The sequence below is a fragment of the Plectropomus leopardus genome, chromosome 9 (genome assembly GCF_026936395.1).
Source record: "Plectropomus leopardus strain MGB_pleo_1.0 chromosome 9, ASM2693639v1, whole genome shotgun sequence".
NCBI classification, from domain to species: domain Eukaryota; kingdom Metazoa; phylum Chordata; class Actinopteri; order Perciformes; family Serranidae; genus Plectropomus; species Plectropomus leopardus.
In genome coordinates, this window is record NC_142184.1 from 4,863,091 (window position 1) to 4,979,136 (window position 116,046).

Genomic DNA, 116,046 nt, shown 5'->3' on the forward strand with positions numbered 1-116,046 from the left:
CTGTATGCAACAGTCACGTCCTATGGAAGAGGATTAGGGCCAGGCAGGAGGAGTATTTTTGAGAGGAGGAAGGTTTTTTTTTCATTATGCACATAGAGAAAAAAGTCAAAATGATGAGAATAAAGTCGAAATGTCAAGGTTAAAGTCAAAATGTCAAAATTAAAGTCAAAATATAATGTCGGTAAAAAAGTAGAAAATTCGAGAATAAAGTTGAAAAGAAATTTCAAAAATAAAGTCAACCTTTTGAGACTTACAAACAGCGCGTGTGACATACTTCAACTTTATTCTCGAAATTTTGTCAACTTTATTTGCGAATTTTCTACTTTTTTATAAACATTTTGACTTTTTTACTCAACATTGTTTTTCATCATTATTCTCCATATTTCAGCTTTTTTCTTGACATTGTTTTTCAACATTATTCTCAACATTTCAACTTTGTTCTCATCATTTCGACTTTTTTCTCAACGTGTATAATGAAAAAAAAATCTTCCTCCTCTCAAAAATATTACTCCTGCCTGGCCTTAATGCTCCTCCGTACACTTCCACCTTCTCTTCCTTCTAAATGTACTTTCTGGCTGCATCATTGGACCTTCATGTTTCCTTCAGATTTTCATTTCATCCAGCAGGAGTTTTCTAAAATGTTTAATCCACAGGGACAGCTATTCCTTAGTCAGACAAACTGCGCTCGCTCCACCATCCGTCATTCTGTCTGCACACTTTAACAGTTTGATGGATCTATTTTATATCGCTGCTTAACATTTCTCCCCTCGCTGATGTGCGATGATAGAAAAATTAACTATGTGACAAAACTGATGCGGCCACTGCTGAAACTAAATGTTGAACCCAGCAGATGTGCACTTTGGATGCTACTACGGAAGATAAAATATGAATAAGTGCTCGTTAAAGTGGGAAAAATATGATGCCGTGCCATACAGACTACATGTGAGAAAACTTAATCTGCTTTCATGTCCCACAGAGGGTGAATACAAATGATTTTGATGATTGTCTGACTTCTCCTTTATTTTCTTTTTAGATACTTTCCTTGTCTTCTTGATGTATGTTATTTTCCTTTTGTATAACAACGCTATAAATAAAGTTTTTTAAAAACCCATGACTGAAAACAAGAATATATGATTAAGTTAAGCACTTAAAACAGGAGTACTCATTACAACCAGGAGCTGAGGAAACACTACCAGTGAAGGAAACACCAGAGGCAGCATAACACCTATAAATAGAAAGATATAGATAAATAGATTGATAGATATTTAAAGATAAGTAAGTAAAATATCCAAGCTATAAATATGAGGTAAATGACATAACAGCACAAAGTAGAATAATGAATAAATATGTTAAAAATAATAAAATGATATAAGAAGTTGTGAAACAGACTAAAGATATAGATAGTCAATATTAAATAAAAAACGTTTAATTAGAAAAAAAACATAAAATGGTCAGTCTTGGGTTTATTGTTATAACTTTTGTGATCTTTCTAAATGTTATATAAAGTCTGTTTCTCTCTCTGCTGTCATTCCTCCCTGCGTTGCTATTCTCCATCCATCCACCAGATGTCCTCAGACGCTCCCACCTGTCCAAATCACATGACTGCTCCGCCCACCTGATCACCTGTTTCCGCCTCCACTCATCAGCTCTGCAGCTGAAAACCGGCCCATTTTCCGCTCATTTCCTGACAAAGAGTCAATGATGCTTCGTGCTTTGATTTCCAGCCTCCTGATATCTGGAACTTGGACCTGCCGCCTGTAAGTTCATTCAAAATATCGAAAAGTCCCAAAAGTCTTCATATCTGCTTCTGGGCCTCATCTCTGTGGCCTCGCCTGCATGACACAAAAAGAAAACTCAGGAAATTCCCATCAGCCTCACTAATGTTACCATGCTAATATATCAAATCAGATTATTCCAGCTGAAAATCAAAGTGTCAGTCCTGTGGCATCGCCAGCATGTGCATGTTTCTGTTAGCATGTAGCTCAGAGCACTGCAGCTCCTGCAGCTCCTGCAGACGTTTGTTATTGTGTGTCTCCTGCTGTGAAAGATGTCCAAAGTTAAAGATACAGAGTGATAAATATGATGTCACCACTGTTGCCACTCAATAGTTGCACGCTCAGCTCATGCTTGATTTCAGGACATCACTGAATTTTGAAGATATTCTTCACAAAAACATCAGGTTTCTCAAACTTAACTTTGCTTTGATTTTTTTCTCATCTATTCTGCTACAGAAGATTTCCCAGCTGTCACCACATGTCACTATGGGCTTTGGAAAGGTTTTGGGCTCTTACATCGGACAAACATTAAAATATTTTCAGTGTCTAACAAAGTTAAACATTTCATGCATGTGCGTTAATGTAGTAAGATCTTTATTTCCAACATGTCAAACAAAGTAGAAGAAAAAAATATATACAGTATATAAGCAAAAAAAACAACACCAGAATGCCAATCAGACGCATTAAGTTAACAAACGTAAATATATCATGTCTACAAAGGAATAGGAAGAAGTAACCATGAGAGACCACCATGAGACCGTGTACATTTGGAGACACTGACGGAGAATGACAGCGGAGCGGACGTGGCTCAAATGTGTTGTATCGACTACATCTCATATAATCAAGGAAAAGTTATATTGCGATTGATATCGTTATCGATTTATCGCCCAGCTCTAAGTCTGCTCCTCTCACTCAGTTTGTCAAAACTGGACACAAACAGCCATCACGTGTCCCCATGTGATGCGGTGTTTGATATTCTCTCGCTCCTTTGACATTGCTCCACGGTATGATGTTTCAAATAAATTATTTTGATGAATAGCCTACTACTACGGTATTGTTTTGTTATCTCAAGATCTCAAAATAATTTTGTTGTTATCTCGAGAAAACATAGTTTCGTTATCATGAGATCTCAAGAAAATTATCTTTTCATCTAAGGAAAACAGAGGAATAAAATGTGTGAATGTATGGCCACTTAGGGCTTCCGTAGCCGTTAGTGTTAAAATATCGGCTATGTTTAAATATTCAGAATATTTTGTCTACTATTCCTACACTGCCTTCACAATATGTCCAGTTTCTAATAACATAACTCATCTCTATTTCATTTATTTTGTCTTTTCTAGTTCCTGAATGCTCTGATGGTGATGTGACGAGATGACAGCGAAGAATGTGAGTAAACAGTTTATTGGCCTCCTGATACGTTCATGCCTGTGTTTGAATCAAATAATATTTTATGTAACTGAGTGTCGTATCTGGGAAAAAGTTACATCTTTTGAGTTTAATGTTTGAAACCGTGTTGAACTTCATGGATTAGGTTCCTCGTCCATAAACTGAAGAGGAAGAGTCAGAGAGTTCATTTTGTTCTGTGCACGCAGAGCGTTTCATAAATTGAGATTTCTCACACCAGATGACATTTTCAATTATCTCAAATCATCTCACACACACTGCAGAAGTTTGGGTGGGAGCTGGTGGGTTATAGGAACATATAATTTACAGTTCGCGATATGAATAACTGATTGCAGTGGGTTTCAAAAAAGTGCCAGTCGCATGATGGTAACCAAGACGTAATTTTACAATGGCATCAGATTTCAATTGAGCTTTTGTTTGATTCTCCAGTTGTTCTCTGTGTGTCTGAGGACTGGTCCCAGTGACCTCTTTGACCCCAGTAGCTGCAGAGCCAGGTGCTGCTGCTGCTGGTGCTGCTGGTGATGCTGCTGCTGCTGCTGGTGCTGCTGCTGGTGCTGCTGGTGCTGCTGCTGGTGTTGCTGCTGGTGTTGCTGGTGCTGCTGGTGTTGCTGCTGGTGCTGCTTGTGTTGCTGGTGTTGCTGGTGTTGCTGGTGTTGCTGCTGGTGCTGCTGGTGCTGCTGGTGTTGCTGCTGGTGCTGCTGGTGCTGCTGGTGCTGCTGGTGTTGCTGCTGGTGCTAGTGTTGCTGGTGCTGGTGCTGATGCTGCTGGTGCTGGTGCTGGTGCTGGTGTTGCTGGTGTTGCTGGTGCTGCTGGTGTTGCTGCTGGTGTTGCTGGTGCTGGTGCTGGTGTTGCTGGTGCTGCTGGTGCTGGTGTTGCTGGTGCTGCTGGTGCTGGTGCTGGTGTTGGTGCTGGTGCTGGTGTTGCTGGTGCTGCTGGTGCTGGTGCTGGTGTTGCTGCTGGTGCTGCTTGTGTTGCTGGTGTTGCTGGTGCTGCTGGTGTTGCTGCTGGTGCTGCTTGTGTTGCTGGTGTTGCTGCTGGTGTTGCTGGTGTTGCTGGTGTTGCTGCCGGTGCTGCCGGTGCTGTCGGTGCTGCAGTGTACCTTGGCAGTGTCCTCGTCCTCTTGTTAGAGCATATTACAGATGGCAGGGAATCGGTGGTCCTTCCTGGAACCAACAGCAGCTGGAGATGAACGCTGGCTCTGCAGCCACTTTTCTCCTTTTTTGTTTATTTTACCTTGTGCTCAGTCTTTCCCCCGAGGCGTGCTTATTTCAACATTTTATAGAAGGCTTTATTAAAACAAAATCATTGAGGTCAGGAGGGAGGCCAAAACGTGCCATTGAAAATAAAGGGATCCAATATTAGTGTGCTAACTGTAATTTCAAATGAATGATTTGGCACTCATAAGCAGTATCTATTTGCACTATAAGTTCTAATACTCACATTGGCCTGATATGCTGTACATATTTTCTGTGTATATCTGACTTAATTGAATAAAACAATAAAATAGGCAATAAAATAAACAAAGATTATGTAAGTAGCGCTAAAGAAAGGAATAAAAAATTAACTAAATTACAAAGAAAATAAACAGTTAGGTATAAGTTAGCTATATATAAATGCATAATTATGTATGATGTGTATGTTTAAAAAAGGTATACATTTGTGTGTGTGTGGAGTGTAAGGGAGACTACAGCTTCGTTTAATTGTGCAATCCTGAACTGTAAAATGACCATAAAGCTGAACTGTGAAAGACATATTATAATTCAGATGTAATTTTGTAACATATATTTTACTATAAACACAGTACATTCATAAACAACGGAAATATCATCATAAAATATCCTAATACATACAATTATTGTAATTATTATGATGTGTTAAAAAACTATTTATTTCCAAAAGTGCTGAAGAAAGGTTTTGCAAATATATGTTGTGAAAAAAATCAGACCAGCCGGTAAAATATTCTGTGATTTTTGCGCTCAGAGGTATTTCCTGTCGTTGTGATTTTGTCTCCAGTGGAGAGACAGACAGAGACACACAGAGACAGACTGTAAGTTTAAGAAGAAGCAGCTCTCGGGTTTGTGTCAGTCCAGTAAAAACTCTCTGCCAAACATGACTTCGGCTTGTTTGCAAAGGCTCGCGTTGAAGTGAGGATCTGCTCGTCTCTGCTCTGTGAAAGGATCCACTGATGAAGGTACGACACTCGGCTCTGTCCTCTTTTTATGTAACAAATGTGTTTGCTGATTGATTGATTGATTACACATGTTGAATATTATTTCTAAGAGATTGTGACTGTACGGTAAACTTTTTTAAATTTATCTACAAGGGTTCATTTGCAAAAACGGAAATCTCTGTTTTCATTTATTCCACTAAATTGTGTTTATCTGTGAACTCCAGAGAATGTCAATCAAATCGGTGCTGGTTCATTTTAAGAATGACTTTCATCTGTTTTTGCAAATTAACTCAAAGTTATTTAAGAGACTTTTGCAGCAATTCTTGGAAATGTTGGTTGACAGACAGACAGACAGACAGACAGACAGACAGACAGACAGACAGACAGACAGATAGATAGATAGATAGATAGATAGATAGATGTGATTTTTTGTGATTTTTTTTCCTGTTCAGAGATTAATGACTTTGATTAAGTCATCCCTGGTGCAATGTGTATATTTTTTAAAAACATATTTGCAGAAGGACAGTAGATGCAATGTGATTTAACTTTTAAAGTTAATATTCTAATATTTTTATTATTATTTTTTTAATGAACTGAATTAATTGTGAACCACCTGTTTTGATATTTTCCGTTTAAAATAAGATGAAATCAGTACAGACTGTGTGTAATTATCAGACTTCATGCTTGTTTGAGATTTTTTCATTGATTTTCATGATTGTCAGGCTGCTCCTGATGTGAACTCGTCTCCTCCTCAGAGTTGTGCAGGGAGGTGGTGCAGCTGCAGCCTCCTCCTCCTCCTCAGGCCTCTGATGGGAGCTGCTTGTGTTCAGCTCCTGCTGGCCGCCACCCTGTGGACGACGCCTCACACTGGAGCTGCTGCGGCTGCTGTGCTGTCGAGCTCCACAGAGCTGCTCAACGTGACCAGAGCTGAGACACAGTCAGACGTGAGGACGCTCAGCGGAGCCGTCAGCAGACGTAAACGAGGAATTTCACCCCGAGAGATCAACGCTCTGCTGGATTATCACAACCGAGTCCGCTCTCAGGTCTTTCCTCCTGCAGCAGATATGGAGTTCATGGTGAGGAGACACTGTGAGTGAGACCAGGGAACCAAGACAAAAGCCCAGAATGGCACCCAAAAATAATATAATTCATGTTTTTATGCTTTGGTAGCTGTGGGATAAAAAAATTGCAGTTTTAATGGGTTTAATGGTTTCAATGGCGCATTTTTTGCACTTAACAGTCTTAATGTAACAATTTTGTTTCCACTAAACTGAGCTGAAAAGTCCAAGATTACACAAAAATACACAGTCTTACCAAAATGTATTCCATATGCATGAACACAGCCAAAATGACATAAAGATTCCTCTTTTTTCGTGGCTCCACAGCTCTGGGATGAAGGACTCGCTAACTCAGCGGACTCTTGGGCTTCACGATGTGTTTGGGATCACGGTCCGACACAGGCCATCAGATATATAGGCCAAAACCTGTCCGTCACTTCAGGAAGGTGCAGACAAACTAACAAACAGGTCTTATTGTCTCATGATAAAAACACATGGAGCTCTGTGTGGATGACTGACTGAATGTGTGCTGGATGTGACAGGTACCAGTCCATCACTGATCTGGTTCAATCCTGGTACAACGAGAGGCATCACTTCTCCTACCCGAACGGATGCAGAGGATCAGTGTGCTCTCACTACACTCAGGTACTGAGATTTGTTACTTTGAGACCGAGAAAGTGTCGAAATGGGTTTGTTCATTTTGTGCATTCAAAGAGAGTTGAGAGAAAATCCTGTTATCACTCGAATATGTCTAAACTCTGTTTTTGCTTCTTTGGGATGCTTTTTTTAAAGATTATCCCTTTTTCCCTTTATTTGCTTTCAGATGGTGTGGGCGAGCACCAACAGAGTGGGGTGTGCTGTCAGGAGGTGTTCGAACATGTTCGTGTTTGGACACACATGGAGGGAGGCAACGCTGCTGGTCTGCAACTATTCTATAAAGTAAGAAGAGCTGGGAAATACGCTCTTTTGCCTGGAGTTACATGAGAAGATAAATCGACCGGAAATGGGGGGAAACAGATACAAAACAGCTAAACTGGCACTTTTTTTACGATCTCATGTAACTCTTGACAACAAGAATGAGTTTATTTCCCTAAAAGTTTATCTATTTCATTACTTTTGTCAGAGACACACATGAGTCAGCTGGCTCTTTTCTCTTTTGCTCATATATAAGACCTAAAAAAAATGATGATTTTGCTGAATTAACCTGCTGAGGAACCCTGAGGCAAAGTTTGCACTGGGCTTTATTGATCCTCTAATCTCTATAAATCGATATCTGCTTATGAATGCAGAATCGGTGGGCAACGGGACAAGATTTTGGAAGTGTTCTGGTGTCTGTTTATAGTCCTAGTAGTACTGACCGGCACGCTTTAGCGGGCTCTAGTTCCATGCAGGTAAACTTTATGTGTGACGAGAAAAATAGATGAAATGCATTCGCAGAAACGCAATCTCAGAACCCATCGGCTCTTATCTCATGAGAATTTAGCTTTTTTGTCAGCCGTTTATTTATTCATCTGCGTTCATGTGCAGATATCTGTCTACAGAGCGTCATTCCCTGTTTATACAAAGTACAAGGTTGATTTAATAGTCATTTTGTAAACAAGAAAAAAATAATTTGTCCTTGATCCTGCGACATCTTTGGAGTTGAAAGATGAGTTGATTAAAAGTAGCTGCTGAATTAAATCAACCCGTCTTTCAACTCCAAAGATGCCGCAGGATCAAGGACTAAAGAAGGATTAAAGACAATTTTTAATTTAGCGTCTCAAGTTGATAATGGGACTTTAAACAAACGCCAGTGCACAGAAGATGAAATCTCGGCCCGGATATCTGTTATCAAACACTGGCTATGTACGAAGTGTTGGCAACAACTAGAAAAGTATGTAGATTCAGATTTCAGATTTAGATTTTTATTTAAAAAATAAGATGTAAATAAATACGTCAATAAATAAAAATAAAAATATAAGTCAGAAAACAAGCAGACATATTCAGAAATCATCAGTATTTCATGTTCGGAGAACGAGCAGGAGGCAATGAAAACAAGTCCTTTATTGAACATTTTCATTAAAAAATAAAACATAATGTCAGTCTTACCCTTTAATAGGTATTTATCTCAAACATGTAAAAAAATTTCATGAAATGCCTACTTGCTAACGTGATATTAACTTGTGTTTCAGGGGAAACTGGGTGGGCGAGGCTCCCTATAGGAGCGGAAAACCTTGCTCTGTCTGTCCGTCGAGCTACGGCGGCTCCTGCTGGAGAAACCAGTGCTCTCCAGTATCTAAACACAAAAGACGTATGAGACATTAACTGTTTCAAAATGCTGTTTAATGTAAGAAATGAGCGACAGTCCATGTGAAGTCACATTTTTACCGACACGATGGCTTCATGTCGAAATGATGCAGCTGTCCAGTTACCACTATGATCAAAATAATCTCTATTACCGAATATTTCACACACAGGTGAGTTGAGTTGTATGCATGTATATATTTTCATCACTGTTGTTCACTAACAAAATAATATTGAAACCAAAAAAGTTATTTCTTTTCATAACTTTTTATACTTCTTGAAGAGAAACAGATTTTTTTGCACTGTTACTGATGACTTTGTTTGACGCATTGACCAAAAATAAAGCACTTTTGTTGTACAGACTATATTTACTGTAACCTTGGATGTGTTATTGATTCTTATTCCAGCCTGATTGAACATTTTTCTTTTTTGGGAAAAGCTGTCAAATCATTCCTGCAGTGAGTGTGTTTAATTCAGGGTTGTCTGTTTGCCTGACTGAACAGTAATTAAGTTATAAATAACCGATGACGCCGTAAATCCCTATAAATAATGTGTCACCTGCTGCTGCAGGAAATTTTCTGTCCTGTATTTCACCTCATTACATCTCTCCATTTACCCCTCGGAGACTTTCTGTGCCATAAAACTGGAGACGAACACAGCTTTTATGGTCCAAAATATGAGGGAATCAGCTGTGCCTCCCAACCAACTCTCTCTCTCTCACACACACACACACACACACACACACACACAAACACAGAAAATGTGTAAAATCTAGTAATATTGAAACCATTTTAGCCCAAGAAACAAAGTTCCTGCCATAAAAATGTAAAGAGAAATCAAGCTCAGCACTTCAGTGACTATAATGACCGTCTATTTGTTATAATAATTTAGCAGCTTTTTGTTAAAAAAAAAAAATGGAGTGGAGTTTATTCTCTGTGTGAGAAAATATTGTCCTACTCTCATTTTCTTGTTATCTCTTTTGCATTTTAACACTGTATAAAATCACTAGTAATCTTTGAGTTTTCATCATCACTCCACAGACACTTAAAGGGGAATATTTTTGCTGAGAATCAAATGAGAGGATTGATACCGCTGTAATCTGCACACCAGGAAGCTCCCATTGAAAGATTTTATACTGCAAAACAAGTGACCTTTCGAGCCAGTATTTTTTTTCTTTAATATAAATAGATACACACGTGACCCAGCACAGCTGAGGCCCTTCAGCCTCTAATGAGGAAGCAAAATAGAAATAAACAATATATCAAAGTGAAGTATCCTCTGAGGAGCACAAACACACATAACATGCACAGCACAGGTGTGAGTGTGTCATGATTTTAGGCACAAAAATTATGTATATTAATAATTACATGATGCATCTGTGATAAATAAGTGTGGCTATATATATGTATATATGTATATATATATACATATATATATATGTATATATGTATATATGTATATGTATGCAGTATTGTAGGGCAGGTGCAAACTTTCCTGACTTATTTCTAGGTAACACTTATTCTGGGTAACCAGTGTAGTCTGTATTTTGTGTTTTGTTGTTATGGATTGTCTCTAAAGTATTGCTATGATTGCAACTTTGTATTGTTCTGTAGCCCAAGACAAATTTCCTTTCGGAGACATTAAAGTTTATCTCGATCTGGATCTTGAAAAACATGTTTCAGTATGAGATAAACTCTGAATATTTCCTAATTTTGATGAGGTTGTCCAAGGAGGTTGAGAACAACCTCAGAAAAAATATAAACTTGCTTGTATCAGACAGCGGTGCTTGGAGCAAAATGGCCTTTATGAAGTGAAACTGGTGTGAAATTTCCCTTTCAGCTGAGATGCTGTGGAAAAAACATTTTAAATTTAGCTTTCAGTGGGCGTGCTGCCGTCCACAGTCGATTCAGGCCCATTTCTATATCTGACAGTGACATTTTCCCCCTCAGTCAAAACAAAACTGGTGACGCCACCATCATACACGGTTTGCTCGCTGCCACCCTCAGTACATTCTCCACTCCTCTCCGTCTTTTATGTCGCTCCTCACCCTTCAGCTTTCTCTCTCCTTTTTGTATAAACTCAGTTTCTCATTCAATTCCCGGTCTGTATCTGCAGAAACGTCTGTTTGGTGATGAGAAAGAGGGAAAAGCACATAATAACTTAATGTCTATTTGAGTTTCTATCATCATGTTGCCTTAGTTACAGCTGCTATATAGATTGGTGTCCATACGAGCCTGGTTACTGTTTAACCTCCCCACCCACATTTGCCCAGATTAGGAAAATCAATAAGATAACAGCAGCAACGCCGGCCTTACCTTGCACCAACAACACCCTTCTCACACTCTGGCAACCTGCGCCAAACTTCCACATTTTACACCTTCCAGTGAGGCAGGAAATAGTGGATTTAAAGCACATGTTTGAGAGGACGCAGACGACGACATGGTCAATGTAAACACACAAGTCAGTTCAAGTATGGAACTTCCATTTGGTGAGTACACACTTTTTTTGTTTTTATGAACTCGGTGGTTTCAGTGAGGGGAAAAAAAAAGCTGGCAGCTGTTTGCTTTTTCTGTCTTTTTCGTTGGCTTGCGTGTGTTTGCCTCTGCTGGATCACTCGGGTCTGGAAATATCATCGCCATTTGTGTATGCCTTTTTCACACGGCTGTAATCCAGGAGGTGTGTCAGAGATATGGAGGTTGTTAATATAGGCCATGGGAGCCGGGCCTGATGGTGATGATGAGTTTTTTTGAGATGTCAGAGCGTTTGGAGCGCATCATGTCTGGGGGGATTTACAGGATGATTTGATGTTGTTGCTGATGCAAGACGGAGCTTTGAGATTCTGCAGTGTTGCATGAAGTCAGACGTATTTTTATTCTGGACCTGAGGTGCTGAAAACATTGTCTTTGTAACTGTGGAAAGCCTGAAATATTAAGCTTTGATGAAGCTCCTGTGTACGATGCTGCAAAAACACAAACACAGTGAATTCTTTAAGATCACAGAAATCCCCATCACTCACATCTTTCTTCACAATGCAAGGTTATACACAGAGGCAACTCAACGTGCTTTACAAAATAAAGTTTTAAAAAGAAAGACACAGGCAAGACAGGTAAGAGTGAATTATAGACAACCAGCAGGGACAACTTTTAGTTGTGATATGCCATGATAATTGGTGTAAATTGGACAAAAAACCCCAAAACACCCACTAAAATCTGACTTTTGTATTTAATGTGAAAGGCAACAGTTAGCTTTCACTACCAGGTTAAATGACGGGTATTTATCGGCTCCAGCTTTGATTGGCTTCAATCGGCAGTGATGGAAACATGAAAACCAAATGGACCATGGATGTATAAAGAGAACTGGATACAGCATTGACCACTTGCAATGTAATAATTACCCAGATAATCAGCACTGCGTCTTATAATTGGGCCAATAGCATGGACTTTAATAATACCCAGATACCAGACCCCCATATGGAGTAATGGAGATGCTCGCCTGGCTCATACACCAAAAAAGTAGTCTAGCTCCCACGTTTATTTCCATAGTTTGCGGCCCACTGAATATGTATTTCTCCCTCTGGCGCTGTCCAAAAGCTCCCGCTCAGTTCGTAGACTTTACACTGTGATGACGTCACAGATTTTATATCGCTCTTATTATAGAAATATTCATAGTCGCAGTTTGAAGTGTTCTGTCAGCAGTTTCACAGACATCTCCGTGAATGATGACCGGGAAATATTGGCTGCAAGGCTGAGCGGCTTTTCCTGGAGGCCTGGCTCAGAGACATCTGCTGGTCAAACCAGCTGCTTCTGGTTTAGCGCTCTGCTAACTTCAGTGGGAAAAAATATTTCATCTAGCATCTCCTTCCTTGAAATGTTATCAAACCGAAAACAAATCAAATCTTGATAGCAAAACAAGTCATTTTGCAGAGTTGTGACGCTTGACAGACATCTCTTTTGCAATGTAAGTCTTTGGGAAATAAGTATTTTGGGGATAATTGCCATCACGTGACAGAGTTGGCAGTTGTAATTCTATTGTTTGGCCTCTCTAAAAATTGGCTTCAATGAAAGATAATTTTGGCCCCTTTGCTGGCGTGATGCAATGACAGGTTTCGAAAAAATAATCAAATATTGTGTAAAATTTGTTCAGAATAGAAATATACAAAATACGTAATCACCAGATCATTTTCACTGGCCTCCATGCTGCTTTCTGTTGTTTGCTAACCAATTTTGCGGCTCATACGTGACATCCAGAAAGAAAGAAAAAACAAAGTATGCTGATCTTGTCTTCTGTCAATAGGAACAGAATCTTGTACCTACTTTGAACTTGATTTCCTGCATTTAAAAAACCTGCATACATGCGCAAATCTTCACAGAAAAAGCGTGTTAGTCTGTGTGCGAACTCTAGCAGTGGCACTCTGAATGAGCTGACGCTGCAATAGAGCATTAATAGCTTAACCTTGATATAAAGGCACGTATTAGACTGTGTAGAACATGTTTGGACATGTATCCTAAAAGTCTTGCTGTATTTTTAAAGTGATGATGGGCTGACCTCGTTTTTGACTTGATATGAAAAGTTACATCTGAATCAATAGTGATGACAATATCCCTGCCTTTTTCTCACATTAACCCTATGTGGTGTCTGTTTTTATGGCCTTATTGCACAATACCACCTCTCACTTTCTAAAACAGCAGTTGATGGGGGTTTTATTTTCACTCCTGTGGTTATTCATTGAATGATTTGCATGTCACAGTGGGATGTGGGGATGCAAATTTCACCAAGATATGATCAAATAAGAAAAAAAAAGTCATGAAAATAATGATTAATGAGGCTGCAGAGTTGTGTCTCTGAACAGATGTTGCTATGTGATTCATGTTTTTCTGGAAGTGCTGACAGTGATGGGTTTCCTTTTCTGGTTATCCAACTAATAGGTTTATCGCACACCTGCTCCTCCTTGTTTCTGAGCACTCTACTTCATCAACCTATTACTATCACTCCCGCTGACGGCACAGAGAGTGGCTCTGGTGCTTTGTTTTCCCTTCAGCCAGTTTATGACGCTGTTTTTTTTCCTTCACAGTGGCTTTGAATTCCTTGTGTGCAAACCTGTGTGACAATAATTTTAATTTATTGTGATTTTGATGCTGAATGCTGCTTTGATCCAAAATAATATAGCCCACTATGCACAACGTACCCAATACTTCATCGTTCAACATACTTTTGTGTGAATAAACAGTATCTTTTTTGGAAGCTCTGAGCTGTAATCATCGCGTCACCTCGTGAAAGCCTTCTTGCGGATGGTAAAGGTGTTACTATGGTAACCCTGTCAACCTCCGCTCTACCGTCAATTTAAAAACATTTTTAAAAAATAGCATGATGTCTAGCAAAATATAACATTATACTTACAGTTAAAGACAAAATGCTTAATAACTGTAATTTAACATTATTTTCCATGTTTTTCACTGAATAACGACACAGCAAATGCATACATAAAAGTACATAGAAAAACTTGATTTATTTTTATTCTGCACTTTAAAGCTTTCATGTTTAAGCACCAGAATGTCAGGAATAACATTCACACACAACAAAATGACACACTGGTAAAAATAGTTTCCTCCAACACGACAATTTGTCTGTCAACAAGAAATGAGGCACCACACGAAGACCTGATGATTTCGGCGTTACTCCTCCTAAGTCAAATATGTCAGCTGCTAAATATTTATCGCTGATTTTACTATCCGAGACATGATTTAATAATGTGAAAAGGGCAAGCAAGCATAATAATTAACACTAATATCATCCTTTTGAGGGCATGTCTGGTGATGTATTTTCTTTTCTTACTGACATCATATCCCCTGAAAAGACTAAAACCGATGAATCGATCCTCCTTTCAAGAACTGTGTTTGTATCTTAAGCCTGATATATATTTTTACTTATTATTATTATTTTAACCCTTTGAAACATCAGCAATTTTGATTTTTTTCCGAACAATGAGAGGAAAAAAGGCACAAATAGCAAGAAATTTATAAAGGTGACGAACAGAATGATCTAAAAATTAACTTTAAAAAAAGGAGAGATTTATTAAAAAAGTATAAAAAACTCCAAAAATAAAAAAAATCCAGATCATAACTGTTGTAATTATAATTGTAAGATATGTTACAGAATAAAATACACATATTTTTAATTTTCTGCATTTTGTTGGTGTCATTTTCTTTTTTTTTTTTTTTTTTATAATTTCTTGCTATTTCTTGGGCCATGTGTTAAGTTGCTGGTTGCCATTTCTCCATGTTTTTGAAATAAAACAAACCAGTTTCTCAGGTTTCAAAGGGTTAATGAAATTGGGGACCTCCATTTTGTCCAAAAACTATTGAAAACACTTTAAAGAGCGACAATTGTTGCACTGTGTGATATGTTGTTACATTATAATGATGAAGGGTGTCGATTGTGTATTAATCCACTGCTGAAAGTAGTCCCTTACAAACACTGTGTTTACTCCACTTTGTTGAATATTTGCAAAAAACTACAATGCCCAGCAGATTTAGGAAATAATCAGCCTTTTTCCAAACATGAAACTATATAGTCACTTGTTTTTACATCTTTTGTGGGAACTAATGGGCCACAGACAGGGACAGATGGACTAACATGTTGGTTTTGGTCTTTATCGGCTTTATACTTTAAATTAAATTCTATAAAAAGGAGTCCAGGGAAGAGAATTGATTGTATGTTTGTATTTTATGCCTTTGATTTTTAAAAACAGTGACAATTACATTGGTCGGCGTCCTCTTTCATCCATGTCCGGAAAATTTTCCTCACCTGGGTTGCACTGTTTTCGAACACAATAACGACCTTTTCTGAAAGGATTTGTTTATCCAGTATATGCTCAACAAATCTCCCAAAACCAGGACATTTATGTTACAAATGCATTCTTTGGCAGCTGCGCGCTCTAAGCCTCTTTTTAGCCCAGATCGGTTTATACTATGCCTCTTTGTCCAAACAAACTGCAAAACACTTGCTTCAAAACTCTGCTGACATTATGACTCAAGCAAACATTACACATTAAACACTATATATGTCACATATCCTGAAATGTATTATTTATTTATTCACCAGCGGATTACAGCCTGTTTAAATACATGAATGCGTACGAATGTCTGGATCCGAAATAGCCTTGTTAGACTTAACTGAGCTGACAAACCTTCCTCATAGCAAAATAACTTTCAATATCTCTCCTCCGACACACATAACTTGTGTCAGACGTGTGATTAATTGCCCAACGGTCACAACCTGGACAAACTCCCGAGCTCTGCTGTTGGCAGAATCACTGGGTGAATGTAAACATGACAGCAGCCGTTCAACAGCTCCTCAGCAGAAATCTGTTTGCCTTCAGAGCTGAATGAGTTGACGGAGGGGCGCAGAGAGGCCCGGCTCTTTAATATACACAAAGAGACAAAGTTAACTGTCCAAAAATGACTAAACAAAACACGTTGTCAAAGAGCCACAACGCTGCAAAGTTTATACAGTATTGAGTACCAGTATTTAAAAGAAAGTAAAGTAATACCACATTGTAGAATAATTATATATATATGTTTCACTTGATTTAAGTACAAAATGATTCAACTGAACTTGTCACATTCAGTCAACTTAAAACTGTAAGGCAGCCCGAGCACTAGCTCTGTTAAGTTAAAACAAATAACTTTTTTTGAAACTGCAATGTCAAGTTTCTGTTTCATCTTGTGACAAAATGAAACAACATTGGGCAGCTAGTGTGCAACAGGGCCGGTCACAACAGCGTGCACTGGGGCCCGTCGCCTAAAGTTTTTATACTGGGAAGTCTTTAATGCATAATATTTTCAGAGTTAATATGTACTGTGTAAAAATTTGAATTTTGAGATAACGATAGATGTTAGATACCTGCAGTGGAAATATTGAAATACAGGTGAAAAGTAAACAGCAAACACCTCAAAACTGTAATTAAGTACAATAATTGATGAAATGCACTTAGTTGTACTTCAAAACTGATTTAAAGTGTGTGTACCTGCTGACCTCTGATAAACGGTTTTACCGCAGAGGTCTGTGCTGCACTGGTGGTGCTGGAGTGGGTGTGAATGAAAGACCCAATTTGGAAACTCTTGTCCCCCTGTCCACAATTTTTAATATCTGTTGTGCCATTGGCACAAATACATTGAGGGCCCTCACTAACATGCAATCACACGCGTTGTGCACTTCCTCTCATACAGTGCAAAGGACGTGGGTGCACAAGTAACCTGCACAGGACATGCACCTGTATTAAGATGTTTAAATCTCAGTGTTTATCATTCAGTCATTTACTTGCATCTCTAGTTTCATTCTCTAGTTTGTTTTCACACAGTCGATGCTGGTCACCATAGACCACAATAACACTCATGCATATTGTAAATATATATTTCTACCCACTTTCAAAAAATCCTTAACTTCTGGGCCCGCATTAAATTTAATCAAATCGAGTCAAAATATGACTTTTGATGATGCATCAGTTATAAATTGTTCTTGGATTGAACATCCAGCGTGTAGGATTTAGGGGGATCTATTGGCAGAGGTGGAATATAATATTTTGCTAGTATGGGTTTTTTTAGTGCATTAAGTAATAGTTGTGTTTTCGTTACCGTAGAATGAGCCGTTTATCTTGTCTGATAAATTGAAGAATCTCCATAAATTGTAAAAAATATTTTAAAAAATACTTGTGAAAGGTGAGAAAGGTGGTATCACTCCAGGTTTCAAAGGGTTAATGTGAACCACTGTGCTGCAGGCTCTGCTTTGATAAATACTCTGTGAGTATTGAGGTGCTTTGATTTTCTCCTCAGCCGGTTAGTGACGGTGTGACCATGTGATCAGACAGTAACATGAGCTGCATCTCTGGCATAATGTGTTATAAAATAACATTAAGGATATGAATACCTGCAGCCGTGTATGAAGCATAAAGCTTGTGTCATAGAAAAGTTACAGTTCAGTGTCCTGGTGAACACTCAGCTAATGAAGTGAAACTGAATCCGTGCTGTAATCCGGGTGTTCAAGTCTCCAATCAAATCTCATTGTGACAGGCATTAGGGGGATTATCCCTGGGCGCTGTGGGCCCTTACAGCCGGCCCGGTGGCCCCGGCAAACAGCACTATCCGGTCACAGTGGCCCTGCTTCTCCTCCCAGCCTGCCTCAGCCTGGCCGGGCCCGAGAGAGCCGCTGGGGCTCATGGGCCTTCGCTCAGCTGGCCGGCTCACTGTCAGGGCTCGGCCTTCAGAGGGATGTATGGCCAGGATGGGACGCTGCACTTCACCGACCCAGGTACAGGTAACGGCAACGGGGAGGGCTCCCAGAAATCAGTGTGTAGATTATTCCGAGCTGTTGTTTGTGCGTTGCACTCGTGGAGCTGTGGGCAGTAAAGCTGCTGAGAGCCGACGGACCTGACGGAGTGCTGGTGTGGACGTGAATTTCAGTGTTGTTTGTTTTCTGCTCTTTGAATCTTTAAAAGGAAATGTGTTGTTGGTGTGTTTTGAAGGAGGAAAAGTTTAAATGTTGTGCTGTTTTCAAAAGCTGCTTCTTTGAGGAAAATACACATTTAACCCTTTGAAACCTGGATAAACTGACTTGATTTTTATTTTTCAAAAACATGGGAAGAAGGCAATGAGCAACCTAAGAAGAAATGACCCAGAAAAATACCCTAAAATGAGTTAAAAAAAAACAAAAACAGGAACGTTTCCAAAAAAAGGAAATTGCCTTCAAAACAGCCTAAAAAAATAATGAAAATAAATAAATAAAATATAAAAACATTTTTTAATGCATTATTATGATAACTGTAAATAAAGTTCTCCAAAAATTTGTCCTTAGCTTTTTTTTAAAAAAAAAAAGTTTTCTAAATCTACAAATTTCTTGCAATTTGCGGGACATTTGCTGCCAAGTTGCTCATTGCATTTTTTCCCCGTTTTTCAAAGAAATCAAACCAATTTGCTCAAAGTTCAAAGGCGTAAAGACGTGAAAGGCGTCTAAAATGCAGTTCGAGAAAAGTGATGCGATCAAGATTTTAAAGGGTTAAAGTAGAAATGTGATGACCAACCAAACGATTTGATTACATGTGATGAATATCTTGGATTCAGCAGTGTGTGGATGAAACTGTCGCTGGTGAGCAGGACAGTGACGTGAGTGTGTGCTTTGTTTGCTGTGAGTCCACATGATGGCAGCAGTAAGCAGTGATTAAATGCTGCTTTCCTGCACTGAAACTTTCTCAGTCTGCTTACTCAAATATTCCAGACTCAAGTACAGTTTTGAGGTACTTTCCTCAGTGGTGGAAAGGAACAAAGTACATTTATTAATCATGTTATGCTTCTTGATGCTTTTACTGCACAACATTTTGGGGCCTAGACACAGATACGCAAAAGGCCCTCTGACCGCAAAGGATCAAGACGTGTGCACTTTATGTTATTTGGCCTATTTTCGAGGTTTTGTGTCTGTTTATAGTAATTTTCTTTGTCTTTAGGATTGTTTTCTTTAGCTTTGGGGTAATTTTTTGTTGCTTGTAGTCATTTTGAGTCTGTGGTTGTTTTGAGTGTCTTTTCACTTTTTTGTCCCTTCATTGTTAATTTTGTGTCCTTATGATTATTTTTGTGTCTTTGAGTTAAATTTGTGTATTATTTGGTTGTTTTGTGGCTCTTTGTAGTTGTTTTGTGCATCTTTGAGGTATTTTTGAAAGTATTTTTGTAATTTTATGTGTCTTTGGGGTAATTTTGTGTCTTTTTTGTGGCACATTTTGTGACTTTTTGATTGTGTAATGGCTCTTTGTATATGTTTTGTCTATGGGGTAATTTTATGGTTGAAAATATTGTACTTTTCACTTTAGTACATTTGTCACAAGTGTCACAAGTGATGGCTTTGACCATTTACATGCAAAACCTGTGATGATCTTATAAACTACTGATTGCTTATAATGTAGTTAAATGAGCTGCACCTTGACCACTAACATTAAAATTCTCCTTACATGTTATTTTAATGTTAACTCATAAAATATGATATAGCCTATATTATAGCTACTTCTACGTAAGTAAATGATCTGAGTACACGGCTGCAGAAGTCTGCAACTAAATGTGCACCCACATTTTTCTGACATTTTGTACTTTGACTCAGGAAAAAAATACTGAAGGACCTTTACCTGTGTGAAGCAGTTTTTTCTTCCTTTACTTAATAAAAAGGGCTTTGGAAACTTCTTTTATCATTGCTGATAGGTCTGTGGCAATGCTGTTTAAGAAAAAAGATTCAGTTATGACATTGAAATCAAAAATGAGCATGCAATCAGATAACAGAGTGCGTTTGATCAAACAAAAAAAGAGCAGAAAAGAGCAGCATGTGACCTCTGCAGGTAAACAGAGAGGAGCAAACCACCACTGAGGAAAAATGGGCTGTTTTTTAACTGTCCAACCGAAATCTGAAGAGGTCTCAGTGTTACTGATGCAGTTAATTATAAAGTGCTGATCAAGCAAAAAAAAACAACAATAGTTTGAAATATTTTCGACAGTATTAATCAGATTATAGAAAGTTTTGGATGAAGTCCTCTCGGACTCAGGCCAAGCGCTGACAGGAACGCTCCCAAACATTTAGTGCCTTGTTATTGAAGCTGAGGAGGTTAAATGTCTATTGATCTACTGCTGACTGAAGGACCTCGTAGAGAATCAGAGAGATAAAAAGTGCTCGGAGCAGAGCTGCTGACGGAGGTGATTGGGCCAGCAGTCAAAATGAATTCTCAGCAAAACAGAGTTAATGATTACTGAGCCTTATCATCACACACTGTGATTGATTTACGTCTTGCATGGCTCTTCGTGTTTATTGATGCAATTGTTTACTTATTTGGTGGCACAGAGGCTACTTGAGTTTTTCAGTCGGACTGCATGAGTCACGAGATAAAGCTTGTTTTCGTAGATTGAGAATATCGCCTGTAGCTTGAAACCTTAAAAAAGACAAGGGTTATTTTAGCTTTGACAATAGTTATCTGGCATGAGGAAATATTTTAAGTTAGTTAGTTCTTGAATTGCACTTTAATTGTTGATATGAGGACATTTTAGACACAGAAACAGAGCACAGATTTTCAAAAATCATTTAAAAAACACAAAAAAACAGTATTACATTATCCTTTTTTTAAATGCATAACTATTTCATTCTTTCGGTGTCTTGAATTGTTATCACCCTCAGTAATATGAGATATGGAACATCTAAGTAGGCTCTAGTGGTTTATCATTACCTGAGACCAAATAGTCATTATGGGTGTGAACGATATGACAACTCCTCTGTTCTTTGGGAGAATAGATGTGAATTCAACCTCTTTTAATGATTAAAATCACAATAAAAAGTTCAAAATCCCCTAAAAAAGTCAGGTTGTATGGCTGAGGAGAAACCAAAAACATTTAACAAAACATTTTTATAATTAACATGAAGAGACCTCTTCAAAGATGTCTTAATAACTAGATTATGTCCATGATTAAATTTGTCATTTTAACACAAAACCCCAAAAAACATGCATCAATACAGGGGATGAATGGCTTATGTTAACAGTGTTTGTAGGCCTCTGAGGGCAGATTTTCATCTGAGTTATTATTCATTTGAGTTATAGTAATATTATTTGACATGAAAAATGGAAAATAAGTGAGTCAGCTGAGCTTAAGAAGAGTAGTTTCCACTATAACAGCAGGAGAAAGGTGAAACACCATTTGTTGGACTCAAAACTCTGATGAATTAGTAAATTATTCTTCAAAAACAAAGTTATTAGATCTTCACACAAAATCAGTCCGGGTCATAACATGCATTTAAAGTCAGTGAGAATATTTTCCTGTGTGTAGAAAATATGATATTCCCGCGGTCAGACGCAGCAGGCGCTTGCATAAGCTGTTATTTGCAGATAGTTATCTGTTGACAAGGTCTTTGCCATGACACTCTACTCACCTATCTCCTCCATCTACTGCAGGAGAGCAGAGCAGCAGCCTCAAATCTGCTGCAGCCAGCACATTGTCTCCTTCTGTTTTACTCTTATCAACATCAACACGCTCCTGGAAGCTGCTTTACAAACACATTTCCCCTGTGCTGCAGCTCGCTTTGGAAAGAAACAAAATAAGTCCTCAGACAGATTATATTCCACATCTTAATAACTCCGTGAGCGTCTTTTCCTCCCAGCCGCTGGTTCCTGTTATTTTGATTTTTTACTATGTTGCTTCCCTGCCGCCTGCCTTTGAGTTCGGACTTGGGGAAATGAAATGTAGTCATTGAGGAGAAGGTACAAATAGGCAGTGGTTGCAAATGGAGTTTGGTCAGTGGTCGGAGATTCCTATTCAGAAGATAGACAGGACTTTGTTCACAAACTGGAGTTTGAAGTTTCAAAGGGGAGAATCACACAAGTGTTACATCAGGTCTCAGCGATCCTTTGACTTTTAGCCCCGGGGCAGGAGTTTGGGTGACTGATTATAAGACAGCACTCACTGTCCCATCGCTTTTCAACATGGCAGCCTCCCAACGTATTTAACAGGGATTTAACAGCTTAATGTGACAAAGTTAATATCAGCTGTAGCCAATATCAAAGTGTTAAAGTTCTGCTTCAGCTCGGATAACTGCTTATCACCTGTTTGTTTTGTGCAGAAAAACATTAAAACAAAACAAAAATAATGAAAATATGATTAGATTTTACTCTAAAGACAAACACACAACATAACATATAAACTGTATACTATCGTTGATTTAGTCCTAGATAGTTAAATATAGTCCATAAACAATTAAGGTGGGAAAACCTCTTTTTAGAGGTTCTCATGACAACCCCAACATGGTAATAATGTAATACAGGTTTAGGTTTAGTTTATTAAAAAAGGGACAGTGCAAATTAATAAATACATTTTTATACTTAATAAATACAGTATTTATTAAGTATAAAAATGCCAGAATTAAAAAGAAGTAATGTTCAAGCTATACACACACACACACACACACACACACACACACACACACACACACACACACACACACACTGCTATGCACAGAGAGATTTCTCATAGAGGAAACACACTCAAATAGGGTTTACTGTAAATATCATCAAGCTGTACGTTTTCATTAAGGACATAAAAGTAACTAAAGAGGCGCCTCTGCATGTCTTATATCTGATGTAATATGTACAGTCAGAGAATCGAGGCCATGATGCGCCCCGTGGCATCACATGACATGATAAAGCCGGACTGTGTAAAGCCCGGTATACATTTTGGGCTGTCCGAGACAAACGATGACCATCAGAAAAGAAACGTGGCGACATCTTTGGTCACGGCCCTAACATGTTGGTCCTACATCACACAGTGACAGAGGTTCATGGATGGCTGTTGTCATGGTTTTGGGATAAAAATCTGACAGCGCCAGAAATTTGCGATGACCGTCTCACCGTGTGAAAGCATGAAATGACGCACTGATCAGTGTGACTCTGCTAAATACTTGTAGATGCTCATAAATTCTTCAAACTCAACTTTTCCCGCCACGCCTGCATCCATATCCTTCTCCTTCTTCAGATTTTTTGAGACACATAACTGCAACGTTTTGTTTTTAACGTGTTGACATCGATGGATGTAGGTCGCGGCCTGTGATTCAGTAGGTGATGTCATCACAAAGTCTGCATGCGTTAAACTTGAAGTTTATTAAGATCCATGTGGCGCAGTATAGCTGCACTGAACCTATAAGATTACAAAAATCTCACAGTCTGCAGGAGGCTTGGCGCTGCTTTTTGGGGTTTGCGAATGATTAGCTTCTGGAGCCTCATGTGGCCACTTGAGGAACTGCAGTTTATGGTTCTTCATCATTGGCTTTATTTTTCAGCCCTGGAGGTTGAAACATGGGACCTGACATATCACAAGAGTTTTTGGGGATCTGTGGTCCCTCACTTTGAGGATCCCCTGACTTTTCCTACATTTGTGGTTTTGAGTGAAATGTCTCCACAGTGGGTGGTAGCTTCATATTTAGCGCACTGATATGAGAGTGGATCTCCTCATCTAACTCTCGGCAAGAACGGGAATAAAAGTATTCTAACCTGAGGTTAAAAACAGTCCAGTAATGAAGAACACAATCAAAACCTGGGAAAGGATTGTGAAGTTCGCCTGATGATTGTTGATACAGAATAAAGTGTTTCCCCTTCGGACTAAATACGAACATATTTCATAGCTGGTATGATCACGGTATCAAGATTGTTCGTGATCTGTTTGAGGATGAAAAATTATTATCAGCTGAACAAATTAGAGCTAAATACGGAGCACCGTTTCGACATTTTTATGTCTTGATATCCCTGAAACCAACTATTGACTCATTCTTGATACAGTTTTCCGGCAATAAAAAAATAAAAGTTTTATCAATACATTTAACATTGATAAAATAAGAGCTTATGGAACAAGGGACCTGGTATTTTCTGTCTAATCTAAAAACTAAATCAAATATTGCATAAAAAAGAGTATTCCTAAAATATCAAACTATTCATTTAAGAATTATTTAGCCCGGCATTAAACATTTTGTTCAGTTTTCAGTAACAGCAGGAGCATTTAGTTTTGCCTTTACAGTTTCTGGTTTTTATTGTGAAAATTGTGACTACATCAGAATTTGTCACCACGACTTTATTCTGTTCAGAGGTCTTTGTGTTTTAAAGCCTCCTGCACGTGTCGGTCCAGCCTGCGTACTGTGGGAATGTTAAGACAAACGCCCCCACCTCAAAACGCAGATAAGTTACGGGAGGATTTCAGACTAACCTGCCCTCTATCTAACACATCAGAACAGTTTGTCAGTTCATAACCGTGCAGATTATACTTTATAGTCCTGCATATACAACTGTTCCTTGAGGAGTTCACAGAAATTTAAGAGGGGAGCAGCGATAAAAGCACTTTAATGACGGGGGAGATAAGATTTGCTCTGACTGACTCATTCATAGCTCCCCACTGATCCCCCCCCCCATCTCTGTCCTCTGCTTTGAAATAATCAGCACACTTGTTGAGCAAATATGGGCATTGCAGAGGAGAAGCACCGATCGAACGTGAAGCAATGTTGTAATGGACGACCTCTGTACACACCAGCGAAAAAACATGCTCCGACAAAGCTGATGCAGAAAGCCGTAATGTAAAAAACAAAAACGCTAATCATGTCTTGATCATGGGCGTAGTTTCCATTGAGTTAATCAGTCTGTTGAAGATCAATGAATTTAAATGAATAGTTTCTGTAGTTTAATCACATTTCCATTTCTGATTGGATTACTATAAGAGGGTTTTTCGCCAATATAATCATTCAACACATCATGCACAGAAGAGGCCCCGCCGGGAATGTTATGGTGTTCGTCTGCTGGAAGAAAACTAATTTTACGAGCCCTCAGTATAATTTGAGTGCATGGTTAACAAGTTCAGCTTACGTGGGGGTTTACTGCTCACTGCGGTCCGGCCTGAACTCGGGATCGTTGACCTGCTGCTATGTACTGGCACTTTCTCTTCAAATACAAGGCTACTGTTTGCCGTGTGACATGTATGAGGTGGACACTTTGCGCAAGCACTGATTTTATTTTTCTCTAGCAATAATCGAATTCAGGATTCAGAAGTCACACGTGAAAGAAAACCACCCCAAAAAACTGAAAGCATGTGTGCTTTTTGAGCAATCTCACATGCAAGAAATTATTTCAGCATTTTATTCTCACTTAAAATGTAACTTATTTTACTCCTGATTGGACATTTCAAATGTTTATTGTAGATGGAAAAGTAACATATAGGCTTGACTTCTCTTATTTAGTTTTATAGGAATTATACAAACACAACATGCTGAAAATTTCGTTTACAGATCAATGCTAATGCTGCTAATTAAGATCTGAATCTGAGGATGCAATGGCATGTGTTTCATGGTCATCACTGTTTGGTGTTTTTTTTTTATGGGTATGTGCTGCTTGTGTAATTTTATGTCTAATTTTTGTCTGAATTTTTTGAGTGGATCTGTCTGACGCAAAATAGATTTCAGTGAAAAATGACAAAAAAGTTGCATCGTATCGCACCGAATCGTATTGTATCGTATTGTATCGCAAATTAGATGAGATCAAATCAGATCGTATCATTTGTATCGTATCATTAAAACACTTTATAGTTTATAACTCATTATAATGTAGTTGTAAGTAGATATAAGCTCATTTTCAAGTACTTAATAATAAAATTTGTCAGCGGTTATAGCTCTTCGTGTAAAGCATCATAATTGGCACATTGACAGTTAGTAAATGATTGATATTACAGTTTAACAGCTGTAATGAAATTCAATTATTTATGATTACACATTTTATAAATCATTCTGAAGTGAGTTTATAAATAGTTTCAAAATGTATGAAGGGCATTTACAGATTTAAGCTTCAGTCATTCAGAATGTTTTTAAGTCAAGGTTGACTTACCTGATTTCATAAATATTAAAAGCTTCAGACCCAAAAGAACCAAATCTGTGTATTGATTTTTGACGACAGTGTGTCTCAGAGGAGCAGCTGCCTTTCCAACAAGTGTTGAGCTTTTGGATCAGCCTCACGTGCACCTTGCATTTCCACAAACAATGAAGTCTTTTACGTAAAGGCATCACTTTGCTTTAGCAAGAGTTGTTTCCCTGTTAATCATGATGGAATTAACTCAGATTTACTAACGACGTATTACACATGGAAGCAGGTCTGACAGACTGATATGATTTGACTGGTGGGTTTCCTGAGGTGGAAGATTCATAATGTTTCCTTTAGTAAAAGGTTACTCCTGCATTACAACACTGCAACAGTATAAAGAAGTACTGATAATATACATAATCTACAAAGTTGAATGGACCCTTTTAGATTACCTTATTTCTTATGTCTTATTATGGTTCCCACACATATTTATCAATGAAATTTCAAAACATTTCCATGAATTTCTTATATCTTGAACTATTTCCATGACTTTAATTGTTCAAAATAGGTATTAGGCCTTTTTACACTGAGGTTGTGCTTCACAAAATCCCTTCTTTATGCCACCTTTGCAAAAAAGCCATGAAGGATATGATGTTTAACACGATTATGTCGGCCTCTAGTGTGACTTATAACATATGTGTTTTTAAAGAATAACAATGGCATAGCGTGGCAGTAACAAAGATTTCCATCCCTGTTATATGACAGCTGATCTTGTCGGAGGATAGGGAGCTCCCGGACCTCACTGTTTTTTGCAAATTTGCGACATTTACAGTTGAAGTTCTTCTTTGAGTTAGCTGCTAACGGCAATCAGCTGCTTTTTAAATCTCCCACCGTGGGTCGCACACATAACACACTGTCAAAACGTCGCACTCATCCCATCCAACAGCCAGCTGTCCCTTTAATGCAGGCCTTAATATGGCGCTGTTTATACCTCTTCTGCCAGCTATGACCCCCCCATTCTTCATTCATACCTTTACACAGGAAGGCGAGACAGCATAACAGCTAATTTTTCCGCCTTGAACAGGCAGCGTAAAAGGGGCTAATGTTATAGCAGCTATAAAGTGCAATAGTGAGGCTCTTATTCCAGCGTGCTATGTCCTGTAACAGGTATACAGCAAAAATGCAGCACATAATATGGAGTGAAATGCCTTTGTGTCCACACTGAGGACACAGAGTGGTCTCATCACCTGGCCTGGCTGCAGCAGGCGTCAGATATGTGTAGATGCTGCCAGTCAGATGAGCAAATCTTTGTTTGTTGTGATGCTTTTTCCCTTTAGCATCACCAAAGCTGCTCCCCGTATGCTCTAAATGTCAGAGGTGTTGGTGCAGAGTCAACATTCAGAGCTGGTTGGATCTACTTCTCTCTTGAGCCATGTACAAGCCAATGTGTATCACCTGATACGAGTGAAGTTTTTAACTGCAACATGCGTAAAGTTAGACGTGTGTGTGTGTGTGTGTGTGTGTGTGTGTATTCAGACTACAGTAGCACCTCATTAAGGTACAGTAACATTAGTAAAGCAACTTAAATCAGTTTGATGACAGAATAGCTCTGTTTTATGTATATCAGATGTTCTTCTCAGGCTTTTTTTGATGGTTTATTGTAATATTTTGCTGATTGTTTTGTAGTATTTTGTTGTTTATGAGTGACAAGAAGCATCAGTGTGGATCTACTGTGACGGAGAACTTTTCAGACAGACTCTTCATGTAGATATTGAAGTTCAGGTTCAGTTTTAAGCCCCTGAGAGCTTCACCTGCAGAGTGTCCCCATAAAAGACAAAAAACAACATTTTGTGTCTCTTTCAGTTTTGCTGCTTTATAGAAAGACTGAGGCCTAATTGTCTTATAAGAAGTGAAATATAGCAAAATATAGAAACTCTTAAATACAGCTCCTTTAAAAAATAGGCTTAGCACTTTTTCCCTGCAGAGGCACAAAGCAAAGCTGCACCTTCATGTGTTCTTGGCTGTCTAAAGTGGACGCTGTAAATTTGTGCATGTGATAACAGCATGCTACAGAAAGAGCCTGCTGTAAAAAGCGATCTGGTTTAAAGCGGCAGTGATTTGGCAAAGAGTTGGCCTGATTTTGCTCTCGTTGAGGAACTGTTTATCCAGTGCTGACTAGAAGAAGAGATGGCAGATATCAAAGTTGTACTATCTCTTACACACACAAAAAAACAACCCTGTGTTTCACCACTGAGGGGACGAGTTAACCATCAACCAGAGAGACACTCCACCTCTCCTCTGGTTAGCGGCACGAGGGGAAGGAGGAGAAGGAGCCCTGCTGTCAGTCACTGGGCTCCACTCTGACACCAGTAGGTCCCCATCACATTGAGCAGGGAGCTACCTTGTTACTGGGCGGAGTCTGGCTAAGGGGGGGGTTTGGTGGAGGTGTGAGGGGGTGTGAGAAGGAAAGGAGGAGGAGGAGGAGGAGGGGGGAGGAAGGGGGGGATGCACTTCTTGGACAAGTCTTTCTGCCCCACTGTCAGGTAGTTGAGAATTTGTTTGTCCAAAGCGCTGGCAGACATGGACATGGCAGACTACAGCGAGGCTCTGGACCCAGCCTACACCACGCTGGAGTTCGAAAACATGCAAGTGCTCCCCTTGGGCGCAGGTGAGTCACATATATGCAAGTGTGGCGTTGAACTTTGAAACTTTTACTGATTTAAAACTTTGGTCAGGAGAGAGGGCAGAGGAGGCATGGGGTGATAAAAAGGGGTCATTTGTCCAGCAGAGGGACGATCCAGAGCAGCAGTGGTCTTCTTTTATCACCTCTTGGTGTAAAACATTAAGAGACTTTGATTTACGAGACTCGGCTGCATCCTCAACGCACTCGGGTCATTTGGTCGAAGAGATCTTAACCTGTTTGAGCTTGTGGGGCGACAGTTGATATTCGTCCTCTGACGAAGCAGTAGTTTGAGTATCATGATCGTGCATCTCCTGTTACAAACGGTCGGTTCCCACAGAGGCTAAAGTGAAGAAAAAGGGTTCACAGTGACACTAACTTATTTGTGCATGCAGTCTCCCATGACCTGCGGCTGTGATCCTGATTCTAAAATTCCCAATGAGACTCAAAAAAAAGGAAACTTTTTCACCGGTTACATGTTTCTGCTCAGACTCATGAGTCATCTTACCTGCCAGCTTTAATCTATAGCTTGACGTGCTCTTTGATTGATTGACCCAGTCTGGTGACTCAAAAGAAAACTGTCTCCAGTGATTGTCTTTTCAGAGGCAATCAAGCCGACATCAATCCTGCTCTGTTGACTCTGTGTGAGCTACTCAGGCAGCTTTACAGATCCTCGCAGGTTCTCGTGGATTTTTGATCAGCCGTCAATGCGGTTGATCACTCACTCTGGGCCCGTTCACACCTTCTGAAATCAAACCAGTTTGACAATCTGTCAAGTAGAAACAGCCTCTGATCTTAATCTGTCTCGGTGCTTGATGACTGCCATCTAATTAAGCTTTCATAAAAGCACTCTTCCTCTGGTTTCAGGTCGAAATCTGATGAGCTGGCTTAAAGAGACGTTCATTTTCTGTCTCCTTTCAGACTCTTCGCCGGCTGAGAGCGCCAACATGAACGCTGCCGGCCACCTGGGGGCGGGCAGCCTGTGTGCCATATGTGGAGACAGAGCCACTGGCAAACACTACGGGGCGTCCAGCTGTGACGGCTGCAAGGGCTTCTTCAGACGCAGCGTCCGCAAAAACCACATGTACTCGTGCAGGTGAGGACACAGCTGAGACTGACGTTTATATGTGACAGTGAAATTAAGCATTGCACAAGAAGCCCGGCCAGTTCCAAACTAATGTTTGTGCGTTTGTGTGAGTGAAAGAGGAAAAAAGCAAAACATAAATTGTTTTTTCTCTGTAAACTGGCAATAAATGCTGCAAAAAATGAGCACAATCAATTCTTGAGCTGCAACTTGTCTTGACAATAAAATGTTAGAAAATATATCTGTTTAAAAATTTGACACGTCAAGTTGACATCCTCAAAAGTCAAAAGTTGTGTGACCAGCAGTCCAAAATCCCAATTTCTTCCATTAACCCTTTAAAACCTGGCTTTATTTCTTTCAATAACATGAAATGATGGCATAGAGCAACTTCAGTAACAAAAACCACAAAATTAATTTTTAAAAAGTACAAGAAAATTATCAAAAATGAGAGAAAAAATAGAAGAAATACAAATAAATAAATAAATAAATAAAAAACAAGAAATTTAATAAAGTGCCTTAGGGAAAATAGTTGTGCATAATTTTAAAAACAGAATTTTGATGTTAAATTTTCCACTTGTTCGCTCCAAAATCTAAATCTGCTAATTTCTTGCAAGTTATGGGACATTTCTTTCCCTAGTTTTTGAAAGAAATAAAAAAACCAAACTAATTTGCTCAGGGTTCAAACATTTAAATACTTGTGAAAGGCATCTGAACTCAGCATGAAAAAAAAATTTCAATCCAGGTTTCAAAGGGTTAACTATGAAGAAAAGCATCAAATTCTCACACTGGAGAAACAGGAAACAGCAAATTTTGCTATTTTTGCTTTAATAAGTTACAGAAATGATTCTTCAACTTTCAAAACTGTTGCCAAATAATTTTTTGTCAATAAAGAGGTCAACCAGTTATTGCACCTCTAATAACCTCATTCAGTCAAGGTTCTTTTTGAATACTACAACAGCACAAACAAACCTAACCTGCTCATTTTTTTCCAGGTTCAACAGACAATGCATTGTGGACAAAGACAAGCGAAATCAATGCAGATACTGCAGACTGAAGAAATGCTTCAGAGCCGGCATGAAGAAAGAAGGTAGAAGGCAGTTTATGTTTTTAAGACTGAATTTATAATCTAAATCTGTGAAACACAAAATAAAATCTCCAAATTAATCAGCAAATCACTGCCAGAGTGTGAGCCGCTGAATTGACGTCTGAGTGTGTCGCAACACCCGCGAGAGTTTGTTAATGTTCACTCAGTGGCGCGCTGAAGTCTCTAACCAGCTTATGCTGAGCAAACATTTCCAAGCAATAATAGCCATATACTGATAAACACGACAACCTTGAAGGATATTTTTTTCTTTTAAATGACTCTGTGTTCTTTGTGCAACAAACAGTTGGAGAAAAGTTGCATTTTTCATTATTTGTTTTCGATTTATTTTGCTGCATGCAGTGTCACATTTTTCTCTGACTGTATCTGCAGAAGTGATGACGCTATAAATCTTTGTCATTTCAGCCGTGCAGAACGAAAGAGACAGAATCAGCACCAGGAGATCCAGCTATGAAGACAGCAGTTTACCATCCATCAATGCACTCATCCAGGCAGACGTACTGTCAAGACAGGTAAGACCTCCTAAATCATGTCTCAAAATCACATCTAACTGTGGAACAAACACATAAAACGACTCTTGTGACTTCCAGATCACCTCCCCTGCTCCCATCCTGAACGGCGACATACGGACCAAAAAGATCGCCGCCATCACGGACGTGTGCGAGTCCATGAAGCAGCAGCTGTTGGTGTTGGTGGAGTGGGCCAAGTACATCCCAGCCTTCTGTGACCTGCCCCTGGACGACCAGGTGAGACTCACACGCAGACACAGTGTACATAGTTGTATAGACACTCTGGTCACTCATCAACCAGTCGGCCCCAAACTATAGTGTGAGCTGCAGGAGCACACAATAAATAACAATAACAGAGGGGGAAAAAAAGGAAATGCATCACGGAAATAAGGATCTTTTTAACTCTAAACCTCAAACTCTTCAACCAGAGTGGTTAATGTATTTTAATCCTGAGTTAGAATATGATGAGCTGGTTTTAAAGTCATATCCCTCCACGAGAAAAAGTGCTGAATCATTAACAGTATGATTACCGGGCCTCTGTAACTCATTTGCTGATGTTATATCAGTGAGAGTCTTCCTCCAGGAAACTCACTTCGCTCAGTGAGCTTCATAAGAGACTTTTTGGAAAGAGATATAAAAAGGATACCTCATTCATATGCATAAAAAATGTAAAGAATTTATTTTGCTCTTTATTTGGGAGCAAGTTGATAAAAGTGGGAATTTTATTTTGATCCTTCGCATTTCCCTATGTAAATACTTCTACCTCTCTGGGCCTCATCTGATCCTTATTGGATCTAATTTCTTGGAGTAAGCATCTTTACTGTGTTTCCTGTGGTGTTCTTCTCCCGTTTTTAAAAAAAATCTTTATTTTATTATTGTTATTTTTAATGTATTTATTCTTTACTGGACGGTTGAGAGGGGAAATAACAAAACAAAATAACAAAAAAAGAAAATAAACACTGGAATCTATTTGTACTTTCGTATTTGATATGTGTACATTACTGATTCCTAGTTAAAAAATAAAATTTAAAAAATCCCTTTCATAATGGAGATGGCTGTCTTATTGGAAATCTAATGGACTTTAACCATAATGTTTTCTCTCCCCCTCTTCTTCTTCTCATTATCATTATTATTATTATTATTATTATTATCAACAATAATACTATTTATGAATTTATTTGTTTATTACATTAATATACTTTTTAAAAATGTGTCTAGCCTTGTGTGTTTTTGCTTGTTTACCTGCTAACTAGTCTTTTGGCTCGTACTTTTATTTACCTTCAGGCATTTGATTTTGTTGTAATTCATTATCTTCAAAAAAGGCTTGAAGTTAAGTTTTTCTACCTGTTTTTTTTTTTTTTGGTAAATCTTCTGGCTACCAATACATTTAAAAAAAAAAAAAAAAAATATATATATATATATATATATATATATATATATATAAATAGAAGATATACACTAATAAGTCAATGGATTCACTGTATTTCAGGTGGCGTTGCTGAGGGCTCATGCCGGAGAACACCTCTTGCTCGGTGCCGCAAAGAGGTCCATGCTTTACAAAGACATCCTCTTATTAGGTAAAACTGACGTGAACCGCTATCATTTTGTCCCATTGAGTTACAAAAAGCATTTTCTTATTCTGGACTAAATTTACTGTTTTAACTGAATACTTCACCTGAATTTGTGAAGAAACCTTTGTTTTTCTCGCATGCCTCCGAGATGAACGGGGAATCAAAAAAAAAGGCAAATATTCTTCATGAATTGAAGTCATGGGGATTCACGTTTAACAACAGCAAAACTACATCAAAACATCCGTTTACAAAGTCTCACACAACTCGTGCTGCAAAATCCAAGTTTCATTTTTCCAGTCGCAGAGACGAGGTCAGGGGCGTAGCACCAAATTCTGGGGCCTGTACATAAGCAGGATGTATGGGCCCCTGCTCTTCCCCGAGACTGTTTATACTCACGTGTTTTAAATCTTTGTCTTTATTTAAGTTTTTGCATTACTCAAACATCATATTAGGAAAAAAAACAGACACTTAAATACAAACAATACAACTATCCTAAAAAACAACAAACAAAAACAAAAAACAACAGCGTACATGCATCACCACTTTAACATAACATGACAAAGTTTCCCGTTGAGTAGCTTAAATTAAAGAAAGTAAAATAAAATAAGAGTTTTCCTAGTATTTAATCTTAATGTTTTAGAAAAATGAAAATGTTGAGCATACCACCGGATACATGAGTCTTATGCAGCAGTTAGGTGAGAGTTTGCAAAAAGATGTTTTTACATCACTTTGCTGTTATTAAATGCGGCCCCCATTTACTTTAAATCATGAAGAATCTTCACCTTTTTGGATTCTTCGCTCACTGTGGAGGCATGTGTGAAAAACAACTGTTTCTTCACAAACTCAAGGTAACAAGCAACAAGTAATTGTTATAAAAAATGTTGTGGGTAAAGTATTCCTTTAAATCTCATCCTACAATGTGATTCTCCTGCAGGAAATGACCACATCATTCCCAGAAACTGCCCGGAGTTGGAGGTGGGCAGGGTAGCAGTGAGAATCCTGGATGAGCTGGTGCATCCCTTCCAGGAGCTACAGATAGACGATAATGAATATGCATGCTTGAAAGCCATAGTTTTCTTTGACCCAGGTACTGACTCATCATTTGAAGCGCATGAGCTGCTCTTCAAGCCAATAATGTCAGCGAGAATATTCCTCCCTTTGTAAACACCCCTTGTTTTTGTTTGCCCACAGATGCTAAAGGTCTGAGTGACCCCGGAAAGATCAAGCGGATGCGATACCAGATCCAGGTCAGCCTGGAAGACTACATCAACGACAGGCAGTACGACTCCCGGGGTCGCTTCGGGGAGCTGCTGCTGCTGCTGCCGACGCTACAGAGCATCACCTGGCAGATGATCGAACAGATCCAGTTTGTCAAACTCTTCGGCATGGCCAAAATCGACAACCTGCTTCAAGAAATGCTTCTTGGAGGTGAGCTCTTTCAGATCATTTGTAACCAGCCTCTGATTTTAAAAGCTTTGGGTCAATATGCAGAATGCACGTGCACTGAAGGTCCAGTGTGTAAAATTTAGGGTAATTTAGTAGCATCTAGTGGTGAGCATTTCAGATTGCAACCAGATGAAACTTTTTTCGGTTAGACTTCCTTCAGTTCTCATTGTTCAGGAGGTTTTTACCGGGATCTGAATTATCCGCAGAGGTCTCTCTCCCAAACAAACACATCAGGTGAATCAAACCAGTAAAAACACCAAAAAAAGCAGCTTCAAAACAATGTTTCTACGATGCTGTTTGGGATGCTGGACAGGTGCAAATGTGCAAATGTGTGCTCACATTTTTTTGATAACTTAAAATCCAGGTGTTTCAGGTTTTTATCAGGAGCCAAATTATCCACACGTCTTTTCCATATCGAGACAAACGGAAAAGGTGATTTAAACCAGTAATACACAGAATAAAACAGTTTTATGTTACAAAACAGCATTTCTCCTCTGCTGTTTGGCATGTCAAGAGATAGCCTGCTAACCCAGCACCTGCTAATGCACTCCACCTTTTACCTCTGGTAGCTTAAGATCCAGATTTTCTGGAGGTTTTTAACAGGAGCCGGATTATCTGCAGAGGTCTTCTCTCTCTGAAACAAATGTGATGTTATCTAAATCAGTAAAAACACAAAATAAAGAAAAAAATATGTGTTTTTCCAACACTACTTTTTGGGAGGTGCTGCAAGCTATGCCAGCTGATGGGAAAATGCAAATGGCTTTATCTAGAGCCAGTGTTTTGTTTGTCCATGTAGGGCTACTGTAGAAACATGGCAGTGCAACATAACACTGTAGAAGAGGACCTGACCCTAAATCCTACACACTGGACCTTTAAAATAAAGACATGTTGTGGTGTGTACTGACAGTAATTTTGTCTCTCAGGTTCTGCCAATGAGGCTCCACATGCACCTCACTCTCTGCACCCTCACCTGGTCCAGGAGCACCTCAGCGGCAACGTCATCGTGACCAGCAACATACCAACGCCGATCCACAACGGTCAAATCTGTAAGTACAAAACACAAATGTAAAGCAAAACTAATGCAACTAAAACAATTCTCCGTCTTTGGCTTAAGTGTTGAAATGAACACGGAAGCATGCATCTAAGTGACCTGAAAAATATATTTAAACTAAATGTTATTTTGATGAGAAGAGACTTTCGAATCTCCCTCCCCCTGCTCCATGTGCAGCCAGGTAGCCACAAGGACAAACAGGCTTGGCAGAATAATCCTCTAAATTCTTCCCAGGAACTAATCTGGCTTATTTTGTCAAAGAGAACTTCTGTTATTCTTTCTTAACATGTTTAATGCTCTGAGAAATTTCACAAAAGTGCTTATTCCTTATCTGAAAATTGTGTTGCCCTTCCAGGACATGTTATACCACCGAACTGTAAATATACACCTGCTTATGCTGCAACTTATTCTTTTGTGCTCTACTTTTCAGCCACTCCTGAAACCCCGATCCCGTCTCCGCCCACTGCCTCCAGCTCAGAACATTATAAACTGGCTCAGGGGGTCATAGCCACCGTGCCCAAGCAGCCGACCTCCATCCCTCAGCCTACTATTACCAAGCAGGAGGCCATTTAACAGTCCTCTCAGTCCTTATTCCTTCAGTTTTTTTATTGTGTTAAACCAGGGTCTTTATATGTAAGTTTATACATAATCAGCATTCACTGTAAAACTGACGAGTTGATCTTACTTTTTTTTTAAAAAAAGCTAGGAAACCACTTGCCTTGAAAAAGGTAAGTAAATATAACTATTCTATCTGTGTTTTGAGCAGTTTTGAGATATGAGCTTCAAAGTTTTGCATTTAAATAGCATAAATGATATGCTTTTTGGTTTTTAAATAAAAATGTATATAACTTAAAAGCACCTCAAATAACCTTGATAAGTTGTCGCAAAATGAGAATATATTGTATAATAACTCAATTTTGACAAAAATGTCATGTAAAATCTTGTATTTCTAAGGTGACAATCGATTTGTAAGGTTTACTTCAAATTCTGTTGTATCTACTTTAATTTGTGAAGTCAATGTAAAAATGACAAGTGAAATTACTTGTTTTTTCAAAGTGAAAGCAACTTAATCAAACCAAGTAAGTCTGACTTAACTGAACGGTTGTGTTTACTCGGTTACTAAATTTAGGGAAAATGAATGTGTTTGTTAAATAGAGTAAGCACAATAATAAATTATTGCAGGATTCTACAACTGTCAGCAAATACAAACAAATCCACTTTTAAGCCTTCAAAAAATCTTTTTAACAAGGAAAACTAGAAATATTAAGACTAAATCTTTCTCTTTGATTTTACTTAAGACAGGACTCCATATCATGCTGTTTTATCACAAATACTAATACTCAATCAAGCTTCAGCAAACTTGCAAAATAAATGAAACATTCGATCAAAGCATATGTGCTTGCAACTACAATAAACAAAACAACACTGTTGGTGTCAGCAGTGTGCTATAAATCTGTATTCTGCTGGTTGCAGACTATCAATCATATTCTTAAACATCTTAACAAAAGACAACTTATTTTTTTATATAGTTGTCCTCCACATGCAAAATCTTTTTTGTCATGACACAAAATAATTTAAACTGCTCAGTTAAGGCCGGACAAACGGAGTCCATAGCAACGGTCAAATCAAATAATGCTAGGTTATGGAAAACTATCAGTTTCTTTCATTTTAAAACAAATTAAGTGTAAATAACAAAATACCTTTACATCTTTAATGTTTTTCTGTTCTCTTCAGCGTTGTGTTCATCGATGCTGTTGTTTAGTGTTGATCGCTCGTCTGTGGACAGTTGCTAAGCTCTGAGAAAAACAGAGAGCGATCCCGCTAGTCTTTGTGACAATGGCGCCAACAGTAATACCACTCGGATACGCTCAGCGACAGATTGAAAAGACAAACTTTTTACTCTTTCATTCCACTTTAAGTTGCTATCACTTTAAAAAGAAAAAATCAGTATCACTTGTCATTTTTAAGTTTCCAGAACTTCACAAAATTAAGTAAAAACAACTAAATTTAAGTTAACTTATCAATCAGAAATGAAACAAACACAAATTCAAACAAATAGTTATATTTACTCACTGTTATCAAGGCAGTCAGGGTCCTAGAGTTTTAAAAGTAAGATCAGCTTGTGATTTTACAGCGTTGAAGCTGTTAACTTGACTGAAACAATAAAGTAGCTAAACATATAATTGCAATTATGTCCCTTGCAGATTGCTCTTTTTCTTCAGGGATCTATTTGTTGACACATGCAGCTCACAGCTCAGCCAGACAAAAGCATTAAAAATGTCCACATATACCGCTGTTCTGTAGGATCGACATGTAGAAAGACTGTTGTATATAATGTAGTTTATTGTTGGGTAACATCACTTCCTTTAGCATGACCTCAGTGTGTGCAGCAAGGCTCATGTTAGACATGGTGACGTGATCATGTCAGTATTTTGTGAATGTTACAACAGACCTTACATTGTCATGTATTTAGTGTTGCACAGTATTTTTATTTTATGTTCATTAGTGACAACATTTTTTTCAGTCAGGAAATTTTTCAGTTTATCCAAGCTAAAGGAAATCACTTGAACGAGCTCAGCTTTGAAACATTCTGTGACAAGACTTAAATATATGTGGTTTGTTTTATGTACTGGAAAATGCATATTTACGGTAAAATTTGAACATGGAGAGGTAAATATTGGTGTGTATACGGTTAAATCTGTGGTGCCACTTTGTAAAAGTGACCGACAGACACACTGAGGAAGTTTCCCAATAATATGTTGTATTGGTTTTTGAAAAAATATATTATATTTTTTGTTTAGTACTTTGTCATGGTTTAACTGATGGAATAAATTGTGCCTTTTAACCTGTACTGCCTTACAAAAACAGGCATTGTTTCGCCTAACAATGTGAAGATGAATTAATAAATCTCAAGGTCTATTTTTACATTGTGTTTTCCGCAGAACTTCTTTTATATATTATCTGGGATTTTCTGAGGATTTGATAGGATTACAGATTCACTGGAAACTTAATAATGAAGCTCTATTTTCAAGCTCTATTTTGATGCTTTAAAGCACTCTGGCATCTAATTTGATAATGAATTATGAATTGGGATGTCAAAGGTATTAGTACTGGTTGATAGCCTAGTTAGTATTGAGTATAGAATACTTACTTACCTATGCTATTATTAAAAAAAAAAGAGTAAGAAAAATAGTTAAATGTATATGTTTATGTTAACAGTAATGGAATTTAACTGAGTGCATTTATTTATTCAAGTAAAAAATTTTTACTTTTTAAAAAAAATATTTTTGAGCATACATGAAACATAAAAATCCATGTGAGCAAAATAAATGTGGCGAATAATAACGCCTGTACATGTATTTCATGCCACATAAGTTTATTTAAGACGATATTTCGATCCTGCTTTAATCCTTATCAGGTCAAGTATTTAAAAATATGAAACCACACAGTGAAAAAAAGAAAAAGTAATAATAATATTGACTGTTTTTCCTATATTTTAAAATCTGGGGCTATTTTTAAAACATTCTGGGCTGAAGACTCAGGCGCCCAGGCCTTCAGATGCAACTGCTGACAACGTAATAAAATCAGAGTTGTTGGAAAGTTTCTGCAGGAAAACATAGTTCCAACGTGGCAGTGCTGCTTGTTCACTGATAGCTTCATGCACCATGTTGCTTCAGACTGATAAAGTGCCATAAAATCATTATAGATAGCACTGATTCAAGAACGAGGGGGGAGAGAGGGAGGGACACTTCAAGGATTTAAATCTACATTTAACTACATAAACTGAGACTAAGAAAACAAGTGGAAGCGTCACATTCATGTATTGCTCAAAAAGCCTACTTTTTTTGAAATTTCTTTAAAAAAAAAAAATGTATTCTCTTACATAATTATGTATATATATCAGTAATAATAAATCAGTTAAATGTACTGGTTTTTTTTGTTTTTGTTTTATTTTATTTTATTTTCAAGTTTAAAGCATAAAAACATACCTGACATCTTGAGATGAGATGTATCCAACAGTGACAGGTATGCAAGAGGAGCAATATGAGAGCAAATTCTGCCATCTACCGCATTCAAGTGTAATTGACACACACACACACACACACACACACACACACACACACACACACACAGTCATTTGTAAACTAAAATTAATGAATGAATGAACACACAAATAAATAAGGAAAGAAATGAATAAATAAAGTATTTGTTTAATCAAGTAGCCCTAGAAAATATTGTCACGTGTCAGTCATTTGTAAGAATAAAGGAATTAAGAAATAAATAAACAAATAACTAAATAAATAAGTTTATGTAGAACAAGTAGTTTAACGTAAAAAAAAACAACAACAACGAAAGAAACACAGACCAAAAAAAAAAAGTTTTTGTGCCAAGGTCTACTTTCTTTTTTAAACTTGAAACTGTAGTTTCCGGGGACTCCTGAATGCATCATCGCCGTCAAAACAACTGACCGCCGCTCTCGTGCGTCAACAGCGTGTCACGTGCCAGCGCGTGGACCAATGAGGGAGCGCCATCTCTTCACCCGGAAAAGGGTTTTCCTGACAGGTCGGCTGTGATTTTTCTGACACTTCTGGCCGTCGCTGTGCTTTTTTGTGACATTTTTATCTCTTGCCAATGGATGCGCATAAAAGGAGTTTATGTGTGTCCTAGTCGGTCAATGTTAAACGCATCTCCGGGTTGGTATTCAGCCGTTTTTCTGACTTTAATTGCGTCGCATCAGGATATTTTCAGTCAGTTCGTGTCAGCTGAGGCTCTGACTCACTGCTGAACAAACACAGACAGTTAGCATGTTTGTGCTGATGTAGGAAACTCCTGTAATCTTCCCAGATATCGGAGAAGGTTTTATTTCGTATATTTATTGTCCAGTTCAGGTATTAATGAATGTAAACTGTGTGTGTGCAGTGGTGGAAGAAATGTTCAGATCCTTTACTTAAAGGTCCCATGTTATGCCCATTTTTAGGTTCATATTTGTATTTTGGATAGCTACAAGAACCCGTACACATGCTTTAACGTTTAAAAAAATACATTGTTTTTCACATACTGCATGTCTGAATATATCTGTATTCACCTTCTGTCTGAAACGCTTCGTTTTAGTGCCTGTCTCTTTAAGCCGGGTCTGCTCTGATTGGTCAGTGTTTAAAAGTCGTACACATATCTGCACAATCATTGCCGGAGTATCACTATTACGCCACTGTAGTAACAGATTTTACTTGGTCTGCACGATTATGGCCAAAGTGATAATCACGATTATTTCTTGTGATCATTCATTGTTTATTGGGTAAAAGTGTTTTTATTGCACTTTAACATTAGAGCACTGCTTCTGATTTCATGTTGCGCTGTATTCCTGCTGATGAACTAAATTTTGCATCAAAATAAGACTTAAAATACGGTTCATCTTCACCTGCATTCAGCACATCTCCTATTTATTTGTGTCTGCCACTGTTTGGTTTTGCTATATTTTACACTGGTCATGGTATTATGACGCGCTGCAGCATCGCTGCGATGGATGTCTGACTTGATGCAAAGGTGTGGATTAACTGTAACTGTAAAGTAGATTAACAGTAACTGCACAGTAACGCTAGCAACGTTATTCTTCTCGGCTTTCACTGCAGATTGTGTTTTTTTTCCTAGGTGGTTTAACATGTTAGTGTTAGGCAGACACAAGTTGTATGCACTATTTGTACGTGATTTTTTTTTTTCTAAATCCCAAATACTTACAAACAATGGACAAGGAGTGTAATGATGGCTGATTTTTGTTTTTGGTCAGACTGCAGTTGCACTGCTCAGAGGATTTCTTCAGTCTCTAAATATAGACTGTGCATTTCTGTGTGGATTGAGAATTTTGTTACTCTCAAGTATTTATGTAGCACACATACCTTCTGTATGATAAAAAAGAAATGATGATCTGACTTTTCACAATATGGGACCTTTAATTAAAAGTAATAATTCCACACTGTAAAAATATTATTGTGATAAGACTTTTTTCATATTGCCCCACCCTTCAAATACAACATTTGCATGTCAGATGTAGAAGAGTGGAGGTATAAAGCGGCATTAAATGGAAATACTGAAGTAAATTACAAGTGACTCAGATTTTTACCTAAGTGCGTACTTGGGTAAATTACCTTCCACCCCGTGTGTGTACTCCTGTCTTGTTCTTTCTGTTTTATATCCTCTCTGGTCTTTCTTATGTGCTCCTTTCCAAACAGCTTCACCCAGTCAGTCCATGGCCGATCAGCATGAGTCCATCGATCTTACTCCTCCTCCAGCGGACCCGTCAGCAGCTGCAGGACACAGCTGGTTCCCTGGACCCCCTCCACCCATGTACTCCTGCACCCTGACCCCAGAGCTGGTGCACAAGGCACGGGAGGAGCTCCAGGAGAAGCCAGAGTGGCGTCTGCGTGATGTCCAAGCATTGAGAGACATGATATTGAAGGTATTCAAACAAATGGTCACATTAATCCTTTGAAACCTGAGTGAACTGGCTTGACTTTTCTCAAAAACGGGAAGACCTCAATGAGCGACCGAGGAATGGCCCAAAAATTTGCAGGATATTGGTCAAATGTTTACCTGAAAATAAACAAAAAGAAAAGAAAGAAAAGACAAATAAACAAGAAAATTACCTGAAAAAGTGCTGAAAAATTACATGGAATTATCATATTAGTATATTTTTTCTGTAGCGTAATTTTAAATGTAAAATCATAAATCTAGTTTTCTTAATATTTCCCCCCATTTTTTTTTTTTTATCCCAGGAGGTCGTATAAGCCATTGGTTTAAAAATCTATAGTAAGTTGCACTATCTTAAATTTAAGTCTGCATTATTTTAACATTCTAACCCCATTAACAGAAACACGTCCTTTCAATCCCTTTTTTAGCTTTAGGAACAGTAAACATCAGTAAACACAAACATCTCTTAAACCATATCTCCACTCTTTGTACCGGATCCGGCAGTGATGTTGTTTTAGCTCTGTACATTATTTGCAATACTTTAAAATAAACCAAATCATTGAATTTCAATAAACGCAGTCTCATAAACAATGGGTTTGTGTGACCATAGATATAGATATATATAGATATAAAAACAAAAACCCAACTCTTTATCCGCTCAGCTCATGTTTTTTTTTTTTTGCACCCGACTTTGCAGGAGCAGCCAAATCTGAGGACACGGCTGGACGACGCCTTTCTCCTGCGCTTCCTGCGGGCCAGGAAGTTCGACTACGACCGTGCCCTGCAGCTGCTGCTCAACTACCACGCAGGCCGTAAGGCTTGGCCAGAGGTGTTCCAGGACCTGAAGCCGTCTACAGTGAAACATGTCCTGGATCTGGGCTTCCTCACAGTGCTGCCACAGCCAGACCCCAACGGCAGATACATCCTCTGTCTGCGGCCGGGTGGGAGTGAAATCTGTGGTTTTATAACACATTAATCATCTTTAAATGACTGTTTTCCATTTTCCAATCTAGTAGACATCAAGATCACTGTACTTTTTACAGTCTCTAAGTAAATAGTGTATGACTAACTCTTCCAGGAGAGGCTTTACTCATGTTCTTTGATTACTCAACTTCTTTTACAGGAAAATGGAAACCGAATGACTATCCGTTTGTTGACAATGTGAGGGCCCTTTATCTGACTCTGGAGAAGCTGATTCAGCCGGAGGAAACGCAGGTGAACGGTATCGTCATCTTGGCCGACTACACCGGCGTGGGCATGTCACAAGCGTCCAATCCAGGCCCGTTCCTCGCCAAAAAAGTTGTGAGCATCCTGCAGGTGAGAAATCCAACATCTGATGATGGAAATATAATCTGACCGAGCAGGGATTCCCAACCTGCTTTGCTTGAGAGACACTTTTGCAAAATGTCAGAGGGCCAGGGGCCAATTTCTGCAGCCTCATACATGTTTGTAGGATTTTAGGAAATGTCTAGGATTTAAGGATGTTTCTAGGATTTTAGCACATTTATAGATTTAAGGACGTTTCTAGGATTTAAGGACATTTCTTGGATTTTTGCACATTTCCAGGATTTTGGGATGTTTCGAGAATTTTAGTAGGGCTTATCCTTGAAAGTCCGAGATTCAAATCATCAGTTGGAGACACTGAGATGGAGACAGCTGAGATAGCTTTATGTTGAAAAGTCTTTTTTTCTGTGCAGTGTTCTCCTGGGGACATTTTGGTGCCCAGACTTTGCTGCAGAGTGAGTGTTCTCGTCTTTCACGCTACTCTTTGATTCGCAGAGGTGCAAGCAGCGGCACGAAGGAGGAGAGAGGAGAGACCCACTGCTTAGGAAGGGTGAATTTATAGCTGACAGCAAGTTAACAGGATACAGTCTCCGGTTTTTCTTTCTAGTGTTGGAAAAAAATGTTGTTACACGTTTACAACCCATCATTAGCACTGTTAGCTGGTTTACTATATGACGTGAAAGCTGCTGTCGCACTAAATGTTGAAACGTTAAAACTTTGTATGGAAAACAAAACGAATGGTAAAATACTCGTATCAAACAGCTAAATCAGTTTCGACTGGCATAATTCTGAGTTGAGTACAGCCCTAGATTTTAGAATATTTCTTGGATTTTAGGAAATATCTACGATTTTAGGACATTTTTCAGATTTTAGGACATTTCTAAGATTTTGGGACATTGGGGACCTCTGTCGGGGAGTGAGGAATCTTCCACTGGCTCTTCTTTTTTATAAACAAGCTCTATTTTGATGCTGTTTTATGCACTGTGGCACTTTCTGTATACTAAAAGTACAAAAAATAGTTGGCAGTGTGAATCACTTTATTTTTATTATTGGGGGGCCACTCAGCACCCCATAGGGTGCCAGATTTGGCCCGCGGGCCGTAAGTTAAGCATCACTGTTATATAACATTTTATGATCAGGTGACATGTTCATATTTTACTCAAATATTAAATCAGCAAAGAGCATTTTTCTTCCAGAATAGATCTGTGAATGCAGCATTTTACTTGGTAATGACAAAGCAGTAAATATCAGTTACTGCACTAACACATGAAAAAAAAACCTTGTCATTTACAACAGTGGCTCTTGAGCTTCGTCGTGACTGCGGAGTGTTTAATATTTACACAAGCACACAAAACACATCTGAAATGTTTGACAAGGACCATCTGTGCATGTTCTGAATACATATTTCTCCGTTTTTTAATTCACAGGACGGGTTTCCAATCAGAATCAAGGCCGTGAACATCATAAACGAGCCCAGGATTTTCAAAGGCATCTTCGCTATAATTAAACCTTTTCTGAAGGAGAAGATGGCAGAGAGGGTAACTATTGTCCTTGATTTGTCTCTGGCTCTTTTGTTTTAAACAAAGGTCTATTTTGAACCGCAAGCCTCTCTTTTATCTGCAGCTTGTGCTCCAAAATAATGGTCTATTTTCATCTGTGGCAATTAAAGGCCAAACATTTTCTCTTCAGAGGAATGAACTCAGACCAACGGCGACGCAACCCTGTATTTTCCAAAATCTTTATGTTCAATTAAACCCACTCTGGTTTTTATTGATTTGGTGACAATGGAAACAAGCTGTAAGCACATGGACATGTCTATTTAAAGGGACAGTTCACCCAAAAATCAGAAATACGTGTTTTTACACTCACTTGTGGTTCTGTCAGTCGGTCGAGATTGCTTTGGTGTTCATTCCTGAGTGATACCACAGAGATGTCTGCCTTCTCTCCAGTGTAATGGGACTAGATGGTACTCGGCTTGTGGTGCTCAAAGCGGTAAATTTTTTTTTTTTTAAAAACTCAACATCAGTGTCTCTTTCCAGAAATCACGACCCAGTTAATAAAGATAAACCACACACCTTGTTGTGAGTAGTTTCGTGTAGGAACTATTTTCATCCTACTGAAGTGCACCCGCCTGCTGCATCACTGCACAGAAGGACGCCTGCATCTGCTCACAGATGAGAGACTGCTCGTGACAGCCAAGCAAAAAATAAAAATGAAGCCAACACGAAAGTGCCAAAAACTGCAGTTCATTTAATGGCCACTTGAGGCTGACTCTAAAATAGAGTCAATCCCCATAGACCCCCATGCTAAAATGCCCAATTTTACAGCAGAAATAAATACGTTTACAGCCTGGCATAAAAAACCTTTTGGTTTCTATAGTTAATTTCAACATTCGTGATAACTACACGGAGGATGAATTTTAAATGGCATGTTTACATTTTATTAAGGCTTAAAGTTACATATAATATACCGCTATGAGTGACAGGCAGTCTGCCAATAGTGTCCTCAGCTTCTCAGTCACATCCACGTGTTGCTCCTCAACAGCTCCAACCTCGTGCACCAAAATGATAACTTCTGTCTCCAAAAACCAAGATGGTGCAGCAGAAATGCCGAACTCAAGGCTTCAAAACAGCGGACCACAGCGGATGTAGATTGGTAGAAAAAAAATAGTTCCTACTTCAACAAAGTCTGTGGATTATCGTGAGTAACTGAGTCATGATTTCTGGAAAGGGACATTGCTATTGAGTTTGTCAAATGTATATTTTGGCACAACGCGAATCATTCAACTTCTGATTTGTTTTAGTGCACACAATCGAGAAATATTATAAACAGATAAATCTACAAGTTTGAGCGCGACTGTTGCTGTAAAGCTGTAAAGGCGGCGAGTGGTTGAATGGGTTTCTGTGTCCACTGTGATGACGTCTAACGTCAAACAAACACTGTAGTCTGATTAAGCCACTCGTTAGCAACTGCCTTTTTTAAGACAAGTAAAACCTTGAATGTTCAAAAATTGTGTTCGTACAGACGTAATTTTATGTTGCAGAACAAAACATCTACATATCTTTATGTAGTGTTAAACACAGACCTTATTTAAGGCATTTTACCGAAAACCCTTTAAAAAACCCCAGAGACTTTGAGACGAGGGAACCGGAACAGACTTCCACGTTTCAGGACTCATTACTTCACTCTATGAGCATTTATTTAGACCCTGACCACCCGGCTGATGTTATGTCCGCTCTTCAGTCTGGCTGTAGTTTGTGCTCCATCAGCTCATGAGGGGAATATCTGGCTTTTATCTGCTAAATGCCTCATAGTTCACCAACTAGTCACCAACTGTGTCTGGCTGTTGAACACTTGGCTTCTCTGCTAAAACAGCTTCCTGCTGTGGCTGTAAACTCTGTGATCAGAGGGAACTAAAACAGTAAAGCTGTTGGCTGCAGTGAGCTGAAAGACGCCGTAAATCTCGGTGGCGTTGAGGGAAGCTGCAGAGTCTGCTGATAATTCATAGAGGATTCATTACTATGAGTGACAGCTTTCACATGACATGAAATATTGATCGCAGCCACTTTATGTAATGAAGCTGACATTGTGTCCGTCTCCGCGTACAGTACATCCTCCACGGCTCAGACCTGCGCTCTCTGCACCGCAACATCCCAAGGTCGGTTCTGCCGGAGGAGTACGGCGGCACGGCGGGCCAGCTGGACTTGTGTGCCTGGTCCAGAGTGCTCCTGGACTGTGAGGAGGAGTTCATAGTGGAGTTCTGCCAGCCGGATCCACTAGAGGGCGTGGTGCTCCCAGACTCCATGCTGTTTGAGGGTGAGCAGGCCAGCGGGCAGGACGACGACACCTTCAGGGGGCTGCGCTCGCAACTTTACTACTGTTACTGACGCCGTCACCGAGAGGACGTTTTCTGTTTCATTGGAAACGAGTGCGTAGACTTTTACAGGGCAAGTTGCCAATATTATACATGATTTATTTTACTAACTAAGCAGCACTGCTATAGGTGGATAGTTTAATGTAGTTCATGCGTAGCCCGGCGTACATTCATGGTTCCAAGGCAGCTGCAGGCTTCTGACTCGAGCCGATGCATGTTTGGCCATTACTGATGGCCCCTCTAAGGTGTTATTTCTGGAATTTAAAGGATAAATTCACATTTTTTTTTTACATAATCAGGCACCTATATGTACAGAGAAGCAGGTTTTTCTTGTAATCATTCCTCCTGTCCACACTGACCATTAACCCTTTGAAAGCTGAGTGAACTGGTTTGATTTCTTTCAAGAACACGGGGAAAAAAAAAGGCAACTTGGCAAGAAATGACCTACAAATTGCAAGAAATTATTAAAAGGAGGTGGAAATGATAAAAAAAATCAATATATAAAAAAATATATCTCAAACCATTATAGTTATATATAATTAAAATTATGTTACAGAAATAAATTCTCTATATATTTCTTGATTTTTTTTTTTGTACATTTTTCAAAGTCTTTTTTTTTTTATTTACTGATTTCTTGCTATTTTAGGGGCTATGTGTTGTTAAGTAGCTCATTGCCTTCTCCCCATGCTTTTTTTTTAAGAATCAAGCCAATGTGCTCAGGTTTCAAAGATTTAAAAGTTCCCCTCCACATGTGCTCCTTCGAGAGATGGAGGGACAAAAGCTATTGTATATAAATAACAAATATATAAAAATTGTATATATAAAATAGGTTCCAGCAGTACTAGTTGGACAAATCAAGTGAATATCTCTAATGTTATTGTCTTTTTAGCACAAAATTCCTTCGTGTTTTTAGCCCTCTCCTACAGGAGGAAACAAAAAGTGCAAATTTTATACTAAATACACAAATATTTTCAGAGTTATCTTCATAATTTGGCCAGCTGAGCCCTATAAAGCCTCATATTAGCTTCAGTTGAACTTTAAATATATTTTTGTCCATAAAAATATCTGAATTTGTCCCAAACAGGTTGGGAAAGGATCTCTTAACGAACGCTATGAACAGGAGGAATTATTACAGCAAGCAAAAACTATTTCAGTGTACATATGGGCATGTCAGTATTGTTTTAAAGGGACACTTTGGTTCCAAAATCAAAAATGCATATTTTTCCTCTCACCTGTAGTGCTATTCATCAGTCTAGATAGTTTTGGTGTGAGCTGGAGACTGTTGGAGATATCGGCCAAAGAGACGTCTGCCTTCTCTCCAGGACTATAGAACTAGATGGCACTTGGCTCGTGGTTTAAAGAGCCAAAAAAATACATTTAAAAAACGAATTATAAACTATTTTCTCTGCCTGCCATATCACTGCGCAGAAGGAAGCGTGTATCTACTCATGGATGAGAAGCTCGTGTTTGCGTGTGATGCTAATGATGGCGTCCTCCTCTGCTGAGCTGTAACGTCAGCCAGCTCTGTGGTGCTAGGTGAACTCATGGATGTACAAAGAAAACTGGATGAAGCGTTCCAGGCAGGGCCCCTTTCGTTCCCTATGAGAGATGCTAAGTGGCGTATGAAGCGTATAAAATTACGGCAACAATCAGCACTGTGGCCCATAGAACAAGTGCACTATAGACCTCTGCTGGCTAAGCGCGCTACTTCGGGTTTTGCACTCCTTTAACTGGAGTCGGGATAAAATGATTCAGTTGTGCTGCTTTTAAAGATTTTTTAAATGTTGTTGGACCAAATGGATGCAATTCTGACATTTTGCGGGGATTGTGAACAGGGCTCCTGCAGATCCTTAAAAAGTCTTAAAAGGTATTGAATTCATTAATCTTAAAAAAGGCCTTAATTGGTATTAAATGGACTTAAATTAGGTCTTAAAAATGCTCAGACATGGGAAGCAGGATTTTACGACTATTTTCTTTCTGACTTTGCATTGTAAAATTTTAAAATGATCTTTAATTTATTTTTTGTTAAATAATTTAATGAATTCCTGTTCTTAAACTTATCATGATGAGATTTCAAATAGTGGAATCTCACATGCGGATTTAGAAACACAAAATCGCATTAAAAAAAAGGCCAGTAATGCCAGATATTTCCAACAATTTTGTGATAATATAATATGTCTTCCATGTGATCCACTCTAAAAAGGGTTTGGGTTTTTTTTTTTTCAAAATTTACATAGATCATTTAACTTTTTGTTTTCAAATGTCATGTTTTATGCTACAATAAATATTAGGGCAAAATAAAATTGTCCATCAGTTTTGGAAAATTAGTCTTAAACACAATTCCAAGTGGCATTAAAATAGTCTTAAAAAGTTTTAAATCTACCTCGCCTTAAGCTGCAGGGACGCTGCTTGTGACGCTTCGACTGCTCGTCTCTTTCGCCATGTCAGTCTATGGAAAAATAATATTTTTTGGGCCAAAGGGCATCAAGTGACGGCGTAATTTCACTGTTTGGCCTCTATGAAAAATTGGCTTGAAAGCCGGGAGCATTCTTTGGGGGCGAAGGTGAGCTAAGAGGAGATACACATGTCTTTCTGCACGGTGTTTGGAGAGTTTCAGTGAAAGAAAATAGTTCCTACATGAAACTGCTCACAACCAGCTCTGTGGATTCTCTTGAGTAACCAGGTCATGATTTCTAGAAACAGACGTCGCTGCTGAGTTTTTTAAAATGTATTTTTTGGCGCTTCGAGCACCACAAACTCTCTATCAGAGAGAAGGCAGGCATCTCAAACACTCAGTAACTCAAACCAAAACAATCAAGTGAAATCGCACCACAGGTTGGAGGAAAAATATGCATTTTTAATTTTGGGATGAACTGTCCCTTTAAGACTGACATTTAAAAGCATGAACTATCCTTACATATTTTTCCACTGAGGTAAAACTCTAAAACAAGTTTGTTTAGTTTAACAAACCGGCAATCGGTCCCAAAGTGGCCATTAGCGCTCGGTCTGCGTGGTTTCATCGCCCCACAACTCAGCTAAAAAACGAAACAGTTTTTGTGTATGTAACCATCTAATACATTGCCTTAAACTGTGGATTCCCATCATAAATCATGTCGGATTTGTGTGTACCAAAGCAATATTCATGTGTACTCTCACCGGGGCTCGTCTTACGTAAGAGTGGATATACTTTGTTGTTAGGAAACGCAAATCTATTGCTGCTGTAGCTGAGAGAAAGAATGATGTGATAGATTTAGCAGTAAATGTTTTTGCTCAATATCTAACTCTCACACTGTGTTTCAGGGCCTTTGTTTAGTCGACGCTTCTCTGTGACTTGAATTTCCTGAGAGGATTATTTTTTCTAACCTCAGAAAATCTGCCTTATGTTGTTTGTTTTTAACCTTTTCTGACCTGTTTGCTTTTCATCACTCAGTCTTAACACGAGGACCTTCACTGATCACATGAAATACAAAACATACACTGACTTTACAGACGTCTCATTTGCCAAATGTCACACCAGGCCATGTACAGAAAATGTGCAATAATCTTGTTTCATGCGGTAGCCCGAACTTGAATAGTTTGCATCAGTCTTTTATATTTTTATTTTAAGCATGTCTGTGAGTATAAGCTACATTGTGTTGCAGGATATTTATTGTTAGTAGTAAAGACAGTAAAGTGAAAACTCAGCGGAGAAAGTGCGATTTGTGTCTTGTTTGTGCTGTGGATACTGTGGATGGCAGAGTGATGGAGGTGTGCTGCAGGCTCTGGGGAAATTCTGGGTATTTTCGCAACGTAATTGCGACATATTGCAACTGACTTTAGCAACAGGGTTATGGGTCTCCAAAGAGATCATAAATACAGTAGTGGAAGAATTATTATCAAATCTTTTACTTGTGTAATGGGAAGTAGGAAGTAATGTCAAAACAAAAAATAGTCCATTACAAGTACATGTCCTGCATACAAATGTACTTAAGGGAAATATAGAAGTAGTAGTAGTTTATTCCAAACATGAAAAAAAACATGTACAAAAGAAAAAAAGAATCATAAAGTAGTGGATATACATAAAAAATACATTACAAAAGATGTGAAAAATGTAAACAATACATCACGATATGATAAAGAAGAAGTGCTAATTTATTTAATCCCACACCTTATTCATAAGTTAATATCAGTCAGTTATTTAGCTTCCACATCAATTTACAATAATTAATTATCTAGACTTATTCTAATATATTATCTTAATTACAAATAATCTTTATCTTACAAGATATAAGTTAATTACAAAAATATTTATCTTAAAGAAATAAATTCTTACACATAAACCTTATTCAAATAAAATAAATAAATAAAATATGCACTCAGCTGCCAGTTTATTAGATCCACTTTGCTTAAATATATGCAGTCTAATACAACAGTCTTGCAATAAATATATAGACATCCCTCAGGCATTTCTTACTATTTTCAAAATTTTTAGAAAACATAGCAGTCAGTAAAATAATTTAGGAAATAACCAGCAGATTCACTATGAAAATGATTATTAGTTGTGGTTTTATACGAAGTAGTTCAAATGAGCTTCACCTCAACCAAATATAACATTTAAATCCTGCTATTTGATGACTGCATAAGGAATAATAATATAGTGGTATAAAATATATGATACTGGTGGCATTTTTGTTGCATATGTTTACTTTCAGTACTATAAGTTTAATTTCCTGTTTATGACCTACTTTACTTAAAGGGTGACTTCAGTATTTTTTAACCCAAAACTTTTTTTTTCATGTTTTTGTGTCAAAATGATTAATGAAGACAGTATGGAGCGAGAGCGCTGCAGCCGACAGCAGTGAAACAGACTGCAGTGACACCTATGAGGGCATTTGTGCACCGTCAGCGTACATCCTCTAAAAGTGATTTTGTCACTGACAGGCTCCGATTGTTATAATGAGTGTCTGACAACATTATGGAAAGGATCCCCACAAAGAAAGACTTTTTGTAAAAGTTCCTGTTTTTTTTTTTCAAAAACCAGAAACTGCTGAGAAATCACAATCACTGCCCCTAGTGGTTACATTGCAGCATGTTTCACGGCTTGCAGCACCAAAAAATAAAAAAAAAATAAATAAAAAAGAAACTGAAAAATAGGACCCAGGCTTAAAAATACCAACGTTCCCTTTAATGCAGGACTTTTATTTGTTACAAAGTATTTGTACAGTATGAAAAAAAAGTACTTTTACGTAAATAATATATCCACATATGTCTTTTTTTTTTTTTACTGCAAAAACCAACAATAGAAACATCTGGGGGTTCCCTGCGAGGAAACCTCATCAGCCGGAGTGTCTGTCGGTTTGATGTGCGTCTAAATAAAGCCGCTGTGACATGAAAGCTACAGTGAATCATCCCTTAATACAAAAAAGATGCATAATGTGTGAGTGTTTGATGTCGGGAGTGCAGTGTGCTGCTGGCTCCAGCCCACAGAGGAGTGGGAGCCTCCACAGGCTCGCTCTGATTGGCTCAGACACGGATAACTCCATTTTGGAAAACAGCTGTTTGAAGACACAACCTTTTTTCTCGTTGTTTGCAGACGGTACCCTGAGAGGAAAAACCACCGAGGCTTCTTACACACCTGTCAGCACCGCGGGAGGTTTTTATCCACACCAGCGTGCGTCAGGCTCGGCCCGGTTCGACTCGCTTGCTGCGTTTTTGTCCGACTGCCAGGAAACTTAACTGGAGGGATCCATGGTGTTAAATTTCCATTGTAACAAGTGGATAACAGGAGGCGACCCGACCAAGGTTAGTGGCGATTTTTATTTGTGTGTTTGAGCGGGAAAATGGCTTTAAGTGTGGGTTTGTGTGCGTAAAAAATGACAAATGTTTGAATTGTGCAGCCGCAGGGAGCTGCAGAGTCACGAAGCGAGGGTTGGTTTTTTTCATGATTTGAAAAGGCATTTTTTCCAGCCTGCACAACGACCAACGACAGACAATCCACGTTTTTTTTTTTTTGCAGATCCGTTGGTGCCCACTGTACACACACGCTTAATTAAATTAATTCCCCCTCGGTGCATCACATTATGCATGTTAATCACATTTTTTCCTCGAATGTATGAGGCATTCTAGTGCATCCATTATGCTTGTGTGTGTGTGTGTGTGTGTGTGTGTGTGTGTGTGTGTGCAGTTTTAAAGGACTGGCATGCACGTCCTTCCCACACATTAGCTGCTGCATTCAGGGGAGCTAATGACAGCCTGGATAGCTTTTGAAAGCTCTCATCTCCTCTCTCATCAGCTGTGCTTTTCTGCTCTGTCAATGCATGCAGCCCCCCCCCCCCACACACACCTCTCTGTAAACACAAATCAACTTCTATTTCCTAACTGGATTAGATAACAAGGCAGCGATGACAGCAGGTTTTCATGCAATAACCTAGCTGCTGAGAGAAGAAGGAGCGTGTCAGTCCAGTTTTTCTGGAGGTGAAATGACAGGGCTGGATGGAGATGGTGCTCAGATTCAGCAGCAGCAGCAGCAGGCAGGGAGGAGGGAGGAGGTGGGGGGGGAGCAGCCTGGGACCCCCCACTTTGCTTGAGTGTTGCTGGGCAAGTGCCAGTGTTACTGGGCATGGGCACTGGTGAAGATAAATAGTGGCTTCTTGCCTGCCTGTGGTGGTTTGTTTCACTGTCGACTGGCTGGCTGGCTGCAACCAAAACAGTGTTCTCCTCTGAGCGCAGTCAGCGTGCACGCTCAACATGTAATCTAGACACAAAACAATGTTGTGATTAAAGTGGCAGTGTTGCAGTATAACAACCAGTTTTATTTTTAGGCCAGTGGTGGCTGGATTGTGCTATGTCCTGATTTGACATTTCATGGCTCGTGCAAACTGTTGCACTTTCAAAAGCACGGAGAGAAGGTTATGGACGACAAAAAAAGAAAAGGCCACCCCCCCCAAAAAACCCCCACTAAAATTACACGAAAATGATTTGAAATTAGCAACAAAAAAGGAAAAAAGTAAAAGAAAAAAAAGCAGGAAATTACGGGGAAACAAGTGTCAACAATTAATAATAATAATTATTATAAGATATTATTTATTTAGCCTAATTTTAAATATATAACTAGAAAAATAGATTTTTTTAGATTTTCAGGTCATTTTTGTCACCTTTTTCTGACTTTTTTGGGGTGATTTTTTTAAGCAATTTGCTGGGCAAATTGCTTATTGCCTTTATTTTCCCCATAATCTGAAAGAAATAAAACCAATTTGCTCACATTTAAAGGTCTGAAGGATTGTGAAAGGTGTTTGAATGCAGCACAAGAAAACTGATGTCAATCCAGTCTCCAAGGGGTTAAATAGACCATAAAGGAGTAAATATAGGTCAATACGTAGTGCTGCATTACATTATTATTTCCATTTTTAAGCAGATTATATTTTGGCTTAACTGATTAATCTTTTGACTCAGAAAATGCCTTTTACAGCCCCCGGTGATAATATTATAGCTTGTTTTGTCTGACCAACTCTCCAACTTCTGCAGATATTCAGTTTACTGTCATATAAGACAAAGCAAAATAACTAGTCTTCTTAATTTAAGGCTGGAACTTGAGAATATTTGGTCTCTTGAATAATGACAATTATCAAATTAATTTTAAATGCCAGAATAAATGTTGCCACTGTACATTGCAAGAAACAGATATGAAGCATTTGTATCCTATTATGTATTGGATATGTAAAGAAAAAGTAACGTTTCTTTAAATTCTTTAGGGCTGTGGTGAATGTTGAGTTATTTTTAGGTACTAAAACCGCTTGGTTATGGTAAGTAAAAGATCATGTTTTGTCTTAAAATACGCTTTTGTTGGCACGGTTACGGCTTGAAATACTGCTGATATCTCACTAAAAACACAGATGTGTGGCACATTCACCAAAATCTTGCAAAAAAAACCCCATTTTGGTGGCACAGTCACACTAAAAATATACCTGCTATTGGTGGCTGGAAATGCCGCAGATGTCTCATTAAAAACACTGAATTTGTTGTTCACTGGTCTCAAAAATTAGTCTGCAGCTGTCTCGCCTTGTTGACACGCTATCCGTCATCCTGTCCACCCCAAATTACAAAGTCAGCTCACATACATGTAATCAGAACCACATCACTCTAGAAACACTGGTATGATGCTTATGAAGTGTAGAAATGTAACATATCTGTTTATAGAAAAGTAAAATGCCAACATTTTCTTTTGGTGACAAATTAGTTGCAGATTTTGACTAATAATCTTCTGTAATGCAAGACAAAAACAATGCACCACATGTTTGCATATTTGCCAGCTAAAGGTGAATCTGTCTTAAATGGCAACAGAATTTTAACACTAAAAAGCAGATACTTTTTTCTGTACATATGAAAAAAATCCCATAATGTAGGATATTAAGCCACCTGATGAATTTAAGATTATCTGCACACTCTGTAGTCTGTCTATGTGCCTTTTTTTTATTTTTAGATTAGCTCTCGACTGCCTCGGCTCCTCTCTTTGTACCAGCTAACCAAACACGGTCTGTTATCCTTCAAAATGGATAAAGGGGGGTGGAGAGTCGCCAGATTCGAGGGCGCTGCAATGCAAGAAAAAACACTGCTACTATAGAGGCACGCATGCCCTGCTGACCTTGATCAGATCCCTGCAGAACCTCCTGCGTCTCAATCATATTTACCGAATCAAAACACGTCTGTGAAGAACAAAAGAGCAAAAACACGGTGAAGATTACATGCTTTGGCTGTTACGTGGGCTTGTCCCCAGAGGCCTTTGTGTGTTATGCATCTCCTAATCAGTGATGCCGGTTTTTCAGAAAGCTGCAAAATCAAGAGAAATCAGACGATACCAGTTACATCTGCAGTGCTGCATGAGCGACACTCTCAGAAACACCGTTCTCCTCCTGCACCTCCTTCAGTCATATCTGCTCCTGCTGAGGGCTGCCAACAATAACATGATTACCCTGAGAACATCACGACCCCTATATCCTGGTGCTGAGAGTCTGCATTAAGCACACACAGCGGGGGTGGGACAGTTACTGTGTGGTTGTTTTTCCGTAAGTGGTCGTTAGATTTTCTTCTTTTTTTCCGCCAGAGAGCTTCTCTGTGCTCTGCTTGTAGTCCTGCTGACGGTGAAAAGAGCTTTTTGTTGCAGTGCACGTAGGTTGTTTTAATTCCCAGTTTGAGAATACTGATTTCTTTAAAAGAATGAGGAAGAGAGCGACAAGCAATATAACAAAAAATAGCAAGAAACAATCAAAAAGTAACAAGAAAATTACCTGAAAATATGCCAAAAAAGTAAAAAACAAACAAGAAAATTATCTCAAGAAAGAGCTAAAAAATTCAATATATATATATATATTTTTCTGTGACATAATTTTAAATATTTAATGAAAAAAATATGAATATATTTTTGCAGACATTTTTCATCTTTTTAATTTTTTTGGATAATATCAAATGATTCCCCTCAGCTAATTTTCAGGTCATTTCGTTTTCTTTTTTAAATGTAATTTTATTTATTTTTTGATTTAGCCGTACATTCCCTGCCAGGCTGTTTCTTTTGGGGTTTTTTTCTGTGTTTTTTGTAAGAAATCAAACCACTTTTCTCTGGTTTCAGAGGGTTGAATGCAGCACAAGAAAACTGATGTCAATCCAGTTGTGAAAGGGTTAAATACTTCTTTAATGTGAATCAGACACGTCTGGATTCGAAGCTTTTCTGCAGAACGGACAAAGCATGCTTTAGATAAAAATAGCAAATTCTGGTTAAAGTGCCTTCTAGATTTCTTTGCGATAATGTCTACAGTCAGTCGCCTGCTCGGAGACCTTTGCATGTTCAAGATAACGGGGATCAGCAAACAGCAGTCCTGCAGCTGTAAACGGTGCAGCAGGCTGTTTGGTGCCATGTGAACGCGCTGCTCGGGGTCTATTTTTGTATGCCTCCCTCTGTATAATCATGGGTTTAATGTGTACATATTTTGTGGACGGGGATTTGTCGGTTCAACTGCGTTGACCTCCAGCCACATTCTTGCCTTGTGTGCAGCGGACTTAAGCTCCTCTGTTTTTAGCTCCCTGACTTCCCCCCGAGGAGAAAATGAGCGCCATCATCACCCCGGCCTTCAGCGTGGCGTTTAGCAGACAGAAGGGTCTCTCACTGCAGGAGACTCGGCCTGTTAAAAATGAAAATGATTATTTATTCTGTGAGCATCTATATGCAACATGTCTGGGGTCAGATGTAGGGCTCGACACATCGTCATCGTCAGATTATTGGGGCTGATATTTGGCGTTTTGCCGATTATCTGTAACAGCGTCTTATTTTAATGATTGCCGATAAAATTATTAATCAAAAAAATGAAAGAAAGTGTCAATATAGGAGGAACTTTTACTTTGTAAAACCTGAAGGAGTTATTCTTCACTTGACTTTCTAAAAAAAGTTGCTGGGAACTTTCTGTATGTGATGTTGAAAGTTGTAGTTTTGATTTAACTTTTGCTAAAGGCATTTAAACAAAGTTTTGTGTTGGAGTTTGTTTTAGTCCAAATTCTAATTATTGACAGAAGGATTTTCATTTTTATTGTAATTGCATATCTGTCAGCCCTGAAAAACAAAATCGGTCGACCCCCAGTCAGATGTATAAACCACAGTATGCACTGAAACCGCAGCGTTTCCCACGCTTTTATTTATAAAGTTGTATGGATGTTTTGACAGAAATATAAGGTGAGAGAATAAATCTAAATAATAAAATATAAAAAATAAATTAAAGATTGCCTGTTTAGGTTGGAAGCATGGAAGAAATAACCCAAAAAATTAGAAAGAAGTAAAACGTTCGCCAGAAAAGTTCCAAAGAAATTTGTCTGATTTGCAGATGTGTCAAATAGCTGGAATCAAGAAATTAAATCTGCTGTCCATTTTTATTTTATTTTATTTTATTTTTATATTAGTCAACCAAATGTTTTTATGTAAATGTAAATTTTTTTAACATAATTTAAAACATATAATTAAATGAATTATTAATAAAGCTTTCTGGAAAATGTTCCCTAATAAGAAAATAATATTCCGATATCCCCTCTAGCTAATTACTTGTGTCACTTTTTACTATATTTTTGCAATTTGATGGGATATTTCTTTCCAAGTTGCTCATAATTTTTTTTGCGCCATGTTTTCTTGAGAAATCAAACCAATATTCTGAGGTTTCAGAGGTTTAAATGCGAGTGAAAAGTGTCTGCACACAGCACAAGACAGCTAATGCCAATCCAGGTGATAAAGGGTTAACTCATTGTCTGATATATTTGCATTCTACACATAAAGGTGCACATAAATTTATTTAAGGGGGGGACTACTTTTGTCAATTTTTTACTGGAGGCATCACTTTCTTTTCTTGTTTTTCGGCTCCTTTTATGTGATTCTGGGAAGCTCTTTGTAAAAACTGTCGGAAACGTTGCTTTAAAATAAAGTCAAACTGATTATCTCTTTGACTTTAATTGGGGCTGATTGAGACGTCACAGCCTGTGGTGGCACATTTAATGAACTAATGATACAGGTGCTATAAATAGCCACAGTGGCGATGATGGCTGACAGGTCTGATGGAGGAGGTGGAGCGGGATGAAGTATTGATAAAACGGGTGATGTCTGCACCTATTTATGGCTGGATTTGTGCTGGTCTGCTGGCTTTACTCTGTACCGAAACATAGTGATTTTAACATCACTGACAACAGTTTCAGTTACTGCAAGTATGTTTTGTTTTTTTTTTTTTCCAGGACAGTGAACACAGCAAAGCGCTCCGGCCTTCATTAGCAGTTTTCTTTTAATTAGCCACTTGGGTGCACCGTCCTGCTGGTCAGCTTGAGGCAGAGCAGGTCAGTGGACGGGCTGCTTGTCTGCAAATGTACTCTTTGTACTGTGGCTATGATAGGCCCACAAAATCATCGATGTGACCTCATTCCTCATCGGAGGATATTTGTTATTAGCGTAGAGGAGGTGTGCACTGGGGTTTGTGGTGTTAGTTGCCAGTCAAAGCTCTCATACCATTTACATGATTTGTCAAGGATTTTTTGTTTGTGTCTAAATTCAGTAAAATTTGATTTTTTTTTCTTTTTTTGTGGTACAAAGTTTTATTTTTTTGTTATTGACAAACCAAATATATATATACAAAACATCAGGTATAGGGTACAGCACAGTTAAAAATTAAATAAAATAAAATAACATGAAATAATTTAAATACATATATGAAAGACTAAGTAAAAATGCAGTATACAAATGATAACAATGATACAAATAAACAGGCAAGAAATTAAAGAGGTAAATAAATAAATAAAAAGCAAAAAAAATATATAAAAAGGAAAATAAACAGATGTACCCTCATACAAATACGCAGTACATGAAGTTGGAGTATTCAGGGAAGAAAGTGGCACCATTTTCCAAAAGCTTGACACTTTTATTGTTATTAACTAATGCATGCTGACTTTCCAAATATTCAAATGAGTGTATGACATCATCTGGCACCTTTTAGCAACTTTTGGAGCTGGTGCTAGCTACTTTCATTGGCAACAAGTTTGCAACACGGCTGCCAGCTGGTGTTTTAGGATTAGTGATTGCAGAGCGACTCAGACTCACTGCTGCACAAATATGAAACATATTACTTAAATGCACATGGTGGCGTAGGCCACGATGGTTGTGCTAAATTGAACAAAAAGGAGGTGATCAGGCGATACAGCTGCAGGACAAGCAGGACCCCTCTGGTGTGTGACTATGCCCCCGGCCCTTTTTACTCAGAGTATAAAGTCCCTTCTTCATGGTGCATTTGCATTTTAACACAGAACTAAGTGTGCCACTTCAGTGTGTGATTTTTAGAAAACATGCCGGCGTCGCAGAAGCAAAAGAGGCGTGACGTAAAACACAACAGTGTCTGTCTCCAGTGTTGCATATTGCATATGCGTCGGCAATGCTTTATAAGCAATAAAAATGGCATAACATGGCAATAACAATCATTTACCAACCCTGTTATGTGGCAGCTGGTCTCGTCCTCTGCTCGACGGGTAAAGAGCTCCTAGACCTCATTGTTTTCCCAATTTGCCGGCATTTCCGGCTGCTTGTTCTTATTCTTTGAGATAGCTGATAACTGCTGTCAGCTGCTTTTTAAATCTCTTTCAGGTATAACACATTATCAAAATGTCACACCCATGTTGTCCTTCTGGCTATCATTTTTATACAGAGGTCATTTTGGTGCTGTAACTACCCCAGCTGCTGGATTAACCCTTTGAAACCTGGGAAATTGGCTTGATTTCTTTTCAAAACATGGAAAAGGAGGCACTAAGCAACTGAAAAAGAAGTGATGCAATGATTAGCAAGAAATTAATAAAAAATTTGACCCAAAAAAGTAAAAAGGAAAAGAAAAAAACAACAACAAGGAATGAAAAAAATGGTCAAAAAATGAACAAATCTGTAAAATCATTTAAAGATATTATGATAATTTAAAAATACACTTTTCTGGACATTTTCCTTAGCTTTTAAAATTTTATTTAATTTTTTTTTATAAATCTACTGATTTGTGAAGTTGTTCATTGCCAAATGGCAATGAACTTCTTCATATAATTAAAAGAAAATAAAACAAATTTGCTCTTGGTTCAAGCTTTTAATACATGTGAAAAGCATCTGAACATTACAACAAAATGTGATGTCATTCCAGGTTTCAAAAGGTTTTTAAAGGCAAGACGACTTTGCCCCCCCCCCGTTACAATCGTACTTTTTAATAAAGAAAAATGAGGCTGCATAACATCATGAAATTCATGCCTTATAGAGGCAAAGTGAAGAAGCTTCAGTGTATTGCTCTTCATTTGAACTTCTATTTACATGAATATTTTTCCTGGCGCCGGCGAGGTAAACAACAGTCTGTGACTGTTTTAAATTTTTCTGTGTTATGACCTTGTTTTGTTAAACTCTGGTGGTGAAGGACCATTTTTAGCCACATGTGAGTGAAAGTGAGTTGAAGCTACACCGGTCCAAATAATTAATGGCCGCGCTTCGCCCTGATGTTTTCTGAAGAACACCGTCAAACACGAAACTACAAGAAAAGACAAAAGTTTGCAAAACATACATTTTCCACTCACTCTAAATCTGGCATCCATCATTAAGCAGTCTAATTAGCACGCTTAAATAAAACAAAATTATCGAAATGCACCACAAATGTCCATTTAACGCCTGTTAACAACATTACAGATAAACGTGAAACAAAATAACATACAATGTTTGCCTCTAGGACCACACGCAGAACATCGTTCTCTGGAGTCCTATGTTTAGCGTCTTCAGCCATGATGCTCTTACCCACAATGCTATGCTTACCTATGACCTCACCACACAACGTTACATTCCCCAAAATGCCACTGGGCTGGTGTCACTCTGCATTAAGTTAACTTTTTGCATTAAAAGCAAAATATTTCTAAACCAACATTTTTGAGACACAATTTAAACGCCTTATTCATCACATCTTCATGACTTTTTAATTACTTTTTGAACTTAAATGGTAATGAATTTATAACTGAAATATCAATATTACTGTCTCTGAGACATTGACATGAATGTTTTGAACAAACTGAGCTTCCTTTTTTGGGGGGGAATTGAAACTGGGTCACCACTGAAAAACATTGTAACCACTGTGAATTCAAACTGACCACAGCCACTGCAAACTGGTGACTTATAATGGAACGAGTGTGTCATAGTCAAAAGGATAGATTTTGGGTGGAGCAGCACTTAAACGTTTGGTCAATGTAATTCCATTTGAAAACTGGCACAGGAAATATTATATAGTGACCGAGCCAATTTAAATGGCTTGGCTCAGTTATGAACTGCAGCTGCAACCCTGCTCACAGTAAGTGGCCATATACTGGATGAATATTACATTTCCATTAGTCTTTTATTGTTTCTACATTTATAAGACTCATATCCTTTCCTCGTGTATTTCCTCTGCTTGATAAATATCATTATTTGTTGCTCTTCAAAGTGGCAGCACGTCTGTTTTTCAGCATTTAATGCAGCAAAGTCGAGTTACGCCCTCTTTGCTTGAGCTGGACCGGCCCAGCATCAGCATACATTTCACAGAGAGGGCTGAGGTGTTGAATAAACACTGTTGTTTATTTGGCGAGAGAATTTTTAATCAAGCCTTATTATGTAAATGCATTCTCATCCGTGTGAACTGGTTCGTAAGTAAAAGAGACGTGTCCTGCTTTGGCCTCACGAGTCAGTGAAAGTTGATTTGATGAGAATCTCTCTGCATGAAAAAAAAAATCAGATGAAAATGAGCTTTGATTATTTTAGGTGGAGTGGCCCATTTCAGCCTCCATGTGAAGCGACGAGGCAGAGAAATGCTGCAGGGTAAAAGGAACAGCGTGACCTTGGCTGTTTGATGGGGAGCCGTAAGCTTGTGATCTGCTTTGGGCTTTGATTTGATCCACTTTGGGAATTCTCAGGCTCAGTTTGCTTTAAAATATTTGATTGTTTTTTTTTTGGAGAAGTTTTTTTTCATCCAAATCCCAGCGGAGGCGAGACGATGAGTGACGTTGAAAGAAGGTCGCTCACAGGAAGCAGTGAGCATTAAAATTCATTTGACAGTGACAGATTAAAAGTGTATCACATCCCTCTCTGTTGTTAGAGGAAAACCCAATTCATTAAATGTGTTAATTACTCTTGATTAGATAAATAAACTGTCATTGTTAAATGGGCTGTAGGAAAGCACTACATGATGATTCGCAGGTCAACAGAAAGCTTAGTCAGACTCAGTTGACTGTAATTAAATATACAAATAATACCCCCTTTCCACTTGAATTAACGCCTGTTTTTTTGTTTTGTTTTTTAGCACGAATAAACCCACTGAAAATAGGCTGTAGACTGCTTTTCTATTGCAAGTAGACCAGAGCTGTGTACATGGTTCTGCAGCAGATTGTTGGTGAGCGTGGGGTTTTTTATTTATTTTTTATTTATTTATTTATTTTTTATTTTGGTGTCAAATTTAATGTCACAGAGAGGAAAACAGGGCAGTAAACACTAGAAAGCAGCATTGATGGAGGCTGTCAAATGAATGAGATATTTCAAGAACGCCTTGAGAGAATTTTTTTTTTTTTTTTAATTTTGGCACAAACATTCACTTGGACTTAAGGATGAACTGATTTGTTTTTAGTAATCAAAGGTCAAGGTCACTATGACCTTGCATCCGTCTAATTCCTTAAAAAGTGACACCTTGAGGTGATTTATACAAATTGAACACAAACATTTACCTAAACTCAACAATGAGCTGATTAGAAATTGGTTTCCAAAGGTCAAGGTCACTGTGACTTTACACCTGTTTCATTCTCATGAACACAATTTCTGAAGATGACCTTGAGAGAAGTTTCCTTGAATTTGGCGCAAATTTCCACTTAGACTAAAGAATAAACTGATTAGAATTCAATAGTCCAAGGACAAAGGTCATGGTGACCTTATAACATACACAACATATTTTTGGCCATAACTCAAGAAATAATATGTTCAAATTTCAAATAAATGTCTAATAAAATGTAATGATGAAGTTCTGACATTTTATATTCAAGAGGTCAAAGGTCAGCTGTGACATTGTAAATGCTGAAACACTTTTCAGTTCTTTTGTCGACGTCAAAGGTCAGGAACAGAAGGGGAGATGTTCGGATACTGAATTGGTGACACTAATTTTGGGTGTCCACCTTGAAACTGTGTTGACTGCAGAGATCTTCTGTGTGTGAAGCATCAGTGTTTTCTGGTGCACTGAGGCAAACATCTGCTCGGAGTTTATCTTTATCTTACAGTTCTAGCACAGATATTCTCACAATGACGTGGCAGTCTGTGTGAAAACGGTGTTAAAAGAAACATAATACTGTTAGTCATTTCCTCTCACGCAGACGCAGAACGATGTGCGAGTTTGCCGTGGGCTGTGGTCTGCGGTGTGTTTAAGTGCAACTTTTTGACCGCGTCAAGCAACGTGAGGCATTGCAACAGTCGGCCTCTGTCGCGGTCAGTTCTTTGATGTCGGTTTGGTTCGTCTGAGCCTCGAGGCAAACCCCCAGGTGAAATCAATTAATATTTCATTATGAAGCAAAGGTTAGAGAAAAGTCCCCAAAAATGAATACAAATTTGTGCAGCAGAGCTCTTTATGACCCTTTGGAGGGGGGTTGACCTCTAACAGTATGTAGAGCTGCAGTGATTAACCAATTAATCAATGATCGATGAATCATTTTTATTCTCTTTCGGCCTCTTTAAGCTTCTGAAGCTTTTATGATTTTCTGTATGAAATGTGACAGTTACTGAATATGTAGCCCAATCACCAGAATTAATGTTCGCAGTGTTTGTTTCCGCAAACCACGGATATGAAACTTTTTTACATTTCATAAAAGGTTGAAACTTTAAATTTCATTTTCAAATCATGTTTTGGTTCTGTGAATAAGTTCATTAAATACCAAAGTGTAGGCTTCTTGCTGTTTGTGCCCAGGGACAACAGATTCAAATTAGCTGCAAGCTACCTCTGATTACTTTTGATTGTGCACTGTCCCTGTAAAAATACACAATAAATTACATTAAATGAAGGACTTTGAAGGACTTTTTTGGAGTAAAGGATCTGAGTCCAGCCCTGTGCACCGGTGTCCCAGTAGGTTGGTTTTACATTAGAACAAGTGAAGGAGTTTGTGCTGTACATGAGCCGTGGCCTCCTTATCTAGGTCTGCAGGAAAGTGCACTGGTTGCTTGTGCTCCTTTTTTTCCTGTATTTGCTCACAGGGAGTGTTACGTAGGTGCCTTTTTATCCCCGTCAACTCAGCAAATCGAATCACATGACGCCCACGTCCTCCTGGACTTGTGGGAGAAAAGTGTGATGATGCAGCCGAGTTGAATTACTCCGCAAACCTCAGACGCAATCGTGGTCGTCGGTGCAGGTGAGAGGAGCGACTTCAGATTATTTTAGCTGCTGCATAAAGAGGAGTTGTGGTCAGAGCGATCAGATGTCTGGCTTTGTATAAGCGAGCCGTCTTTGGCTGGATGTGGTTTCTGTTATTTTATTAGAGACGAGGGGGGGAGTTGTGGGTGAAATCCATCTAACAGGTGGTGCAGAGGGACGCAGCCCGCAACCAAATCATATATTCTGTTACAAATCGGCCAAATGGTCGTGCGCTGCAGCAAAGCCGGGGGGATGGATCGTGTTTCTCACGTTTTTTTCAGCCAGCGAGGGATATTTCCTTATTTAGAAAGCAATAAATAAACATGCATTCCTTCTCTTCACCTCACGTCTTCCCTGTTTTTCCTTTCGTCATCATACCTTGTCCTCAGCTGCTTTCCATCTCAGCAACCTCTTCTCATTTTCCTCCACACCTCCCTCACCACCTCTTCTCCTATCCCCTTATCTCCCTCTCCTCCTCCTCCTCCTCCTCCTCCTCCTCCTCCTCTTCGTCAACTCAAGGGTCTCTTTCAGCCTCCAGTGTGTGCGCAGAGAGCCTGGGAAAAAACGATAGGGTATAAACAACATGGGCAAACAAACCACCTGCTTCCTGCTGAGGTCTCGTGTTGTCAAATGTGTGCACAGAAATAGAAGCGGGCAACCTTGCAGTAGAATTAGAATAGATAGAAGCAACAGTGGGAGGAAAATCACAGACGAGCGCAGCAGTTATCTGCATGCAGCACATCAGCCTCCGTGCTGTTAATGTGAAATTCAAGCTAAAGGGAGTCACCTGAGGACATTAAACATTACAAAACTACGTCAACTTGTATTCTCAAAATTAGTCAATTTACAATTTTACGACAGCACAGACGCTAACTTTTTTTAACCTCTGATTGGGGCTGTAAATTGTTAGCACTTTACTTAACTTTGCTTGTTTCAAACAAAAGAAATTGTGTTTTATCCTCAGTCAAAGCTCACAGCAACATATTGAATATATTTTGACATTATTTCATATTCTATCAATTAAATTTCACATGTTCAGTTAAATTCTTAACGACCAAATGATCGATCATCGATTCATTGTTGTCATCTCTGCCTCTTTTATGTCCACCTTCTCTTGTATTTTATACTTTTTTGCATATCGAAATGGAAAGGTTATTACAGAGGGACTGTGTGGCCACTTCATTTAAAAGATGAAATTGTCTAGTTTCTGAAATTTCTTTTTTTATTTTTTTTATTTATGTCTTTATCTATTCCAAGTCATATTATTAAGTTAAAACAATTAGTTTCTTTTTATAGTGTAATACGTCCGTCCCTCCCCTTCAGCATAACTAAAATCTGTCGGGGAAAAATAGGGGGGGAACGTATAATTTGAAAGAAATATAAAGTTCAGACACTTCCCAAAAAATGCTCAAGTAATGTAATGAAGTATCATTACTTTGTTACATTACATCTTTGAGTAAAGTACCTGAAAAATAGTACTTTTTCAGCACTTGAGTGAATGGACTTCTCTTTCCATCAGTGCATACGAGCGCCGTCTCTGTTTCGTTTTTCGTGTTTAGTCATAAAATCTGTTTCTCCTGACACATTTGTGTTTGTAACAACACTTCCTGTGAGGAATCTGGAGCGTGACGGGACGCTAAACGAACAGTTGCGATGCTATTCAGAGATTGAGATGTGAGACTGTGTTTTTTTGGGGGGGTGGGGGGCGTGTAGTTGAGGGGGTAATCACGGTCGCATTTCCGCGTCCAGTCGAAGCACCTGCTCCTGACTCAGCTGTGAATCATGGGCGGTTGATGAGACTCAGTCACACACCCGTCCTTTTTTCCCACACAGACGCACACAGAGCAGGGGATTCCCTGTAGCTGGAGGCAGGGCACGCTGCGACAGCACACTCCTCGTCTCATGTGTCTGAATGTCTGGACACTCGTCTCTGCTGCTGCTTGTGAAAGCATCGATCGATCACAGCTTATTTGCAGTTTTCGGGCCTCAGGGACACTATCACACACACAAGGGACACAGTGGTGTGCACCCAACACCTCTCTGGTAATGTAACCTTCACTTACCTCCAAACATGGACATCTGGTCCTCCTGTATGGGATCCTTTTGTTGTAGTTTGTGTTTTATATGGGACATCATGATGCTCCCACGCCTCAAGAACTGGTATCAGTCGACCCAGCTGTTGCTAAGTGAGCTGTGCTAACAAAAGGGAACATAGGAGTATTAGCTGTCTCTTCAGCGTTTATCTCCTGCCATCTGTTTAACAGATGAGTCGACTTAGTAGGTTAACCAAATCTGCTGTTTTGGGTTCCTAGTTTGAGTCACAAAGAGGAGATCTGTCGTCTTTAATTAAAACATATATATATATATATATATATATATATATATATATATATATATATATATATATATATATATATATATGTACGTATATATACATTTTTACACATTTTTACAGTGTTACTCTCCAGCTGCAGTCATCAGTGTGGTTTGTGCTAACTGGAAGTCATAAAGGACTTCCTGTGACGGGGCCGGTCATGTGAATGGGATGTGGTCATCTGGGTGGGATCACTTGGTGACATCATTTGATATTTTCTTAAAGACATACTTTGACAGCAGAATTGTTTGCATGGACAACATGTCTTCAGTCTGAATGAAGCCACTCTGATTCCAACGCGGTCCCTAATTAACCCTTTGAAGCTGAATGAAATAGGCTTGATTTCTTTAAAAACATGGGAAATAGGCTATAAGCAATGAAAGGAGAAATGACCCCAAAATGAGTAAGAAATTAGTGAAAAGTAAAAGAAAATTACCTAAAAATGAGAGAGAAAATGTAATAATTTTTATACATTTTCTGTAATATATTTTTAAATGAAATTATGTTTTTTAAAATTAATTATTATTTATTAATAATTCAATTATTATTTTATTTATTTTATTTGTTTTATTTATTTATTTATTTATTTATTTTTTAAGTGCATCATCCTCTATTTGTAAGGTTAGCGGGTCAGACCTCGGGTCCTCCAGTCAACATGTCAAAGTATCCTTTTGCAAAATACTGAATCCCAAATTTCTCCTGATGGCTGTTCCTTCAGTGTCCACCTCAATAACTTCAACTTCAGAAAAATAAATAAATGTAGCTAAATCTTTTGTAAACTTAAAAATTACAGTAAACATAAATTTAGATTAATAGTTGTATTTACTTCACCTTTCCAAAGCAATCAGTTTCCAAGATTATTTAGAGATTTTACAATCAACTTGTCATATTTTACAGTCACTAGTCTGACTTTGGGATTTTGGAGAATTTGAAGTTAGGAGATCTGTGAGTACTTTTTTAAATTTTTTTTTTTTTTTTACATGTTTAAGAAAATACAAATATGACTGACTAGTAATACAAACATATAGCACAGTAAGCCTGTTAAACTGAAGTTACCAAAACTTGGAAAGATTAATTTAGTTAAATTGTCAATTTTAAGTTGCAAGAACTTCACAAAATTAAGTAAATATGACTCAATTTTAAGTAAATGTGACAATTAGATTTTAAGTTAACATAAATTAAGATTAATAGTTATATTTACTTACATTTTTCTCTGCAATCAGTTTACAAGATTATTTTAAGTAAGATAACTTGTCAGACTTTACACTGTGTGCAACATTTCCAAAATCCCCCAAATTCCTGAGCCTCACTTCTCTTGCAACACAGATCGTGATTACACCACATTGTTGACGACTGACATCTATACCTCTTGCTGTGCCCTTTTCCTTCATCTAGAATATGTTGCACTATTTTCTAACCTAAATCCATTTTGAAACAAATATCGCAGCGTGACATTTATCAGGTAAACAGAAAAAATTCCCGCGTGATAGTCGGCACGTTATTGTCAAGTGGAGCCTTTTTATATCTCGCTGCCCTTTAGTGGAATCAGCTTCATCTTTCACTCCGCTGCTTTCTGCTTTCCCTGAAGGTCCTGTCCTCTGTATTACCGCTCGCTGTCTCAGTGTGTCCTCCAGGTCTCATTATTCAGACACAAGTCATTGAATAAGTGTGTGCACAACAAAGCCAAATGAAGCTATAAAATCCCTCTCACTCTGTTAGTGACACTCAGGTGTTTGATATTTTCTCCAGTTAAACTAAATATGTTCTTTTTATTTTTGGCCATTTAAAATCCTGTAGATTGCTTATAAGATAAGAAAATCCTTTATTAGTCCCACAGTGGGGAAATTCACAGTGTTACAGCAGCTGTGAGGTACAGTATAAGCAGCAAAAGAACAATACAACAGTAAAAAAATAATAGCAAATATAAAAATATTAAAATGTAAGATAATAAAAAACAAGGGCCCTAGTTTGATTTTAAAAAAGGTGCAAAAACAGTAACATAAAATTATAAGGTGCCATATCAAACAGTCTAGAAATATATAAGAAAAAAAAATATATATATATTACTTAATGATCACCTTCTGTTAAAAAAGTTACATTTTAATGCAAATCTTACCGCTAGAGTTGAACAATACTATTCTCTACAAATAAAGAACGTAGGTGTTAATTGTCTACAGTAAATGCAGATTATGTTTTCATTTTTCATTATAACTGTGGCAGATATCTGATAAGAAAAAGTCAGCAGCCCACCTGCCGCACTGATCCTCCTAAACTGGAGAACAAAGTCAAGCAGACACTTAACCGCACAGGCCGCCTGTAACGTTTATAATTGATTTTCGGACCACTGAGGCTCATGTTGCTTTGGCACCTCGTTGCATCTCTAACCTTCTTTAATCCCGTACGAGCCGACTGTAGCCTGAAATTTCTCCTGCAGGGAGCAGACAGTCGATCCGAGGTTTGTAAAGAATCGAGCACGCTGGAAATTTTCATTCTAAAGTTAAATTAACCTGCTTTTGTATGATGTATGTTAGAATCAGATTCAGATTCAATTTAATTTTTGCATCTTATCATATTAAAAATACAAAACAAGCAAAGTTCTTGTGTCTTGCCTTCTCAATCTGCACAATGATGTCCCACACAATACAATGCTATTCTGGATATTAAGTGCACAGTGTAAAGTGCTTTACCAAAGTGCGTTAAAGTGCATCACTGAACAACACTGAAAGAAATATTAAAATACATAATATTCCATAAAATATTAAAATCAGTAATTATCATAAGAACTTCACTAAAACCTAAATCAAATCACTTCATAATCATAAAAACAGAATATTAAAATACAGTTTGTCAATAAGTTAGTGTCATGATACAGGAATTTTCATTTTGATACAGTGTAAAAATATCAATATTTAAGACCATTTTAATTCTACAAGGGCAGTTGAGATTGAAGATGCAATAATGAAATCTTTTTTAAAAGATAGATATACAAGGCTGTAACATGAAAATGATGACTCTTCTTTTCTGGTTGGTAGCAGAGAAAGTGCAGCTGGTGTATTGATTCTGAGGATAATGAGTATTGAAGCCTTTCAGATATTGAGAATTGATTTACGTATATCAACATTTTTGACACACAACACTACTATAAGTATAGATTATGTCCATTATCATGCTGCACATTATAGCAACAATTAGCCAATCAATAGATCAATTAGGCGAGCATTTTAATAATTTTGTTATTGTTTCAAGTGTGGATGTTTTCTGATTTTTATTGTCTTTTATGACAGCAAACTTTTTTTTTTTTTTTTAATTTTGGGTTGCTTGTATGAGCTCAGGCAAGTCATAATGGACACATGTTCTATAAATCAATCGATTAAGAGAATTATACATAGAATTATTGATAATAGAAAAGATGCGGTACTTGCAGTCTTACTGCAAAATTGATTATCTGTATTTTCTTTTATATCATTGTAACTGAATATATTTGAGTTTTAGACCATTGTTGAGACAAAGCAGAACATCTGAAGCCCTCAGCTCAGGCTTTAGGAAATTGTAAAATGACTTCGATGAGGGGAAAATCAAACTTAACAACAAATTGATTGATGGAGAAAATAACTGGCGGATAAATCAATAATTCAAATAAGTCTTCTCAGCATGTCAGCTGTCAACATCAGACAGCGAGCGTCATTTTTCTTAATGGCGGAGCTGTTTCTGGAGCAGTGCCATTCATGTTTATTTTTTCTTCATCGCTGATCTCTCATGAGAGACGACAAATGCGGGGAATTGATCTGTGAAGTGCTGCGAGTTGTGAAGTGGGGAACACAACTCTGCCGCTCCTCTGTGGGTCTGCCGAGATCATCTGTCCGAAGCTTGATTGATTTTTGATTTGGCTGCAGCTTTCTGAAGAAGCAGCCTTTCGCCCGGGCCCTTTTGTTTTATTCATTAGCTCACTGAAGACTTTTCCACGCAGCAGCTGATGCTAATAGCCTCGGTCAGGCTTCTTATCTCCTGTTCCTCGGCTGATTCATAATGCCTTCAGGCGCAGGAGCTCAGCGCGCTCATTTAGGATGGCAATTATGTGAGAGTGGCAGTGATCATCCTCGCTATCTGCGCTCGGTGAGAAGGTGATGGGAAATTGCATTGAGTATCCAGTGTTACCAGTGATAATTCTGCATGTCTGACAGAGAAGATGGAGACTTCTGCTGTGACCTAAAGGCCCAGCGTGTGGGATTTAGAGAGATATGTTGGCAAAAATGGAATATAATTTAAGAAAACTTTATTGTCCACAAATGTGGAAATTTGCCTTCAGTTTCACCATAAAATACATAAAAGATTTTAAAAAATACATAAAAAACATGCCCTAATAACATAAAATAAAAAAATAATAAATTTAAATTTTTAAAAAAAAATTCATTCATTCAATAAACAATTATTATTTATGACCCCCCCAGAACATACCCCATAAAAGAATTGAGATTGACACCGACAAGTACATTATTAAACAAACCAACATTGTTAATAATAAAGATAATTAAAAAAAAAATAGAAATGAAATGAATTACAAATACAAACAAGAAAATAAATAGGGAAGGGGGAATAAAAAGAAAGCAAATCAAATAAAGCTAGAAAAGCAAGACTGTTGTGTTCAGTCCAAAATAATTTGGCAGGCTGAGCTATTGACATATGACAGAAAGGGATTCCAGGTCTTTAGAAATGCAGTCGAAGTCCCAGACAGGGTCAGCCTAATTTTGTCCAGTTTAAGAAAATACAGCACCTAATTGGCCGAGCAGATGTAATTTAGAATAAATAAATATTCAAACTCTCATGACGTGCAAAAACCTCCAGCGAAGTCTCAGGATCACCACCCCGTCCCCAGATACGAGTCTCCGTGTCATTTATCACCTTGACAACACATGGGACAAAAGATTTGTCCCTGAGGGTAAGAGTTCAGACTCACTGTGTATTTGATGAAAAGGGTTGTCAATGTAATGACTGTAGTATGTTTTCTTTAGTGTATTGATTTACGTGACTTCAGTCCTTTACCCTAAAAGCAGCATAGGTCATTAACAAGTGACTTTCATGTCACTCGGTTGTTGGTAGTTTCTTCCAGATCTCCCCAGTTGAGCCCACTCCTCGATATTTCTGCCCCACTTCTACGGCTTTTCTTGGGGCGACCTCTTCTCCCGGTCTGATCCTTTCCACAGGTCTTCATTGTTTGTTGATGACTTTGCAGCCTGCTGATTGTGTGTTTTGTTGTTCTCCATGTCTTCGATCCACACAGCATGCTTCACACTGGAGTTAAAAAGCGTATCTTGGTGTTTGTTGTAATGTGTTTTAAGCTCCAGATCTTCCTGAGCGCGTTAAACACCAACCTGGCCTTATTGATCCTGCTCTTAATGTCGGCTTCTGTCCCTCCAGTGGCGTCCACAACACTGAATGCTTCCTCTAAAGCCTTGTTTTGCACAATGATAGGATTGACAGTTTTGGAGTGGATCTTCATTCTCTAGTTTAGTTTTCTAGGTTGTGTTTTTCCCATTACGTCAGAATCATGGGCGAAATATGAGAAAACGTGCCCCTTGGCAGAGATACGCAAAAGTCGCCATCACCTCTTCTACAAAGAAACAAGACACACACTTTATGGTGGTTCATTTCTAATGTGAAACTGCTTTCTTCAGTGTTTTTACCTGTTTAAATCACAGGATCTGTTTGTTTGTAGAGAAAAAGACCCCTGTGGATAATTCTGCTCCTGGTAAAAATTTTAAACGTGTGGATCAGAAATAAGGAGAGCACATAAAGTAATCTGAGAAAAAAAGGTGATCATCTGAGACGTGCTAAACAGTGCAGGAGAGACACTGATATGTGACATTAAACATCTTTATTCCTGTTTTACTGGTTTCAATCACCTGGTCAGCTGTTGTAGACGAGACCTCTGTGCATAATTTAGCTCCTGGTAAAAACCTCCTAAACAATGAATATTAAAGGAATTCTAACCAAGTTTTAACTGGTTGCTTAAAGCAATCCTCGCTTCTAGACTCCATTAAATTTCACTATATCTTACTTTTATAATTAGCTTGAAACCCTAAATGAGAGCGAGGTGGAGGAGTTCCTTCGGATCCTAAAAACGTGTTAAAAAGCTTAAAAAATAAGGTCTTAATTGGCATTAAGTTGTCTTGAATCATTTTTCCAAAAATCTATTAAAAAAACTTCAGGTAGGATTTTTATGAATCTTTTTTTGACATTGCATTATAAAACCTAAAAATAAGGGGTAATTTAAAAATAGATTAATATATTAATAATTTACCCTAATAATTTGCATTAAAATCACCTAAGAGTCATGTTTTATGCTCCAATATATAATTAAAAAATAAAATCAAATCCCCCCTTACCTTAAGTTATGAAAGTCGGTTCATGTTTTTTCTTCAGTATTGGTAACTGTAAAATTAGTCTTAAATTTCAAGCGGCATTAAAACAGCCTTAAAAGGTCCACTAGCCTTAAGTTTAGGAAGCCTGGAAGAGATCTGTATGTGCTCGAGCTGTCGAGCTGAGGACCAAAAGCTGGCTGTTTCACTTCACCAGGGGAAATCAGGCCTTCACACCCAAGCCCCGGGTCCCATTAAAACAGGAAGGATATAGGGCAAATATATACACCAGAGTTGAATGGACAGGGCTTTTATTTATTTATGAGAGGAAGGCCGGAGAGGAACAACAATGCTAATCCCGCCGAGGAAATACAGCTCCCTTGTGTTTGAAGTGGGCTCGCTGTCAGCCGAGCAGCTGCTGACATCACGTGAACAGACAGTGCCCAGACCACATTTATCGGGGGCTGAGAGGCGGCGAGCAGGAGGGCAAAAAGAGCTGAGGCACACCAGTGTTATGGTGCTCTCGCCGTGTAACGCTTCGCTCCGGAGGGTGAATGGATTTGGAGGGATTTGTCTGAAGCAGTTTGGCTCTGCTCTGTAGGCACCTGAGAGGAGAGGAGGCAACTCTGATCACTTTGGTGAGATAAGACGGTTTGTTGTTGGCTGTTGCTTTATCTCTGATTCATCTTTTCATGCATCGTTCGACCACGAGAGCCACAATAGCTGAGAGCTGATGAAGACAGCAGTTTGTTTCATGAAGGAGGGTTTAGAGCATTTCATGAGAGCTTAATTGGATAAGAAGAGTGTCAGAAAGTAAAAATATGAGTTTAAAAAGTCATTTAAACACTTAGGATATATTTCAAGCGAAAATGCACAACATACTCTGGTTACAGCTTCTCAAATGTGAGGATTTGGTGCTTCTCTCTGTCTTATATCGTCGTGAACTGAATATCTTCGGGTTTTGGACTGTTCGACTGAAACAAGAAATTTGAATACATCACCAGGGACATTGGGACTCTTTGATGAGCAGTGTTTTAGAGCCGAAACTAACAATTATTTTCATTATCAATAAATCTGATGGTTACTTTCTTGATTTATTGGTAATTTTTCATCAAAAACTGTCAGAAAGATGGTGAACAATACCAGTTTAAAACTCAAGGTGACGTCTTGTTTTGTAGATACTCCATTTATCTATGTGACGACCATAGACTGTATAAAATAATGGACACTGTAACATCACTCATAGGCTCATGGGTGGATTATGAGACATCGGGCCCCTGGGCACTGACATGCAAAGGGCCCCACCACCCTCCTATATGGAGAAGGAAACACACACATTATCTGGTTGTTTGGCATCTGTTGTTTTGTGTCTCTTTGTGGTCATTTAGTGTGTCCTTGTAGTTGTTTTGCCTCTTTAAGAAGTCATATTGCATTGTTTTGTCGGCATTTCATATCTCTTTGTTGTTGTTTTGCCCCATTTCATAGTTGTTGTGGTTCTCTTTTTGTCTGTTTTTGTTCGATTCGTGTCTCTTCAAATGACTTTTGCAGATGAAGGCCAGTTTCGGCCCCTGGGCTTGTGCCTGGTGAGCCTGTTCAGTAATCCATCCATGTAAAGGTTTGTGGACCCCTTATTTGAAGCCTCGAGTTTGGGTTTTTGGCCATCACCATCTTGGATTTTTGAAGCCAGAAGTGGCCATTTTTTAAGTGGTTACATCTTAAGTATTATCTCAAGCACAGATAATATATCCTACGTGGTTTGTTTACATGCTGTAAAACAGGGCATATTTAATGGATTTGGTGTGGACACAGAGCATTCAGAGATTTTTATTGGACGTTACAGACCGTACAGATTTAAATATGTTGGATTTAGACAGATTTCACTGGTCAAAAGATGGATAACGAAAAACCTTAAGCGCAACAGAGCTGATGATAAAGCTACTTGCTGTGTGTGTTTGAGACAGATATCGAGAGAGAGTGAAGGTGGAAGGTGGACTATTGCACATTGTCTCTGTAAGTTATTGTCAATAACTTACTCAGATTGCTGCCTTGTAAGGCTGCCCTTCAAAAGTCATAGATTTGATCAGTCAGAGACCCCTCAGGCGACTGAGATTGTTCGCCTCTTAATTTTTTTATGTATGTTTTTATATTTTTTATGTTTTATGTATTGGTATTAAACAGCCAAATCTAATTGACTAGCATAATTCTGAGTCAGGTACAGCCCAATTGCTTTGTCACTTAATGATCTGCCTGCCCTTTAACAAGCTAATCAAAATGCTCGCCTGCAGGTTGTGGGTGGCATGAACTGGGTATAGGCTCACTTCTGAAATCAGCCTCAAGTGGCCATTCAAGGAACTTCAGTTTTTGGCAGTTTAACGTCTGCTTCCTTTTTTTTAGCCCTGGAGTTTGCCACTTAATGATGACGAAAAGCATAAAATTCTCTCATTTGAAAACCTGACACCAGCAAATATTTGCTTTTAAAAAATAATAAATTGATTCAATGATAATTTACCTTGATGTTTTGTTTTTCAACACTTGATAGACCGAATGATGAATCAAGAAAAGAAACAACAGTTTGAAAATAATCACCAATTGGCTGCTTTCTGAAATCTGTCAGCTCGATCACTTCAAACTCAACGGCAGGGCATCAAGTATTTTGGGTTGAAAGAGGACAGTGGAAAAGTTTAGTTGCCACGAGGAGCGTGGAGGCTTTTTGCCTCGTCAATAAATGCAGCAGACTTAGTTGACGGACTTGAAATTGGTTGTGTAGACGGCCCTAATGGACGTTGAAATCAGCAAAGAAGCCAGTCTTTGTGTGGGTTATTGCAGATAATGTGAGTTTATTACACACATATCAGGCTTAAAAGGCTCCGGCGGGACAGTAGTGAGCCTGCCTCTCTAATGGGCCCAGTGTAAGTGGCTGTGCTGACTCATATTCCCCCCGTGATCTCAAAGGCTTTTGTTCCTAATATCTACATGCCAAAAGCTCTCCCGTTACATGTCACCTCGCCCAGTGTGGTCACCGTTCATGTTCAAACTCGTCATTTCAGTATGGACAGCTGTTGTGCAGCTGTGCTTTCATTCACAATGAGGTTATAGAGCTTTTTGTGTCGATATGACAATGCGGCTCCGTTCCCTGAGAATAGAGGATTTACCAGAATCTGAATCAGTTTCTGAAATAACTTTTGTAGAGAGAATCCCCATATTGGAAGCGATCCACACACACAGAGCAGAGCAGGAAGGAGAGGAGGGGGAAAAAAGAGAGGCGAAGCAGAGTTCAGCTCATGAGCCGAGCTGCAGCGATTTCCCTTTGAGGATTGAGTTGTTATTGTCTTCGGTGAAAATACACACCTGTGACATTTGTCTTGTGGTAGTGTTTCCAGCTGCAGCTGTGTCGAGTTTCGCTCTGTGTGCACGCCCTGGCCTTTTCACATAAAGACATCCTTTTTGTTTAACTAGGACACACATTTGAAAAAGAGCTGTAAGTTATAACTTCCTGGAATGTGGGGTGAGAATCTGGTGATATTTCAACGAGAGCACTGTGACTGATGCAAAGTTTGCATCATATGTGTGTAACGGGTCAAATATATAACATTTACAATGCGCCTTTTAAGAGGATATATTATGTACGTCATCCGTGAAGAAACTTGACATTAAAGCCGCAACGATTTTTAGAGCCATTTATTAACAAAATTCCCAAACATTAGAGTTTCCATTAACCCTCAAATTACAAAAATTGAAATTGCGAGTATAAAATACGTCTAATGGAAAAAACTCTACTTTTTACTCGCAATTCTAAAAAGCCATAGTTCACAAAACTACAATGGAAACACTTTTTTGGGCTTTTCTAGGTCACATGATTGCGTTGCATAGCTCTTCAAAAGTTGAGTGGATCATCCGGAAGTTTTGAATCCTCAGGTCGTCTGTGAAATCGTGGACTATCAGCTCCCAGAAATCCCTCACGCGTACATCACCTTGGATTAGAAATAATGACGGGTAGTGTGGTGGCTGCAATAGAAATAAACCTGCTGATGTTTTTGTAACATCGGTCGCCATGGTTACTGGGATGTTATCGCGAAAGAAGTCGCATAACATCCCTCAATGAAAACGTTATCATGTTTTATCAACATTTCGAAAACATTCTAAATAATATAGATAAATAAAAACTCTCTTAAACACAGGCTTCAGCTTTTCCAATGTGATATGTTTTTTTTTTTTGATCATTTTTCTATCATTGTAAAATTATTACTTTTTTTTCTAATTAATCTGCTAGTTTTCGGGTAAATGGTGGTAAAGCTATCGAAAGCAAAATGAACTAAAACTGACCTCCTTAGTGAAGACTAAAAATTTCATTCAAATTTATAAATAAAATTATTGCTTGTTGCATCCTTAGAATGGAGCTTATGATTGTTCTCATATTCATCTGAATAAATAAGAGCAGCAATCAGTTCAGTCACACAGAAAGTCATCAGTGTTTTTGCAGATCGTTCGCCTCTGAGACACTTTACATGATCATTTGCATCATTTGCATTTATACAAATCACAGCAGGTGAACAACAACAGCAGCCTACGCGGCTTCAGTCAGCCGGAGCCACAAAAACAAGTCCATCATCGCAGTGCGCTTTGTGGATATCTGAGGCCTAAAGTGATTTTAAACTGCAGCGCCATTAATCAGCTTTACCACAGCTGAGACCGGACAGAGTGTAAACACGTGCCGAAGAGCAGGAGGCAGAACATCATCATCACCACCGCCATCCTCCCTCCACGGAAACCTGTTAATGATCTCATGGTAGGATCTGATCCACATGTGCAGGCAAGCGGACTAATTAAACAAACAAACGGCAATTAGACGGAGGTCCCATAAGCCGCGTAACAACCGGGCCAGTGGAGTAGAAAAAGACAAACACAACACAGACGATGTCACTGCTGCACGGGATACAGCCTGTGCTGGCTGTTTGTTTTTAGAGTCAAAGATAGATCACATAAATCTTTTTAAAAGATTTTTTATAGAAAATGCATTGATTTAATATCACAGGAGGGGCGAGTTAACCCTTTGACACCTGGATTGACATGGATGAAAGATAATGAGCAGCTTGGCAAGAAATGTCCCACAAATAACAAAAAAAAAGTGTAAAATGTGACAAAAATGAAAGCAAACAAACTGAAAATTAGCTGAGGGGCTCATTAGATATTATGAAAAAACTAGGGGAAAATGTCTAGAAAATGATTTGTGTGTGTGTGTGTGTATATATATATATATATATATATATATATATATATATATATATATATATATATACACACACACACACATAAATATATATTTGTTTTCACTTTTCTTTTGCTTTTTTTCAGAAAATTTTCTTGTCACCTTTTACTAATTTCTTATGTTTTTTGTTTATTTTCCAATAATTGTAATTTTTTAAAATTCTTTTATTCTTTCTCATTTATGGGCCATATTTTGTTAAACTCCTCATCACCTTCTTTCCATGTCTTTCCAGAAATTAGGTCAATTTGCTCGGGTTTCACAGTTTACCACAATAATAATTATTTTTCTTCGGCCGGGAGGCGAGTTCATGTGTTTCAGTGAGGAAGAGATTCTTTGTTACAAAGGTCAACATGTCACATTAGGCAAAATATGCCTTTTTTTCAACTAAAAATAGCACAGATAAGATAAATGTGTGGTTATAAATGGCATCATCCTGTTTTAATACGACGTAAGCCACAAATACAGGCCTGGATATAAATTTATCACGATCAAATTTGGTGAGAAAAATCACAATTTGATATTTTCCTCAAATTTCCTCAGACTTTTTTTATCCTAAGTTGACTGTCCAACTATGCATCTGTTGCATTGTTGAATTTAATTGATTTTTAATTTAAATATTATTGATTAATGTCAAATTTACCACTACTGTAATATCTGAATAAAATGAAGTAAAATTGTATTTTTTTCTGTAGAAATTAGGCAAAATTGTGCTTATGAAAGGTATCATTCTGTTTCATTTCTATGTAGACCACAAATAAAGACCTGGGCCAAATTAAATCAGACCGAAAAATCATAATTAGATATTTTCCTCTTATCGTTGGCATTAATTAGTTAGTTGGTGAGAGTTTTAGGTGTTTGAACTAAAGGTTGAGGAAAAGATAGTACTGAGGGCGTAATAATGAACCTGCGAGCCGTCGGCTTCCCGTCGTGATTTGTCTCTCTAATGACTGCGCAGCCTGACTGTCTCGATGACGCTCTATCAGAGGGTCACACCGCCATCCGTCTGCAGGCGGGAACACAGAGTGGCTCTTGTGTTTAGTAAACGCACTCTGGGAAATGCCAGCGAACCCAGAACTCAGTGACATTTCCTGAAGTATCTCTCGTACCTACAGGGCCTAAAAGTTTGCCCTTCACTGCGAAATTCACATTCCCGAACAGCGTCGCCGACGTCTGTGTGGCTCGCGACCTCTCCGGGAATGACCCTGTTTGCTTCCTGTTTGGCACGGCTTTGGCTCACATACTGCACATATAAGAAAACAATTGTGGGACCTGTTTTATTAAAAGAATGTGCGTGAAAGGGGTTTGGGAACAGGCTGGCCCCGGGTCAGCGTGACGCGGCCGTGTCTGCCAGCTCGTTTTTATTCCTCTCTCATTCTTTCTCTGGTTTCCCTTCGAGACTTCAGCCCCCTCGTGCTTCTTTGAGATTCGTGGCTGAGCTGCTCAGCTGTTCTGTGGTGTTACATGTTTTATCAGAGGGTGTGTGTGTGTGTGTGTGTGTGTGTGTGTGTGTGTGTAGCTGTAATGTAGTTTGTTATGCTGCTCGTACACAGCAGTGACTGAGCTCTGATCTGGAGAGAGAAACAGCTGTGATGACTTTTATACTCTGATACTCCGCCTCGGTTTCTTTTTCTTTTATTTGCATCAGAGCAAGATTTCCTACTGCTGCTTTATTATCTTTTTCTTTTCTATGGAAGCCCATTACTGCCGATGTGATTTAAAAAAGAATAAAAATACCGTAAATCATTGTAATGAGAAACTTCCTCAAAATAATGAGTTAAATGATACATTAAACGCATTAAAGTCATTATTTTGAGAAAGTTCCACATTATTTTGAAATACTTTATTTTTAATTTGCTGACTCATTCTAAGATACTGCCTTGTTCTCATGAGATACTAACTTATTATTTTGAGATAGAAGGTCATTATAAGAACTATCATTTTGACGTGCTAACATTGTTTTTATAAACTTTTTCATTTTGAGAAAGTTGCTCTTTATTTAAAGGTACTGCCATTATTTTGCAATGAATACGTCATTATTTTTGGAAAGTTTGTCATTATTTTGAGATACTGACTTGTTATTTTTAGAAGAAAAAAGTTATTATATTATATTGTTATTCGAGAAAGTTCATCATTATTTTGAAATACTAACATAATATTTTAGACATCAAATCTATATTTTTAAGAAACTAATTATTTTAAGATTAGATTATTTTGAGAAAATGTATCATTTTGGGAATAATTTTGAGATATTAACTCAATATTTTAGGATACTAACTCGTTATTTTGAGTCATTATTATTAAAAAGTTTCTCATTTTGAGAAATTTTTACACCATAGTGCTTAAAATCATTTTGAGAAAATGTTGCATTTTGAGAATGTTTCTCATTATTTTGAGATACAAAATCTTTATTTTGGGAGACTTGAGAAGACCAAGTCATTATTTTGCGATACTAACTTTATGAGATGAAAAAGTCAAATTTTTTAGAGCATTTCTCATTTTGAGAAACTAAGTATATTTTGAGATAATTACTGTCAGAAAGTTTCTCATTTAAAGAAACTTCCTCATTAGTTGGAGATACCAACTCATGAAAATGACTCACAGGATTTTTTTTTCCTCATTAAATTGGCAGAAATGAGCCTCCATACTGTTCTGTCTTTCTTGTTTTCTGGAGCAGTCTTCTTTTTTGTCCTGGTCTCTCTGAGGAATCACCAGCTGTATAGTGTTTTAGTGGTTGGCAGGATCCATGACCTAGTTAAATATGGACTGAGAACAGGAAACAGAAGAGGGATGAATGGCTAATGGGAGCTCTGCTTACTTTTTTTTTTATTTGGGGCTCCTCTGCTTGTCCTTTGAATGGTTTCATGCTCTTTTACTTTTTCCATATTGATCAGAGCTTTTTCCAGCTACCTCTCCCCTTTTATCTAAATCCTTGCTGTGTAAGTACCTATAGGCCGATAAACGGACTCTATTAGAGGAGTATGACTGTGCAAGTGAGAGCCGTGAGAGCTTTGGTGCGGCTTTTTGTTTTTCCTGATGTAATTAGGACAACCTATTAGCAGAGGTGTCGAGAGTGCCATTAATCGCTGTGCGGAAATAGGAATTATTAACGCCTTCATATCCTCCTTTTATTAATACTCTCTCAGCTGCTGTCGGCCTTTCAGGTGCTGGAAGTGCTCCTAAAGTGCCTCCTCTCTGCTCACTGTACATTGGTCATCCTCTGTTGCCTCTTAAATAGCACTTTGCGGTACGTTTTTAAAAGTCTTTAGCCAGTATTCCTGCGTGTCACGTTGATTCTGCTGAAGTAGAAATTCACAGCGTACAGCGATACGTCCTCCCACGGGTCCTGCAGATCACTGGAGGGAGACAGCAGGGTGATTTATTTGCTTCTTGCAACACCTCCGCAGCCATCTGACGCGCCTCCCCTCCTCCCTCTTGGCAGGTGTAATGAGAGCGCTGGTCATGGACAGATGATGGACGTGGAGACGTCGTACTCAGACTTCATCAACTGTGATCGCACAGGCCGCAGGAACGCAGTGCCCGACATCGCAGGCGAGGGAGAGGGAGCGGCCAGCACCAGTGAACTGACCAAAGACCTGGCAGAGATGGACCTGAAGGCTGCAGGTCAGTGAACCCACGTCTGAATACATGAATAAATATGCATACATGTGTGCATAAAGACCGAGGGTCGGTTTAGCCAAACTCAGGTTTGTAGTATCAAGAAACAAAATGGAGATTCTGTACATGCATTTATCTCGTCAAGCTTAGACTACTGCAATCCTCTTTTCACCGGCCTCAACAAATCCTCATTACACCGTTTACAAACCATCCAAAATGCTGCTGCTCGGCTCCTTACCCAGTCCAATAACCGGTCTCATATCACTCCATCTTTAAGTTGTATGTTAAGTGGATTCATTTTAAAAAAACAGTTAAAAACCTTCCTGTTCAGACAGTGTTTTTATCTGCTTTCACCATATAATTCATCTGGATTTGATTTTGATTTATTTGTTTTTATATTTATTTTGTTTATGAAGCACTTTGTGACTGGTGTCTGCAATATAAATATACTATATATATATATATTTAAATATATATCTGTGTGTATATAAACAAATTTAGAATAAACTTAGAATAGTCTTAGAGTAGTCCATTAGTCAGAGAGTTGATTATGAATCATGGATACAGTTTAGGATAGGGCTGGGCAATATGGCTTTCAAATAATATTGCAATATTTTAAGGCTATATTGTGATACACTATATATATATATATATATATATATATTTTTTTTTTTAAATGTCCTCTAAACTAATGTAAAGTAGTACAGGCTGTTACAACAAAGTTAAAGTAGCTACTGTTATATAATAAAGTAGAATACACTACTGTTATAATAACATTTAATAAAATAAAGTTACAAGAAGGTTAAATAAAGTATTTTTATGCCGAAATTAAAAAAAAAAACAAAACTAAAGTTATAATTAAACAAATCAGAGCGGGACCCATGGTGCTTTAATTTTGAAGGACCCGGCTCGTCTCAGGATGGAAGTGTTGATATTTTTGCTGTGGAGTTGAAGCTTCGGGTCAACAGTTGGATCTTAGCGTTGGCGGATAAACAGATACCGCGGCGCCGTAAATCGTGAGGATTTTACGCAGAAGCTGTGGTTTAGGCTCCCATGAGCCCTTTGGCCCCTGGACTTGGGGCCAGTCGGCCCTTTCTGTAATCCAGCCATGCCTCTACAACACTCATTGTTATTGGAAAACTAGCACACAGGACTACAAGAAGAGGAGGAGAAGGTATATTTTATTCATAGCTCTCGGGAAAATTCAGTCTTTTCTTCGCTTTTCTATCTCGACTCTACAGTTTTGGTGTTTCTGCCTCCTTTTGCACCTTTATTCCAGCTATAACTATCACCGGGTGATATCGTGATATTATACTGAATATTATGATATGAGACCAGATATCATATTAAATGATGGGTAATGGAAAATAGAAAGTAATCTTGCTTTAAAAGGCTGCATAAAGTGATGTCATTTTCTCAGTTTACCAGACTGTTGTCGCTGTTTGTTTACGTTTACGCACTTAGTGAGATTTTTATAAATAATAACAATTATAGACATAAATAAATAAAGAAGAAAAAGATGAATATACAAATTGATAAATAGAAATAATAATAGAAAAATAGATAAATATATAATTTTATAATTTCATAAAAATCTAACTAAATTGATAGATAAATAGATAAAGAAAAAAATATCAGTAATGTGGATATTATGACTTTGTAAATATTTTGTGGAAGCACCAATACTCAACATTATAACATCATCACAATATGGATATTAAGATATTTGGTCAAAAATATCATGATATTTGATTTTCTCCAATTAAGACAAAATGAGTCTTTTTCTTTTGCCAAAGTCTGCACTGGTAATTTTTTGTGCTAAATGTTCCCACTAAAATGTCCGTGTGACTGTTGAATTCTTCCACGAGTTATACATTTTGTGCTGGAGCTTAAAAGGCCGAATAATTTCACATTCTCTAGTTTGAAAAAAATTTAATTTGCCCAGAATTTGTTGCAGATTTCCTTAGTTAAGATGTACAAGAGCTAGAAGGCCTTTTTTGTGTTTTATTGTTGCAGAATATCAACCTGCAAACAGGTGCTGCTGCTCAGCTTTTGCTCTCTGAGGTTTGATTGTTGTTCCTCGATGCGTCAGAGTGAAATAAGTCGTAACGGCGGCACAATGACGGACCGTCCTTCACTTCCTCTGCTCTCAGCACGGCGTCAGGTCGTCAGGAGGAACACGTCTGATTATTGTGTCCGTTAAATCGACTTCCTCTTCTCTCAGAGACAAGTTTCCCGTGACATGACGTCCAATCTGACAAATATAAATCAGAGTTTCTCCGACACTGGTGTGGTGGGAAACCTCTAAATTTGAAAATAATCTCATATCATGCCTGACACTGTTGCTACAGGAAGTTGTAGTTCCTTCCTCTTTGTTTCTGCAGCCTGAAAGCAGATTTATTGCCTGCTGTAATGAATGTTAAAGCATTTTTTTCTGAGCAGCACCACCTGTTTGTAGTCTCATATCCTTAATAAGAGGCTACATGAATGTGTTGGCATATCAGGAGTAACATTAGACTGGTTTTCATCCAGTTTTTCTGACAGGAGCTTCTCCGTCTCCATGGCAAACGTTTTGGTTTGTAAAGCACTTGGGGACATCTTTCTAAGAAAAACGCTATTCAAAAGTTTTTTAATTACTTACTTACTCTTTTGTGAAGGAGGATAAGGGCCATTTCAAGGGGAAAAAAGTCTTAGATATAATAATATAATAATATTACAATATTAAATTAAATGGGGGTTGCAGATTAAAACTGGGCAGATACTTTTTACTTTTTAGTGACAAGTTTTTTCTTGTAACCTTTTTATCTCATAAATTGAAGTTTAATCTTTTAATGTTACGACTTTTCTCAAAATTACAACTTTAAAGTCATAACATTATGAGAATAAAGTCGTAATTTTGAGAAAAATACAAGATTAAATTTAGTAATATGACAAGATTAAATTTACATTTACATGAAAAAAAGTTGTAATATTATAAGATTATACTCTTAGATTTACGGGGAAAATGAAGTCTTAATATTTTGGGATTAAACTCAATTTACAAGAAAAAAGTAGCTGATTAAAGCTGGTCAGTTGCCTTTTTTCATAAAATTAAGAGTTTAATCACGTAATATGACTTTTTTCTTGTAAATTTACAAATGCAATGACATAGTCTTGCAACCTTTTTTTCATGAAATTGCTTCATTTTTGAAAAATGTTTGACTTTTTCTTAAAAATTACTAATATATTCTGGTGATATTATCACTTTACTGTTTAAATCTAAGATTTTTTTCCTCCTTTAACCTGGCCCTATTTCTCCTTTTAAACTTTTCAGCTTGACAAACATCTTTGACTGTATGTTTTGTGTGATTTTTTTTTTGTCGTTTCCTCCAGAGGGAGACCCGGGGGCCTCCCCAGCCCCTGAGGCAGAGGGCTCCACCAGCCAAGACGCCCAGGGAGGCGGAGGCCCGTCCTAAACGCAGCCAGAGACCGAAGGGGGGAGGGGGCAGAGCCAAGGAGCGAAAAGTGGAGAGAAAGCAAGTGAAAGTGGGGAAACATGCAGAGAAGAAGGAGTGTTTATTGGTTTGTCCCATCTGGACACGAGGACGCTCACTGCCAGCCTGTTTGGAGCTTCAGGGGCCCAAATGTTCGCCTTTTCATCGGATCAGATTGTAACACGCGGAGCAGAGCAGAGTAGAAACTGACAATTGAGATGCTGCTTCGTTCTCTGTTAGTCGTTCATATTCCCGACGAGACAAGAAAGCACAGAAACTTTGGCGTCGTGCCTGTGAGAGACGGACTGAGCTGAACAGAATTCATTTATAACACTCGAAACATTGTTCCAGCCTAATATGGAACCGTGTCACGGAGGGCGTATTCATAATCATCTGTTTGTCATTTTATTTCTGTGTGTTCGCGTGTGTTTGTGACCCACTTCACTTTCATCGTCGAGTCCCTTCTCTTTTTTTCTTTTTTTTTTCCAGTAACAAACATAGTCACCATTATACTGTCGTGTACGGACTTCATATTTATTGCTTAAATGTTCAGTGATAACTTTGTGATAGCAATTTTCTTTGTGTAATAAAATACTTATGAATTACTGTAACTTTTGTATCGTATGTTTTCAGGCCTAATAAGCTTCTCACAGTTTGCAGGTTTCGGAGGAACGCGGCAGGTACAGGAGTCACACGGGATTAATGAGTTCAGTGCGCCGAGTTCTTCCAGAGCCATAAATATTATTGAATACAGCTTTTGTGTACATAAGAGTCGCCACAGGAAGTCAGTGTTTATATTTCCACCTAGCATGGTCCCAGTGTTCCCATTTATCTCTACATATATATGAAGAAGCAGAAGGTGACAGAGCTTTTATCCATAAAGCCTGGATTTCTCTTAGTGTCGGCCTTTAGATAATTCCCTCTTTAATAGTAATCATCAAAAAACTCTCCGCTACAGAGACTTTATATTAAAGTGAAGATACTTACAATATATACTTATACTACTATATAATACTTCACCTGCAAAATGACCATTCATATATCAGTTACTCACTGCGTGTTACCTTGAATTTGTGAAGAAAACTTTTTCTCAGAGTCTTGGAATTTTGTTTCATAAATCTGTATTTTAACATGATGTTTTTTTACAGTTTCTGGCTGTGATAAATGGTGTGATTTTTGGTGGTTTAAAGAAAAAAAAATCTTTCTTACTTTAAAAAATCATCAAAAAAGTAGAAAAAAAATTTGTCAAAAAGATTTTAAGTAAAAAAAGAAATTCCCAAAAATGTACTTTTTAAAGAAGAACATTTTCTTCAAAAATCACCGAACATTTGTAAAGAAAACAAACTGCCCAAAATCTTTAAAGAAATATGTCTTTGAATGCATGCCAGGTATGTTTTCTTTAGAAAACATGAAAAAAAATGTAACAAAGAAATCACCAAAGAAGATGGAAAAAATTCACCCAAAAATTTTTAAAGAAAAAAACCCACCATTTTCTTTCTTTAATCATTTCTTTAAATCATTAAAAATAGGGAAAAAATCACCTATTTTTTAAAAAAGAAATATACCTTCTAAGGCATGCTGTAAATAAATACAAAATGCAGCTATTTAAATTAAAATTATTTAAAGCTGTATTTGAATATTCAGTCCAAATCCTGTTCTGAATTAATTTTTTTAATAATATATATTTTAAAAAGCTGTTATGTAGCAGAGATAAAGACCTGATAAGCAGTATCAGTGGTTGTTTCAGGGATATATGGTCTTGAAAATTTGCCTCAAAGTTGTGGAAATTTATCGTTAAAAATGTGTTTATCAAAACATCCTTTTTACAAACTCCCACACAGCTCCCGCAGCGCAGTCCGAGTCTCATTTATCCAGTTGTTTAAGACACCAAAATCATCCCGGCAGCCTCACGCTGTTTCTCCTGCTGCCGACTGGCAGACGGCGCCGCAGCGTGAGCTCCTGCACCGCAGGCTGCGGGACAGCGTCGTCCCTCAGACCAGAGGACTGTTGACCTCCTGACTCAGCTCTCTGGTCACCGTCACTTCACGTTACGTGTCACTTTACCCTTTTCACGCCTCTCCGCTGCCAGCTGTGGCCGGAGGCACTAAGTTTTCAGGTTATCTGTCCATCTGTATGTCCATCTTCCATCTAGTTTTCAACACAAATGGCGACTTTTACTCCATGATGAACTGATTGGTCAAAGGTCAAAGGTCAAGGTCACTGTGGCCTTGTCTGTCTCATTTGCGTGAACACAATATCTCAAGAACACCTTGAGGGAATTTCTCTAAATTTGGCACAAACTTAAACTTGGACTCAGAGAATTAACTGATTAGATTTTGGCAGTCAAAGGTCAACGCGACCTCACGAACCATGTTTTCAGGAATTCACATGCTGATTATGACAGTATTTCACACAAATATTTGACAGGATAAAATGATGAAGCCATGACGTTTCAGATCCAAAAGGGTCGACTTAAATGTGACGTTATAATGTCCTTAAAAAATACTACTTCTCTAGCCAGTATTTTAATGCCGTGACTCAGGAACAGAAGGTCGGATGCTGAATTGGTGACACTAATTTTCGGGTGTCCACCTTTAAATTGACCTGATTGTATAGATCTTCTGTGCTGATGTGAAGCGTTCATGTTTTCACAGTAAACTGTAAGTGCAAATAGACTGGATCAGGGGGAAATACAACCACGAGGCAGTATTTCAAGTTTCATTACTTTTATTAATATTATTATTATTGTTGTTATTTATACATATTTAAATGGATTTTTTGGAGGAAGCCTGAGAACCTGGTTCCTCAGTTGCTTTGCAATTGTTGTTTGACAATAAATAACTTTGAGCAGTGTGTGCTCAGTACTTCCATAACACAAAAACACTTACAATTTAATACTCGTCAGTACAAACAGTCTAATAAAACAATGAGTAGCATGCTCATACTTTTGGGTAGAAATATTTAAAACGGGGTTCTAAGGTAAAAAATGTGTTTAGGAAGTACTGAGAGTAAACAATGGATGAGATGAAATGATTTAACTGCACAACTGCTGTGAGTTTGTAAACAGACGTTTGATATAGTTTTGCTGTTGTTAAAGGTGATCTCCTCTATGACTTCAGTTCTCGAAGAGCGTTCACCTTTTTTGGATTCTTGCCAGAAAAACAAAGTTTCTCTTCATTAATTCAAGGTAACACAGGGTGAGTAACTGGTACACAAATGATCATTTTGCAGTTGAAGTATTCTGAATTGCCGCATATGATCGAGATAAAGAAACAGGCTGACATGCAGGAACATTTTATTTAATAGCTTTTATTATGCTCAAAGATGTTTTTTAATAAGTGCCAAAAATGTGTCTGTTACAAATGGAAGTGCTTTTTTATTTAGTGAAATGAAAAAAACATTTTAAATAAATATATACATAAAAAAAAATTGAGTAATTAGGATATGCGGTATCAAACACTGTGGTTTGTCCATCTAGGTGATTATAGTGCGCCCCCCAGTGTTTGAACATAAGACTACACTTTTGGTATTGAGCCGTTTTACCTGTTTTTAAATGTGGAGGGCAAAAAGCACAAAATATTTCTGACGCTGGATATTCACTGTAAACCATGTTTTCCCTTTTAAGTAGTAAATTTAATTCTCCGTCACCACATGCTTTCACACCAAAGACGAACAACAAACAACCTCCCTCATCGCTCACATGTTGACAAAGTGTCTAAACTGTAAAGTAATTGTGCATCAAAAGTTTTCCTGATTTTCTCCGTGACAACAGGATGTAAACGCAAGATGAACGTATCCAAAAAAACCTGCTTCATTAACACTTGCATGCCCCCATTTTTTCTTTTTTTTCTTTTTTGCACCTTGCAGAGCACCATGACACCCTCTGAAAACTGTAAACGAAAGCATTAAAGGTGTCTGATGATGGAATACTGACAAAACACATGCTGATGACGTAAAGATGTGTGAAGTGAAGGCAGCAGACAGCATATTTGATATATAAATCTGTTGGTCTTTACGTCTGGTTACAAAATTGGAAAAAGACATTCGGCTGTGTCAGGTGGGGAGATGAAAGGTTCAGAGCGGTTGTTCCTGGGTGAGCTCCTTCACGTCTCCTCCTCAGACTTCCTCCTCTGTTAAGTTTAAAAGGCGGTCGTCTGTATCATCCCGTAGGCCTCGTAGAGTTTGTGGAGGAGCTCTTTCTTCTCCTTCTCAGGCAGGAAGCACGACTCTGCAGATTTGATGTTCTGCAAGACGCAAGAAGACAGTAAAGTGCACATTTAGTATGTTTGAGTTCACTTTTCTTAAGGAACATGTCAGCAATATGAGAAGAGCGCTTATTCAGTGTCTTGCCGATAGTAAGATGAGCAAATTGTTTTGATTAGCGACAAACTTGTCCTAAAAGTAGCAAGAAATTTGAAAAAAAAAACAAAGACGTACAAAAAATTAACCTGAATCTAAGTGAAAATATAATTAAAATTACAAAAAAAAATTAAAAAAGCAAACAAGAAAATGACCTAAAAAAATATTTAATTTGATTTAATTGCATAGTTTTTTGGACATTTCCCCCTTATTAACATCATTTTCTGTTCATCCTCCCCTCTTTAAAAAAAAAAAAAATTTAGGAAAATTTCTTGTCATGTTTGGCTACTGTCTTGCAGTTGTCTAAATTACTTGCAAGTGTCTACATGTCAAAAAAAAAAGTTTGCTCAGGTTTAAAGGGGTTAAAGTAGCTTGTGAACGGCAATGAAGGCAGCACAAGAAAACTGATGTGGATCCAGGTTTCAAAGGGTTAATGCCACTGGCATGTTTGTAAGTAAGTAAAGCTTTATTTATAAAGTACTATAATCGAGTTTTAGTAGTAGTAGAAGGTAGATTCATTCGTCTGTTTTTGTTTTTCATTTGATCTCACCAGGCGTTTGAATTCCTCCTCCGTGAATCCCATGTATTCATGCGCGACGTTGTAGTCGAGGTGCAGGGTGGAGTTGAAAATCAGAGGGTCATCTGTGTTCAGGGAGTAGTTCGCCTTGTCCTTCCTGAACCTGCACAAAGGAAACAATGAAATTTAACATAAATTAAAAAATAAAGCCTCCAGTTCTGCTTCAATGCGGGTTTGTTATCATGTAAAATAAAGACAGCTCACGTGATGACGGGATGCTTGGTGAAGTCTGGGTCGCAGGCGCCTGTCAGCTTACTGGAAATGGGACACACCTGCAATCAGAGGAGCACAGGGATCACTGAGAGACCTCGTTACTGCAGTCGCTCCTCCCACAGTTGTTATATATTTCATGCTTCACTAGAGGGCAACGTATCACTGTGCTCCTGGTGGCAGAAACTGCAGTATTAAAGTCAACCAAGTCACTATAAATACTTGATAAAATACTCTCACATTAGGTAGCAGTGAACAGCCCACAGTATGTTTAAAATAAAATAAAATGTAAATGTATAATTAAAAAAAACGTTTAAAATAATTTTTTAGCACTTTTTACAGATTTTTCTTGTTTATTTTTTCCTTTTTCATTGATTTTTTTCCGATTAGGGTTTTTTTGGTAAACTTTTAGACACTTTTTTTTGGCTAATTTTGGGCCATGTCATGTTAAGTTGCTCGTTGCCTTTCCAACTTATTTTTGAAAGAAATTAAGCCCATAGCTCAGGTTTGAAAGGGTTAAAGAATAACAGGCACATTTTTGCAGAAATGAATAGTCTTGCTTGTGATGCACACAAAAAAGGACGAAGACAAAACAAAAAGGTAAAAAAGCTGCTTAAAAATGACAATATTCTATTAATATAATTTTAAATGTATAATTTTGAATATAGTTCTAGAAACCTTTTGCTAGCTTAAAAAAAAAAAAAATGTAAATCTACTAATTTCTTGCAATTTCTGTCATGTTTGTTACCAAGTTGCTCTTTGCCTTTTTTTTGCGATGTTTTTAAAAGAAACCAATTTGCTCAAAGCTCAAAAGTTTAAAAACTTGTTAAAGGCATCTGAGTGCAGCACAAGAAAAGTGATGCATTAAAAATGTTGATGCTTCTGGATACTTCCTCACCTCAAAGTGCATGTTCTGAGCCAGCAGGTCTCTGTACAGTTCTTGGTCCTCCAGGGTTCTGTAACCGTGTCCAACTCGCTCAGCTTTCAGGATTTCCACAGCCTAAAATATCAGACAGGAGTCACGTGGCAAAAAGTTAGAAACCACAAAAAAGAAAAGAATATACATCTGTTTTGTTTTGTATCAGCAGAATCTGCGGCTATTTCTGGAAGCACACTTGCAACTTTTGTGGCAGAGCTGAACTGTCACTTTGAGCGAAGAACTTCCTCAGAGAGGCCACTCACTAACGCAGCGAGGCATTCTGTCCTTTTACCAACTGTGGTGTGACAACAGCAGAGAGAGACACAAATATGGAAGCAAATAAGTGACATAATGATTTGATTTTACCAACAACGTGCAGACGCAGCCTTTACCTGCGATTTAAGACGACTATACTTTAATGTTAAGAGAAAACGTGTGCGTAAGTTGGGCAGGAGTGGAGTCAGATGGGTCAAATAAGCTCTGGACTTTGACCTGATGTTCATGTCATGTGTGAAACCAAAAATCAATTGTGTTAATTTAATAACGACCTATTGTGGCAGTATGTGTAGCATCGTACAGCAGTGACATATGTGACGCGATTCTGCATTACATAAGCAACAAACTTATTTTAAGCCAAACCATTTTTTTATAAATCTAAAACAATGTGCTTTTGTTGCCTAAACTTGAGGAAGTAAAACTTTTCATTGTTCACAAATTCAGATATAAAAATTAAAATCAACAATTTTGAAACAGGAACATTCAGTCTATCATTGACCGGAATATATATTTTGTACAATTTTTATTTTCAAGCTGCTTTTGTGCATCACATGACTGACAGACTTTGCTCTGATTGGCCAAAAATTGGTTGACTGCATTCATGCTTGATTGATGTCTTAGGGTATAGCCCCAGATGATGCCATTTAAAATGTTTTACCAATTTTTTGACCAATAAATTCAGCCGATGTTATATATGATTTTTTAATTCTTTTTTAAATTTTCTTAATTTGCAGATCTTAATTTGACCTATTGAGAGGCCTGAATCTACCTTTTCAAATTTTGAAATTTTAATTTTTGGATCTGAATTTGTAGTCTTGATTTTGAATACTTAAATGACATGAATTCAATAGTTCTTAAATTTCAATATTAAGCACTCAGTGGCTGTAAAAAAATTGAAATACTTTTGTCTCTTATTTGCTTCCATACACACAAGGAGTAAAAAATAATCATCCGCAGCATATGCGTCTACATGTATGTATTTGCATGAGTTTATGTGCTCCCTTGTGCTTTTGTTGTCGACTTCGCTTGAATTTAAAGACACTCCCAATCTGCCCGTTCACAGACTGAAACCATCGACTGGCAGGCTTCGTGTTTCTTTTGGCTCTCTCCCTCCATTGGCCGGTTTACTCATTTCTATCTTTAGTGTGTGACTTCATTGTTTTGTTTGGTTGTTGTTAGAAGTTCAGCTGAGACATTATGTTCTCACATGACACCCCGTCCACAAATGTCTCACGTTTTTGTTGGACGGCCTACCTCCTTCACAACAATCGACGGGCCCACCTCTCCTGCGTGAACTGTCCTGTGGACGCCACAGCGCTCCGCTTCCTGTCAACAAAATCAAACATGAAACACGTCAGCGAACAAACAGCACAGCCAAACATCTGGATTTCACATCTGCAGCACTGCAGTATCCACTGAGGCACCTTTTTATTGCTGAGACAGACTTTTGTGCACGCTTGCTTTGTTTTGTCAGGAAAAAAGATTAAGAATGATATTTTTACTTTGTCATAGAGGAAAAACTAAGTGCAGACCTGAAATCTTTCTGGTTCGATCATCTGTTCTCATCTCAGCTTTCGTAACCTTGGACACACTAAGTGTGGGTTGCCTAATCTGCAGGTATCTATAGGTCATGTAGTTATGAAGATAACCCTCGATATTAGTGTGGACTCCGCTCTGTGACTTCTGCCTTGTGTTAATAATTGAAGCGTGTTTCTATTTCTTCCATCAATATCGATTCAGCTTGACATACAGATTTCAGACTCTCGACACTGTGGATGGTGAAAACACATAACTGACAATATGCATCATGTACTGTAGATGTAGAATTTATTTTGATTAATGACTTATTCAAACTAGATGTTACACGGTGCTTGACAAGCAGAAATGCACAGACAAAGTTATAAACTGTATACGTGCAACATGAGGAGGGTAAACGCAAATATATAGACTAAGTCCTACAAACACACATGAAACTGTGCTAAATACACACACACACCAACCTGCATACACACATGCAAGCAAAATTACCCAAATTAAATTAAGTCATAAAAATGCCTTTTGATGATAAGTTGTTGTCTGCAAAGCAATAAATAATCATTTAAAAATGATTAAAAAAATAAATAAATCATAAAATACTAAAAAAAATAATATAGTAAGACATACTCAAAATGTCCACCCCAATATATCGGGGGAGGTAAATTAAAAAATGAGTAGCAACAACAAGCAGCCACGCATGGTAAATATTCTTTGTTCTTTCAACATTAGATTGTGTTGTTAATGTGTTAACTGGATAACTAGCATCATGGCAGGCTTCAGGTTCAGGTTAATTTATTTGTGCTGTAGGTACATTTGGTTTGCATGTAAAGTGCAAGGAATCGATTTAACACAGTTGTCAAACAACAACAGAATACACACAGGATAAGATATGACACGAAGATAAGACGAGTGCAGACGACTGCCGTCTGCTGACATGCAGGGCTTTTCTATTACATACGTGCTTTCTGACTGCTTGTTTTTGTCTCTGTAATGTGTGTACATGTGCGGCTTTTTGGTCGAGACACGGGCGACGAGACGCCACACAGTAGGTGGTTTTTGGAGCTACTCTAATGTGAGTTAGTTGTCTGGGCCTTAAGATTTGTGTTTAAAATGCTTTAAATGGTTACCCATCGGAGGGTCGAGTCACAGAAGGTGTCGGGTGAAACTGGTCCCTCCAATGCTCAATATGTGTTTATGGCTTTTTTTCCTCCCCTAGACACTATTTAAAGAAAAGGTACTGATTTAGCTGAGTCAGCATAGAGCAGTGTAATTATGGACAAACCACTTAATGATATTAAGTCATTACTGATGATTTAATTTCATTGATACGGAGCTAATCAACAAAATATGTGCAACATCAGCAAATACCACACTTTGAACTGGACTGTGTAGATTTCATGGCCACTTTATGAATTGTTGACCTCAAATGACTTTTGACTGGCTGTGTGTTAACGTCTATGTCACACAAGTTCAGCCAGAGCCAGAATGAAAATGTTTTTTAGTTCACGCCTTCATAACCACAAAGGCTGCATCATGAACGATGAATTCTGATTAACTGCCACCCTTTTCCTACTAAAAGGGTGGAAAAGTTGTGACCTGCCTGTAATTTTAAAATACAAATGACTAATAGCTCAACAGACAGAGATATAGAAATACAGAATACCAGAGCAAATAAGTTAGTAACCGACTCTTACTTCCACCATTCTAATTTTAATTTTTCATTCAACTAAAAATGTATAAAACCTTTGAAACCCGAGCAGATTGGTTTGATTTATTTTCACAAAAACATCACAAAAAGGTCAAGAGCAACTTGGCAAAATATGTCCTGCAAATTGCAAGAAATAATAAAAAGGTCACAACAAAAACAACCAAAAAAAGAAGTAAGCAAGAGAAAGATAAAATCATTAAAACTATACATACTGAAAAACAATATTTATAATTATTATGATTATGCTTTTAAAATTATGTTAAAAATAAAGAAAAATGGTTTTTTGTGCTTTTTTATGGGGTCAGGTCATTTGATTGTTTTGTTTTGTTTATTTTATTTTTTATGTAATTTTTAGGTAATTTCTTGGCAATATTTTGGGTTGTTTCTTGTAAAATTACTCATTGCCTTCTTCTTATGTTATTGAACAGAATCAGAACAATACTCTCAGGTTTCAAAGCGTTCAAACAGATGGCTGAAAGGCTGAAGGGCTGAAATTTTTAGAAATGTCTGTGTGTGGTGTGTAGTCAGCTCCACCCATTGTTTATCCAAGCAATGAACTGCGGGTACACCTTGTTCCACGCCCAGGGCTGCAACGTATTAACTGATTAATCCTTGCATTTATTACAGTTTGACAGGCAAAACTGATTTCTCACTGCTGTGTTTTCTGAATTAATCAATAAACGCTGCCTGAAAACCAAATTGGATTTTTCCTGAGAGGCGTCAGTGCTTAAGAGGAAATCAGTTTGGGAGTATTAGGGTTTTACTCCCGTTCTGTGTTGGTTACAGATAAAGACAAGTCCTCACACATTGCACTGTTTTCACAAAGCCAGATAAGCAGGTTGGGAAACTGACAAATGAGGGCATTGAGACAGCAGAAACTTAGAGGTAACGCAGGGCATGTCGCGTGCAACGACCCTGCAGCTGCAAGTTATGTTCAGACAAGACTTCACGTCCAAGAAATGTTATAACTAAGAAAGGGTGGATACAGAGTCATGTGGGTGTAACATAAATCAAATAGGACTAAACACAAAGTACAGATGGGAATATCTTTGCAGATTTCCATTAAAAATGCATTGGGCGATTAAAATTTTGATCTGATCGTGGAGGGAGATGGAGACATCACCAAAGCTGTTGAAATTCATCCTGAAGGGGACATGAATTACATGTATGTCTGCACCAAATTTTATGAATATCTATCCCAAACTTATCAAAATATTTCTAAGATTTAGTGGGATTTAATCGCATCTATTGCAGATTGGGAGGATTACAGATTACAACCAGTTGAACTGACTAACTGTCGGTTAGAATTCCTTCAGTGTTCATCGTTCAGGAGGTTTTTTCCACGAGCCAAATTATCCTCAGAATAAAGCAGTTTCACATTACAAATTAGTGTTTTTCCAAAGCTGTTTGGCTTTTTGGCTGCTAGCCCAGCACCTGCTAATGTGTGCTCATCTTTTTTAACAGCAGCCAGATTATCGGCAGTGGTGTCTTCTTCAAGGCAAATAAGCCCGATGATTTAAATCAGTAAAAACCCAGAATAAAGCAGTTTCGTGTTAAAAATATGTGTATTTTCCGGCACTATTTGGCTCATGGTGGAGCAGCTGTTAACTACGGTGGCTGACGTGAAAACGTGAATTGGCCTATCTAGAGCCAGTATTTGATTTGTCCATTCTGGGCTACTGTAGAAACATTCTGGTGCAACATGGATGTAAATGTCTCATTCTAAAGTAATGAAAACATGGGTCTTATTTTGAGGTGCTGATATGCTAAAGAGATCAGATGTATTGTTTTATATTACATTTCTGCCAATATATCCCCCTAAATCCTACACACTGGCCCTTTAAAACCACAAATGTGAACCTCGTGGTGATGCACGAGGGACAGTTAGAGAAACACCAAAGTCTGTACGCTCCATCCTTTGCCAACAATGGATGCCTTGGGAAAATTTCATAACAATCCATCCAAAAATTGTCAAAATATTTCAGTCTGGACCCCTGAGCCAAATCTGTTCTCTGTATTCATAAAACAAATCAAAATTCTTTCTAAGGATTCTTGAAAGTTGTTGAGGCATAACTGCATCCATATTTCCATCAGCCTGTGGGAACATTGGATAGACTGTGACTGTAAAATATTTTCATAACCTCAAAATAAGTGCTATCAATAAATAAAAAAATGCCTAATGTGCTTTAAGGCCAAGGCAAGGCAAGTTCATTTATATTGCACATTTCAGCAATGAGGCAATTCAAAGTGCCTCCACAAAACATAAAAAAATATTGAGATAAAGTGCAAAAAAACTTAAAACAAAACATAAAAAGGCATTTAATCCTTTAAAACCTGGTTCAGCGTCAGTTTTCTTGTGCTTCATTTGAGCTGAGTGATTCTTTTAAAAACATGATGAAAAATCCAGTGACCAATTTGGCAAGAAATGTCTCATACATTGTAAGAAATTAGAAAAAGGTGAAGAAAAACATTTGCTGAAAAAGATTTTTTTTTTTTTTTTTTTAAATGAGAGAGTGTTATGTTGAAAATGATAAATAAAAAACTAGGGAAAAATGTCCAGATAAATATATCTATAATCACTTTAACTACCTGTAATTATATTAATTTGAATAAATAAATGTATTTAATTGTTTTTGTTTTTTTTATTATTGTTTATTTATTTTTATATTGTTTGTCTGTTTTTTGTTTAAAATTTCTGTCATTTTCATGCATGTTTTTGTGATTTTTACTTTCCTTTTTTGTGTGTTTATTTTCAGGTAATTTTCTTGTAATATTTTTACTAGCATCTCGCTATTTTTGTGGGCCATGTGTTATTAAGTTGCTCAATGCTCTCTTCTCGCGTTTTTTTTTAAATAAATCAAACCAATTTTCCCAGGTTATAAATGATTAAATACAATACAAGATAAGCAGTCTATTTACACTGTTTGCAATTTTCCTCCAGTGATCACACTTCTTGTCAAACTGTAAGAAATCAAAGTCAAAAACACATCAAAGAGCACAGCAGCTCTGCAGAAGCAGCAGAACAAGCTGGCACTTGAGGCCGATAAACCTACCAAAGGAAATACCCTTTAAAACTCCCTCATGCTCTGAAAAACACCGTGTGTTGGCAGTACACACGTGGACAAAATTGTTGGTACCCTTTGGTTAATGAAAGAAAAACTCACAATGGTCACAGAAATAACTTGAATCTGACAAAAGTAATAATAAATAAAAATTCTATGAAATTTAACCAATCAAAGTCAGACATTACTTTTCAACCATGCTTCAACAGAATTATTTAAAAAAATAAACTCATGAAACAGGCCTGGACAAAAATGATGGTACCCCTAGAAAAGACTGAAAATAATGTGACCAAAGGGACATGTTAATCCAAGGTGTGTCCACTAATTAGCATCACAGGTGTCTACAATCTTGTAATCAGTCAGTGGGCCTATATATAGGGCTACAGGTAGTCACTGTGCTGTTTGGTGACATGGTGTGTACCACAATCAACATGGACCAGAGGAAGCAAAGGAAAGAGTTGTCTCAGGAGATTAGAAAGAAAATTATAGACAAGCATGTTAAAGGTAAAGGCTATAAGACCATCTCCAAGCAGCTTGATGTTCCTGTGACTACAGTTGCACATATTATTCAGAAATTTAAGATCCATGGGACTGTAGCCAACCTCCCTGGACGTGGCCGCAGGAGGAAAATTGATGACAAATCAAAGAGACGGATAATAAGAATGGTAACAAAAGAGCTCAGAAAAACTTCTAAAGAGATTAAAGGTGAACTTCAAGCTCAAGGAACATCAGTGTCAGATCGCACCATCCGTCGTTGTTTGAGCCAAAGTGGACTTAATGGGAGACGACCAAGGAGGACACCATTGTTGAAAACAAATCATAAAAAAGCCAGACTGGAATTTGCCAAACTACATGTTGACAAGCCACAAAGCTTCTGTGAGAATGTCCTATGGACAGATGAGACAAAATGGAACTTTTGCCAAGACACATCAGCTCTATGTTCACAGACGCAAAAATGAAGCATATCAAGAAAAGAACACTGTCCCTACTGTGAAACATGGAGGAGGCCCTGTTATGTTCTGGGGCTGCTTTGCTGCATCTGGCAAAGAGTGTCTTGAATCTGTGCAGGGTACAATGAAATCTCAAAACTATCAAGGGATTCTAGAGAGAAATGTGCTGGCCAGTGTCAGAAAGCTTGGTCTCAGTCGCAGGTCATGGGTCTTGTAACAGGACAATGACCCAAAACACACAACACACAGCTAAAAACACCCAAGAATGGCTAAGAGGAAAACATTGGACTATTCTATAGTGGCCTTCTATGAGCCCTGACCTAAATCCTATTGAGCATCTTTGGAAAGAGCTGAAACATGCTGTCTGGAAAAGGCACCCTTCAAACCTGAGACAACTGGAGCAGTTTGCTCATGAGGAGTGGACCAAAATACCTGCTGAGAGGTGCAGAAGTCTCATTGATAGTTACAGGAATCGTTTGATTGCAGTGATTGCCTCAAAAGGTTGTGCAACAAAATATTAAGTTAAGGGTACCATCATTTTTGTCCAGGCCTGTTTCATGATTTTATTTTTTTAAATAATTCTGTTGAAGCATGGTTGAAAAGCAATGTCTGACTTTAATTGGTTAAATTTCATAGAATTCTTATTTATTATAACTTTTGTCAGATTCAAGTTATTTCTGTGACCATTGTGAGTTTTTCTTTCATTAACCGAAGGGTACCAACAATTTTGTCCACGTGTGTATATTATAAAACCACGCGATTCTCACCTCATAGGCCCGTCTGTGTCCTGGATTGGCTTCACAGTTGAGTGACTCATCGCCTGCCAGATCGATGGCAACCACACCTTCATTGCGGTATTTCTTACACAACTCCACGACATCCATGGACCAGCCTTGAGAATTAAAAACAAAAAATATATTACTAGACGCCCAACTTAAACACAACCATGCAAATGATGTGGAGATGAAATGTGATGATAGAGTCTAAGCGTCATGCATCATCCATCTATCATGATCTTATCACTCTACAGCTATGACAAGCAGAACAAAAAAAACATGCTGTAGCAACTGATTCATCTGGCTGACGGTAATCAGGTAGAAGTATGCATATTGGCTTTGTTCCCAACTGTTAGATGAGAAGGTTGAAACCAATCTCAAGTCTGTATGGTTAATCAAGTTTCTTTCAAAACCATGAAAAAAAAAGCAATCCACAAGTGATCCTGCAAATTGCACACAAAAAATATACATAAAATGACAGGAAATAACCTGAAAATTTGCTTAAAAAATAAATAGAGAGAAAATTGTTGACTATGGAAAAATATCAAAACTATATTCATAATAATTATGATTATATTTTTAAAATTTGATTACAGAAAAACACACATTAGATTTATTATTTTTGATTTAATTTTAGCACCATTTATGTGAATTTCCTGTTTTTGTTATGTTATTTTTCTTTTTCTTATATTTCTTTTTTTTTTTTTTGCTAATTTCTGGTAATATTCTTGCAACTTTTCTTTTCGTTTCCACAAATTTGCTAATTTTGGGTCATTTCATCTTAAATTGCTCATTGCCTTTTTTCCATGTTTTTGAAAGAAATCAAGCCAATATGTTAAGTTTTAAAAGAGAAAAGAAAACTCCACAAAATAGTAATCCTGACAGTCTATATTCGGTGAGTTGAAAAAATTCAGGCGAGCCGTTTCCCCATTTTCAGTTTTTATGCTACGCTACACTAGCCATCCCCTAGCAGCAGCTGCATATTTACTAAACAGACTCGAAGTGGCATCAATGTTCTTGGCAACAAGATACATAAGTGAAACTTTAATTTGCTGCATCGCATTTCCACTTTCCTTACTGTATGAAAACAAATCCACTTTTTCCAAAAACAAACCCACCCAACTAACTGTTATGCAAAAGCTGATGTTTTCCTAAAACAGCACTTAGTTTCCTAATTTTTAATAACAAAATCAGATATCCTCCCAAACACATCTGTAATCACTTAAGGATATTGCACCGTGTTTTTGTGAGGCATGTAATGTAAAATACAGAATGGGAAATATGAATTGCACTTGGCTGATGGATCACACAGGAAACAGCTGCATAAATGGAGTAAAGCAGATCTGCACCAAACGTGTCAGATCCCTACAGTCACTGCTGCTGCTGATACAGCCACTACTCATATCGCAGCACATTAACTGGTTTATGGACTGCACACAGTGATCAGCACAGCTGCTGGTATTGGTAGCACCACGACTTCTCCTATACTAACATGTTAGTGCTGTCCTGTGAAAATGGATCACCAAAATATCGACTTTTCATGGTTTAGGGATGATTTGGGTCACTATTTTGATCCTATTTTGTTGCATAAAATGTTGTCCAAACTTTCATGATCCCCAGAGGATAAACACAGATGACTTTGGCAAAGACCTGATTTTTCTCCTTGTGCCACCAGCAGGTTGATATGTTTTGGGTTTTAGTGAAAAATCTCAACAACTATAGCTTGTTTGCGGTCACCTGATCCCAATGATGCAACGAAAAGTGATATTTCCCATCAATATCAGATATGACTGGGTCCTGCAGACCTCCTACTACACGGCGAGCCAAAAAACGGCGTACAAGAGTATTGAGCTTATAATTATTTCATGTGTGGCTCGCATTGACCGACTGCCGTCTTTTTGTGCCCTGATGAGCAGGTTTGCTTGAGAATGGCTATCTTTGTATATCACTATTCCATCTTTAGAGTAACTTTACATGGATGGATGCAGCATCGGCATCAGGCTATGTGCTAGCTGGCTAACCGTAGCTACTATTTTCTATTTTATGTGACACTTCTTTCGGGACTCGAAAGTAGTTTTTGTTTTTTTCCTGATTTGACCAATTGGCACAGCCGTAAACAGCCCAAAACTTTGGCATTTTGGCTTCTCCATGCATATGGACAATATGCAACATAGGTTATAATAAGAATAGTGTGGTTTTATGATGTGCATAGAGTGCACTGCTGTCTATGTGCTGCTCCTGCTCATTTTTTTAAAAAAATAACAGAGGCAGAGTTTTGAGACGGGACAGAGGACAGTACAGTTAGGAGCCTTATCTCATAAGGTAGTTTGGGCAGACAGGAGCATGAACAGTTCATTACTTGGCATGTGGCGCATGCAGCATAGAATGGACCTGGCTTTGATATTGAAGGCCCTCTCCCCCTCGCTGAGGCCCTCGTTAACCAGCTGCACCACGTCGTCTGGGCTCAGGTCACCTCTGAGTGGAGAAAACACGGTGAAAAAGAAAACATGCGATGATCCATACTAAACACTGACTGTCACACGAAGAAATGCCTTTGAAAAACATTATACAACAGTATAGACTGTAGAATATGTTAACAAAATGCATCAATATATTATAAAAAAAACTTTTCCTATTATAATGGATTGTAAGTGCAAAAGTCAATGTAATATAACTGAGATCTGAAAATAAGTATACTTGGAAATAAGTATATATATAAAGTAACTTAATATAATAAGCATACAGACATAAATAAAGTCAAACAAAAAGGAATATAGTAAAAAAAACTTTATAAAAGATAAAAGATAAAAAGATAAAGAATAGAGGTCAATTTAAAAAAAAAAAAAGTACAAAAATTGATGTATCCAGGAACAAAATCTGTTTAAAATGTATGGTGGACAAAAAAAACAACTAGTTAATTTAATGTGATGAAAAATAGAATTGGGTAGAATTACAGTATATTAAAAATACTAAATCACTTCTTTCAAAAATAAATAAATGAATACAAATTAAAATGAATCTAGCAAAAAACTGCCAGTGTTATGTAATAAAAATCTGGAAAAAGGAACTCCATAAAATATAAAAATAGTATCAAAATCTGTTTATAATGTATGGTAGACCCAAAAAAAGGACATTTAATATAATAAAAATAGAATTAGATAATATAATGAAAATACTAAATTACATCTTTAAAAACATCTGTTGAGTAAAATGCAAAAAATGTCAACTGTGCTGTTGCAATGCTTGTTAAAGGGTTAACACATCTCTTCCTAAAAGCAAAACACCAGGTTTCACCAAAGACTCACTCTTCCTGGTCCCATGGTATTGGGTCCACTTTAGTGTTAGCCAGGAAATGCGGGCTGTATCTGACCTCAACGTAAATCACTCCCTCCTTTGCTTTGTCCTCGACAAACTCGTAGGCGATCCTCTTTATGGCCTCTCTGTCACCGCTGGAAAAGAACAACGAAAAAACACAAAATGAATGACATTGGCCTTTGGCTCTGATAATCTCTTATCGTGTGGAACAAATAAAACCATTAGCCACCGCTAATCCATCTTTTAAACTATGATGGCTTTCAAAAAAAGCAATACAAGCATTTACAGAGTATTACTGATATGATAATTAATGAAGGACGAGGTTTAACAAGCTTTAACTGCTTAAGTAAGGAGCCGCAGGCCTATCTGGAGCTCTCTGCGTTTGACAGTCTTGTATCAGGAGAAACTTCTGAGATTTGGTACAAAGTAAACCGGAGCAGTCGGACTTAGGGAAACAAGCTCTGGTGTCAAAATGTTAGACCTCTGGTAAAGTTTGATGCCTTAAATAACCAGCCCGTTCCAAAATCGTAAAATACCACCACTTTGACACTGTTTTTGGTGTAAGATCCCAACGCCAAAAGCCACCTTTCGCATGCACCTGACACGCTGATACTGATGCACTGATAAATTAGTATTGGTCGTTGTTTGTTAGACCTGCAACAATGAGTTAGATAATTCATTGGTGATTTAAGAAATTCTGCAGGCATCTCGTATTCTTTTCTGACATAGAATACGGAAATTAACCCTTAGGAACCTGAGTCGACATCAGTTTCTGGTTCTGCATTCAGACACTTTTCACAAATATTTAATTATTATATTACTAGTATTTCAAAATATTTGAAACTGGAGCAAAAGGTTGTGACTTCTTTCAAAATCATAGAGAAAATGGCAATAAGCATCTTGGTAAGAGCTGTCCTGCAAATTGCAAGAAATTATTAGGTATTAAAAAAAACTATATTCCTAATTACAATAATAATACATTTAAAATTATTTTTCAGAATTTTTCAATATTTTCTTTTAGGCAGTTTCCTTGTGTTTTCTTTTTAACTTTCCCCTTTTTTTTATTTAGTTTTGTTTGTTTTGTTTCATGTAATTTTCTTTAACTTTTTACTGATTTCTCGATTATGTCTGGATCATTTTATCTGAAGTTACTCATTGCTTTCTTCCCATATAAAAAAAACCCCCCCAGGTTTCAAAGGGTTAATTGGAGTACAAAAACAATACTGATATCATTAGAAAGCTAAGAATCTGCTCTCCATAAAACTAATGTTTTGTTCATTTTTTGTAAAAAGAAAAAAAAATAAATCGATAAATTGGAACATATTTAAATATTGGGAGTGTGTCCACAATTTACATTATGAATACAGTCTATCTACTAATACTAATTGTATGACTACTAATACGACTGTTCTGTAACAGCACAAAGTGGTGTTGTGACAGTTTTTGGAGAACCATTTCTGTCTTTCCTGAAAACTCAGCCGCACACTTTCCGTCCTGCATCACATGACAGACGACAGCACGGCTTCCAGCACTTACACTGAATGCTCATCTGTCTGAATGCCTGTTGTTTTGCAGCGGTCTCCCATTAACCCCCCACAAACACACACCACCACAGCTCAGACAACAGTTCTGCATGAGCTAAACTCGTCTAGCATGTTCCCTATGTTGTTGAAGCCACTCTGCACAAGGGCCTTGACACAAGAGGGTCCATTCAGCACAACTGCACACCGCCGTCCGGCCACTACAGACCGTCATTGTTGGCAGCTTTCACGGCTGTGGAGTGTCTTTATTTGGTCCTTTCTTCACGGTTCAGCCCCGTCACTGGAGGGCTAAATATAAGACTCCAGAAAGGAACAACTGTATTCTCCTCTTAGTTTGGTTGCCAAGGTGTTACTTGATCTCAGTAATCATGTGTTCCTGATCTGCATGTTTGGCATTTAAAATCAACTCCCCCTTCATCAATCACAATCTATGCTACACATTCTGGTTTTAACCCTTTGAAACCTGGAGCGACACCACTCTTCTTGCTGCTTTAAGACGTCTTTTACAGGTGTAAAAACCTTTGAACCCTTACCAAATTGGAGCGATTGCTTTAAAAAAAACAGATAAATTAAAAAAAATAAAAAGGCAATGGGCAACTTGGTAAGACGTGCCACAAATTGCAAGTAATTGGTCGATTTAAAATTTATTTTTTTAAACAGCTAAGATGTATAAAAGATATCTATAATTACATATTAACATATTTAAAATTATGTTACAGAATTATGATGATTCTTCCAAGTCTTCTTTGTTTCTTTCCTTTTCTTTTTTTTAAATAAAACTTTCAGTTAATTTTTTCAATTACATTCAATAAGATTTATTTTCCATATTATGTTATGCATTCTGTGCATTCTATTTTCATCTTACTTTTACTAGTGATATCAAGTGGGTTTTATCAATGTGAAGATGCATTTTTGTATTCTGTTCTGATCTTATTTTTACGTGCAGGTGTTATTATGTCTTCTATGTCTTTTCATGTGAAGCACTTGGTGCATGTAATTTCTTTGTTGTAAAGCACATTGAGCTGCATGTCTTGCATGACAGGTGCTATACAAATTAAGTGTATTAATATTATTTCCTCTCTTCTTACTCATTGCCTTCTGCCCCTGTAATTGAAAGAAATCAGGCCAATTTGCTCTGGTTTTAAAGGGTTAAGACCTTGAATGCGTCGTAATTGTATAACATAGCTGCACATGTGTGACTGGACTTTGACCCTCACAGTAGACTGAGGTGGAGCAACATTCCTGTGACACTAATGAAGTGGACCCTGACTCTTAATCACTCAAACTCTTGCTCTTCGCTCTCCGTGTCACCTGCTCGGCGAGAAAACACCTTTGGTAATTATGAAACTGAATCATTCAAGGAGACCTGTCAGCACTTACGCAACCACGTGCATGTACTCTGCGAACTTGCCCAGGAACTTGGTGAGGGTGGCCGGCTCTTGGAGAATAATAATCTGCTTCATCTCCTCCACAGTATTTGCTGGCAGAGCGATGCCGCGTCTCCTGGAAGGAGAATAAGAAACAGTTCAGGGACAGTGTTGAAATTTAAATGTGGTACGTTGTTTCATATGAACTCTTTGAAGCCTAAGTAAATTTGCTTGACTGCTTTTAAAAACATGGAGAAATTGCCAAAAAATGACCACAACAAATTGTAAAAATTACAAGAAAATTATAGAAGAACAAAAAAGAAAATAAGGTGAAAAAACCCCAAGGCTGATGTGGGAAAAAAATCTTTGTTATATTCCAAATTCTACATATTGACAGAAATATTTTCATTGTTTTTGTAAATGCACGTCGGTTCTAAATATCAATTATCGGTCTTATTAACTACTAATAACAAATATCGGTTGACCCCTGGTGGAAATTCAAGGCTAAAGTTGTGAAGTGTGAACTGGGCATAACATCTTCACCGTGCCAATTCTGTGAGGTGATAATAAGTCAAAATCGTGCTTAAGGCTTGTTGCACTGCCCCCAAGTGGCCAAAAAATACTATTAATGTAGTTTCAAAAATCTGACACTAAAAAACTGTTTTTTTTAAATTTCTTAACATAAACACATTTTTTCCCTTAAATACCTCATCCAAAGAGGCTATGTTTTTGGCTCGGTTTGTTTGTGAGCAGGATAACGTAAAAACTAATGGCCAGATTTGCACAGAACTTGGTAGAAGGATGTAGCATGAGCCAGGAACCCAATAAACATATGTTATGCATTTTACTACCGTACTGACATTTCTTGTTACTCATCAGCTGACAGTGATAAGCTAATATCGGCCAATATACCTGAAGGGGGAATTTGTCAGTTGTGCTCTTTATTTGATCAATTATTAATAGCCTCAAGAAGAATTGATCAATAAAACTGTAAAGGGACATTGATGTTTTCTTTACTCTTAACTTACTTACTTGGCAACGTCGAGAATAGTCTGCACCCTGATGGCTCCATCGAGGTGCACATGCAGCTCAACCTGCAGATAAGACACAAGATAATACATAAATAATCAGACAGTTAAAAAAAAATCAAACATTTATGGGTGTTGTCATATATCCAAGGACAAGGGTTTAAAATTGGGCAGTAAATGGAGGGTTTAAAGGGGCCTCCGTCAAAACATTTTAAACACCCAACACTTTATTTTCCTTCATTCTGCACCAATTTTGGTTGGAAACGTCTTTACATTTTGTCAAAGTAAAAGTCCTCTGCTACTTTTATGATTTTAATAGGGGGGACAAATGGAATCGGTGAAATCTACATGTTCATATATATATCTGAGCTTGATTGTAGAAAGAAGAAAGGAACTGAAGTGTTAAAAAAGAGAGCAGCCAGAGAGAGCAGTGGTGGTGGTGGTGCAGTTCAATGTTTTGGCCGTGGCCCATCATGAATGCAGTACGCATGACTGGCCAACGAGTGGTGAGAAGGCCAGAGAAGGGTCAAAGAAGATTAAGTGTGCTGGCTCTCCTTCCAGCGCTGAGAGCTGTGATTTATTCCGGCAGATGACAACGATAAATCTACAGTCCCTCTTCAACAACTGAAGCCTAAACTTCACTCTTTAGTCACAGTGAGGTTTATATAAAACATAAAACATTTCCTACAGCAGTGATTTCATTCTTATTTCTCAATGGATGCCATGACTAAGAAAATGAGCAAGGTTATGGAAATCCAGACTGCAACGGATTTTCCGCGATCGCAGTGATTCAGTCTTTTCTTGTCTTAGTTTATTCTAGATTCTGATTTTGTACTGCGACCTTAAAGACAATGAAATCTTATTTTCACAATCAACATTTGACTGTGAGTGATATGATCCTTCATGAACTTACTATTTTCTATCAGTGTCAGAACAGCTGATAAGTCAATTCATCAATAACCTAAATGCTTAAGATCTACAGCCCAGTTTTCAGGAGGTTTTAAACAGATTTGTTCTGCTTGTTGTTGGAAGGAATCAAACATCAGAAATCAGTTTATTTTCAAACCACGTCCAGCGTGTCCTCTCATTATGTCCCCGTCTCACACACATGGAGCAGAAGGAGGGAGGGGGGAGATGCAGCCCCTTACACTGGTGTTCAGCGGAGCGGACATTCGGAGATACCAGCGGAGTAGGTTAGCCTATGAGAGCCGAGCGGACACCGGCAGAGACACCGGTGAGAACGAGAGCCGAGCGGACACCAGCAGAGACACCGGCTGAGTATGAGAGCAGAGCGGACATTCGGAGACGCTGGAAGAGACACCGACGAAGAATGACAGCAGAGCGGACATTCAGAGACACCAGCAGAGAATGAGAGCGGAGCGGACATTTGGAGACACTGGTGGAGAAAGAGAGCAGAGCGGACACCAGCAGAGACACCGGCAAAGACACTGGCAGAGAATGAGAGCGGAGCAGACACCGGCAGGGAATGAGACAGAGCAGACATTTAGAGATGCATGGGCGAAATCAAAGCAATTTCTGCTTATTATTATCAGTTCTATTTATCAGCTGAACATTTTATTATCGGAATTATCGGTATGAGGTAATAATAATGATAATTATCATGCAGGCCTAATAAAAATTCAATAAAATAAAGCTATCAGGAAGGTCAATAAAGTACTTTTATAATCAAATTCTAAAAAGTATTCTTATAATTGAATAAATCAAAGACGAACAAGCTGTGATACCTGGATTATATTCCATATATCGCCCGTAATACCAACCATATCTACATCGCTCATCGAGAAGGGGCTAAATATCTTTTGCTAAATTTTGGCGAGGGAATGACTGGCATCGCCATTTTTAAAGGGGTTAATTTAACACTCCTGTTAAGATATCTGAGTGAAAACAGCTTCTATGAGTAACCAAGAGTCACCTAAACTTGAGAGGGCTTGTTCTCACTGAATGTTTTGTTCCTTGCAACCATTGTACTAATTATTAATATTAACTGTAAAATCAGAAACCAAGATGTATCAGTATGTGATTCCTTAACTCTCCATATTGACAACAGCATTAGCAAAGACCTGAAATTCAGTTATGGATTTTTTTGAGAAACCACCTTGGAGTTGGAGAGATTACCTGAAATTTGAGGGTCATTTTCCACTATTTTCTGATGATATGCTGCCAAATGATTAATTGATTACTTAACAAAATCCTGTAATAACCTGGTAATAGATGACAAAAATAAGCCCTAACTGTGACTAACTGCTAAACCTGCATCCTTATCACGTCATTATTTTGTAGAAAGTAAAACAATTTACACGTTGTACGGCTGTGTCCATCTGTGTGACGAAAACAAGAGTAGATTAATATCTTGAGATTAAATGTTTATAGCAAGAGGTTAAGTGTGTTACTAAAACTGTTTGAGAGTATCCTCTGTTTACATCCATTTTCTTTCCCTAAAAGCCTGGTGTGTCAGTTAAACTGCTAACAGCTCACAGCTGGTTAACACATCTGCAACTTCAGGAAGTCATATCAGTACACACAGCACTTCCTGTTACAGCCTAAACAGTGGTAAGATACATTTCAGTGAAATTTATACTGATCTGAATGTGAAGGCAATAAACGTTCACGTAGGACGTTCATATGTGAATCACTGAATTCCTGTTGTGACTCAATCAACACAGCAGCATCTGTCAGAGTTAGCTTTATATCGCTGTTGTCAGAAATAATGTTCATTTAAAAATCTGAGCTGAAATGACTGACGGAAAATAATTCTGCAGCTGTTTGATAATCAAATAAGTATTTTTTTCAAGCAAAATTACTGAACAAACAACGAGGTCTGGGAGCTCCTTAATCTCCAAGGAGAGGATGAGATCAGCTGCTCTAAAACAGGATGGTAAATTATTCCATTGTTATGGTTGGGTGTCAATGCATACGTTACATGTTGCACTTGAGGCAGGCGCTGTTGCGTTATTCTTTTAACTGTAGTGCTTCTGTTTTGCCAGCTTGCTGTCTAAAAACCACACACTAGAGTGACACGATACTGTCTTTGTTTGGTTGTGTGTAAAAATGCAGAGGAGGCATAGAATGGGACTTTGTAGCAGCTCTATAGCACAAATTCAATTTAAAAATGGCTAATAATAAAAAAGGCATTTACCAGCTCCACTCCATTATATGAGCACTGAACATGTAATAACCCTGTTACTACACCATCAGCACTTGAGGCATAGACGGTGATCTGATGATTGATGCTACAGACCTACAGACAATGGCCCCACTGGTGGTATCATTTCCACAACAGCAAATTTATATTTAATGAGATTATCTCTGCAAGAAGCTGCCACTCCCCCAAGGTCTCTCCTTTTACAATTTATGACCCCCCCCCCACACACACACACACACACACACAATCACATTGTGTGGCAACAAAGCCCACATCTCTATGGCCAGTACTGCATGTGTAATTTCCTCTTATCAGCTGTCACCTCCTGTACAGAACAGGTGCATGCTCAGTCAGCCGTAAGACTCCAAAGGGCAACAGTGAGTATACACATTTCACGCATGTGAGACTTGTGTACATGTAACACTGAAAATCAGCCTAAAGGTGCATTTCACTGATGCGTTGTTATGCAAGCCCGTTTTCTCTCTACAAGCAAAAAAAAAAAGCAACAACCAAGAAGAAATCAGGCAAAATAATGCAAAATAAGTGTTTTCTGTGTTTCTATTGCAGCAAGGAGAAGCTGGCATGACTTAAAGAGGAGCCCCTTCACCCCACAAGGTTACTGTAAACTAATGCAGAATTACACACTTAAAGACAAGCTGTAACAACCGTGACAACCTTGTTTTTTTATGTTGTTTTCTTTTTTGTGTGTAGCTACTAATTTCCAGATAATTTTCTTGTAACTTTTTGCTCTTTTTGGGGCCATTTCTTGATAAGTTGTTCGTCGCGCCTCTTCCCGTGTTTTTCTTTCTTTCTTTCTTTCTTTCTTTCTTTCTTTCTTTTTTTTTAATCAAGCCGATTTGCTCAGGTTTCAAAGGGTTAAACATGCACTGCTCATTCATAGCGGCGCCTTCTGGGCTTTCAAGCCGGCAGTCACATGTCAAATTGTAGGAAATGTTCTTCCTTGTTTTACTACGGGCATCTAACGCACAAGGACAGCGTTAAAAATGTTTTGCAACCTAACATTTAATTTATTTATTTGTATTTTCAACCATTCTTATTTTTGTGCACGGTCACATCGCGCGTAAAACCTGAAAACAAGCGCCCCTGTCAATAATTCACCACCTTTCCATTTAAATTATTAATGCTCAAATAACAGTGCACCCCCGGCTGATAACATACCTTTGGCTTGTTGAATACCACTTGTCCGGCCATCGTACAGAACCTGCTGCGGCTGCTGGTGAGTCTGCTGCTGCTGGTGCACAGAGAACTGAGGACTGGGGAGCCAAAGCCTATCGCAACTCGTCTGGCTATTATATGCATGACTCCGGGACACGCCTTCGTTTACCAAACTGCAAAAATCAGCCTCACAGTGCCGCGAGGCGACTGCACAGCAGGCTGAGAGGCTGTAAGGAGCGCAGAGCTGCAGTCTCACTGTGCATTAATGCATGGAGACTGCAGCAGGTAGAAGGATTAACGTCAGCAGCTTTGCGGCCATGTGATGGGAGCTTTACGGGCTAATTAATTGTGTCAAACCGGTCCGTTGACACGAAACAGTGTGTAGTATTCACGTCAAGTGCTCTGCATGTAAAACATCAACTGTCACTCTATAATTAGGCTATTATATGGAGTGAGTTACAATAGAGTCTTTAGCTGGTAGCAAGGAGATTTAAAAAAGGTGCGTTTACTACAAGGTCATCTCCATTGGAACAATGTAACTGAGTACATGTACTTCATTTCTATGTACTTTTTTTTGAGTATTTACATTTTCAGTCAGAAACTGTGAAATATGATAGAGGGAAGATGATGTACTTTCCCCAAGTCACTCGTGGAAAAGTATTTGTGCTTTTGGAGAGAAACATGAAATTTTAAAACATTTAAAATACAGTCCCCAGAATAGTTAAATGATTTAAAATAAATAGTTGATGAACGCATCAATGTGTCAATATCCAATATATGACTCTGAAAAAGGCCCTTCTGCACAAGTACAGAAAACTTGCTGTATTGTCATTGTCAGTTAATAATGTACAGTGTTTTTAAGCAAAAATGCCAAACATTTGCTGATCCTACCTTCCTAGAAGTAAAGATTTTTTATTTGCTTTTTCTCATTATACATGATAGTTGACTGCTTATCTTTTGTTTTTGGACCATTTGTCCTACAAAACAAGACATTTACCAGAGACAAGACTTTGACCTTGACAGGAGCACAACCACATGTTGTAAACATAAGAAGCTCAGCTCATAAACCTCAGAGAGTTGGGGGCCCGCTCCACCTGGGAGATGTTTTTCCCATTAACAGCAATTGTATGTATTATTTTTCAGACTATTTGAGACAATAGAATGCCTAAAATCGTATATCATTTGGATAAAAGATGATGGTTGCTAAGGAAAATAATCATCCTTATGAGCACTGGTTCCCATCCTGGGGCTCCCAACCTCCACTAGGGGCCAACAAAGTTTGATGGGGGTTTGTGAGGCCTTAAATCAGGAAAACTCATCTCTGATACAATATTCACAGAAAATAATACACTCAAAATTTAACTTAATGGCTCATTTTACACAAACTTCCTGCAGTTATTGCATTCGCTATTTGGGTTAATTATACAGTTTATCAGTTGCTCTGCACAATTATTGTCATACATTTGATAAAATATGAAATATCCATAAAATATGTCAACTAGTCAGTTTACTTATTAGATGGGTTTCCATTACAGATTTGTGCAAAACTTAAGCAACATTTTCAAGATGCATGTTGACCCAAAAAACACGCTTTGTTTAAATCCATGCCATAACAATGTGGGCTGCTCTTTTTACAAAATAAAAATCCCTTACAATCACAATTTTTAGCCCTCAGTACTCTGAATTAAATGCAAGGCCAAGCAAGATAACTAGCAATAACAGATTTGGGACTTTTGAGAAAACATTTAGGGCTGGAGCCCCAGACGCCACCCTTCAGTCCGCCTCTGCCCTGTAAAATCAAAACAAGCATTTAAAAAACTTGCTGTTTTTTTTACTGACAAAATTATGAATTTATAAAAAGTTAATAAAAACAATTCTTAGTTGCAGTTACATGATCGACATCAGTTTAACCTACTTTCTCTGTCTTTGAGTGACTTTTTCATAAAAAAAACTGGGATATTTATTCATGCACAGCATGTAACATGTAACAAAACATCTCCTTATGTGGCATAATTACAATGTCTAATGGTGACAGTGGAAGAGGGAAGGGCTGCTTGGCTGTGACGACTGGTCTTACCGGTGCTTCTTGGGAAAGCAAGTACAAAAAAGAAGATTCAGGAAGCCTCAAATGAATGCAGACAACCATGGAAAAATATCACTCCAACTTCAGGTGAAATAATGTTATATATTCATTCCTCAAGGATGCAATCTATAATAATCCTTAGATTGCCCATGCTTAACGAACCAATATTTGAAATGATCACACCTGAAGATGGAGTGCCTTTGTTTATTCTCACGATTGTCCACACTAAAATGAGGCTTCCTGAATGTTAGTTTTAATGTTTTATGGTAATTTTTTACCCTTTTTCCCACCATCAAATGTACAAGCCCAGTTTGTGGCCAAAGAAAGCGTTACAGCGTCAGCACTTTTCTGCATATTTGGTTTTAATTAAATTATTTAAATGAAATGTTGTAATCTTTTTTACACAACCCAAGGAACAGATCTTTTTTTGTTTCTAAATGATTTTTGACACCACAGTGTGGAAATTAAATTCTAAGCATCTGTTCACAGTTAAAATGTCCAGCTTCTTGTCTGTTATTTGTTCACTCTGCCATGCCAGCAGATTTAAGTCAGCAGTTTCATCTCCTAAAACTGACCTCATTAGCATCATTCCTTTCTATGTAAGAATGACTCAAACGTCTTCTTCTACTTTCTTTATCCAAATGTCTGTTGTTTACTGACAGAACAAACTTTTGGCATAGTTGTTTCCCAGATTTCAAATGCGAAGAAACAGCTGCAATGCTTCAATTTCATATCTTCTGAAGGATGTTACGAGCTCCCAGGGAATTAAAATGTTCAAGAGTTCCTTTATTGGTCATGTCAGTAGTCCGTTATTCTTCTTAAAGGATCAGTCACAGAAAATGAGTTATATTTAATCATTTAAGTCAAGAGATAGCTGTTCACATGATTTTCATCTTGATCCTTTTTTGAGGTTTTGAGTTCCCTGCTTGCAATAAAATACACCAGAGGGGAGGTAGAGCTTCATTTATTAGTGCTATTAACTGGAAAATAAGTTTTGAACAGTCTGATCAGTCAGAATAATAGAGTCAGTTTTCAGTAGAACTCCTTTTCACAGAAAAAAAAAAGGTTGAACCTGGTTGAAGCATTTCTTTGCCACAGAAGCATCTTTTTATGACTGACAGTTAGCTCCACCCAGTGGCTGCAGCTCACAGGAGGCCTGGTGTGTTTTATCGACACACAATATCTTCTAGGTTTGTGGCTTTTGGAAATAAAATGTCTTATTTGTTGCTGTTGTTCTGTTGCTTCTCCTGCGGGTCCATTAGTGTTTTAACAACAAACAGTTCCTATGATGACGTTTGTAAAGATAAGGGACTGTTCGTTACTTGTGAGAGGGGAGGGGGTGATAACGGGGTGAGGCACTTTGAATATTTTTTTAAGCACTGTGGTGAGAGTTTTGTTTTTTGATATGGCTTAGGGGAGAGATGTTCAACTTTAAATGGTCATATTCTGTATTTATTTAAACTGGAAAACCCCAAAATCTGCAAGTTGGTTTAAAAAGTATGCTTTTGATCAAATTCTCCAAAATCACACAATTTATCATAGCCACAAACTGAGGAATACTGTTATTTATGGTGGGGGAGGATCATGCATTTTCCCACAGTCACTAAGGGAGGTTTAAGGAAAAATATTGGTCTAGGGAGGATCATGGTTAAAAAGAAAGAAAGAAAGAAAGTCTACTGTGATATATTAAGTATATTCCCTAAGGGTGATTGTGAAATCTGTTTTCTTATCTGAGAGCCTCACAGTTACCCTTGTGCTTGCAATTTTCATAAATACCAAGATAAAACTGGAAAATCATATTGGGAAAAATTTAATTACAAGTTGTGAAACTGTAATTGTATAGTAGTAGAAGTAAA

At 38.0% G+C, this 116,046-nt stretch overlaps 5 protein-coding genes and 1 long non-coding RNA gene across 12 annotated transcripts; 4 read left to right on the plus strand and 2 right to left on the minus strand.

Annotated features, from left to right (window-relative positions):
- Positions 1 to 1,612: 1,612 nt before the first annotated feature.
- Positions 1,613 to 9,033, plus strand: r3hdml (R3H domain containing-like). Of its 3 annotated transcripts, none has more exons than XM_088081755.1 (8): positions 1,642 to 1,757; positions 3,116 to 3,161; positions 5,193 to 5,370; positions 6,105 to 6,425; positions 6,735 to 6,853; positions 6,950 to 7,052; positions 7,231 to 7,346; positions 8,579 to 9,033. In XM_088081755.1, exons 3-8 carry the CDS (start codon positions 5,365 to 5,367, stop codon positions 8,709 to 8,711), a joined length of 798 nt encoding a protein of 265 aa, XP_087937881.1. In that variant the 5' UTR covers positions 1,642 to 1,757; positions 3,116 to 3,161; positions 5,193 to 5,364; the 3' UTR covers positions 8,712 to 9,033. The 3 variants fall into 3 exon arrangements, with proteins under 3 accessions (XP_087937880.1, XP_087937881.1, XP_042347292.2); XM_042491358.2 differs by having other exon boundaries at positions 1,643 to 1,757; positions 5,312 to 5,370; XM_088081754.1 differs by lacking the exon at positions 5,193 to 5,370 and having other exon boundaries at positions 1,613 to 1,757; positions 8,579 to 9,032.
- Positions 9,034 to 9,596: 563 nt separating this feature from the next.
- Positions 9,597 to 22,372, minus strand: LOC148188656 (uncharacterized). Its single transcript, XR_015777384.1, has 2 exons — positions 19,855 to 22,372; positions 9,597 to 11,649 (listed from the first exon to the last, which is right to left on the minus strand). It is a non-coding gene; the product is annotated as an uncharacterized LOC148188656 (long non-coding RNA).
- hnf4a (hepatocyte nuclear factor 4, alpha) lies at positions 11,074 to 38,453 on the plus strand. 2 transcript variants are annotated; one of them, XM_088081753.1, is made up of 10 exons: positions 11,074 to 11,178; positions 29,687 to 29,861; positions 30,842 to 30,936; positions 31,357 to 31,463; positions 31,542 to 31,697; positions 32,950 to 33,037; positions 33,966 to 34,118; positions 34,223 to 34,459; positions 35,401 to 35,523; positions 35,959 to 38,453. In XM_088081753.1, exons 1-10 carry the CDS (start codon positions 11,130 to 11,132, stop codon positions 36,099 to 36,101), a joined length of 1,326 nt encoding a protein of 441 aa, XP_087937879.1. In that variant the 5' UTR covers positions 11,074 to 11,129; the 3' UTR covers positions 36,102 to 38,453. The 2 variants fall into 2 exon arrangements, with proteins under 2 accessions (XP_087937879.1, XP_042347283.1); XM_042491349.2 differs by lacking the exon at positions 11,074 to 11,178 and adding an exon at positions 28,593 to 28,753.
- A 1,607-nt stretch (positions 38,454 to 40,060) lies between these two features.
- On the plus strand, positions 40,061 to 50,834 carry ttpal (tocopherol (alpha) transfer protein-like). The gene is made up of 6 exons (XM_042491353.2): positions 40,061 to 40,222; positions 41,756 to 41,982; positions 42,691 to 42,934; positions 43,117 to 43,310; positions 44,705 to 44,815; positions 46,886 to 50,834. Exons 1-6 carry the CDS (start codon positions 40,165 to 40,167, stop codon positions 47,162 to 47,164), a joined length of 1,113 nt encoding a protein of 370 aa, XP_042347287.1. The 5' UTR covers positions 40,061 to 40,164; the 3' UTR covers positions 47,165 to 50,834.
- A 1,842-nt stretch (positions 50,835 to 52,676) lies between these two features.
- Positions 52,677 to 86,755, plus strand: pkig (protein kinase (cAMP-dependent, catalytic) inhibitor gamma). Of its 4 annotated transcripts, none has more exons than XM_042491362.2 (3): positions 52,677 to 52,932; positions 82,496 to 82,677; positions 86,044 to 86,755. In XM_042491362.2, the coding sequence occupies exons 2-3, from the start codon at positions 82,524 to 82,526 to the stop codon at positions 86,124 to 86,126; spliced, it is 237 nt and encodes a 78-aa protein (XP_042347296.1). In that variant the 5' UTR covers positions 52,677 to 52,932; positions 82,496 to 82,523; the 3' UTR covers positions 86,127 to 86,755. The 4 variants fall into 4 exon arrangements, with proteins under 4 accessions (XP_042347296.1, XP_087937882.1, XP_042347295.1 ...); XM_088081756.1 differs by lacking the exon at positions 52,677 to 52,932 and adding an exon at positions 64,945 to 65,058; XM_042491361.2 differs by lacking the exon at positions 52,677 to 52,932 and adding an exon at positions 66,898 to 67,103.
- A 2,682-nt stretch (positions 86,756 to 89,437) lies between these two features.
- On the minus strand, positions 89,438 to 112,351 carry ada (adenosine deaminase). Its single transcript, XM_042491352.2, has 11 exons — positions 112,111 to 112,351; positions 107,773 to 107,834; positions 106,754 to 106,876; positions 103,823 to 103,966; positions 102,877 to 102,992; positions 100,509 to 100,633; positions 93,740 to 93,811; positions 92,189 to 92,290; positions 91,285 to 91,352; positions 91,054 to 91,183; positions 89,438 to 90,388 (listed from the first exon to the last, which is right to left on the minus strand). The coding sequence occupies exons 1-11, from the start codon at positions 112,249 to 112,251 to the stop codon at positions 90,284 to 90,286; spliced, it is 1,188 nt and encodes a 395-aa protein (XP_042347286.2). The 5' UTR covers positions 112,252 to 112,351; the 3' UTR covers positions 89,438 to 90,283.
- Positions 112,352 to 116,046: the final 3,695 nt, after the last annotated feature.

Bases quoted from the DNA above. Each gene is read 5' to 3' on its own strand.
- ttpal (XM_042491353.2), top strand. From the start codon at position 40,165: ATGCGCATAAAAGGAGTTTATGTGTGTCCTAGTCGGTCAATGTTAAAC. The intron at 40,223-41,755 runs GTTGGTATTCAG...CTTTCCAAACAG, and splicing joins AATGTTAAACGCATCTCCGG to CTTCACCCAGTCAGTCCATG. The intron at 43,311-44,704 runs GTGAGAAATCCA...TTTAATTCACAG, and splicing joins AAGTTGTGAGCATCCTGCAG to GACGGGTTTCCAATCAGAAT.
- hnf4a (XM_042491349.2), top strand. From the start codon at position 28,666: ATGGACATGGCAGACTACAGCGAGGCTCTGGACCCAGCCTACACCACG. The intron at 31,464-31,541 runs GTAAGACCTCCT...TGTGACTTCCAG, and splicing joins CAGACGTACTGTCAAGACAG to ATCACCTCCCCTGCTCCCAT. The intron at 33,038-33,965 runs GTAAAACTGACG...ATTCTCCTGCAG, and splicing joins CAAAGACATCCTCTTATTAG to GAAATGACCACATCATTCCC.
- r3hdml (XM_088081754.1), top strand. The intron at 6,854-6,949 runs GTGCAGACAAAC...TGGATGTGACAG, and splicing joins CTGTCCGTCACTTCAGGAAG to GTACCAGTCCATCACTGATC. The intron at 7,053-7,230 runs GTACTGAGATTT...ATTTGCTTTCAG, and splicing joins TGTGCTCTCACTACACTCAG to ATGGTGTGGGCGAGCACCAA.
- pkig (XM_042491361.2), top strand. From the start codon at position 66,973: ATGTCTGGACACTCGTCTCTGCTGCTGCTTGTGAAAGCATCGATCGAT. The intron at 67,104-82,495 runs GTAATGTAACCT...CCCTCTTGGCAG, and splicing joins GTGCACCCAACACCTCTCTG to GTGTAATGAGAGCGCTGGTC. The intron at 82,678-86,043 runs GTCAGTGAACCC...CGTTTCCTCCAG, and splicing joins GATGGACCTGAAGGCTGCAG to AGGGAGACCCGGGGGCCTCC.
- ada (XM_042491352.2), bottom strand. From the start codon at position 112,251: ATGCATATAATAGCCAGACGAGTTGCGATAGGCTTTGGCTCCCCAGTC. The intron at 100,634-102,876 runs GTAATGAACTGT...TTAATTCTCAAG, and splicing joins CTGCATGCGCCACATGCCAA to GCTGGTCCATGGATGTCGTG. The intron at 91,184-91,284 runs GTGAGCTGTCTT...TCCTTTGTGCAG, and splicing joins ACCAAGCATCCCGTCATCAC to GTTCAGGAAGGACAAGGCGA.